This window comes from Bos indicus, chromosome 13, assembly GCF_029378745.1.
Source record: "Bos indicus isolate NIAB-ARS_2022 breed Sahiwal x Tharparkar chromosome 13, NIAB-ARS_B.indTharparkar_mat_pri_1.0, whole genome shotgun sequence".
In the NCBI taxonomy this organism is placed as follows: Eukaryota; Metazoa; Chordata; class Mammalia; order Artiodactyla; family Bovidae; genus Bos; species Bos indicus.
In genome coordinates this window covers 7,194,418-7,338,596 of record NC_091772.1, presented here as the reverse complement: position 1 = coordinate 7,338,596, position 144,179 = coordinate 7,194,418, and the positions used below count along the sequence as shown (strand labels likewise).

The 144,179-nt window shown below is 40.4% G+C and overlaps 3 protein-coding genes across 7 annotated transcripts in view; 2 read left to right on the top strand and 1 right to left on the bottom strand.

Annotated features, from left to right (window-relative positions):
* SEL1L2 (SEL1L2 adaptor subunit of SYVN1 ubiquitin ligase) overlaps positions 1-40,875 on the top strand; it is a 116,493-nt gene extending 75,618 nt beyond the window's left edge. For both annotated transcript variants that reach the window (XM_070800709.1, XM_070800710.1), the window contains 15 exons: positions 1,834-1,887; positions 2,315-2,374; positions 2,464-2,545; positions 3,769-3,923; positions 4,578-4,634; positions 13,700-13,768; positions 15,170-15,247; positions 19,860-19,922; positions 20,487-20,574; positions 22,923-23,071; positions 24,200-24,365; positions 24,484-24,558; positions 28,966-29,138; positions 40,415-40,543; positions 40,682-40,875. In XM_070800709.1, coding sequence (XP_070656810.1) covers positions 1,834-1,887; positions 2,315-2,374; positions 2,464-2,545; positions 3,769-3,923; positions 4,578-4,634; positions 13,700-13,768; positions 15,170-15,247; positions 19,860-19,922; positions 20,487-20,574; positions 22,923-23,071; positions 24,200-24,365; positions 24,484-24,558; positions 28,966-29,138; positions 40,415-40,543; positions 40,682-40,801 — 1,518 coding nt within the window. In that variant the 3' untranslated portion in view covers positions 40,802-40,875. The remainder of the gene's footprint in view (positions 1-1,833; positions 1,888-2,314; positions 2,375-2,463; positions 2,546-3,768; positions 3,924-4,577; positions 4,635-13,699; positions 13,769-15,169; positions 15,248-19,859; positions 19,923-20,486; positions 20,575-22,922; positions 23,072-24,199; positions 24,366-24,483; positions 24,559-28,965; positions 29,139-40,414; positions 40,544-40,681) is intronic.
* Positions 40,876-53,442: 12,567 nt separating this feature from the next.
* On the bottom strand, positions 53,443-78,035 carry NDUFAF5 (NADH:ubiquinone oxidoreductase complex assembly factor 5). Of its 2 annotated transcripts, XM_019972886.2 has the most exons (11): positions 77,791-78,035; positions 75,395-75,435; positions 72,589-72,652; positions 69,435-69,482; positions 68,003-68,106; positions 67,306-67,345; positions 64,382-64,579; positions 60,957-61,017; positions 54,137-54,220; positions 53,724-53,806; positions 53,443-53,554 (listed from the first exon to the last, which is right to left on the bottom strand). In XM_019972886.2, exons 1-11 carry the CDS (start codon positions 78,010-78,012, stop codon positions 53,462-53,464), a joined length of 1,038 nt encoding a protein of 345 aa, XP_019828445.2. In that variant the 5' UTR covers positions 78,013-78,035; the 3' UTR covers positions 53,443-53,461. The 2 variants fall into 2 exon arrangements, with proteins under 2 accessions (XP_019828445.2, XP_019828447.2); XM_019972888.2 differs by lacking the exon at positions 64,382-64,579.
* A 43-nt stretch (positions 78,036-78,078) lies between these two features.
* ESF1 (ESF1 nucleolar pre-rRNA processing protein homolog) lies at positions 78,079-143,803 on the top strand. Of its 3 annotated transcripts, none has more exons than XM_019972883.2 (14): positions 78,079-78,204; positions 79,224-79,905; positions 83,808-84,214; positions 84,813-84,926; positions 86,928-87,028; positions 88,011-88,163; positions 90,869-90,983; positions 92,619-92,763; positions 95,964-96,125; positions 119,290-119,411; positions 123,700-123,787; positions 133,191-133,273; positions 134,660-134,806; positions 143,011-143,803. In XM_019972883.2, exons 2-14 carry the CDS (start codon positions 79,266-79,268, stop codon positions 143,302-143,304), a joined length of 2,571 nt encoding a protein of 856 aa, XP_019828442.2. In that variant the 5' UTR covers positions 78,079-78,204; positions 79,224-79,265; the 3' UTR covers positions 143,305-143,803. The 3 variants fall into 3 exon arrangements, with proteins under 3 accessions (XP_019828442.2, XP_019828443.2, XP_019828441.2); XM_019972884.2 differs by having other exon boundaries at positions 78,182-78,246; XM_019972882.2 differs by lacking the exon at positions 78,079-78,204 and adding an exon at positions 78,261-78,432.
* Positions 143,804-144,179: the final 376 nt, after the last annotated feature.

Here is a 144,179-nt window from a genome sequence, read left to right as displayed (position 1 = left end):
TGCCAGGCTTCTCTGCCCATGGGACAAGACAAGGCAAGAATACTGGAGTGGGTTGTCATTGCCTCTTCCAGGGGATCTTCCTTACCCAGGGATTGAACCCATGTCTCCTGCATCTCCTGTATTGGCAGGCAGATTCTGTACCACTGCACGAATCTATTTTAAATTGATATTGACTTAACTTCAGTCACATATACTCTGCTCTCCTCCCATTTTATGTTATCAGTGACACAAATCATATCTTTTTATAGTTTGTATCATTAGCATAGTTTTTTAGTTATAGTTATCTTTTATGCTTTTACCTTTTAAATTCTCTAGCAGAATTAAAAGTGACTTATCCACCACCATTACAATATTATATGATTCTGTGTTTGTCTATGTATTTATGATTACCAGAGAGCTTTATATTTTTGTATGCTTTTGTGTTATGGCTAACATTCTTTCAACTTGGACACCCTTTAGCAGTTCTTGTAAGGCAGCTCTAGTGTTGATGAATTCCCTCAGTTTTTGTTTATCAGGGAATTTTGTTTATCAGGAAAAAAAAATTATTTTTTAAAGTTGGTTTGGCCAGATACAGTGTTCTTGGTTGACAGCTTTTTTCTTTCAGCATTTTGAATGTTCCATCCCACTCCCTTCTTCCCTGTAACATTTCTGCTGATATATCTGCTCATAATCATATGGAAGTTCCTTTGTATGTGGCAAGTCTCTTTTCTCTCGCTGCACCCAGTGTTCCGTGCCTTTGACTTTTGATAGTTTGATTAATGGTATGTCTTGGCATTGGGCTCTCTGAGTTCATCCTACTTGGAGTTCTTTGAATTTGAATTTGGATGTCTATTTCCTGTCTCAGGTTTGGGAAGCTTTCAGCCAAATTTTCTTAAAATAATCTGTCTGCCCCCTTTCTCTCACTCCTCTATGACTCCCACAATATGTATTACAATGCTATTTATGTCACATAATGTTCGGTTTGCTGATGTCCCTTAAGTACTGCATTCTATGGTAGTGCGGGTTCTCTAGAGTTGCAACAAGTCTCTAAGCTCTCTTTATTGCTTAGAGGTCTCTAGCATCTAAAGCATTCCAGATCTGCCAGTGCTGTAAATCAGATGAGACGAAAGTCAGATCTTTGATCAGCTACTCCTTGAAAGTCAGAATACCTATCCCATTTTTCTCTTTTTTTTCCTGATCACACCAAGCTGTGCTGGCTTGGGGAGGAGTGATTGCAGATTAAATAAAATGACTTTTCTGACCTATTTCAATGGGCTGTTCTTTGCTGTGAGCTTGACTGGGTAACAGTGATTTCTTAACTGGTCTCTTGAGTTCTCATAAAGGCTTTTTGCACATATATTTTGGCTCCATTGGAGAAACAAGACCTGGGGCTTCGTATTCCACCATCTTGATCTGTGTTCAGACTTTGACCTTTTATTCAATATAATTTTTCCTGTTCAAACTTTTTATAGCCATCACATTTTATTTTTAAAATATGAAGAAAAATATTCAAATTCAAATTTTAACATATTGGAGAAAAATGTCTTTACATTTCTAAAAAGGCAGACACATACAGAGCATTGGTTTATATTATTTTATCACTATAATTATTCTAAAGTTCAGTAAGTATTAGCTTATTTCCACATATATTATACAAAGCGTCCATTATTGTGACCTTTTCTAAATTCATGCCGCCTTAGCAAAAGTATAATAATGCAACTTGCTATACTATAAGAAATAAGTTAACAACACAAGTAATTATAGAGCAGATATTTAAAATAGCCCTTGCTAATGTTGGTAATAACTGTAAAATAAATGGATTTATTGAATTTTTCTTTTTCTTTTGGGCTTTAGGCCTTAGGATTTTTGTCTTCTTATGGAATAGGAATGGAATACAATCAAGCTAAGGTAAAGTCATTCTATTTTTTTTTGGAACAAAATATGATTTTTTTAAAGGGACACTGAATAGAGAGTCTACTCTTTGAGTGAAGAGCTCACTCTAGAGTGGTGGGTAAGAGCACAGCTCAATAGTTAGGGAAGGTTAGGGCCTGAGTACCATAGCTTCCTAAGGTTCCATATGAAAAAGTCTCAGATAATATCTACTCCATAGGGATTTCGTGATGTTTTAATGAAATATCATGTACAATCCCCTTTTCACAAACTTCAGAACTCAGTAAGCCCTCAGTGAATGGCAGCCTTCTTTAAAGAGGAAGAGAATGAAATTTAGGATTTATGTGGGAGTAGTTCAAGGTTCATTGCTGGGCTAGGAATAAAAAAGCAGTGATTGGGTTTAAGTTTCAAATTTAGATGTCAAATAATTTTTTTTTAACTTTAGGCACTGATATATTATACCTTTGGAAGTGCTGGAGGAAGCATGATGTCGCAGATGATTTTGGTTTGTAATTAAATATTCTTGAGCCCAAATAGGTGTGTTATAAATATAGTATTGTCAGAATATTAAGAATTTATATGCCTGTGTTTTAGGGGTACAGATATTTGTCAGGAATCAATGTTCTACAGAATTGTGAAGTTGCCCTAAGTCATTACAAGAAAGTGGCAGATTATAGTGAGTAATCCACATAGTTTATTTTAAGATAAAGAGACTTGCCAAGACATTTAAAAAATAAATCAATACTAGTTGAAATATTTATAAAGTATTTAAAGACTGTGCTTTAACATCAGTTATAATACAGCTCTTTCCATACAATGTGAAGTTTCTGATTTCTTAAGTTACTTTTCAAAAAGTTCTAAATGATTGTACTCATCTTTTATTTTTGTTAGCTCATGTCTCCAAATAATTCTGTTTTACTTGATCTTGTGATCTTCTTTCCTTAAACTGAGAACTTAAATATAACATCAATAAATATTACATAGTTTCTATAATTCAAACATTTCAAATATAGGATGCCTTGTTAAAAAATTCCTGAAGCTATGGATGTCCATGCATTGTAGAATGTATGTGCAGGATACACACACTGGCGATCTCTATCATTGCATTTGAGAACAAGTCAAGTAACCACTACTCGATTACCCTATCCTTTGTCTACAAAAAAAAAAAAAATTGAGCAGGAAGTGAATTATTTCTAGAATTTTCAAAGTTGCATGTAATATTTCCACATGCAGCATCACTAAACCAGACTCCATAATAGAGTATTAAATAAAAGTCTAAGAAGTGAGTATGCTAAAGTCCATTTAGTTAGTTTCTATAATCATAATAACATCTAAATTTACATCTTTGTCATGATTAGGATCTGAGAAAAAAACTGCTTTTGAATTTAAGATGCTTTATATATCAAGATGTTTTTATGTGCTTAATGAAACTGAAATTATTTGATATATATATATATATATATATATATATATTTCAAACTGCTGTTTTGTTAGGTTTACTCAAGCATATTTACAGTTTATTTTCAGACTATCCATAGGAAGTAAATAAGAAGCAGTTCTTACTCTTATACTGTAGTTTCAGGATGCCCAGAAAAAGTCAGTGATGGAAAGGTTGTTTGCCTTCTTCTGACATCTATCTTCTTTCCTGAGTCTGCCTGGCTAAGGTCTTCAGTAGGGTCTGACATATACTGATACAATGATTATATTGGTTACAAAGAATAGATAGTGTCTTATACTTTTCTCAGAACCAAATAAACAAAATTAGCAAATTTCTGTCTCCTAAGGATATTTCTTTTCTGTTAGGAGGCCCAATCTCGGCATAGTTTAAAGAGAATCAGCCTAATCGTGCTTGCTCTAAGATGACTGTTATATATTGCTCTGGCTTGTTTCTGTTCACAGTTGCTGATAAATTGGAAAAAAGTGAAGGTATTCCAGTGGAAAAAGTGAGACTAACTGAAAGACCTGAAAATCTGAGTTCTAACAGTGAGATTTTGGATTGGGACATATACCAATACTATAAATTTTTGGCAGAAAGAGGAGATGTTCAGATACAAGTAATGTATATGGATGAACTTAAATCTTTAGAACATTTTAATCACAAAGGGCTTGGTTCTCTCTGAGTCCTAGAAGGGTTAACAGCAGTGCCCCATCCTGAATAGGGAAGGGAAGAGAACCCCCTCCTCTTTGTTCTGCTCCTTTTTCGTTCCCTAACTTGTAGTTTCTTATAGCTTATGAAGGAGCCAGTTGCCATAGTAGTGGCATTTTTTTGGCACTTACTCCTAAAAAACTTATTAAAAAAAAAAAACTAGATTGTAATTATGGAAAAAAGTTACCATAAATGTTGGTTTTAATATGAATGAACTTTTATCAGGAGCCAGAAGCAGCCTGTCTTTGGAAATGAGAATAGAAATGGGACATCGTTTATGTGACCTTTGAGAACCAAACGTTAAGGTCACTAGTGTGCCTGGGCATTGCTGTACATCATCAGGCCACCTTCCTGCCCCTGCAGAAGCTGCATACCCAATGTTAGCCATTTACCCAATAAAACACAGAGTCAGGATGGTTTCCTGCCTCTTTTTTTAAGACACGCTAACTGCAGCAAACTGGATTGATGTACTATAGTAAAATCATCAGGTAATTTTTTTCCCCTTTTCTTGTTAAAATGAATACTACTGCTAAAATCATTTTCCAAAACTCCTCTTTTCTAGGTATCTCTTGGACAGTTGCATCTAATTGGGAGGAAAGGTCTGGATCAAGATTACTATGTAAGTCCATCTCAAGCTTGCGTCATGTGGGTGGGAGGACAGGTGTAAGGGAAGCTGAGGGTGGGTGGAAGAGCTGCCCGGGAAAGCCCACCACTGCTTCCTTTGTCAGATCTGCTTCCCAGCTTTTGAAGGAGAACAGAGTTTCCTAGAGAAAGCACTTTTCCTACCTGCCTCTAAGTATAGAGGGGTAGAGGCCTGTGAAAGAGTAGCTGGGGCAGGGAGTTTCCAGGGTCCCACTGAACCCACCCTCTTCCCACCCAGACTCACGGTTGCACTGGGGCTGGGTGAGGAGGACAGGCTCTCTCCCCTAAGGCCAGCTGTGGCAAGTCCACGTGGGAATTTCTTGCCAAGGAGCCTGAGGACCAGCCTCAACCCCATTTAGCTAAATCAGAGGACAGGCTGCTTCCAACATAATTGGGTATATTATTAAGCTTCTTTATAAATTTGTAAAGCTCCTTTCAATCACTTTGCTTAACCTTACTTTATCCCAATGAAGTTAGACGATTAACAATTCAAATATATGGTGGAGAAAAAAGCAAATAAACTTAACCTACAGAGGATCCTCCTTAGTAAGATGCCAAAGCCCCTGGACGAGATCTTCTCTCAATGCTGATTGTAGTTTTAAGGCCCTAGATCCCCACAGATCTGGGGAATTAGCTGAGATTCTTCTTAAAAGATGACTTTGAAACCCTTGTCATTTTATAGGAGCCATGTGCTCACCGTCTCAAAGGAGTATTTGCTCTACTTCAATCCTAGTGGCTAAACAATAGAAATAACTACTTCTACAGCAGTTACATAAAAATCTGAACTGTTATTACTTTCTATTTCACTTTACGTTGTTATTTCATGAATGTATCTTTGGCACTCTAGTTTGTGTTTTATATGAGGTACTATACGCATTAGGTGGAGAAGGCAGTGGCACCCCACTCCAGTACTCTTGCCTGGAAAGTCGCATGGATGGAGGAGCCTGGTGGGCTGCAGTCCATGGGGTCGCTAGAGTCGGACACGACTGAGCGACTTCACTTTCACTTTTCACTTTCATGCATTGGAGAAGGAAATGGCAACCCACGCCAGTGTTCTTGCCTGGAGAATCCCAGGGACGGGAAGCCTGGTGGGCTGCCGTCTATGGCTCGCACACAGTCGGACACGACTGAAGCGACTTAGCAGCAGCAGCAGCAGCATACGCATTAGGTAAATGTCAAAGTTAATTTTATAAAATGTGATAAAATAGGTAGCAACTGAAGTAAACATATGCATCCATCTCAGGACAGCTCAATTGAAGGTCTTCAACTAAGGTTTTAACTTCTTGATGAGAACTTCTGGATTCACAATATTATGCCAACATCAGATTTCAGCCTGTAATGAGTTTCTTCTGCTAACTACAAGATCCAAAACTGGGAAGAAGTTCCCATTTTCCATAAAGACAAAATTTGATTGTGAAAGCACCAAAACCACACTTATACAGAATGACCACTAACATCTATAGAGTTTATAAAACCCCACAAAGCTAAGCACTTCCAGTCAGCATGAACACCAGATGGGAGCTATAGCTGCCTCCAGGTGAGAATGAGGTGCAGTCCCAAGGCTGGCAGTAGAAGAGTCTGGTGCTGTAGCAGCAACAGCTAGGCAGTTGGGCTTCAGCTGAATGGCCCAGACAAGCTCTGCTATGGGCTCATTCACTTTCATTAGCTCTGTTTTACAGATGAGAAGCTGAGGCTGAATAGATAACGTAAATTGTTTCAAATCTCATAGCTAGGTAGTAAGAGTGTTAAGAAATAAAAGTGCAACTCAGTATTTCTGTATTCAAAGCCTGTGCGCCTTTCATTAAAACTTACTTAAACTCAAGTTAAAACTTACTTACTTACTCTTGACCTGAGCAAAAACAAAAAACAAGTTTATGAAAACCCCAGTCATTGATATCTAGTTTTCTTATTCATAAAGCAAGAAAAAGGAATGATGTAATCACTCAGGTTGCTTCTAATTTTCTGTTGGTAGGTTGGGCCCCATTCTTCCCATTCAGACATCTCAAAAAGACTGGTTTAATTCCAGAACCATCCCAGCAGTAGGGCAAGCACAAGCTAGTCCTTCCTGCTTTCCTTAGCCTAAAGAAACCTGAACTTGGATGAAGGATTCCCATCAAGGCATCAGACCTCAAGACTCATTGGCTTATCAGTTAGCTTAGGCTGCCATCATAAACCACCCCCAAACGTAGGTACCCTAACACAACCACCATTTATTTAATTCACAGTTTTGGCAGGTCAGTAGTTATGGCTGGGTTCAGCTGAGTAATTCTTCTGATCTTGGCTGGGCTTCTTCACACATCTATAGTTTGCCAGAGTTTTGACCAGGACTGGCTGATTTATGATGGCCTGGTCCATGGCAGCTGGGATGACTTGGTCTCTCCACACGCTCTCATCCTCCAGCCAGCAGGCCCATGCTTTTTGCATGGCAGTCAAATGTTTTACAAATGCAGTAGTGAAAGTCTCCTGAGGCCTAGGGTCAGAACGGACAGGATCAATTCTGCCATATTCTTTTGGCCAAAGTAAGTCACAAGGCCAGCCAGCATTGAAAGAATAGGAAAAAGAACTTCTCTTAATAGGCAGACCTGCAAAGTATTATGGCTATTTTTCCAACTTGCCACAGCTTGCAGTGAAGTGAAGTCGCTCAGTCATGTCTGACTCTTTGGCAACCCCGTGGACTGTAGCCTACCAGGCTCTTCCATCCATGGGATTCACCAGGCAAGAAAACTGGAGTGAGTTGCCATTTCCTTCTCCAGGGGATCTTCCCAACCCAGGGATCGAACCCAGGTCTCCCACATTGTGGGCAGATGCTTTAACCTCTGAGCCACCAGGGAAGCCTTGCACCAAAATCAATTTGGAATAGTGTGAAATATGCAGAGAGGAGTGGGAAGATCTCCCCATGGCTAGCTTCTTATCTTTAAAATCCTACTTCCTCGGAGAGGATTTTCTTGATCAATTCTACCTTTTTTTTTTTTTTTTAAATCACTTATCTTATCATGCTGTGTTTATTTTTCTCTAGTCCCTCTCATTCCTTGTACTTTTCTGATCTTGGATTGTTAACTGTCTTCCTGCAGGGCAATGTAAATTCTTATCCATCTTATTCACTAATGTGTGTCCTGTACTTAGATTAGTACCTGGTACACATTAGGTACTTACTGTCTACTGAATAAATGAATGACGGCATCCTAAGAATTAGATGTTATTTCTCAGCCTAAGAATCACCACTTGAGCAAGTACGCTAATGTTTTAGTCCACCACAGAAAATTATTGTGAGATTCTTTATAAATATAAGTGATGCCTGGTTGTTGTTGTTCAGTCACTCAGTCATGCCTGACTCTTTGCAACCCCAGGGACTGCAGCACACCAGGCTTCCCTGTCCTTCACCATCTCCTGGAGCTTGCTCAAACTCATGTCTATCAAGTTGGTGATGCCATCCAAACATGTCATCCTCTGTCATCCCCTTCTCCCCCTGCCTTCAATCTTTCCCAGCGTCAGATCTTTTCCAATGAGTCAGCTCTTCGCATGATGTGGCCAAAGTATTGGAGTTTCAGCTTCAACATCAGTCCCTCCAATGAACACCGAGGACTGATCTCCTTTAGGATTGACTGGTTGGATCTCCTTGCAGTCCAAGGGACTCTCAAGAACCTTCTCCAACACCACAGTTCAAAAGCATCAATTCTATGGCACTCACCCTTCTTTATGGTCCAACTCTCACATCCATACATGACCACTGGAAAAACCATAGCTTTGACTAAAAGGACCTTTGTTGGAAAAGTAATGTCTCTGCTTTTTAATATGCTGTCCTGGTGGGCTGCCATCTATGGGGTTGCACAGAGTTGGAAACGACTGAAGTGAATTAGCAGCTAGGTTGGTCATAGCTTTCCTTCCAAGGAGCAAACGTCTTTTAATTTCATGGCTGCAGTCACCATCTGCAGTGATTTTGGAGCCCCCAGAAATAAAGTCTGTCACTGTTTCCATTATTTCCCCATCTGTTTGCCATAAAGCGATAGGACCAGATGCCATGATCTTAATTTTTTGAACGTTGGGTTTTAAGCCAGCTTTTTCACTCTCCTCTTTCAACTTCATCAAGAGGCTCTTTAGTTCCTCTTTGCTTTCTGCCATAAGGATGGTATCATCTGCTTATCTGAGGTTATTGATATTTCTCTCAGCAATCTTGATTCCAGCTTATGCTTCATCCAGCCCATGCTTTATCCAGCCCAGCATTTCACATGATGTACTCTGCATATAAATTAAATAAGCAAGGTGAAAATATACAGCCTTGAGACTTACTCCTTTTTCCAGTTTGGAACCAGTTTGTTGTTCCATGTCTGGTTCTAACTGTTTCTTCTTGACCCGCATACAAGTTTCTCAGGAGGCAAGTGAGATGTTCTGGTATTCCCATCTCTTTAACAATATTCCACAGTTTGTTGTGATCTACACAGTCAAAGGCTTTAGCATAGTCAATGAAGCAGAAGTAGATGTTTTTCTGGAATTCTTTTACTTTTTCTATGACCCAACATATGTTGGCAATTGATCTCTGGTTCCTCTGCCTTTTCTAAATCCAGGTTGAACATCTGGAAGATCTCGGTTTATGTACTGTTGAAGCCTAGCTTGAAGACTTTTGAGCATTACTTTGCTAGCATGTGAGATGAATGCAATTGTGCAGTAGTTTGAACATTCTTTGGCACTGCTTTTCTCTGGCATTGGAATGAAAACTGACCTTTCCCGGTCCTGTCCCAGCACTGTCCAGCAAATTAAAAATCAAAATACCTAGAAATGATGAGCTTGACATTTTCACCCTCCTCATTGTTTGACTGAATTAATTTCTCTTATGAGTTGTCACTATAGGCAACATTTTCACCTTCTCCTCCCCACAAGATTCTTAATTATTGGAAAGTATTGTATATACAAGTCTTGATTACATTGTCTTGAATTTGTATACATACATTTTAATGTTATTTGCATTTCTAAATATATACAGGCCCAGGATGAATTGGATTAGGAAAAGCTGGGTGTTTTGGTGCATGTTATTAAGGTGGATAAGGCATAATTAAGTTACACCCAGCAGAGGAATAATATTAAATACATAAGGAAACTGTTTTGTCCACTCTGCCATCCATGAAAAATAAAAGAGCTAATGCTATCCCTTTTAAGAGTGATTTACAGAGCCTGAGATAAAAGAAGTATTCCCAAATGTTTTTAGAACAATACATTTTCTTGGCATTTCATTCTAGAGGAAACGTTGCAAACTGATTAAACCAGGGATTTTCTTAGAACCAACGAAAAATCATCATGTTCAGTTTAAAAAAAAGAGAGAGATGTGCATTCAAATAATAAAACCTCACTTAGCATAATGCCTAAGACACACTATATTTCATCCTAAGACACCATCAGTTATAGGATACATTATGTTTTACTGAGCAAGAGAAACATTGCCAATATAAATTATATGGTGCCATTGATAGTAAAAAGTGTCCTGATTAAAATGAGAGATGGGGGGTATACATCTTATGATCAGTAAAATATGATGGTAGGTGGTCAGTAAATATTTGAAGGAAGGACGGATGGATGGATCGTGTTTTTGTTTGAACCGTTATAACAAAAATACTGTGTACTTGGTGGCTTATACACAATGGAACTTTATTTTCTCACAGTTTTGGAGGCTGGAAGTCTGAGATCAGGGTGCCACCATGTTTGGGCGAAGGCCCTCTTACAATCTGTAGGCTTTTCCTTGTATCCCTACCTGGCAGAAGGGTCAAGCTAGCTCTCTGGGGCCTTTTTCAAGGGCACTAATCCCATTCATGAGGACTCTGCCAATCACCTCTCAGAAACCTCACTTCCTAATACCATCATGTTGGGTAGTATGTTTTCAACATATGGATTTGGGGGGAACAGAAATATGCAGAACACAGCAGATGGATAGATGAATGGAGAGATGAATACCTGACTCTGAGAGCAAGAATGCAGGTTGGCCCATGCATGGCCATTGAAGTAGCTTGCATGATACTTTCACAGAGTGTTTAACAAATGTTTATGCAGTTGAAAGAGTAGCTTTAAAGTCATGTGCACTCAGTCGTGTCTGACTCTTTGCAGCCCTATGGACTGTAGCTTGCCAGGCTCCTCTGTCCATGACATTTTCCAGGCAAGAATACTGGAGTGGGTTGCCATTTCCTTCTCCAGGAGATCTCCTCCACCCAGGGATCAAACATGCATCTCCTGCATTGGCAAGCAGATTCTTTACCACTGGGCTACCTGGGAAGCCCAACATTAAAGGCAGGTTAATGTAAAGAGAAATTAAAGAGAACTGAAATGCCAAGTAACCAAGGAAAGTGGAAGGAGAAATTAGACCCTCCATTTTTGGTCTTTATGGGCTCATTATATTGAAGGATGGGGAAAAACTCCAGGATTCTTATTTGCTTCTGGGGAATAGGCTATTCTCTTTTAACAACTCAAATCTAGTTTCCCAGAGCATAACTCTCTAATGCCAAATATTTGAGCCCAAACTCTAAAACTGCACTTTGAAAATGAGTTTATAAAATCATAATTTTAGAGCTAGAAGGGACCATAAAGATTAAAATTCAGTCCCTTTGTTTTAGAGATTAACAAATTTATTCTTTCATTCACTCAGTCATTCATTCATCCCAGAAACATTTTCTGGCTGCCTAATATACAGTAGATACTGTGCTAAATACAGAGGATTCAACATTGGGGGAAACAGAAAATTAAGCAGACAATTAAATCAATGGATGCATGCTATGATGGGGAAAGACAGAGTGCCCAAGAGCACAGGGGAGGAGACCATGAATGAGGGAGCAAGGCCGGAGATACTGTACTTGCACACATCATGGTTCTCGATGGATATACTTGGGTCTTGGTTCAGCAGGGATATTCATAAGAAATATTTTTTATATTGATGTTCTTTGATAAATGTGATTATTAAATCATAAATTTTATCATACATTTGATTTATTTACCAATATGTAATTGGTATAGTAAATCATACATTGCTATAATTTTCTCCTATCCTACTGACACCTACGTTATTCCAGACATTTTCAGCAGCATTTGTTTCAACACTCCCTCATGCTCATGAATCTCCACTGGTTTCTATTTCTAAACCAAATAAAATAACAGTCCTTAGCCTGTTAATTATATTGCTCCATCACATTTTAGCACATCTTAGCTTTTGAATGCTCTACTTCAGCCATACTGAAGGAACTACTATTTCTTGGACACACTTGGGACACTCCCGTCTCCATTCTTTGCTCATGTTGTTCCCTCAGCCTCTCATGCCCTGTGTGTGGTGAATCCTCTCCATCTTTTCTGTGACCTTTATCATTTGAGCCCTCGTTCTTTAAACCGTGAAGGCAGAGTGCCGAGTACGTGGGAATTGGATTTAGGCTGCTGGCAGGATGCCAGTATCGGCTTCTTGACTCCAACCGTCACTAAATAGCTCAGATATTAGTAATACCTTCCTTACAGTGCAGTTTTGAAGATTAAGGAAGAAAAAGCTTGTAAAATACTTAAAAGAACTAGGTACAATTTCTGTTATTCTAAACCCCTCTAATTCTTTTTAGTGTTCCTTTTATTCTATCTTTCACTTCCTGTCATTGCTATTTACATCTACTTTTTCACAGCAGTACTGCTAAGAAGCAAAGTAGGCACAGTGGTTTTTGTTCATCTATCAATCACCTGTGATACCTAACATATTACCATATGTATGGCAGGTATCAGTCAAGATCTTGAAAGGATAAGTGAAGAAGAGAAGGATGGGTGGATGAGTGGATCCATGACGTGATGAGGTCCAGGATGGTGGCTTTTGTATTTACTTTATGTCCACGGCCGGAGAAGGCAATGGCACCCCACTCCAGTACTGTTGCCCAGAAAGTCCCATGGACGGAGAAGCCTGGTGGGCTGCAGTCCAGGGGTTGCTAAGAGTTGGACGCGACTGAGCGACTTCACTTTCACTTCTCACTTTCATGCATTGGAGAAGGAAATGGCAACCCACTCCAGTGTTCCTGCCTGGAGAATCCCGTGGACGGAGAAGCCTGGTAGGCTGCAGTCCATGGGGTCGCGCAGAGTCGGACACGACTGAAGCGACTTAGTAGTAGTAGTAGTATGTCCACGGCAGACCGACTTGTCGACATAATGTGTATAGTTCTCAAATAAGTTGCCAATATTTCTAGAGAAAACTTACATATAAAAGAACTACCTACCTTTCTTCCTCAAGCGTTCTCTTCTCTTTGGGAAGGGGCAGATCCTTGCCCATCAATTGCAGATCCTTACAATCAGTCAAGGCTTTTTAAAGAGAGGAAAGTTGTGTCCTACTAAAAGACATTTTGGAGCATGTCTTCATTTCTCATTCCTGGGACTTATTTATTTAATTCTCCATGAAGTCTCTGAAGAGGACTTAGGGAAAGTCAGGAGGAGGCCTGAGGAATGAGGCAGCAAGAGACAGGTGACCTCCCACGCATTTAGACTGAGCATTTCGTTGAATGTTATGACCCAGAGAGAGTCAGAAGGGTTTGCCGCCCCCTTTGACTTTCTTTGGAAAGAATTGGTCTGAGGTTCACCTCTGCAGAGAGACCTGGACCAAGAAGGCAACCAGGGGTGTCTGGTCTCATTCCCTCTGCACCATAAACATTAGGGTGCTGTATATCCAATCCTGCCACTTACACAAACTGTCTTACACAGTAAGTACGTACTGTCAACATACAAGTGTGGTTTTAAAAAATAATGGAGTATTTAGTTCTACAGCTGGGATTTATCTCTCCTCCACAAAGCAACATGCCCATGATGCCTTTCCAAATGTGAAAAACAAGCCCGCACATTCTAAAACTGTACATGTGAAATATATATATATATTTATCTCCCACTCTTCAGGTTCATGATTGAAATAGCACTTGGAGTAGTGAGTGCCTTGAACAAAGTAGGCATTTCACAGATATTTTTTTAATGCATGTCAAATGAAATAAAACTTAATGCAAAAGCTGTTTTACAGGATATGTTTGTGACTGTCAATAATACTGTTCCTTTTCTCTCCAGAAAGCATTATACTACTTCTTAAAGGCTGCAAAAGCTGGGAGCGCAAACGCTATGGCATTTATAGGAAAGGTACAAGCTTCCTTTTGATCAATAGCTTTCATATCTTAAAACCTAGTAGTACCAGCTACCTGAACCAGTGTAGGGTCATGGGTCTGCCCACCTTCTTCATGAAAGCAGCTAAGCAGGGCCTTCAGCTACGACCTGACAGTGATATTCTTGGGGTGACAGTTTGGGAAGAAGTCCCGTACAATAGTGGTCTTTATCTGGGGTACCAAAAGCAGTCCTTTTTTTAACCTTTAATTTTATATTGGAGTATAGCTATTAACAGGAGAAGGCAATGGCACCTCACTCCAGTACTCTTGCCTGGAAAATCCCATGGCTGGAGGAGCCTGGTAGGCTGTAGTCCATGCGGTCGCTAAGAGTCGGACACGACTGAGCGACTTCACTTTCCCTTTTCACTAAGGAAATGGCAACCCACTCCAGTGTTCTTGCCTGGAGAATGCCAGGGACGGAGGATCCTGGTGGGCTGCCATCTATGGGGTCACACAGTCGGACACGACTGAAGCGACTTAGCAGCAGCAGCAGCAGCATAGCTATTAACAATATTGTGATAGTTTCAGGTGGACAGCAAAGAGACTCAGCCATATATACAGATGTATCCATTCTCCTCCAAACCTCCCTCCCATCCAGGCTGCCACATAACATTGAGCAGAGTTCCAAGTGCTAGACATTCTGTCCTTGTCAGTTATCCGTATAGCAGTGTGTACACGTCAGTCCCAAACTCCCTAGCTATCCCTTCCCCAAAATCGGTCTTTGAAAGTACCGGTGGCCCAGGGCTCCTGGCTGAGCGTAACTCGGAGCCCTCCCCACAAACCCCTGGCGTGTAACAGGAGAGCTGATCTAGTTGTACATCAAACCCTGGGACAGACCTCCACCCAGCGTGGTCCCTCCTCCCACCGTTCCTGGAATGAGAACTAGCTCCAGACTGACCAAAGAACCAGCTCCTCCCTGACTGACGGGAGGAGCCTTTGTGGAAGGTTCCTCTGGAGAGGCACCTTCTCTCCTTCCAAGACTACTCACTCCCCTGCTCACTGCCCTTGGCTCCCACAGCCAGTCTGTTTCAGTAACCATGGGGACAAGTGCCCGGCTTCCAGAAGTACTACATACAGTAAATTTAGATGCAAGGAAACATGAAAAAAAATACCAACAGGATTCTTTCCTCACCCTTAGGTGAGGGTACTCTAGAGTGTGTGTACTAGATTGTATTCTTAATTTTTCCTTTTATTAAAAATGAGGAGAAATTCAAATAACATAAAATTAACCATTTTAAAGTGTGTGCTTCAGCGGCATTTACTACATTCAACGTGTTGTGCCATCATCACCTTGATGTCGTTCTAAAACATTTTCATTGCCCTCGAAATCTTTAGTTTTTACTTTTTATTTGTATGTGTGTGTGTGTTTTTTTTGTAGATGTATTTAGAAGGGAATGCTGCAGCACCACAAAATAATGCTACTGCTTTCAAATACTTTTCTATGGCAGCTAGTAAGGTATGTACCCAGCCCATCCTGTAGACATGTGAAAACATTTGCCTGTATTAACATGCAGACTGGGGCTGAAGCATTAACTCTAAAGCCCCATGCCCGATTAGTGGGCCTGGGAGGAGTGTAGGGTCCTGGTAAAGAACAGTGTCACTGACAATAAAATAGGAGGTTGGGGTAGGCAGAGACCCACCTCGCCTTCTTGGTAAATGGAAGATGGCATACTAGCTGGAGGCCAGACAGAAGCTCAGCGTCCCCTCCACCACGTGGTACGTGAGGCCATCTAGCTCAGGAAACAAAAAGGATGAGGGCGGAGGAAGGGAAAACTCCGTCAGTAACTGCGGTAACCCAGAAGTGCCCAGTTTTCTCTCCTCTGACCTTATTCAAAGGCTCTGTCTCAGGCAGAAGGCTGTCCAAGAGCCAGGACGAGATGACTGAGAGCACGGCTCTGGAGACAGAATCCCTGGTCTGAAGGCCAGTCCTTCAGCTGACTAGCTGTGTGACTGTAGACAGGTTACTTAACCTCTCCACGTCCCGATCTCCCTGTCTATAAAATGAGAATATAAGAATACTTGCCTCATATTGCTGTTTTCAGGATTTAATGAGTCAATAGTTATGTGCCTCATATTAAAAATACTTGAAGCCATGCCTGGTGTATAGTACATGCTCTGTGTCAGCTATTATCTTTCTAAGTCTGGGGCCCGTTAGGTAGAGTGAATTTCAAAGCACATCCAAGGCAGAATGGATTGGATCTGTGAGGAAATAAAGGAATCACAGAGTATGGTTCCTGCCGTTGAAGTTCCTGCCTTGGTTCCTAAGCTCAGTGAGGCTGGATCTGCCAGGTGAAATTTAGCAGACTCCCCTAAACCCCTTAGGAGCATAAAAGACATCCTCATAGCAACACCCACCACCCTAACGTTGGAGAGCAGCCTTGATGAACTTTCTATCCCTGCGATGTAGGAACCCTTTTGTTGTCTTACACCATCTTACTGCAACACTGGCAGTAGAGATGTGCTCAAATGGGGAATATTTTCAACTGTTCATGCTTTTTAAAAGCCCACACGCTGCTTTAGGAGCCTATTTATAAATGACTAGCACCTCGGAACTGCTGCTATTATGGTGTAAATTACTGAGAAGGCTGGTAGTCGGCTGCTCTCCCTTGTAATTTATATGGAATTGTTGCTCAGCAAGACAGTCATCCAGAATACCATTAGATTAGGATGACAAGGAGAGCAGACCGAAAAAGAGGCGGGGTAATGTAACAGCAAGTAGTGCTGATCTGTCCGTGTAGAGGAACAACTCCAGGGAGCTGCGTGTGGAAACTAACCCAGCCCCTAAGCTGTTCAGGGCTAGGTAACCAGTTGTGATCTGAGCTACTCGTGTCCTAAGCCTGAGCTACCCCCCTTTATGGAGGAAATCTAACACTGTATTTAAGGTCATTCTTGTGAATGGCATCAGGTAAATATGACCGTGTAATCCTTTATCATCTCCAGGACAGTTTATTAGATTTCTCCCTTGGGCTCACTACCAAAGTATGGAGCTTCTGTCTCCCACTCCTGCACACTTGTACGCTTCTCTTTTTTAAAATTTAGTACTACCATCTTTTGGCTGGGCTGGGTCTTCGTTGCTGCATGGGCTTTTCTCTAGTTGCAGTGAGCAGGGGCTACTCTGTCATTGCGGTGCCGGAGCTTCTCATTGCAGGGGCTCCTCTTACGGTGGAGCACAGGCTCTCGGGCACACGGGCTTCAGTAGAGGCAGCACGCGGGGTCAGTAGTGCCAGCTCCTGCGCTCTCGGGCACACGGGCTTTGGTAGTGGTGGCACGCGGGCTTAGTTGCCCTGTGGCATATGGGATCTTCCCAGACCAGGGATAGAACCCATGTCTCTGGCACTGGCAGGCAGATTCTTCACCACTGAGCCACCAGGGAAGCCCCATAATCTTCTTTTACTGTTCTTTTTTTTTTTGAACTGCTACTTTTAAAGTTGTTTCCAAGTCATATGGTACCACGATGCAAAGCTGTGGACTTTCTGACTTCTTGTATCTTACTCAGAAACATGAACAGTTATCCAATGTGATGCTGGGCCCCAAGTTGGACCATATTCTTCTAGTTTTCTCTCTTACCACTGGGGACACCCCGGGCCCAGCTCCATCTTCACACTTTCGTCATCCCCTGTCCCTTCCCAGAGTCATTCTGAACACCCATCCCCAGCTCAGAGCTCAGTCCTCTCTCCCTCTACAAAGCCTCCCCTGCCTCCCTGGCACACTTCATCCTCTCCCTCTTCTGAACGTGCCCTGCATTCACTCTGTGTAGTGCTAGAACTTCGCTGCTGCTACCCTGCACCCTCTCTCCTGCCGTCTAAAGGCCATGTCTCTCCACCGAGAGCAGGGCAGTGGTCTTAGTTCCTCATAGGAGTTCCTCAAATATTTCCCTTATATGAGCATCTGCTCCCTAAGTTCATGTCAATTCATCTCTGCAAGAGCACTGAGCCCTAACATGGAAGTTATAGGGAGAGGGATTGCCTACGCATATATTTCTTCGGCTTGGAAGGAGTTTTAAAAATTAGGAAATTTCATATCAAAATCTGGATGTCCAGCTTTTCTTGGAAAATGAGAAGAGCTGAGCACACGAGGTGGCCATTCCACATGAGGACAGTGGACCGCCGCAGAGCAGAGGAGGTGCCACTGCCTTTAGACGTGCACCTGCTCTTGGTTCGCCTCAGTCTCCGCCTCTCCCCTGTAACCTGGCTTACGCACGTCTTACAGTACCTACATGGCTCTGGGGGCATCTGAGCTGGCTGCTCTTGATCTGAACTTTCTGAACAGGTTCTGTTGTTGATTAGTCGCCAAGTCGTGTCTGACTCTTTGTGATCCGTGACCCCATGGACTGCAGCACGCCAGGCTTCCCTGTCCTTCACCATCTCCCAGAGTTTGCTCAAACTCAGGTCCATTACTCTGGGCCTTAAACGGTTGGTGAGTCATCCAGTGAGCCCCTGGCTCCCCAGGGATTCTCTTAGAAAGATAGAAAGGACTTTGTCCCCAGTATTCTAACCTTTCTCTTTCTGCCTCCTTCCCTTTTCCTCCCTCTCATTTCCCTTCCCTCTCATTTTTCTCAACATCTAAATGAAAATAGGGACTTCCCTGGTGGTCCAGTGGTTAAGACTTCTTGCAACGCAGGGGGTGCAAGTTTAATCCTTGATCGGGAGCTAAGATCTCACAAGCCCCAAGCCCAAAATACAAAACATGAAACAAGAGAAGCAATATTGTAACAAATTTAGTAAAGACTCTGAAAATGGTCTACATAAAAAGACACAAAAAAATTTAAAAATAAATAAACAAGGGTAGCTAAAAGGAGATAGATTCAATACTTTACCGTATGCCTCACACTAGGCTTTACCCCCAGAGCAGACTATCCCCAAACTCCTGGGACTACAGGTCAACGTAGTCAGGGGAGAAGAGAGAAGAGGACAGTAGACACATACCAAGCTGTTCGAAATGCACATAGATTGTCCTCAAGGACTCTTACATTAGCTGGCCCTTTGAATATAGATAGGTTCAAAGTTTAGCACCTTGAAATAGTTGCTGAACTATGCCATCTCTAGTTATGTGCGACTTCTGTCTCACCGAGGAGTACTCTATCTGTATCTGCAATAACTACATTTCAATTATTAAATTATTAAAAATAATTACAAATGAATATGTTTAGGCAGTAAAAAGAAATTTGGAGAGTTTTCTATCAGAACTTAAGTTCCTGAGGAAATACTATAAACCTAATAAACAGTAAAATTTGAATTAAAAAAATAAGCCAACAGTGCTTTACCATCCACAATGGCTAGATTAAAATCCACAGAGTCTCCCAAATGTTATTTGGCCACTTACATCAACCTCCTTTGCCCAAAGCACGTAACAGGTGTTTAGATAGACTTCTCCCTTCTGAAAATTCCCACACATCCTTTAAGACCCAACTCAAATGTCACCACCTCTAACGACTCAGTCTGCTCGGTCCCCTAGGCAGTTGAGCGTTCCTCTTCTGGGCTGCCCACAACACGGTCCGTCTGTTTCCGCTGTAGGACTGACCACACGTGCCACGATTAAGAGGTCCCTCCTAGTGGGTCAGAGCCCACGGACCTGTCAGGCTGCCTTTAGACATGGCAGGTGCTGTCTGGTTTGCCTCAGTATCTTTTGACTTTCACCTCCTACCTCTCCCCGATGCCTGTTGTGGAGTCACACAAAGCAATCCCTAAAGAAATGCTGAACGAAAGATTGGGACTGAGGTTCAAGAGGGAGGGGTATTTGTATACTTATAACTGATCCACACTGTTGTATGGCAGAAACTGATTTCATGTCATAAGGCAATTATTCTCTAATTTAAAAAAAAAAAAAAAAGTAAGAAAAAGAAGATTGGAGGAATGTGACTGTCATTTCCCTCTTTTCCGGTCAGAAAGGGGGCTATGAAAGTGTGAAAGGAGAAAGTAGAGAGGGTCAGAATAATGCCAACTACTTCATTAACCTGCCTTAATTCACCTCCTATTGTGCGTGTTTCAAATTTTGTGAATGATTTTGCAATACTTTTCCTTATCATGAATTCTTCTAAGACTTTACCTCGATTTTTAAACCCGTTCTAGGGCAATGCAATTGGTCTTCATGGGCTCGGTCTTCTTTATTTTTATGGGAAAGGAGTTCCTGTGGTAAGTTAAATAGTTTTATCATCTTTCATGTTTCCAGAAATTGACTAAGGTGAAATTCATGATCGTTGATTAATTTAAAGGAATTAGTCTCTATTACCTGGTTTGCCGAGGTATCCTATCTGATAATACAAAATAAAATAATCCAGTGAAATATTTGCCAGAGACATAGAGTAAGCTTGTGACAAGAATAACAACCCTAATTAATATCTTAGAATCATAGATTCTAAGTAACCTTAGAAATCATCTAACTCAAGAGGATTTTTTTTTGGATAGATAAATTTGTCATCTTAGTTTAACTTCTGTCTTTTTGAGTGACCTTCCCCCAATATCTAACAAAGCCTATTGTTAGTGTAGGAAAAGACATAATTTACAATGATAATGAGATAATTATTTCTTAGTAGAATCTAATATAATAATGAAATAAAATGTGTTATACTTCTGATACAATTTTAATTAGCTTAAATCACATAGGGCACTAGCTACACTCTTTTAAAAAGTGGAAGGCAATTGTTACCATGGAGTTATGTATGTACCTTTGAGTAATAAAGTGTAATTATCTTGCAGAATTATGCAGAAGCGCTTAAGTACTTTCAGAAAGCTGCAGAGAAGGGATGGCCCAATGCACAGTTTCAGCTAGGCTTCATGTACTACTGTAAGTACTATGCATGTGGCTGCTTTACTTAGGACGACAAATGCATCATTAAGTCTGCTCCTTTTTAAACACGAGTCAAAGGGTTGGTGTGGATGGTTTAGACAGAACAATCAGGCAGCAATTTGAGGAGGAATTTCAAGAAGACAAGGAAAAGTACACTATCTGGGGGAGGGGGCAATGAAGTACAACCAGAAAGTTCACCTTAAAGAGCCAAGTTTGAGCAAGTATGAAACTCACAAGACAGGTCAAACTTGAGAGAAAGATTTGGGTGGCATTACCATATAGGTGTTAGTTAAGAGTAGCCCAGCTTCCAAAGGGAATGGAGAGAGAGTGCAAGAGAAAGGCGTGGTAGGCCACTATAAGAAATCTGGTGATCCTTGGCACCATATTGAAAATATGAGCAAAGAAAGAGTCATCACAAGAAGACTGAAAATGCACAATCAGAGGGATGGGATGGGGAGGAGGTTATCTTAAGGAGGACAAGGAGTAGAAATTTCAAGAAAGAGTAAATGAATGATACTCTGCTGAAATTCAGTGAAAAGCCTGTTTCTTACTTTTTGATGAAAAGGGCAAAGTATCTGTGGAACTTATCAGTAAAGAGGATGTTTGTGAGGTCATCGAACTGGTTGAGAGGGAAGCCAGATACAGCGGGCTGAGGAGTACATGCGAGGTGAAGAGGTAGATGGGCCCAAATATTATCGGAAGTAGTCTTCCTTTAAATGGAGGAGAGAGATGAGATAATAGCATGAGGGAGACCAAGAATCAAGAGAAAGTTGTTTTTAAGATGGTGAGAGACCTGAGTATAATTTTTTGCAGAAAAATGAAAGAGAGTCAACCAATGGAGGTGGTTAATGTGTCACTGGGGAGATGAGATAATTGATGAAGAGGTTCTGGAAAAATTTAGGTGGCATTTATGATCTTACCTGACCAGTGGCGAATCTGCAAGTATCTGATCAGGTCCAGGGAGCCTCACTTAGCTTTGATAAAGAGGAGGGATTTCTCATCCTCAAAAACTGGAGAGATGATGAAACAAATGGTGCGGTTGTAAATCTGGGGAGAGAGGCAAGTGAGGAAAGATAACGAGAGGGTTCCTTTAGTGAGCTCAGAGGAACAGTCATTGTCTGAGAACAAAGGTGGAGTGATTGAGGTAGGTGATCTCAGAAGCCTTGAAGATTTGTAATCATTTTTGTAAGGACTGAGAAAGAGATTGGCCAAGACACATGCCAAGAGATCCAAATATATCTGAGTATTCTGTCTCAGTCCATCCCATCAGAGGTGGAGCAAGGGCAGGAGCAGATGTATCATCAGGAGGCCAGATCTGGCCTAGAGGTCAGCTGACATTTTCCACAATAGTCCAGCTTCAGAGTCTGTTCTGTACATCTTGGAAGGTTGCCTGAGATAGCCTGTCCTTCTAGTTTATTCCAAGTCCCAGCCCCAGGATACATCACCTTCCTCAAGCTTCTAAAATTAGGGTAATAGTTACGGCTGATGTTTAAGTCTTGATATGCTTTTACTCACTTAGTCCTCTCAACACATCCTGTGGGGTATCCCACAGTTTATAGATGAGCAAACTGAGCCATATTGAGGTCACAAGTCTTACATGAGGTCACATGATCATACACTCAGTGGATCTGGGATTCTAACCCAAATGATCTACCGGCAGAGCAACATGGCACTGCTTCTGAAGGCTAAGAAATGTTAGAGCTGGGAGGCAATTTCAGAACCACCTGAAGAAAGCCCTTCCTCTTGCAAAGGATGTGCCCCAAGGTGCCCAAGTTGCCAAAGGAGTAATGGGAGAACCCTGACAAGAACCCCAGCTTCTGGGAGTGGCTGATTCTCCACACCAGCTCCAAACACCTCTCCTTGCTCCAAGCATAAGCTAAATCTGAGCTGGGCCCCTTGGAGCTGGGTGTTGCCTGCCCCAAACTCGACAGTTACGTCTGGGAGGAGCTATACTGGCCCCCTGGTATGGAAGGAGGACGGTGATGGTAGCACACGTCATGGAGGGGCTTCTGGTCCTCAGAGACCACCACTTGGTCTCCTTTCCATTAACTTCATTAACAATATGTGGCATATTGAGGAGATATTTTCATGAGACTAGACAGTCCTTCTCCTTTAGTTCGCTGAATGGGGAGAGAACATTCATTTCCACACTGTTACTTCTAATCTAACTCAACTCCCCGCCTCCCCCGCCTCCAAGTAGTGACTCGGGAGTAGCTTGACTTTTGCCTGACTCTTCTGAACCTATTTAAAATGGCAGAAGTCACTATGACCATTACATGCATAGATTATAATGTAAAAAAATAATGTAAATAAGGAGGTGGCTCAAAATGATTTTAATTTTTCAGCTGGCTCTGGAGTATGGAAGGATTATAAACTTGCCTTCAAATATTTTTACTTGGCATCTCAGAGTGGGCAGCCCCTAGCCATTTATTACCTGGCTGAGATGTACGCCACAGGAACAGGAGTGTTGCGATCATGCAGAACTGCTGTGGAGGTAAATCAAGAGCTGTTTCTGAAGTACTTTTCATTTGTCACACAGAGGAGGCGATACTGTCCTTAAATTGTGGTGCCTTTGGTTTTATACATATTATCTTGTTTCTTCCAGCTGACAGTGTGAATACTGACATTTGCCAGAGAGGAAGAGCAGTGATGTAACTCAGCCTGGGAAAGGGAGGCAGAGAAACGATCCTTCCTCTCTGTTGCATTTGGCTTTTCGTCAAGTCCAGAGCTCTCCTCAGAATTCAGTTAGGGAGCTCTGTTTCAGTCGTCAATCAAATCGCCAGGGCAACGTGGCACTTCTAGTGGGATTGGGAGTTGCAACTTGGGAAATGAAAGGCTTGATTTAGCCTAGAAAATGTAGCCCTCTTCTTCCCGGAAAGCAAGGTCCTGAGGTTTTTTTTTTGATGATTTGGATGATACCGGAGAAAGTGAATTCTTTTAACCTGGGATAGTGGTGCACTTTTCAAAAGAGTGCTTTTAGGATCTTAATGTCCTTCATTGATTTATTAAACACTTGCCCTGCACCAGGATAAATACCTCCATGTTGCAATCTGACCCCTCTGAAATTCGTTTCAAAAGCTGCCGGCTAATAATCTATCTTTAGATTTGCTCCTTTGCCAACTCCCTAATGAATTATGCATGGCTAGCCTCCTTTGGTTGCGTGAGCGCTGTTCAGCTCGGCTGACAGTCGTCCTGTGCTGCTCTGTACACCTCCCTCATTCTGCCACCCGCACCCTCAGGCGCTGTCCTCCCCTCGCGCTCTCTTCCACATCAGCTGCCCTCACAGGGCAGCAGTGCCTAGGAAGGCCCTTAAAAAAACAAAAACAGAAGTTGATACATTCTTGTCCTGCCAAATAGCCTCCAAGTCAGAAAAGTTTATTATGCAAATTTAAAATAAGCCCCAGGAACTTTAAGCTCAAGACAAATAAAATACACACTTATAATCTTTGTGCCTATGAAAGATATTAACTCCTCACCCTAAATAATTTTCAAAAGCCATGCTTCAGACCAAAAATCCTGGCCTGACCAGCCAGGAGGATCTAAAGACTGATGTCAGTTACCATTTGCATGGAATGACATGTATTGGCTAACTAGTCTGCTTGATTTTTCTTTCCAAACACAGCTTTATAAAGGTGTCTGTGAACTAGGCCACTGGGCTGAGAAATTCCTGACAGCATACTTTGCTTATAAGAATGGTGATATAGATTCTTCTCTTGTTCAGTACGCACTGCTCGCAGAAATGGGGTATGAAGTAGCTCAAAGCAATTCAGCATTCATTTTGGAATCTAGTAAGATAAGTTAAAATTCTCTGCAATTCCCTAATCATACATATGCATATTTGACTTTACTACAGAGGCACCTTAAGCCTTCCTAATGGAATCTCTCTTTTTTTTTTTTTTTTTTAAGAAAAAGCTAAAATTCTCGAAAAAGAGAAGATGTATCCAATGGCACTTCTCCTATGGAATCGAGCTGCCATTCAAGGTATCCGAACTTAGATAAAAATGAGCACTGCCTGGCCCCTGTCCACTATTATTCCTCTGATTTGCTACAGCTGAGCTCTTGGGCACATGGGCAGAAAGGTGTAGAATATCTAGTACATGGTATTTCAAGCAGATGATAGGGTCAGTCTTTGGTTGGAGGTCATTTCCAGAAATTTCTTTTGTTATTCCCAAGGTCCCCAGTTTAGCATATGGCAGGAATTTTTCTATGGCACTGTCTCCATGGCACCTAAACAGTTGTCTGAAACGTGACAGTGTTACTCAAGAAATCATTTTTCTTGGTCTGGCTTCAGTCACTCATGTGCTGAGTTTTTTTTTTTTTTTTTTAACTTACCAGAGACATTATCTATCTTTCAAGGAGTTTATAGACAAAATTACTTATGGCTGTAAGACTTGCTTGATTCTTCTTTTAAAATATCACTTTGAAGATTACCACAAACTTCAGATCCTTATTATAATGATTAGTATGGTAGCATCAGAAAAAAAAAAAATTAATCAGCAAGATCCAACCCCCCTCCCTTCCTGGAGTTCCTAGGCCCCACTACAGGGATCACATGTGATGAGGAAGGTAAGACAGCGTAGTGGGGAAGCAGTGGCAGGTGGCACTTGCCTCACTGTGTCTCGTTCCATTCTTCCCCGAAAATCATATTACTAAGAGCACAAAGCTTCTGCAAAGCTGTCACTATTGGCATTTGGATATGTGAGGAACTGTCTTATAGTAAGAGAGAAATTTTACTTCTAATTAATTTCTTAAAGTCACCTCATGCTAAGGTCGAATCATCCCTTTTCTCCAAGAAGTGAATGGGATAAAAAAAAAAAACAATTCTCAGTTGATGAGGCAGAAGGAAAAAGCCACCATAGGTGCGTTCTCAGATCCAGCTGAGCTGCTACTGCAGCGGCAAGCCATCCATGTGATTTTAGTGAGAAATTCCCGAAAAAAGAAAAGCCCTTGTTTTCTAAAATTCAATGAAGACCTTGTTTGGAGTGGGGAAACAACACCAGCAATCTCTCATCTATGGCAAATCAGCTCAATTGTAGCAAATACAGGTTTATCCCAAGCCATAAAATGCTGCAGAAGCTGCACCAAGGGAAAGAGACCTTGAAAACGAGACAACATTAATATTAAACAGAATTCACCAATATAAAAATGTCAGACCACTAAAAATAATTATGTGTCAAAAGAGAGGTCAGACACGAGTGTCCCTGAAGATGTAGCCGCTGGTGGCTGCCTCGATGTGAGGAAATCTCCCCGTGGAAGTTAGGCTTCCAGTCAGTCACTGGTGGCGCTTACCTTCAGGAGCTGCTGTGTGTGATGAGGCTGCTGAACCATCAAGATGATGAACTGGAGGGGAAATCCCTCCCCCTGTCTAGTGACCCTCTGGGAGCCTGTCAGGATTGCCACCTGCCCCCAGTCAGTCCCCTGAGTAGGGTGGAGCTGAATCCTCTGGAGAATCTGTTTGTTCACAACCTTTCATTCTTAGAGACCTCTGGGGTCCTGCTTACTGCTTGTAAAGCTCAAAAATGCAGAGTCCTGCTCTTTTGTGGTTATGGTGCAGAAGGAATCTTGGGGTCAAAGGTTAAGGCAGCTTTGGGCAAAATTAGAGATGGAGCAGGTTTCTCTTTAGAACTCAAGGGGTCTCTTGCCTCTCCAGGCCCCTCTGGGCCCCTCTTCTGGGCATCAATTCTCTAAGGTCTTGCCCCCAGCTACCTGTACATTTTGAAGTACCTGGGAAGCAAACCCTGACAACTAATATCTTTGGCAGCTTAAGAATTTTATGACATTACTTTTAATTATAGAAAGCTAAAGGTGGTTTACATTTTAGTACAGGATTCCAGAAGGTTAAAAGAACTTCAGAACCCAAAGGAATTAATTTCAAAATTTTTTAGGCTTTGTATTAGGCCAAATGGGGAGAAAAACTTAGGAGTCCTATAGCCCTTAATGATATGGACCATATCACACAAGGTTACTTACTGGTTTTCCAAGTAAGCCTAGACTGTGCATCAGGGTTGGCCACAGTTGAAGTGGAAGTCCTGCATGAGCATTCCCTCATCTTTCCAATCAACATAGTCCTAGTGACTGAAAGCATGGGCCCCAGAGACATGCTTAGAGGCCATCCCCAATTAGCCTTCAAAAAACTGAAGTCTCACATCTTAAAAAGTCATGTGAATTTTTTCTACTCCGACATGAATATTTTCATGTTTGTTGGTAATTAAGATTGTAAAATACTTAACATCTGGGAAAAGCAATTTCTAAAAACGTTCCCTACCATGTCTATCCACTCATTCCATAAATATTCATCAGGTTCCGTTCCAGTTCTGGGACTGTATTAGTGATCAAGAGCTTCAAAGTTTTCTCTCATCAAAGAGGGAGAGAAAATAAACTAGTAAACAAAATAGTAGTGATACGTGCTGCGAAGAAATAAAGCATGTAGATGGGACAGATAATTACTGGAGTGTAGTCTGACAAGGTGGTCAGAGAAGGTGCTAGGCAGGAAGCAACATTTGCAGTGAGGTCAGAAGGATGAGGAACTCCAAACACGCCAGGCAGAGGGACTTGAATCTTACTGCAGGGATCCTGAGGCAAGGATGAGCTCGGTGTGTTGAAGGAATATGAAGAAGGCCAGAACATACCAAGAAAGTGACAAGAGATCAGGATAGTCAGGGAGGCAAAAGACAGATAAGGCATCACTTGCAGGTCAGGTCAGGAATCTGGATGTTATTCCAAGTGCAAAGTGAAGGCACTTGAGAGTTTTCACACAGGGAATGACATGATTCGATTTTACATTTGAAAAAAATCATCTTGGCTGTTGTAATATTCCAGGATGAGACTAGATGGTAGAGGAGAGGGCAAAAATGGGTGTGTTTTAGAGAAAGAGGACTTGCTGATGGATTTGATAATAAAAGTGAGGGGAAAGAACTGGGGATAATTCTCCTAGATTTATGGCCTGAGAAGTGGGGTGCTGGCCCTGAGAGAGGAAAGAAACTGATGATTTTGTTTGGAGGAAGAGGGAATGGGGTGTTAAGATTCTCTACTGGATGTCTTACGTTTGAGATCCAGGTAGGGAAGTCAAGAAGGCACCTGTAAGAATCTGGAGCTTATGAGAGACAGGACTGTAAATACAAATTCAGAAATAGTGAACACAGAGAGCTGTGGAACTAGATGAGATGACATGGAGACAGAGTTGAGACAGAGCAGAGTGGTGGAGAGGAGGGGAAGGCAGGAGAGGAGAGGAAAGAAGGGAGAGAAGCTGGAGGAAAAAAATCGGTGATAAAGCCTTAGCAGTCCGACATTTAGAAGTTAGTGGAGGAAGTCAGGCAAGAGTTTGTAAAGGAGAGGCCTGTGGGGCATGAGGGAAGTTGAGAGAGGAAAGGACTCGGGCAGTTAGGCCCAGGGCTTCCAGCGTGGCTTAGCGGCCCAGTGCGGTGAAGACAGGGATGTGGCCAGGGGCTTGGCTGCACAGAAGTTATCCACCACCTCGAAAGTTGCAGTTTCATGGAGGCGGGAGCAGAAGCCAGGCTGGGGTGGGTTGATGAGTATGTGGGAGGGGACGCTTTTGAGACAGCGAGTATAGAACACACTTTTGAAAAGGCTGAGTGTGAAGTAAACCGAGAAATGGGGCGTTGTGACAAGGAGATGCCGTGGGATGGAGAAATGGGATGAAGGGTTTGATGTCATTCACAGAAGATGCCAAAGGGTGTTTGCGTGACTGATGGGACTAGAAAGGGGGAGAAGCTGGTGATGCAGGAGAGCAGAGCTTCTGCAGGAGTGAAATCTGAGAAAAGAGGGATGGGATCCAGTTGATCTACCTACAGAAAATTAATCTAAAAGGTAAAATTAATAATGTTATATTCTGGGACTTCCCTGGTGGCGCAGTGGATAAGAATCCACCTGCCAATGCAGGGGACACTAGTTCACTCTCTGCTCCGGAAGGATTTTGCATGCTACAGGGCAGCTAAGTCCGTGCACCACAACTATTGAGCCAGTGCTCTAGAGTCTGCGAGCTGCAGCTGCTGAGCCTGTGTGCCACGACCACCGAAGCCCCTGAGAAACCGTGGCAGTGAGAAGCCCCCACTCTCAGGACGCCCACGAGCAGCAGTGAAGACGTGGCACCGCCAAAAATAAACAAAAGTATAGCAGAGTGTACATGTAAAAAAATGTTTATAATGTTTTACTCTTTAAGAACATTTGTACCATACTGTGGGAATTATCCTACAATGAAGACAGCTAGTATTGTGTGTTATATCCATAAATCATATCTAATCCTGATTATGGGATTCTAAGTGTTTTTTTTTTTTTCTTTTCTATATAGATTATCATTAGGTTGAGTTGCTAGGAACTACATCTGAATCAACTGAGTTATTCTTCTTCTCTTTCTGATATTTCTATCAGGCAATGCATTTGCTAGAGTGAAAATTGGAGATTACCATTACTATGGCTACGGGACCAAGAAAGACTATCAAACAGCAGCCACACATTATAGCATCGCGGCCGACAAGTATCACAGCGCTCAAGCCATGTTCAACCTGGGCTATATGTATGAACATGGTTTAGGTATCACAAAGGTAATTGTGCTGGTAACCATCCAAACCTAGTAACAATGGTTGTACAGGAAGGAAAATCTGTAAATGTTTTCCATTTCTCTGATGTCATCAATGGAGGGAAGAAGCCTTAACATTTGCTGAGTCCTCCCACAGACCGACACGTACTATGGACCCTAACATAGACTCCATAAGATTGGATTTATTTTCTCCAGGACACCTTCAGATCAGATCAGATCAGATCAGTTGCTCAGTCATGTCCGACTCTTTGCGACCCCATGAATCGCAGCATGCCAGGCCTCCCTGTCCATCACCAACTCCCAGAGTTCACTCGGACTCACGTCCATCGAGTCAGTGATGCCATCCACCCATCTTATCCTCTGATGTCCCGTTCCTCCTCTTGCCCTCAATCCCTCCCAGCATCAGAGTCTTTTCCAATGAGTCAACTCTTCGCATGAGGTGGCCAAAGTACTGGAGTTTCAGCTTTAGCATCATTCCTTCCAAAGAAATCCCAGGGCTGATCTCCTTCAGAATGGCCTGGTTGGATCTCCTTGAAGTCCAAGGGACTCTCAGGAGTCTTCTCCAACACCACAGTTCAAAAGCTTCAATTCTTCGGTGCTCAGCCTTCTTCAAAGTCCAACTCTCACATCCATACATGACCACAGGAAAAACCAGAGCCTTGACTAGATGGACCTTTGTTGGCAAAGTAATGTCTCTGCTTTTGAATATGCTATCTAGGTTGGTCATAACTTTCCTTACAAGGAGTAAGCATCTTTTAATTTCATGGCTTCAGTCACCATCTGCAGTGATTTTGGAGCCCAGAAAAATTGTCTGACACTGTTTCCACTGTTTCTCCATCTATTTCCCATGAAGTGATGGGACCGGATGCCATGATCTTCATTTTTGAATGTTGAGCTTTAAGCCAACTTTTTCACTCTCCTCTTTCACCTTCATCAAGAGGCTTTTTAGTTCCTCTTCACTTTCTGCCATAACGGTGGTGTCATCTGCATATCTGAGGTTACTGATATTTCTCCCGGCAATCTTGATTCCAGCTTGTGTTTCTTCCAGTCCAGTGTTTCTCATGATGTACTCTGCATATAAGTTAAATAAACAGGGTGACACTATACAGCCTTGACGTACTCCTTTTCCTATTTGGAACCAGTCTGTTGTTCCATGTCCAGTTCTAACTGTTGCTTCCTGACCTGCATACAAATTTCTCAAGAGGTAGATCAGGTGGGCTGGTATTCCCATCTCTTTCAGAATTGTCCACAGTTTATTGTGATCCACACAGTCAAAGGCTTTGGCATAGTCAATAAAGCAGATTTAGGACATAACTAACAAGTGGAAGAAATCTGGACTGTATGTGCTGTGTGAGTGTGATAAGTCATGTCCGATTCTTTGTGATCCCATGGACTGTAGCCCATCAGTCTTCTCTGTTCATGGAATTTTCCAGGCAAGAATCTAGTGACCGATCTGATTCATAGTGAATTCATGCTTTTCCCAGCAACACTAGTGGGCTCTGCCCCCACTCCCTTCCACCTGCAGGCCTCTTTCCATTAGTCTCCATTGACTCTGTAATAACCTAAATGGGAAAAGAACTTGGAAAAGATTAGATACATGTGTGAATCTGTGATATGGATCACCTTTCTGTGCACCTGAAACCAAGACAACATTGTTAATCAACTGTACTCCAAAAAATACAAATTTAAAAAAATTTGTCCACTAATTCTCAAGCTCTCAGTAGTAAGGAAAAAGTGAGAATGAGGTCCCAGCGGGATACTGGGAGGTGCTTTGATCCAGAAATGTCTTTTGACACACCCACTGCATACATGACACAGTGCTGAGAGCTCTAGGAGGCCCAAGAAGATGGATCTCCATCCTGTAAAAGCTCTACTTGACTTGAGGAGATGAGGCATGTTCATTAGGAAGAGGGCTAAAACTACAAGGGAATATTGAGTAAATCCTATAGTAAGTATAAGTAAGGCAGAAGATGGCGCTGGAGTCTGACAGGGTGAGGAAGGTATATTATATACCAATAACCTCAGATATGCAGATGACACCACCCTTATGGCAGAAAGTGAAGAGGAACTAAAAAGCCTCTTGATGAAAGTGAAAGTGGAGAGTGAAAAAGTTGGCTTAAAGCTCAATGTTCAGAAAACGAAGATCATGGCATCTGGTCCTATCATTTCATGGGAAATAGATGGGGAAACAGTGGAAACAGTGTCAGACTTTATATTTTTGGGCTCCAAAATCACTGCAGATGGTGATTGCAGCCATGAAATTAAAAGATGCTTACTCCTTGTAAGGAAAGTTATGACCAACCTAGATAGCATATTCAAAAGCAGAGACATTACTTTGCCAACAAAGGTCCATCTAGTCAAGGCTCTGGTTTTTCCTGTGGTCATGTATGGATATGAGAGTTGGACTTTGAAGAAAGCTGAGCACTGAAGAATTGATGCTTTTGAACTGTGGTGTTGGAGAAGACTCTTGAGAGTCCCTTGGACTACAAGGAGATCCAACCAGTCCATTCTAAAGGAGATCAGCCCTGGGATTTCTTTGGAAGGAATGATGCTAAAGCTGAAACTCCAGTACTTTGGCCACCTCATGCGAAGAGTTGACTCATTGGCAAAGACTCTGATGCTGGGAGGGATTGGGGGCAGGAAGAGAAGGGGACAACAGAGGATGAGATGGCTGGATGGCATCACTGACTCAATGGATGTGAGTTTGGGTGAACTCCGGGAGATGGTGATGGACAGGGAGGCCTGGTGTGCTGTGATTCATGGGGTCGCAAAGAGTCAGACACGACTGAGCAACTGAACTGAACTGAACTGATTATAATAATAGCCAGGTGTTGGTGTATTGTGTGCACCACCTCATTCAAGTCACATAACCACTCAATGAGATGCATCCTATCACTGGCCTCCATTTTTGCGTCAGGAAACCACAGAGCAGGTTAAATCACAGGACCGAGTTTGCAGGGGTCATTGGTGATGGAACCAGAATTTGAACCCAGACCTATCTGACCCCACGTTTCTAGTGGGAAGAGTGGACCCTGCATTAATGCATTTTCTGTGCTTTCTTCTTCCTTCCAGTTGTGCTAGTAACTGGAAATTATTGCAGGGAATTTCCTAGCTGACAACTGCTCCTGTGCACACTGCCGCAAGGGCTTCTTGTTCAGGTGCCCACAGTCCGGGTGGGAGAGCTCCTGGCCTTTCTGTGCTCCCCTGCACCTGCCTTTTGCCTGATGACTCTTCATCTTCCCCGGTACCCTAAGTCGTGAAAAGACTGTGAAATCCAAATGCAGTCTGTTATTCCTGTTGTTAGCAGGTGCAACTTTCCTGTGTTTATAAAATGTGGGCAGAGGGGACGGGACCAAATAGCTAAATTGGTTGATTCTTTGGATGTTATCAAACCACACTCCCTCCCTTCCAGCTGTCATCCACATCTGTACAGCAAAACAGGGATACAAGCCCTGCCTCAGGCTGTAAGGATGAAACGAATAAGCCTTTGTGAAAGGGCTTTGTCGAGAAACAGTGTGTGGAATGGCTGTTATGTAGATCAGAAGAGAACTTGAAGGATTGCTAAATCAGGCTTCAATAGGATTAAAGCTTTTGTTCCTCATTCCCCATGTAAAACATAACCACATTGGTGAGAGGAGCATTGTCTGTATAGAGGATAAAGGTGACCCCACCCCGTGGGTTAGATTCAGATGAGCTCTCCTGCGCCTCCCACGCCGCCCCTGTGAGTCGAGGAGGACTTGATGGCCGCGGCCTCACCACGGTGAGGTCGTCTAGCCCTGATTCCCCACAGCCAGGAGGGCGGCTCTGTCGGGACACAGGGTTGGCCAACTGCACACCCACCCGCCACCTCAGGAGGGTCGGTTTTCCTCTGCGGAGCCACTGCTGGGCTCCCTCCTAGGCACTTTCTTCATGATGTCAAATAGCAGTTGTCGAGACAGACATTTCATACATCTGGAAAACACTTTGAAGTTTCCTTCTAGTCATATTTCTGTTCTTTTCAGTCAGGGTTCTCGTTAAATCATGGATAGTTCATTTTGATCAGTCTCTCAGTCACACATATATTTTTTCCTACAGAAAGTCTCTACATTTAACCAAAAAAAAAAAAAAAAAAGGAAAAGCTGCACTTAACCTCAGACCTGGACACAGAAATTTTAGATTCAGTTAATGAGGAGACATTGCTCTTTGTCTTTATTAATTTATTTTGTTTAGTGGTTAGTAAAATAATCATCAAGTACCCAGAAGCCAGGTTTAATTAATCTTGCTATCTTGCAGGCAAATTAATGATGAGATATCATTTCTTCTAATTCTTAAAACAAATATGCGGATAATTAAAAGCCCAAAGCTTGTACCAGGGATGTTTAATGAAAGGAAAGCAATTAGGAGAACAGGTAATTACGCATGTCTTTAGCAAGGCTCTTCACCATCCTTTGTGTTACTTAAACCTCATGCAAACCAGTGGAAAAAGTGAGTCTAACATTTTTAATAGGATTTATCGGAGAATCAGATAGGGTTTTGGTAAACCCTGTAGTTAAGCCTTCTGGAAAAAGAAAGGTACCAATCAACTCTTGGTACATCAATGCAAAAATATGGGTTATTTTTCTCATCCTTCTTGAGGAGCAGATTTGGGGACTAGAGTGATATAGGTGAATTATCCTAATGGCTTCATTGAGAAACATCTCAACATCTCATTCTCCAATACCTGACTTCACGTTAAGCTCGCTTGACTTAAACTGCAGACCAGGACTGACTGCACTGCTCTTGTTTCCTTGTTTGGCCATACCACATGGCACGCAAGATCTTAGTTTCCTGACCAGGGATTGAACCCGGCCCCCTGTAGTAGAAGCATGGAATCTTAACCACTGGACTGCCAGGGAAGTCCCCGCACCATTGTTTTGGAACACAAAATAGTACCTAGAGAGAAATTTAGAAATGACTGGAACTAATTTAGAAATATAAGCACTCAGCTCACAAGTTAATATGAAATTCTTTCTCAATCTATACTGGATTGAGGTACTTCAAAAATTTAACCATGAGAAAAAAACAGTTGCCCATTCTCTCCTGTCTGTTCTTGTGTCATTATCCTGGTTCAGGCCAAAGTTCCTATTTGTTGTAAAGGCTTCTCAGGGTTCCCTCATTCTAATGTTCTCCCTTGAACTGTATGGCAGAGAAAGCTCTGTCCGCCAAAGATGTGCAATCTCCGATAGAGGAAGTGCTTGCTGCTGGGATATGGCTCCTAGTCTGAGACTGCACTTCCCAGGTCCTGTCACATCCATGTGACTACTTTTCACTGAAGGAATGGATGTGAAAGGGAAGAGTGTCATTTCTGGGCCAAGGTTGCTAAGTAGATGGAGCTTCGCCCAGAGGCTGTAGCACAGAACCACCCCAGGAAAGTTGACCACCAACCAGTAACATCCACAATGGACTGTTGAATGTGTTAAACCACTGAAATGTGGGGGTTTGTTTGTTACAGATGTTAGCATTACTTCAGTTAACGTACATACATCTAGCGAAGCCCCACCAGGTTATTCTTTATACTTTAACAATATAACTCCGATACTGTTACTCTGCCACTTAACTTCCCCCAAAGCGTGCCTGCGTGCATACACACACACACAGATATAAACATGAGCAAACGCAAAAATGAAAAAGAATCTTACTTTCTATTGCCTAATGAAATCCAGACTTCTTACCCTGGCATTCAAAACCCTCATTGACCTAACCTGCCTTGGTACTAATGGCTGGATATGCCACTATTTCCCTATATGTCTTCTAGGCTGCTTTTCCTTTCCCCCACGCCCTTAAACTGCACCCTCCTGACTTTAGGTCATATCGCCCCATTTGCTGGAATGATCTCCTCTCACATTTTTGCCCATTGAAGACCAGTCCATTTTTCAAAGAATAGCTCCAATATCATCTCCTCTATGAATCCTTCGATGAATCCCTAGATTTAAAAGACATCTGATCCTAAAGTTCTGTGGTACCGTGCCTTGCTTTTTCTTCGTTCATTTACTTACTCAGATATTTATCAAGTCCTTGTTTTGTGTCCAGAAACACTGTGTGTGACTCTGAGGATGCAAGAACAAGGCATCCTTCAAAGAGTTCACAGTGTGCTATGAAGAGACACATCCGTAATGATGGTCAAAGTGCAAAATGGTGTGTGTGCACATGAGAGAGGGAGGGAGCGATAGTCACTCAGTCGTGTCCCACTCTCTGCGACCCCAGGGACTGTAGCCTGCCAGGCTCCTTTGTCCAGGCAAGAATACGGGAGTGGGTTGCCATTTCCTTCTCCAGGGGATCTTCCCAACCCAGGGATCAAACCTGGGTCTCCCACATTGCAGGCAGACTCTTTACAGTCTGAGCCACCAGAGAAGTGGTGGCTTCTAAGTATAAAGGTCAACTTAAAAAAGTATCAGCAGATACATGCTTGACTTTATCTTATAATCTATAGATAATACATTAGAATATGTAATGAATCCATAGACTTTTTCCAAAGGAATACCTGAGACAGAGGTAGCAATAAAGTTGTAAATGACAATCATCAATCAGATGAAATAATTTAGATGAAACTTATCTCTCTTGAAGAGATGGGGACTGGGCAAGTGGTCAGGAAGGAAATATAATGTGCTTTTAACTTTGTATGAAAAACAATGTTCATTTCCGTGTTGTGGAACATAGTTCTCTTTTTGCAAAATAAATCCTCTACTTGAAATTACTGTCCGAATGCTTTAAGAAAGGTTATGACTCCTTCTAAAAGATGTGTATTTTGTCCTGTCATATTTCTGAGAGGGCCATTTTAATATCTAACTTTAACTTGACTTTTCCAGAAAATAATTCTGTTCTGGTGTTTAAAGCTTCAGCTCTAACACTCAATAGGTGGTCAGACCAGACAAGTGAGAAATAAAAATGCTTCATGCAATAATTACTTTTATTTTTGACAGATCTATTTGTAGTTTATTCAGTAGATGTGGTTTTGTTTTACCTGCAGGAACCAAAAAAATGTGTTATCTTGTATGTCTAACTATAATATATTGAAACTCATTTCCAAAGGCTAATTTCCTCTCACTTTTTGTCTTAATTTGGATAGATTTTCTAGTCAATATCTTAAAACATATATGCTTTCTTCCATTTTAGAGTATCAAAACAAAAAAATAGTGAAAAATACTCCAAAAATAAAAATAGAGTATCATGTGTTTCTTACTCTCTATGTCAAAAAAACATTTGAGAACAGAATCTGATGATACAATTCCTCAGCCTGAATGAATAGTTTTTTTATTTTACAAACCTGTAAAATCTCAGCTCTGCACTTACAAGTCATATGAATTTGGATGAGTGACTTAAGCTCTCCGTGTCTCAGTTTTTTCATCTTTAAAATGGGGTTAATATCATCTGCCCTATAGCATTGTCATAGGGTTTAAATGACACCACAACAGTGGTGGCTGTTACACAGTAAATATTTAATAAATATTAGGAGAAGGCAATGGCAACCCACTCCAGTACTCTTGCCTGGAAAATCCCATGGACAGAGGAGCCCCTTAGGCTGCAGTCCCTGGGGTCGCTGTGAGTCGGACACAGCTGAGCGGCTTTGCTTTCATTTTTCACTTTGGTGCATTGGAGAAGGAAACAGCAACCCACTCCAGTGTTCTTGCCTGGAGAATCCCAGGGACGGTGGAGCCTGGTGAGCTGCCGTCTATTTGGTCAAACAGAGTCGGACATGACTAAACTGACTTAGCAGCAGCAGCAGCAGCAGCAGCGATTATTATGCAATACTGTGCAACCATTAAAAATACAAATATTATAGACTAATGAAATATCTTAGAATGTGGTATATTGCTTGAAATACATTGTTAGCTTAAGAAAACAGAAGACAAAGTATCATACAGAGTGAAAAATTCCTAAATTAAAAATATGTATATATGAATATAAAAACACTGAAATGCTGGTAGGATGTGTGTGGAATATCAGTACTTACCTCTGTACAGTGAGATTGTGGGAGTTTTCCCCTCATCTGTTCACCTCTATATTTTCAAAGTTTCCACTAATGTAACGTATTTATAATAAGAAAATAAGAATGGATTATTAAAGAAACTATCTCTGTCGCAGTATAAGAAATTTTTGATGACACCCAAAGATTCTGGGCGGAGAAAGCAATGGCAACCCACTCCAGTACTCTCACCTGGAAACTCCCATGGACAGAGGAGCCTGGTGGGCTGCAGTCCATGGGGTCGTTAAGAGTCAGACATGACTGAGTGACTTCACTTTCACTTTTCCTTTCATGCATTGGAGAAGGAAACGGCAACCCACTCCAGTATTCTTGCCTGGAGAATCCCAGGGACAGGGGAGCCTGGTGGGCTGCCATCTATGGGGTCGCACAGAGTCAGACACGACTGAACTGACTTAGTAGTAGTAGTAGTAAAAATTCTGGGCTGGAAAGCCCCTGCATCATGTGATTGAACAATTTTCATAAACCAGATATTTTATTGCTGGAGAATTCTGTATCTTTGAGTTGTGAGCAACTTTTGAACATGTGAGCATTGAACAGGACTTCAGCACACCTGACATTATAGTCAGAAACATTTGAGAAGTCTATAGATCGGTTTATATAATCTCCTAATCAGTGAATTTAAAGCAAAATAAACTCAAGTGTACCACAGAAAAGTTAAACGTAAGTGGACTAGATGTGCAATGGACGTATTTAATGAACCTTGGGAATCACCAAAGCACTGTTTATCAAGGGGAATTTTTGTGTGGAAATGATTTTGATTTTTTTTTTTTTTTACTAAATAAGATCAAGTAACAAGGAGTCTTTCCAGAGTCTAGTAATAAAATTTTCTTTCTATGAGTTGCCCTAACTAGCCAGAAACGTTCAGGATTTTCTTTCTCTGGTAATTTTAAAGAAAGACTTTCCTATCCCATCCCACCCCCTCTGCCTTGGCCAGGAGCCAGCTCATCCCACTTGAATGGTGGTACTTCTCTGCTATTTTTTATTATAAGCGAAGTGACTCAGTTGTGATATTTGTGCCCCAAGAAATGAATTAATAGCTCTTGCTGGCTTCAAATAAGAAGGAATGCCTGCGATATTGACACAGGCTGCCTTTTTCCGAACGTCCCATTCAAGTTAATATGCCTGTCACGTGTCGGGGGTGACCACTGTTATCATCTGCAGGATGTTTTCAAATGAACAGCCACTGAATTTGTTGAAATTAGAGACACAAATTAGAGTTTTTACAACATCCATTTTCTCTGTTGCCAGAAAGATTTGTTCTGAACAGTCTCCTGAATTTTAAGTATGTTGCTGCTTCTGCTGCTGCTAAGTCGCTTCAGTTGTGTTCGAACCTGTGCGACCCCATAGATGGCAGCCCACTCGGCTCTGCCATCCCTGGGATTCTCCAGGCAAGAACACTGGAATGGGTTGCCATTTCCTTCTCCAGTGCATGAAAGTGAAGTCGCTCAGTCATGTCTGACTTTTAGCGACCCCATGGACTGCAGCCTACCAGGCTCCTCCGTCCATGGGATTTTCCAGGCAAGAGTACTGGAGTGGGTTGCCATTGCCTTCTCCGTTTAAGTATGTTAAGCAGGCCTTATTCCTCTTTCTCAAACATAAATTTACCAGTCCACAAAACTTTGGAAAAATTTAAGAAATGACAAGCAGAACACAGCTGAGAGGACACCACCCAAGAAATGTGTTTAGCCGAGGCTTCAGGATTCACAACTATTAAGGCCTGTGTAATGGGAGTCTAGGAGATGGAGGAGAGACAGAGACATACAGGATGACTACAATTTGTGAAAAACTCTTCTCCTTCCCCTTCTCTTGAAAATAATCCACAGGCACCCAGGCAGAGTAGACCTTTAAAAGAGTAGACCTTTAAATTCTACTTAGTCTTTCATTATTCTGTTTGGGGAAACAAAACAACTACAAAGCAAGCAAAAAACAAGCCGTAAGTAGGTGAAAATGAAAGAGAAACCCATTTTGATCTGTCATGGCATAATTTAATGGGAAGAAATGGTCCTAAAAATATAGTATGTCATTTATGGAATCAAATTCCAGCCTGAGAGCCAAAGTAGTTTGTTCATTCATTTCTCATTTATTCGCTCATTTGATGTATTATCAAAGACTTACCATGTACTCGACACTTCATTAGGCACTGGGAATTCAGGGGCAAACAGGCAGTTCAAACCCTTGTCTTCAAGGACTTGGAGACAATGAATTAACAAATCCCAAACCTTCAAGTATGATAAGTACATGAAGAGAAGGAGGAAGTTTAAATGCTCATCACTGTCTGTATTGCCATTTGCTTTGGGAGCTGTATTGTTAGCGTTTGTCCTCCTGCTCCTTTAATTGGAATCATAGCTCTGGCTCAGTGATACCAAGAAAGCTCTTTGGAGACTCTGTTGATTTTCTATGGCTGCCGTAACAAATTACCACAAACTCAATGCCTTAAAACCACACACATTTGTCTCACTGTTTCTGTAGGTGACAAGTCTAGGTGAGCTCTACTGGGCCCTCTGCAGAGGGTCTGCAAACTTGAAATCAAAGCTGTGGTCCTTACAGAGGGCTTCGGGGAAGAATCTGCTTCCAAACTTGTTCAGATCATTGTCCAAATTCAGTTTCTTGCGTTTATAGGGCTGGGGGCCCCACTTCCTTGCTGGCTGTCCACATTCCTTCTCTTGTCCAGGGGGCCCTTCCAGTAACAGGAAGTTGAGTCTTTCCCATGCCTAGAACCTCTGACTTCTCCTCTGCCACATCTCTCTGCCTTTCTCTTCTGCTCTGTGAGAAAACTCAGTGTTTAAGGGCTCATGTGATTACATTGAGTCCACCAGGTCCTTCAGGACAATCTCCCTATCTTAACATTTGAAACCTTATTTATATTTGCAAAATTTGCTCTGCCCTTGTAACATAACATTTTTTAACATTCATTTAAAAAAATTTTTAATAGGCTTTAGCAATCTTGTTTTTACGTTTTATCTTTTTAAAATTAATTATTTGCATCTTGGTTGCGACACGCAAACTCTTGGTTGCAGTATGTGAGATCTCGTAGCCCAGCCAGGGGTTGAACCGAGGCCCCCTGTGTTGGGACCTCCAAGTTGAGTCTTAGCTACCAGACCACCAGGGAAGCCCCATAACCTATTAATAGGTTCCAAGGATTAAGGCATGAGCATCCTGGGGTAGGGGGTATTTGGGGAAGCATTCAGACCTACCAAAGATAAATTTCAAACAGTGGCTTTCACTTAATTACTCCTAAAGAATCTGTGCCTAATAAGTATGGGCTGTTCTATTTCCAGGACATTCACTTGGCCAGGAGATTATATGACATGGCTGCTCAAACAAGTCCGGATGCTCACATACCAGTGTTCTTGGCCCTCATGAAATTGGAAACTGTGCATTTGCTCCAAGATATCCTGTTGTTTAATGTAAGTTTGTCTCAAATAGGTCCCAAATCTCTGGAAACTCCAACGAGCAACTCTTGGGCAGAGAGATGGGGGGAGATGATGTTCTGAATAGAGTGGGAGGCTTGGGTTTATTTTTGACAGAATGTCTGTCGCCTGCAGTTTACAATGAGATGGAAATGGATGACGCTGGACAACACCATTGGACCATGCTGGGATTTATTTGTGATTGGCCTAATTGTTGCTGTGCTGATCTTCTTGCTTAGAAATCGCTACGGGTAGGATCTGGACCAGAGGAAAACCTGCCCACGGGAACCAGTCCACTTCAGGTTATCTTCACTAAATAAAAAATCTCCCCCCCAGACTCAGGGGCCTGCTGCTGACTTCTTATACGGGCCTTGAGGGAAAATGGACAAAGACTGGGGCCTGTCCTCTAAGAAACCGTTTCAGACCTCCTGCTTAGCTGAGGTGACTCCCTGTGGGGAGAGGTTTGTTGGAGACTCATCAGCTAAGATTCCCCTACAAACTTCTCGTCTTGGGGTGCTCTAGTCCCGTGTGTTAGTCGCTCAGGTGTGCCTGCCTCTTTGTGACCCCATGGACTGCAGCCCATCAGGCTCCTTGGTCCACGGGATTTTCCAGGCAAGGATACTGGAGTGGCTTGCCATTTCCTTCTCCAGGCTCTAGTCCTGAGTTAGAGATAAAGATCACCCATTTTCCTGTGGTTGTGACAACCTGTCCCCTTTCGAGAGGACAAACGGGTTTGTTTCTTGGCCTCTGCAGACATACTGAACTTGGGAGAAGGGAGAGTTTGGGGAGAGCAAGAACACAGATCCCTCAGAATTTGAGAAAGGCAAATATTACAAACAGACTGTTATCTTGAGGGAATGACCTGGTGAACCAGTCTATCTCTGATGAACCAAATTTCCTCATGGCGTTGCTGTGTCCGGAGCCGGGGTCTTTGTCTGAGCTCCCTTAGCAGCCGTGTAGTGAACAGCACCATCTGGGGTCTGCCCAGCATTGCACCCCTCTCTTCCTTTCCTCACTGGAACCCTGGGGACTCCCCTGTGGAGTACTCACAGTGGGTAATGGTACAAGCCTCCAAGGACAGAAGGTAAAGGGCCTGGCACTTTGTCTCCCCTGATGGATGAGGCAGGGTTGGGGCCCAGGGCTGGGGCAGGGGGGAGGAGACAAGTGAGGAGACCCACAACTGAAGTCAAGGGCCAGGCTTAAATCTCACTCTCACTGAGCCTGTTTCCTGATCTGCAAAATGAAAAGATTGATCTTTTCATCCTTTTCCCTTGGGATAAAGCTACCCACTCCAGTATTCTGGCCTAGAGAATTCCATAGACTGTCCATGGGATCACAAAGAGTCGGACACGACTGAATGACTTTTTTACTTTTTCAAGATCTTAGGGAGCTGGTATGAAGATTAATGGGATAATGTATGTAAAGGAATTATCACAGGGTCTGGCATCTAGAATGAATTTCTAGTTGCCATAAATGGCAACTTTTAATATTCTCTAAAAGCTCATGGCAGATTGGTTGGAACATGGGGACAGTTGAGGTGATAACAATCAGTGTGGTTTCAGTGCCCAGAGGTAGTTCTCCAGCCAAAATGCTGGGTGTTTAGGCAGGAAAAGATTGTACTTGCCTACTTGATAACCCAGACTAGGGACAGGAAGAGAGTTCATTGATAATGTTGATCATAATCAGAAAGGAGTGTGAAACGGATTTGGAACCAAACACCCTGTGTTTGAGGTCCTGCTTTGCCCCTTAGTAGCTCTGTGACGTTGGGCATAGTTTCTCCAAACCTCAATCTTTCCTCCATCAAATGGGATTAACTCCTACCTGACTGGAGATTTGTGAGATTTCAATAAGCCTAACTTCACAGATGCTTTGTGAACATTGTACATCCACATGCCAGCCATAGTCTTTCCTTGGTCATTAACTATGCAGGCCTGTCTGAGGTCCAAGTATTTAGAATTTCCTGCACACATTCCTTGACTTACTAGAGAGTTCCATTTCCAAAGGAACAATAAAAGCCTACTTTACAAATGTGAAAGGAAGGAGCAGGCAACATCTAAAGCTCAGGCCAGGGCCTAATGCATAGGCTGGCCATGCAGTTCTCTCTCACAGGTGTCTGGAATGCGAGCACATCAGAGATGGGATAAATGCAAAGGGGAGTGTAGAGTCGGTGAGCCCTGGCTCCAAGACCATCTGAAGAATGAGCTCCTTCGAGGTAAAGCTTGTGAGAATAGCTGCAGACGGGGCACAAAGGGAGACGACCCGGCGGCGTGCTGTGTCACGCGGACACTGCCTGAAACCTAGGAGCGGGACCAGGGTGAGCTCATCTTCCCTGTTTCAGCTCATTGTTCCAAGTGAACACGAGCCAAAGGCTCTGAGAGCAAGCGTGGTTGAGGGTGTTTGAATCATTCAAACGTCTGTTTCTGGGCTTCTCCTCCAGAGCCGGGGCTGTAGCAGCTCCCTCGCCCACACCTGCGCGGCCACTTGGTGACTGACCACCGAGCCCTACACACAGGGCCTTCCCGCACGTGTCTCAGTCAGAGGACTTTTGGTAGCAAGAAAAGACGCTGTGTCAGCTTCCCTGTGGCCTGTGGCCAGTCCAGCTGCACGCGAGCCCTGTGAGGGCGCGGGGTCCACCTTCTCATCCCTGAGTATCCAGGGCTCCTCAGTCAGCACTGGGTGACCAACTTGTCCACACCCCCCTCCTCACACCCAGCCTGGGCCAGCTCACCCCCTTCTCTCAGCACAAGCCTGTCACGAAGTGCACGGTGACTCATGTTTTTATATCCAGCACAGCAGCTGGTCCTTCAGAGTTCCCAACTACAACACAAGGGAGGTTACGATGGAGTTTATCTGTGATTCACAGTTTTCTCGCCTTAGGAAAGCTGATGCTCTGTAACTTTTAAAACTCCCAAGGCTGAATTAAATGGAAATCTCTGGGGGTGGGAGCCAGGCCACAGAGCCTAGGTCGAGGTCTACTGTGGCCTGCGACACGGAAGTGTGCTCTAAACAGATTCAGTGTAAGGCACCGACTCTGGGTTTCGCTAAAGACTCGGTGCTTGGATGGAGAGCTGTGCTAGGGACGTTCACAAATGCACTTCCAGCCGGGTGGGTGCGATGGCTGGGCCTTGGCTCTGCTGGGGTTGTGTGAATGAGCAGGCCTGCCTCAGGTTGCTGGACAAGACTCGGGAACATCTTCATTCCAGGCCTGTCTCTCCAGGGCTGGCTAGTGACCTCAGGCAAATGAGTCTCTCTGCAGGACTCAGTTTCCTCAACTGCAAACCAAGAAAGATTTCTCTAATGTCTTACTGCGCCAAAGTTTTATAATTCCAATCCAGACTCTCAGTATAACATTAAGATCTATACCAGAAAATGTCTTAAAATCTATCCATGGGTGGCAAGAATAATTTTTTAGGCCGTGAGATTATTTTAATTCTTAGCTTTCTTTTTTTTCCTTCCACCTAATTATTCATTCAGCATTTGTGCCTGTGATTGATATGGAAACATTATTTTGTGGCGTGTGCTTGTGTGAAATGATTTATCCTAATTTGTGTTTTGTTAATCAGAAAATAATTTCTAGGTGAAGATAAAGTGCTTCTGAAAAAAAGGAATATTCAATCTTCACCTAATAGAATATTAGAGCAAATCTCTTAGATTTCAGGTTTGGATTTTGCCATAGATGCAAAACAGCTGTCTGAGGTCCTGTGACATTCTTTTTTTAAAAAGGAATAATGACTTTAAGCAGTATCTGTTTATTAATCAGTCTTTTTGTATGAGTAAGAGGAAATTTTATGTAAGACAAATGGTAAGCTATTCAACATCGTAATAGCAGTCAATAATTTGTTCTTGAAAGCTTCTCTAAAATTCATTCTGTCTGGGATAATAATAGCCAACATATCATGCTTATAATGTGCCAGGCACTGTTCTAACCAAATGTATTATTAACTCATTAGATCTTTACAACTACCTTTTCTGAAGGGTAATGTATCATCTTCCCTCTTTTCCAGAAGAGGAAACTGGGGTCAAGTAACTTGTCCAAGGCCACACAGCCAGAACAACCAGGACCAGAGTCTGTGCTTTTAATCCCTGCACTGGACTGCCTTGAGAAAGGTCATAAACAAGTCTTGCAAGTGATTGCATTCTCATAGCTGAACATTAAGTTTTCCTGCAACTATTCAAATTATTCAAAAAGCCTTCACAATGCCAGGAGTTGTGCTAGGCTGTATTTCCCAAAATATGTTCACAGTCTTGCAGGGTGCCCCTTGATAAAGGGGTTTTGGGTCATTAAATCTGGACGATGCCATAACGTATAGGCTGCTGTGGGGCTTCCCAGCTGCACTAGTGGTAGAGAACCCGCCTGCCAGTGCAGGAGACACAGGAGACCCGGGTTCAATCCCTGGGTCGGAAGATCCCCTGGAGGAGGAAATGGCAACCCACTCCAGTACTCTTGCCTGGAGAATCCCATGGACAGAGGAGCCTGGGGGGCTACTGTCCATAGGGTTGCAAAAGTTGGACACGACTGAAGTGACTTAGCACACGTGCACACAAAGCCTCTTGTGGGAGATTCACGACAATGTGGGCATAGTGAAGACTCTGAAGCATCTTATAGGAAAAATACCCTCTGAATCTTGTGTGACTCAGCTTCTCCAACCATATTTACCTCTGGAAACTCTTCCTCTCCCCCCTGCTCCAACGCTTATCTTCTTTTGTAGGACCTAGTAACACTGTAATTTGGGGGCTATTGTACTGCACATGTAAGTCATCTTATGAGCTTGGCTTTCCAAGCTTGGCACTTACTCTCTGCTGGGCATCATACAATCTAAGAATGGTTCATGTCCGCATGAACCATAACACAAGATAAGCTGGTTAGTGATGGATTCAACAGGCAGGTCTGATTTCAGAATTCATGCTGACCACTCTCCTGGGCCACCCTGGTATCTAATGACAGCCGGACATCTTGCCTGAACCAGAGACTATCATCCTACAATCTAAGGCCCAGCCATCCTGATGCAGGCCTTGCTGTGACCTCACAGCATGGGTCTTATTTTCCAGCACCAAGCCCTTCCCTGTTCCCAGCTCACCTGCCTCCTGCAAACTGTATCCCCCTGCTCTGCGAGACACTCAGACTCCACTGGAAACCCAGCCAAGGAGCTGATCCCTGAAATTTGAAGCTGAACTTGCCTGGTGCCCCCCACTGCCTGTATTTCCAGGGTCCCATTGCCTCTTGTGCTCACAGGGATCCCCCATGTTGTCTGCCTGGCAGTGAGTCCATGTGGGCCATCTCCACGGCTGATGAACCCTGATTATAGCAGTGCTACTATTTAAAGGGTTGAACACTTAGCTGAAAGGCAGAAGCTGTGGACAAAGAACATCAAAGAAAGGGCTAACGGAGATGGAACTCAGAGAAGTTCAAGATGGCCCAGGAGAAAAAGGCAGGATGAAGTTGAACTGGATGAAGGTGAGTTTAGAGTGAAAGGGACCCGGAAGAGTTTGGAGGGCAGGGGGTTCCAAGGGGCAGATTCCAGTGCAGGGCTGAGCATGTCAGAGACCGAGGAGGTTCCAATATACTGGCTGGCACATACTATACTTAAAAGGGGGAGAAGAGATGTAGAGAAAAAAGACTGGGGCATCACACAGAAGGCTCTGACCTCCAAAAGAAGGCAGTGTGATAAAATTAAATGCTTCATCCCACACAAAACCAAAGTCACATTGGCTCTGCCATGTATGTGACCTTGGGGAAGGTCACAGCCATCACAGCCTCTCTGAACCTGCTTCCTCATCTGAAATATGAGGCAAGAGTACTAGCATCTACCTGCTGGAGAGCTGAGGAGATGAAAGGAGAATTGAGCATGCTTATCAGAGCCTCAGCACATTGCCTGGCAGAGGTGTAATACATTCCAGTTTAAAAGGAGGGCTCTGCCAACCCATGGCACCTTGGTACGGGTTAAATGAAGCTGTTTTTGTTGAGAAGTTAAGCTGGCTTCAGTTGAAATCCAAGTAATGTTGAAAAGACAAGTTCCCAACTGTCAACATGAAGACTGAGCAACTGCAAGGGCGAGAGGGCGATCCTGACTCCTCCTGTCTTGGGACCCAGGTCCTCAACCAAGCTGAACATTTCTGAACTCACCCTGCTCGAGGGCTGACAGCCATCTTCCTGCCATAATGTGGTGGAGGATGTCTCCTGCTCCCCTCAGGGACTCGAGTCCTTATGGCCTTGACTTTCAACCAATAGGAGGAAGGTGGAAAAAAATATTGTTTGAAGAATCCCCTCAGGGACTTGGGAGGCAGGCCTGTGGCCTCCCTTGAGATTAAGAGCCAGACCTTTATTCCACAGGTGAAAATCCTGAGGTCCGAGATGGTGCTGGCCCACGTGTCAGAAACCAGTATGCCAGGACCAAAGCCAGACCCCCCCGGCTCCCGCTCCCTGCCCTTCCCTCCACTTCCAGTTTCTTGGCAAGGCTGTCCAGTCCTCCTCTGGAATTCTCCTCCTCCCCTCCTCCCACTCCCAGTGTCAGCACAGACTCCTGACCCTGGGCCTGGAGCCATTCCTGATTCTTCTTCTGCAGGCCTGGCTCTGACAGTCAGCACGGGGGTCCTGAGAACACGCACGAGACTCTGGACAAGAAGTCCAGAGACGGGCCAGGCTGCATTTGGAATACACGCAGTTTATCTTTGTCTGATTTTGGCAAAGGCCAGCCAAGACCAAGACAGGATCGACTGGCTTTTAGATTACCTGTAACCATTTAGTTCTTTAGAAGAACTAAAGAGCCTCTTGATGAAAGTGAAAGAGGAGAGTGAAAAAGTTGGCTTAAAGCTCAACATTCAGAAAACTAAGATCATGGCATCCGGTCCCATCACTTCATGGCAAATAGATGAAGAAGCAGTGGAAACAGTGGCTGACTTTATTTTGGGGGAGCTCCAAAACTGCTGCAGATGGTGGCTACAGCCATGAAATTAAAAGACGCTTACTCCTAGGATGAAAATTTATGACCAACCTAGACAGCATATTAAAAAACAGAGACATTACTTTGCCAACAAAGGTCTGTCTAGTCAAGGCTGTGGTTTTTCCACTAGTCATGTATGGATGTGAGAGTTGGGCTATTAAGAAAGCTGAGCACCGAAGAATTGATGTTTTGAACTGTGGTGTTGGAGAAGACTCTTGAGAGTCTCTTGGATTGCAAGGAGATTCAACCAATCCATTCTAAAGGAGATCAGTCCTGAATATTCATTGGGAGAACTGATGCTGAAGGTGAAACTCCAATAGTTTGGCCACCTCATGCGAAGAGCTGACTCATTGGAAAAGACCCTGATGCTGGGAAAGATTGAAGGTGGGAGGAGAGGGGGACGACAGAGGATGAGATGGCTGGATGGCATCACTGACTCAATGGACATGAGTCTGGGTAAACACCGGGAGGCCTGGCATGTTGCAGTCTGAGGGGTTGCAAAGAGTTGGACACGACTGAGTGACTGAACTGAGCTGAACCATTTCCACAGCCTTGTGCCCTCCTGAGAGCCTATAACAAGCCCACAGCATCAACAGTCCATCCTGATAACAAGCCATCAGCAGCTAAGGCAGGAGGGACTGTGAAAACTGGGCCGCCGTTGCCTCACTGAACTCCCAAGGCCAGAGCCGCCTCACACTCTCTTGTTCTTTATGGACTCACCCCATCAGGTTGCTAGAAAACTGATCCTAGGACAGTTTTCCTAGGAAATAAAATTTGAAGCCTACTAAATTTCCAACTTAAATTTGAAGCCCACTAACCTTCGTGGAGAAGGCGATGGCACCCCACTCCAGTACTCTTGCCTAGAAAATCCCATGGACGGAGGAGCCTGGTAGGCTGCAGTCCATGGGGTCGCGAAGAGTCGGACACGACTGAGTGACTTCACTTTCTCTTTTCACTTTCATGCACTGGAGAAGGAAATGGCAACCCACTCCAGTGTTCTTGCCTGGAGAATCCCAGGGATGGGGGAGCCTGGTGGGCTGCCGTCTATGGGGTCACGGAGTTGGACACGACTGAAGCGACTTAGCAGCAGCAGCAGCAACCTTGGGATGTTAGTTCTACTTCCAGATACCATGGACTCAAACCTCAAGGTAAGCGGATCTCAGACCCAAGTTTCCCTGAGGACAAAGGTAAGGTAGTTTATGCTGACTTTACACAATGTCAAGTAAGCAGGCTATGTTCGATGCTTTAAGGAACACCGTGGCACACCCTGGGCACCTCTGAAGATGGCATATTAGTTACCTACGGCTGCCTTAACATATAACTCCAAACACAGACAGTTATCTGTGAGGATCAGGCATTCGGGAGTGGCTTAGCTGGCTGGTTCTGGGTCTGTCATGAGGCTGCCATCAAGGCGTCACCTGAGAGTCTGACTGGGGTTGGAGGATGTCTTCTGAGCTGGCTTACTTGCTGGCATATCTGAGAGTCCTCTCCAGGCACTGCCCGATGTCCCCACGAACGGTACTGGTCTCCCAGGGAAGGGATCCCAGACACGGTGAAGAGGAGGTGGGGCCTCTGACTACCTCCTCAGAGGGACACACAGCACTGCCATATTCTACTTGTTGGAAGAGAATCCCTGAATTCAACCCAAACTCACAGGGAGAATGAAGCTCCACCTCTCAGAGGCAAGAGTATCAGAGAATCTGCAGACAGATTTTAAAACCACACAGACACAAAGCATTACTTCCCTATTTGTTAAGAGCAGTACCTTCTGTTATCTTCAAATTATTTTTTTTTAAAGCAGCAAGATAAACACCTGTCAAGTATCCAGGCAGAGAATTAAAAGTACACCAATTTGAAGAAGCTCAGTGGTAAAGAATCCACCTGCCAGTGCAGAAGTGGGTTGGATCCCTGAATCGGGAAGATCCCCTGGAGAAGGAAACGGCAACTCACTCCAGTATCCTTGCCTGGAAAATCCCATGGACAGAAGAGCCTGGAGGGCTACAGTTCATGGGGTCTCAAAGAGTCGGATATGACTTAGCAACACAACAACATTTGTGAAAAATAATGTGCTTATTAGTTTTCTACACTAATAAACTTCACATTATTAACAACCACAATAATAACCACCCCACCTTGAGACCCCCTCTATTAAAAAAACGCTCAAAACATTTCTTAGGCAAGAGGCTAAAATAATAATTAATGAAGAAATAAAATATAACCACTATGCCAACTATACTTTTCCCCAAATATCTTTTTATATATTCATTTCTTTCTTATGCAGAAGCCAACTGATGGTTAAATACTTAATTTCATCCTTATTTAAGGGATATATACTGAGTTATAAAACCTATGTCTTCAGTATAACGTGAGTCACTCAGTCATGTCCGGCTCTTTGCAAGCCCATGGACTGTAGCCTGCCAGGCTCCTCTGTCCATAGAATTCTCCAGACAAGGATACTGGAGTGGGTAGCCATTTCCTTCTCCAGGGGGCCTTCCCACCCAGGGATTGAACCCAGGTCTCCCGCATTGCAGGCAGATTCTTTACCATCCAAGCCACCAGATGCTTGTCTTCCATAAAGGCCGTACTGTGATTGTTTCCATCTAGTGGATAAACATGGTACTAAAAGGGTATGAAAAATAAAACTGGCTTCATAGCTACTTCATGAGATACATCTTTCTGTAGTTATAACTTTTTACATTTATATAACAGACTTGAGGGTCTATGGGTAGCTTCCATCTCAACAAATCCTGCAGAAATCCTTTGTTTCCAAAATATTTTTTTTTCATGTCTGCTAGCCACTTCTGGAATTCTCTAGGTTAACAACCTGGTATATTGCTAAGAACCAGGAAGTAATCCAAAAAGTCTCCTAGGAGCCAACAGGTGTCCCAGGTCCACACCCTGAGAACCCCGTTAGACTGACAACTAAGAGCAAAGAGGAGTCAGGAGCCTGGCTCGTGGGCCTCAGTGGGGTTTGTTACGGGAACCAATTAAGCCCAAGCATTTTATTCCAAAGGGGAGTCCTTCTTGTAGAACCTCCTTCCTCTTTCCTACCTTAAACACTGCCCTCAAAACTTCCAATCTAAATTCTAATCTTACACATCTGAAAAGGCAAAAAAAACTGATCCAGCAAGTTCATTTCTGTCAGGCTACTGAGACTGACAGCAAGCAAGAAAAATGCAGGCAAAGAGACAAACCACATTTTTCTTAGGGTTAGTGCAGGAACAAGCAATGCAGCACAAGTTGTGATAGTTAACTGTCAAGTTATAAAGACAAAAAGTTACCAAGTTATTAAGAAAAAAGTTGTAAAGAAATGGTTATGTTCCTATACACTGTTTAAGAATGAAACGTATTTTGGAAATATTTCTGATAAGACATTTTGTAAAGTTTTGTGACCTAAAAGGATGTCCTTAATCATTGGGAAAACATAGCTATTCAGAAAAATTTATTTTCTAAGGGTTCCAAACAATTAAAGCTTAATAGATACTTCAAGCAGACATTAACTAAAAACATAATTTTACAACTGTCACTCACATTAAACAGTAAGTGTCCTCAATTTGTTGTGTTACTTCCTCTTTATTTTTGTAGCTTATTTCTAAGAGCTCAAGGTAGATTCCTCCCCAGCCGCATCCCACCATCCACATATTCTCTGTTGGCATGAAGTAAATGAAAGTTAATACCCTTGGCAAGAAATCTCAAAATTTACAGAAAGATTAAAAAGTGGAAGTAGCAGCCTCCCTCCTTGCTTCTGCCCACTTCATGCACCTCTGACAGGGGTTCAAACACTGGGACAGGTGCAGACACATCCGGTTCCGCAGCCCCTGTCCTCCGCACGCACAATCCTGCATGCATTCTTCCACAGCAACCAGTAAGCATATAAACGTGCGTCATTTAGGACCAGACACTGCGGAATGGATCCTTTCCTCAGGCATCTGCAGGGGGGTTTAATATGCAGGGGGGTTTCACTGTTCTCTTCTCCCTTCAAATCTGAAAACTGAACTTAAAAAAAAAAACTCAACAAACAAACAAACAAAAACTTCCCCAAGTTCTGCTTCCTAGGTATTCTTTTCCTCTTATTAAAAAAAAAAAAAAAGGTTATCAAGAGTATCCCAATTTCTAATATCAATGAATGTCCCAACTAAAGAGGGCAAGAACCGTAATTTCTTTTTCTCCTACAAAATTCTGCTTTTATTTGTAACTCAGTCTATGAAAGGGCACATTATCCACACAGTTGTGTTTTTTTAATTAATTTAATTGGAGGCTAATTACTTTACAATATTGTATTGGTTTTACCATATATTGATATGAATCCGCCAGGGGTGTACACGTGTTCCCCATCCTGAACCCACCCCCCACCTCCCTCCCCATCCCATTCCTCTGGGTCATCCCAGTGCACCAGCTCCAAGCACCCGTCTCATGCATCAAACCTGGACTGGCGATCTGTTTCACATATGATAATATACATGTTTCAATGCCATTCTCCCAAATCACCCCACCCTCGCCCTCTCCCACAGAGTCCAGCAGACTGTTCCTTGGGGAGGGAGGTGGGAGGGGGGTTCTGGATGAGGAACACATGTGCACCCGTGGCTGATTCATGTCAATGTATGGCAAAAACCACTACAATACTGTAAAGTAATTAGCCTCCAATTAAAATACATTAATTAGAAAAAAAAAGTCTGTTCTTAATCTGTGTCTCTTTTGCTGTCTTGTATATAGGGTCATAGTTAGCATCTTTCTAAATTCCATATATATGCGTTAGTATACTGTTTTGGTTTTTTCTTTCTGACTTCACTTAGTTTAATTTGACTCAAAATGGAGTTGAATACCCACCGTGTGAGACCCAGCCCTGACTGAGGGAGAGCCTGGTGCTTACTGGTAGAGTGAGGGCAGGCAGGAGGGGATAGAGACACAGAGAAGCAAAGCCTGTAATAACCCCCCAAGGCTGAGGAAGCGGTGCGCCCTGCCCCGGAATGAAAAGCGCGGCAAACGACTTGGCAGCAACTGGTGACAACACATGTGACGTCACTCCCGGGCACCTCCCAGCATCGCCCCCCCCCCGCCCCGCCCCGCAGGCAAGTGCCTTCCTGCACCTGTTCTACGCTGCTTCCGATCATTTGGATCATGACCACAGGATGGTGGGCTTAGTTCAGAATGCGGTGCCAGAGGCCCGAAACGGCAAAGTCAGACAGCACTGGTCCTCACTGTGCAGGTACCTGACACGTGATTCAAAAATCCTCTAAAAAAGGACTTAGTTAAGTTCTCCTCTTAACTACCTCGGTAGAGTGTGAAATGATGGGACTCTCACCCAAATGGTGGAGGTGAAAAACAAACAAGATCAGAATTCTGATGGCTATAAAAAGGCAAGGAAGGATTCAAGAAGACACTATTCCAAACTACAAAACTACTCAAAAGCTCTAAAGAGGTTCATCATCCTCTGTTTCTCTTTAAAGAGCAAGGAAGACAGTATCACAAATAATTCTAGCTTAAGTATCTTAGAGTAGTTGTTATAAAAGTCTACAATTTTATGCCAAAGAACCAGAATACTAAAGAATCTACCAACTTGTCCTTCCTCTCATCCCCTCATCTCCACTGCTAATGTCCTCTCAAAGAAATAACAAAAATTCAGACAGAGGGAAAGGTACAAAATGTTAGTGTGAGTGGTGTTTTTCTATCAGGTCAAGCATTTATATACATGAACATCTTTGGATTTTTCAGAGATACCTTCTTGCTTTTAGGCTGATTCTGCAAACAAGTCTCTCAAATTACTAGATAATAATATCCATATTAAAATAGAAAACATGTGAAATTGAAATCACTACTAAATATAGATGGAGTATCAGGCGATTCTAATTATTAGAAAAATCTGATGGTAAATAGCTTATATATTGCTTCTTGCTTCAGAATGCAGTAATTTTAGATATGAAAGTTACCAATCACTGATGAGAAGTCTGGACTACATTAACATTGAATAAAATATTTATTGTGACTTCTTCCCTTGTGACATAAGATCGTTTATTTTTCCGAGCTCTCCAAACGATACTGTTGCCGAACCTCTTTCAGCTGGTCTCGCCTGAAAATAATAAACAGGAAGGATGTTACGAATACGTACCTATAGCTCTAATTAAACCCTTTAATGCTGTCTTATATTAAAAAAAAAAAAAAAATCCCCCACCCTAAGTAAATAAATAAAAAGAAAATGGAAACATCAACCCAGGAAGAAAAGTGATCAATATTAATACCTGTGAATCATGATATTTCCATCCTATCATGTAATAGACCTGATATGTGGCAGGCACAGAACCATCCTCATTTCTGTACATTTCTATAAAAACAAATCACGGTTACAGTCTGAAAAAAATGCAAGTAGGAAAAAAAAAATCTATTCAAAAAAAGTATGTTCTCCAAAGAGAAATGAATATTAGAATACTCATGGGATTCTGAGAAAGGCTCTTGTGAAAAAATCCTCAACACTGAGAAGCTGACAGTAAAGAAGCACGGCTTTGGGGGAAAAGGATACACAGTCACAGGATCTGTGTTTTGAGAGAAGGACAAGAAATCTGAAGGTGCCTTAAAAAGGACAATGCGATTTTAGGGGATAAGGATGACAGGGACGGTCAGTGAGCCTGGCTGGGAGAACGGGCAGCCTCCTTACCTTGGTACACTGCTGCAGCTGCCAGCATCGTGTCTCGGTGCAGGAGGGCTTTTCTATTCCAAGCACAGTTACTCTCACCCATCCCTAAAAACACACTAGAGGTTTGAGATGATTCAGCAACACCCGAGCAGCTCAATGGCCCAGATTTAATCTTCTCTCGTTCAACGGAATACCTGTCCCCCCATCTCTGACAGTCACGTAAGATAAATAATCTCCTTTTGCTCTCAGATCATAGTCAATGACCTGCAGGCAAAGCTACTTGGAGCTTCTGGGTAGTGAGACAAGTCAAATTCCAGGAGGCAAGCCCCATAAGCACGCTTTTTTTGGCAGCAGGGGACTATGGGAAGTCAGCTGGGCCAAAGCAAGGCCACAGGCCCTGCACGCGAGTCATCAGGAGCTGGCAAGGGTCTTTCTAATGATGCCACGTTTCACGCCCTTTTCAGTGGCTCTTTGAAGGACAGGACATTGGCGAAACACCTCACTCCTTCTAAGCCATAAATCTAAGAATGAACGTGAAATCTGCAAGGGGGTTTGAAGACTCATTGCACTGGGGTCTTCTGCGTTGCAGGTGGATTCTTTTCCAGCTGAGCTACCAAGGAAGCCTGAAGACTCATTAGGTTGTACCAAAACTACAACGTGTTTTCAGATTTTACAACGTTTTACTGATCCCAGATTAGGAAACAATTATGTGCATTCTCTTCAGGGGCACTTTTCTTAATGTTTTAAAAAAAGAAATTTTTAGATTTCTTTCCTTCAAACTGATAGCTAAAAGCTAGGATTATGTTATCTTCTTGTTCACTAAAATTTAATGTTATATATTTAATATTTTTAATGCATACAGTCAAATGAAATTACTTTGAAAGCCCACATTTTAAACTAGCTTGCAAAATTAAAAGAATCAAAATTAAAAACCCTTTACATTTAGTCTCTATATATTATATGATCAAAAATCAGTTTCTTAGTTTGGTTTTTCTACTTTTAGAAGAGATACAAATAAAATTCCCAATGTCAATGTTCTTTAGTTTTTTAAAAGTAATAATCTCCCAGGTTTCCAATGGCCTTATGAAAAACAATCAACAAATTAGATGGAATGAGTAAATCTGTTTGCTTTCTCCAATCCCAAAAGGTCCTTATTATTCCCTAAAATAATGAAACTCTGATACTAAAAGCAATGTGCCATATCCTGTGAGTAAAACAGTCCCAATTCATTAACAACAAGAGACATATTATACAAACTAGTATCAAGAGATGAATCAACGTGAAGAGGGTGGATCTTATTCTTGCAGTCATGAAGTAGCTAGATGACCTTAGGTCCATCGCTCTGGGGCCTCAAGGTGGCCAGGCTAGATGATCTCTGAAGGCTTCCAACACTAAAATTTTAACCCATTACACAATCCAATATAAAAAAAAACCTCCCATGTAATGACTATCAACTGCAACAAGAGACCAGAGGCAAACCGGGACTCGTACTGGAAGGATTTATTGCTGATGACAATAAATGGTGCAGTGGTGCTTTCATTTAACTTCCCATTTGCTATGACTTACACAGGAGAGGCAACACCAGTGAAAAAAGGGTTTAATTTTTTTATTGGAAATACTTAACGCACCAGAAATTCTAAATGCCTTCTACATAACTGGTATCGTGCTGTGCTAAGTCACTTCAGTCATGTCCAACCTCTTTGTGACCCTATGGACTGCAGCCTGCCAGGCTCCTCCGTCCATGGGGATTCTCTAGGCAAAAATACTAGAATGGGTTGCTCTGCCTTCCTCCAGGGAATCTTCCAAACCCAGGGATAGAACCCAGGTCTCTCGCATTGCAGGCGGATTCTTTACTGTCTGAGCTACCAGGGAAGCCCAAGAATACTGGAGTGGGTTGCCACGCCCTCCTCCAGGGATCTTCCTGACCCAGCGATCGAACCCACGTCTCTTACGTCTCCGGCATTGGCAGGTGGGTTCTTGACCACTAGTGCCACCTGGGAAGCGCGAAGAACCGATATACGGATATACTAATTAAGATTATTAGGCACATTGATTTCCGATACAGAAACCCAAAGACACTAATGCGCTACTAACTGTTGCTAGGGACACCTACCCTTCCCTCACATGAGAACCTTCTCCTTTGAGAAGCAGTGTCATGTGGCACACAAAGTCTAGTCTTTGGGATCATAATTCCAGCTCTGGCCCTTAAATAACCTGGGGCAAAGTCATTTTCGCTCTATTAAACTCAAGTTTTAACACCTTTATAACACAGCCTGGTAGACCTTTCCTGGAGACCACCTGGGAAACACATCTGGGGACTTCTGACCAGCTCTGGGCTTTGGGATAACAGAAGGATTTGGGTAACTGTTTAGACTCTCACAGTGTTTTTAAGGTTAAGTTCAATTGCTTATTTAAAAAAAAAAAGGTCTAATTTATTATGGTTTACTAGGAACAATACCGAGTATTGTCTAAAAAAATAACAACTGAACTTACCTTAAAACTACTGTGAAAGCCTCCAAAACTTCTCATGTGTTCCTCAGCTGATACGCAACTTGTTTTGCAAAATTAGGTCAATGTTCTGGACTTTCTTCTGTGAATGAATAATAGCAGCTTAAATGAGAAACACCACCACCATCAAGAAAAAAGTGTAACATGATGTAAAATGCCGAAAACCCTAGGGACAGTAGCACCGTCTTCCAGTCTGCAGAGCAGCACCTCCGGGAGTCTGCCAAGCGTCCCCTCGGGCACTCGCCCCTCGACCACCCTCCTTCCCCCGCCAGCTGCCTCAGGGCTCTCTGGGGGACAGTGGCCGACATCTCAGAATGTGAGTGAGGCTGCGACCCTGGGCTTAACCCCTGGCTCTAGCACTTACCCAAGCACTGCACCTTGGGCTAGTCACTCCTCCTGTGCCCAGTCTCCTCACGCAAAACAGGAGAGGTGAACCGTGCTAGCCGGTCTCCCCTTCCTCACGAACAGGCCTCATAAACGATGCTGGAGGGTGAGCCTGCTCTCACATCAATCTGACTGTCCCTCCTCCGCACGAAATTCTCCCAACAGACTGCAGGGCTCCCCTGATAAAGTCTAGAAAAGCCTCTGATGGACCCGCCTACATCACTTCCCATCATCCTCCTGTTCTACCTATTTGAGCAATGCTGAATTACAATGCAGTTTCCCAGTTAGGAAAGTGGAGGCTGAGTGTCCCCTCTGGAGTCTCCGTGAGTTTACACAGGCCTTTCCCTTGGCCTGGAATGCAAGGCCTGGCCCTCAGAGGGGCACCCACCCCTTCCTTCTTCCAGCATGAACTCACTTCAGCTTAGGTGCTGCCTTTTCTGCAGAAGCATCCCTGATTCCCTAAGCAGACTTAGGGATTTTTCTCTGTGTTTCTGCCTGCACTTTTTAAAAAGAATTATCTCACTTTACAGTTAAAAGCATATGTCTATCTGTGCGTGTCTCTTTCTCCACTAGAGCATATGTTCCTTATGATCAGAAACTGTTATTTCCACACTGGCTCAGTTGGCTGTACATGGTAGATGCTCAATAAACAGTAAGTGAATGAATATAAAATCAACCAGTTAATGTTTCTATCAATGTTGATAAACATTAGTTTTACAAGTTATCTTTAGATAATTCCTCTTAATCCTCTTAAGAATAAGAAACTTTATTAAAGACTAAAAGACATGATTTGTGTAAAAGGCTTTACAGTAAAGACAAACACTGGCAAAGCCGCTTACAGGTGAATATTAGGCAACAGTTCCTCAAAATATGACTGACTGAAACCAGCAGGGGGAGGGAAGGCGGGGTTATCAACTGGAAAGGGGCATGACGCAATCTTCGAGGGGCTGAAAAGGTACTAGTCTGTGGTTTATATAATATCTGAAAATACAAGCAGCTGTACAGTTACAATTAGTGCATTTTACTGAACACCTAGGGTAATGCCTATGCTCCATGAAGACCCAGATCATCTGGCTGACACCCTCTCCCACTCCCGCTGTCAGACACCAGGCTCCCAGGCCCTCCTCTGATTGAGCGAAGGGTTTGGCACCTGGCACAGCTTCCCTCTGTACCCCAGGTGGTGCCACCATCCTGGAGGACTTCAAGGTTAATAATTGGCAAGCACCAGGGCCTCTAAGACTTCTGAGGCTCCTTACGACCCGTGGGATTCTCCGTCACGCCACCTGCCATCACACCTGTAACGTGTCCTGGATGAGTCAGCACTTGTAACTGCTTCACTTCTAAAATCACCAATCCAAACGTCCCATTTTCTGACCATATCCTCCTTCCTTCAAGCGTGTTCATGTATTTCAACTACGATCATCCTCTGACCTCCTCTACTTTCTCCCAGTCCATCAGCTCCTCCTCCCCCTTCTTTTATTACTTACTTTTTCTTTCAGCTTAGATTTTTGCCCTGTTATCTCAGTTACACTCTTGGAATTCTCTTCTGCCTATGTCTTCTTGTTACTCTCAATTAGTAAAGCCCCAAGCCAGACTGATGCAACTGTGTTTTGTGCCAGGTCCCCAGCTGCCAGCTATTGTCAGAGAAAGTCACACATGCATCTGACCAACTTCAAATGTGTCCTTCAAATTTGATAACTCTCCCTGATCCATTCACCTTCCTATTCTCTACAGTGACTATATCAAATCTCTATGCTATGCTAAGTCACTTCAGTCGTGTCTGACTCTGTGCGACCCCACAGACGGCAGCCCAACAGGCTCCCCCGTCCCTGGGATTCTCCAGGCAAGAACACTGGAGTGGGTTGCCATTTCCTTCTCCAATGCATGAAAGTGAAAAGTGAAAGTGAAGTCGCTCAGTCATGTCCCACTCCTAGCGACCCCATCGACTGCAGCCTACCAGGCTCCTCCGTCCATGGGATTTTCCAGGCAAGAGTACTGGAGTGGGATGCCATTGCCTTTTCCTCATTTGCAAACCTCTTACCTTTTGAGTCTCACTCTGCTTGAAGGAGAGCATTGATCCATCAGACGGGAACCTCCTGCTATCAAACCAAACACCCATGACCACTGCACCGTCCCTCTTCCCTTCCATGTGGGCCTGTCTGCTCTTGTCCAAGGGCAACCGTCCTCCTCTTATCTCATCCCCTTCCACCTTCTCGGGTACCTGACCTGATTAATTGTCCTCTCTCTTCTAGAATCACTTCTTCTATGGAAGCACTTAGGTTCTAATCAACTGTTTAATAAATTCAAGTCTTGAGATGAAACATAATAAAAAACTTCAGCCCATCTCCCATTCCTCTCCCCGACTCACACCTGTAGCCTTGCCGTCTCTCCCCTCTTCTTCATAATCAAGTTTCTTGAGAAGACGGATGCCTGCCGCCCTAGCCACCCCCTCCATAGGCGTCAACCTACTCCCCTTCCCTCCGCCTCTCCCACCAAGCCCATGCCAACAGCAGAGCGCTCCCTGTGGTCACCAAAGCCTCCTCATCCTCCGTCAGTGGGCTTTCCTCCAGTCCACATCGTGCTTCTGAGCAGCATTTGACGCTCCCTCTGCTTTGAACTCTTTAGGGTCTCTTAGTCTAGGTAATACGATCCCGTTCTGCTGTTTCTCCTTAGCACCCTGCTAGCTACACATCCTCAGTCTCTGCAGGCTCCTCCTCTTCTTACGCACTCACCGCGGGTTAGGTTCCTAAAGGCTCCGGACCAGGCCACTTTCTCTTCTCACTTCAGGCCGCTGCTTCTCATACCACCTATTGCCAGTGACTCACAATGTTTACCTGGGCCACTTGCCTCCTCCGAGCTGCACAGCCACACACTCAACCCCTACCTCATGTCTCACTTTGGGGATTTCAGAAGCACTTCCCACCCAACATGCGCAGGTATGAATTCAAGAGCTGTCCCTGCTCACACTTGGCTGTCTTCCACTGTTTCTCTATCAGTGAAGGGCACCATCTATCTGGCTGTGAGAGCTAGAAACTCAGTGCCAGGCTGGAAACGCCTCTCTCCTTATCAGCCCACATGTAATCCATCAGCAGGAACTGTCACGTTTCTCTCCTAAATGTCTCCTGAATCCAAACCATTCACTTCTCACCATCTCTACTGTCACCACCTTAGTCCAAACCACCATCACTTCTCAGTAAGCTTTACAGCAACGTCTCCCTACTAATTTATCTGCCAATCCACCTAAAGATACAAAATCTGACATCATGACCCCTCCCCCATTAAAATATCTCAAGGGGCATTTTAAGAAAAAAGACAAACAATCTTAACAAAGGCTACAAGGCCCCCATCTACCCGCCCATTTAATCAGTCCTCTCTTCTTTCCACTCCCGATATTCCAGCCACAATGCCCCTCTTTCGGTTCTCGCCATATTCTTTCCCGCAACAGGGCCTTTGCACACGTTGCTCTTCATGCTTCACCCAGTGGCCTCACCTCATTTTTCAGGGCACAGCCATCGCTTCCTCAGACAGGACTTCACTGACTCTCCCAGACCAGGACCTAGCCCACCTAACCCTCTGGCAAACCCCAGTCCTACAGTAAGCCAGCTACTTGCTGTCTTGTGCCTGGATCCGAGCTGCCCAGCACTGCTTGAGAAAGTCACTGAGGTGTCCTGCCATCCTCACAAGCTCCTTCAAGATAGTCCTGCTGGCCTTTCGTGGGCAGTCACCAAGTTCCCCTACTGCACAGCGCCTACCACAAGCCTAGTTTAACATTTATCGTTGTGGCTGCTGCCTCATGTCGGCTGCACCCAGCTTGTATTAAAAACTCCATCAAGACAGTCTACTTTCTCCTTACCCAGTGTATCTCCAGGGCTTGGCCCCAGTGCCTGCACAGTCAGCTCGCAAAATATGACTCTTAAAAGGGGCCTACAAATTCCTTAAAGTGTCTTACCTTGTAAATCTTCCATCAATTCAAACATCCCAGGATAGTTAACTTGAATTTCATCAGTGTCCTATTTAAAAAGAAAGCAGAATCTTCATTTGGCGTTCATTACCAAGGATCCAGATCAGAGAAGAAGTCGCAGAAATGCCCCAGACTGATCTCTCACAGTAAGCAGGAACCTTCTTTGCAATCCTCTTTGCAGGTATTATCTCCCTTACACTTGATTTACAAAGATTTCAAATTGCAGGGTACATGCTTGCCATTTTAACAGTAACCTTCCTATAATGCCATCAACTGTTTCTAATTCTCTCCTTGGGATTCACACAAATAAAGTCTGTTCTGTACTCTGTAAACTATCCTTTTCTTCCAGTCTTTGAAAAGTCTTCTAGGACACTGTAACTTTCTAGGGGGAGGGTTAGGCTTCTAGACAAAATCCTTACACATGCCAACTTCATTTTTCTCTACATAGTCAATATTAATTTCTCTCTCTTTAAATGTGACACCCAGAGTCAAATAGGGTCATCTCCCAAGATGCTTCCATCCTACTCCCAGTGCTGCAGCAACCTCCATGGACTAGTTTAGGAACGGACACACGGCTGGACAGACACAGTTTATTTCTTGAGTGACCTGGTGAGCAATGTGTCCCACTCTTTCTCAAGTTCGATACAGGAGTTCACTGTTGGGACAGTGGCAGAGAGCACTGATGCTCCCCAAATATCCAGGTACTCCTGGACATTTCACAGCCCCACACATGTCTTCTGGCAAAAGAAAAATGAGGTGGAGGCAGGTAATAAATAGCTAGGGAGCCTTTTCCAGGGCATGTCTGGGGCAGTGACCTTAGGGGACACAAGGCCCAGATGGCACAACTACAGGATGGAGATGAGCTGCCCAGCCAGAATGGCTGGGATTGATAAAAATTGTGTGTTAGCCACTCAGATGTAGGAGTTTTTCTACAATGGAAACTAACCCTGAATATAAAACACTTCCTTTTTTCCCCATGATATCAAAATCCTGCACATAAGTCAAACTTCATCACATTGGCACTACTTTTGAAGCATCCAGATCTTTTTGTGTTCTGTAGCTTTATCTAATATCTGTCCAATTTTGGACTTAATCTTGCACAGAATCAAGTACAAAACCCTAAAGAACAGTTATCGAAAATATCCATTTTAATTCCTAAAGAAACGTAAAACAAAATGACCAATTACCTTTTTTTTTAAACATTAGAGACACAGAATTACTTAGAAGCAGGAAATTAACATGTACTGTTGATGAGGCATGTCAATTAATGCTACCTTATAGATAGTAATTATACATGTCAAACTCTGAAATGCATAGATTCTTTGACTCAGCAATTTGACAGACGTGCAGAGATTATGTGTAAAAGAAAATTCATGGCAACACTGTTTGAAAGAATATAATAAACAAACTGAAAACAATCTAAATGTCCATTAACAAAGAAAAGGTTAAATAAAGTGTACCTGTTCAATGAAATACTATATGAAAAGTGAAAGTGACAGTCACTCAGTCATGTCCGACTCTTTGCAACCCCATGGACTACACAGTCCGTGGGATTCTCCAGGCCAGAATACTGGAGTGGGGAGCCTTTCCCTTCTCCAGGGGATCTTCCCAACCCAGGAATCGAACCCAGGTCTCCTGCATTGCAGGTGGATTCTTTACCAGCCGAGCCACAAGGGAAGCCCACAATACTATATAGCTGTCAAAAAAAAAAGAACGTGGTGGGTGTATGTTTGTAGCGAAAGATCTCTAAGACAAGCTACTGACTGGGGGAAAAAAGACTATGCATATAGAAAAAAGAAAAAGAGTATATATATTGTTGTATATGTATGTTTAAGCAATATAACTGCACTCCAATCTGTGAGGAAGAAAGTCTGAAAGGACATACACGACAGCTGACAGAAGCCATCCTTGTGGAGAGGGACGGGGGCGGGGATGGGAGGTGTCAGAAGGCAGGAGACAGCGGCTCATCTTAGACCTGCAAGTTACTCTCTCTCTCTGTCTGGTTTTCTTTTCTTTTTTTTTAAACACATGCGTGGATTAAGACCATCTCTGGATAGTCCATTTCTTCTATATATTTTTCTACATTGGGAAACTATTTTTAAAAAGAGATTTTAAGATGAAAAAAAAAAAAGAATTCCTTCTAGGCTGATGCCTACCATTAAACAATACCCTGTGAAAACATTTCAATGAAACCAACTAAAAGCACCATCTCCTTCTCAATCAAAAGAGCACCAAAATAGCCTTGTCAAAGGTCTTATTCAAATCAAGATGAAGGACAATATTCACAGTTTTCTCCTAATATACTAGTCTGGAAATGATTCTGAAAGGAAATGAGTTTCACTTAGAACGGCAACTAATTAAAAAAATAATTCATTAAGAGGGTCATATGTGTAAATATATGATATTAATTTAACTTGATTTCACTTTAAAAATAAAAATCCATTGCAATATAAAAGTAATATACTAACGTTATATGCAACATAAACCTGCATAATTGATTATATAAAAGCTTTTTTGCATAGGAGTTTTTGAAAATTATTCAGGATGCAATGTTAAAATAGCACTTTGGAGACAATGTATATGTCTCCAGGAACAAATCTGCATAAATTTATTATTAAATTACCCTCTAATTTTATAAACTATAGAGAAGATCATACACCAATGGGAATCTTTCTGGAACACATAACCCACTTTACAACTTAGAAAACTGCATGTTGTTAACATAATTTAGCTTTCTTTTGATGACTCAGGATAGAAGTTTCATCTTTTTCCTCACGGGCGACAACCTTGGAGTCCCTAACATTCCTGCTGAGCTGTCTGACCAGGCACGAGCTCCTCACACGCCCTGAGGGCTGTGTCACCTCCTGTCTAGTGCCTCTCCCCTTCCCTCCCAGCCCCTTCCCAACATCAGAGGCCCTGCTAGTCTGCGCCCCTTGCTTTCTGTCAGAGCGTGGACGGACATGACCAGCCATTTTGGTGGGCTGATTTTATGACATATACTCACACTACACCTCCTTAAAAAGTTATTTTAATTTTAAGCCTGTCTAACCTGATCTAACCCTGGGCCTCACGAAGGCACATTCTCTCACCTCCACCTCACATGACATCACTTTCCTTGAGAGCTGGTGGGAGAGGCTGTGCTGTGAACACTCCTGACACCTCCTTCCTTCCCGTCAGGGATGCTCTGTCTCTCGTGGTACACCCAACTCTGGATTTGAAGGGTGTGATGGTCAAGCAGGTCTTAGAAAATAGCCTCACTGCTAAATGAGGTACTTTTCTTTTTGAGTTACTTATTTAGGTAACAAATAACTAAAAATTTTACATTCCTACCTTGTGTTAATCAAGATAAAAAGAGAGAGAGATTATTTCTGAAAGGTGTGATTAATGGGTTACTCGATTCTCTTGATAGTTACCACAGTCAGAGTATTAAAGCCAGCTCTCCCAAGCAGATGTCCTAAGTCACTGACAGCAGTGAAAGGGGAGACGTGCGGAGAAAAGCCCCCTTCCCTCTCTGTTTCCGCTAACTGTAAGGAACACCGGAGTTCAAAGAGCGTGTCACCTCCAAACATTGCACCAATGAACACGCCATCTGGTTTTAAAACATAATGAATCTGTAATAAATACAAACAACAACACGATTCAAAATTTCAGACACAAAACTGTTAAAAGAATAAATACATGGAATCAGTATTTCATGATTACCATTCTTATTCTGTCAAGTTAAAAACCAGATGATTTAATAAATAATACGTAGACAACCAACTATCAGAAAGGCTCTGCAGGATATTATTGTAAAGACAGATAAACATTTACTGATAGTGTTAATATCTATAAGATACGTTACATGCTTTCAAACTTTTTAATAATAGACAAAACTTACTTTTTCAATCAGTGAAACACTGAAAGAACAAGATTTTTGATGTGGTAGGTTGGAGAAATCGCTGTCCTCCCTGCATCTGTGCCCTTAGACATGTCACTTTGTAACAGCCCCCACTGGGAGAATCTGGAGCAGCCCCACGACTTGCTCTGACCAAAGAGTGCAGAGCGAGTGACAGTACGGCAGTGCCGAGGGCTTGATGGCCCTGCTGCTTCCGCCTGCTCTCTAGGGGCCCTGTGTACGGGCCACGCTGTGAACAAGCCTGAGCTGGTCTGCTGAAGGATGACAGGAGGAGACGTGGGGATCAGCCAGGAGTCCAGCTGCAGCCATCTGACAGCTCTGGGGCAAGCCACCCCCAGGTCAGACATGTGGGTGAACCAAGCCAGACCCAGAAGCATCTCCTAAGTCCGGCCCAAATCCCTAACTTACAAAATCGTGAGTTACTTTTTTAAAACACAAAGTTGAGGTGGCTTATTAAGCAGAAAAATCTAATTTATAGGGAAGCCATGATGACTCACAACTAAAATGTCTAGTAATATCTTAGTTAAATATTAACATATCAATTAGTTTAGTTACACACAGAATTAAGGAGAAGTAACCAACTTATTTTTCAGCTGTAAAACAAAAACCATTCTTAATTGGTAACTTAAAAGAGCAGTGACGATCAATTCCAGAATCATAAATGTTTTATTCAATGACTCTTGGAACTACGTCTGTAACTAGTTTGACTCTACTTTCATATAGGGCAAGGTGAACTCCGAAGTAAATCCGAACCCACATCACGGTAGGCTACTCTAATTCAAGTGTACATCTTGAATGCGTATTTAAAATATTATGAAGCAATTTTATATAAAACAGTATATAAGCAAACTGACTGTACAAATCTTTTTCCTTCAGTCCCTTCAGTGTTACTTCCTTCTCTTGCCACCAAACTCTCATAGAACTAAAGTACCTAAAATTATCAGTTTGTTTCTACCTTAGAGGGCTTATCAGTTCCTGTGGATTTCACAAGAATGACTTCCCAGTCTCTACCTTGAGCCTGGACAGCTTCCCAGGATCCTATATTTATCTTTTGGCTGCTGGTGCCATAGACATTTGTCTCTTGGCAAACGTAACCCCCATCCTTCCCCACGGCATCCAACATACACAGACACATGTTCTCAAACCAGCTCCCCTTTCCAACTGCTATATTTCTGTTAATCACCATCTTCTAGTCCCTTTATCTGATCATTACCATTCTTTCCCCTACTCTGACTAATTATCTCCAGTCACCTAGACTCAAAACTTGAAGGCAAGCTTTCACTCCTGACTGTCTTCAATCTTCAGCACTAACCAGCCACCAGACTGTTGATTCTTACTTTGCAGAGTCCTGAAGACCTCTCTCTTCCTTTTATCTCCACAGTCCATGGGGTCGCAGAGAGTCAGGCACGACTGAGCGACTGAACAACAACTGCCACCTAGGTTCAGTTTATTTCATGCCTGGACCACGGACACAGTCTCTCTTCAACTTAACTGACTTTCCGCATCAGTTTTCTATTTAGCAAGATGCAGCTGTCTTGCAGAGTTATTTCACACATGCTTAAAACAGAGCAGAGTGGCTGGCAAACAGTACGTGCGTAAGATACGGTAGTTACTCTCCTGCCCAGCAGCTTCTTAATCATGTCACTTTCCTCTTCAAAATGCGCTAGTGGCTCTGGACCGCATAAAGAATAAACTCCCAATTGCTCACCCTGTCACTGAGTCCTCTAATGTTGGTCCCGATATCCCTCATCTACACCTGGCACTATCCCCTCCTCCCCCAGGCTTCCTCTCTGTCCTTGTGGGCTTCCCAGTCGCTCATACTTCCCATCTATCCCAGGATCCGGCCTTTCTGGAATGCATGCCCACTCCAAATACGACCTGTCCTTTGAGGCCCTGTTCAAGAAATTTCTTCCTCTTGAAGCTTTCCTAGGCCACTCCAAGCCACAGTGATCTCCTTCTCTCCTCTGAACATAACTCACCCCTTCCTTACCTGTTTGCTGATAAATATCAATCAACAAACATTTATCAGCCCTGTCTTAGTACAAAGCATGGGTGAAGTACAGATGGGTTCCTACCCAGAAAAAATTTATAGACAATTAAGGAAGAAAAGAAAGCCACACATAAAATTTCTCACGATAGCAATACTATTTTGAATAAGTTTTAAATATTTATGAAAACTTTAGTAACATCTCCATAATTATGTTTATAGAATTCTCTGGGAGTGGGGAGTCACTCATATACTTCCTAATATGGCAAAGGGGTACCAAGTGTGTCCAGCCCACAGAAGATAATATATTTTTTATTTGCTTCCATTTCCCATTGTCAAAAATGTAAAACAGAAACCATCTATCAGTTTCTGTGTAAAAACAGGCACATCTATAATTTGCTAACGATAAACAAAATAACACAGGCTATTAGAAACGGCACTAAGTTTCTTACCTGTTCAAGTGCTCTAGGAAGGTCATTCACCCAGTGCAAACTAAAATACGAAAACACATATCTGTTTTAGCTTAATCTGTATAATTAATTAGTACAAGAATCACTAACATAGCAAGCCACAGAGAAGGTGTAACTGTGGGTGTTTGAAAGTGCACATCAAAATTCACTGCTTGTTGGGATTTCCCTGGTAGTCCAGTGGTTAGGGCTCTATGCTTCCAATGCAGGGGGCCTGGGTTCAATCTCTGGTCAGGGAACTAAGATTCTGAATGCAGTGGCCAAAAAATAAATTCCTTAAGGAAAATAATTCACTGTTTTCATATAAGTTTTAAAATAAAAATATTAGGGGATAACCTTCCTTTTGTCACAGGAGAAGCCTTTAATATTACCTTATAACTTTAGAGCATAACATACCTATTTTGGGGGCTTCCCAGGTGGCACTAGTGGGAAAGAGCCCACCTGCCAATGCAGAAGACTTAAGAGATGCGGGTTCGATCCCTGAGTCAGAAGAACTCCTGAAGGAGGGCATGGCAGCCCACTCCAGTATTCTTGCCTGGAGAATCCCATGGACAGAGGAGCCTGGTGGGCTACTGTCCGTGGGGTCCCACAGAGGCAGACATGACTGAGGCGACTTGGCACACACACATGCATACTATTTTTAACACACATATATTTTTTTAAGTACAAATGGATTACCAACCTTAAACTGCTAACCACCAGGTCAAACGTATTTTCTCTGAAGGGAAGAAATTCTTCGTCAGCTAAAACACTGACAGTAGGAATTTCTGTTTCTAAGGCATTTTTCTAAAGGTTAAAAATAAAAGTTCAAAAACACATTTATATAACACCTTAATTATTAACACAATCATTGTTTGCTAAACATAAGTCATGTTATATTTACTTGACAGTGTCTAGTTCTTAAAAATTAAAAAAGCAGCCAAAGAGAAAGCACTAAAAAAGTATATCTTAAGTGACACCTAAGACTGGCCAGAAAAAATGGCTAGCTGGTTGGAAAAACAAATGGGATGACCACATCACACCAAACCAAACCTCAGAAAGCTGAGAGTCTCAGTGGAATAATCAAAGCCAAAAAAAGTACTAGGAAAATATGGGTGCACGCTTTAGACTCTGAGATGAAAACGCCAAAGTAAGTATGACTCAAAAACCAGAAACTACAAAAGGAAAGATCGATACACTTAATATAAACTGATCAAAACTTCTAAAAAACAATAAACAATGTAAACAACATGTCTGGGAGAAAATTTATAAAATACGTGAAGAAAAATTAATATCCCTAGAAGACACGTTCTTACAAACCACCTAGAATAAGAACAGCCAATAGAGGACCAAGAGACAGGCACGTCACAAAATTACTGACAAAAGTCACAGATGAAAAAGCACTCACAGCCAAAAGGTATCAACAGCTACCTGGTTGCTCTAGCAATCGGAGAAATGAAAATAAACAGGACGAAACTCTACTTTCCACCTATTAGACTGACAAAGACAAAATAACTGGCCTACTGTTGCCAACAAGCAGGAGGAAAGAGGGCTTTCATTTAATACTGTTGTTCAGTGTTCAAAGGGCAGTCTAGAGACGGATGTTAAAAACTGAAAGGTGAACATCAATGAATCCATATACTCCACTCTTGGGAGTGGAGTAAATGTAACTGTCAAGTAAATATTCCCAGGGAGAAAAATAAATCAAACTCAGAAAGTTGCTTTATACAAAGAGGCTCACTGCAGTGTTGGTTATTGAGAAGCTAGAAATTTAGTAAATAAAGCTTGGAATATTCCCACACTGGAATACTACATGTGTGTGTGCACCTATCACTCACTGATACCAAAGAATGGCATGTCAGCATAATACTGTTTGTACAAAGCTGTGATGGGGAGACAGCTATATGTCTACAAAGACACAGATGAAAATGTCACCAGCAGTTGCCTGAGTGGTGGGATTAATGGTGATTTTTCCTTTCCCTTTAGATTTCCCCTACTGTTTAATTCTTCTTTATTTGTAGTATAATCAGAAAAAAAAAGAGCTCATTTCATTCTGAAGGAAATAATAATAAAAAGTACAGAACTAAAAACCAAACCAGGAGGTCAGAAATTAATAGCACTGAAAAGCTACCTACCAAAGCATTTTCTGCAATGTCTGTTTGGAAAAACTTTCCAACAGTTTCCTGCAATGCAATAAAGTTGATCAGAACCCAGTAACAAAACAACTGCTGAAACTGCTGAAGGAAAAAGTGATAATTTGATTAATTTTCAGCTCTGTAAGGGTATTTTTCTGCATATAATTAGTATGGTACACAAACACCTTTAATAACACATATTATGTTACATAGAATTAAATGTATGTAGCCAACCATATATGTAATATATTTAACAGTATTTAATAAAATAGAGAACATAGGTGTGAATAATCAGCATCTTCAGTTTACTCCACTGGGCTAAGGTCTTACGTGTTAACTTTTCCATAATACGCTAAGAGCTAGTCCTCATTCTTGTGACACAGAAGATCTGGAATGGTTTTCCTGCCTTTACTTGTTATTCAAAGAGATTGCAAAGAGTAAAGAAAGACCTAACAAACACAGATGCGTGGGAGGGCCTCAGTGGTTTCTCCCGTTTCACGCATCCTTTCTTCCTTCCCAAAGCAAAGGGCATCCCGATACTTCCTGCCCAGAGGGCACTTTCCACCGTGCCCTCTCTTCTCCAGGAGCCTGCTCTTCCGTCCACTACCTCTCCAGTCTTCAGTCTCTATCTTCTGCTGCTTCTTCCCTCACCTTACAACTCCTCTCCTCTACCCACCTTACGGCTGTCTTGTTTGTAATCCACAGCACTCCTTCTTGCAGAGTTCCCCTCGATTCTTGGTGCTCTATTTCCACCCTCACTGCTCTACTCACATGCTTTATAAAAATCACTCATAACCGACTCATCAGCTGCAGCCGTCTGTTCCCCCTGCTCTCGGTCCTACGTCACTTGACCTCTTAGAAGCTCGGCGCTGATGACGGGCTCCTAGAAACCTCCTCAGTACTGTTCTGCCCTGCTTTCCCTTCTCTGTGAGAAACCCCAGTCCTCTCTCCTTCACCCTGACTACTTCGTGAAGAAGGTGCCTGCCCACAACATGGAAAGGCTACCTTCCCTCAACACCCTACCACTCTCTGGAGGCTGCTGCTGACCACAGGGCAACTGGTATGTGGTACGTGTTTAACTACGGCCCTCAAAAAAGAAAAAAGTGCCCTGAGCTGCAGGTCTGATGATTTCCACAGTGTAACCACCCCAACAGTGGTGGGTTTCATGCAAGCAACACAGTGCTGTCCAGCAGAGCACTGGGAAGAGAGGCGCACAATGGTGTCTCTAGAAAGCCAGCTCCAGCACATCAGTGCGAGGGGTGAAAGCTAGGTGGGTCAGATCATCTCTCCTTGTCTCTCACTTGAAAATGTCAACTAAGAGACTGGGAGATGGGGCGGCCGCTCCCAGGCTTGGAGGAGTGTGTAGACTTCAGGGGAAGGCTGGCAAATGTATAACAACTGGCTTTTGGCGGGCCCTGCTTTGTAGCGTTTGCCAACTTCCATAAAGTACAACTCCCGCCATGGCTGAGTTTAAGCTGTTGAAACAACGTCACTAACACGGAGTTGGGAAAAGATCAGCCAGTGCTCATGAGTCAGGAGGAGGCAGCTGCAGCACACTCGGAGTCCGGTTCTCACATGCGCATCTCATGCTCTGACTGAAGAACACCAGGGTCAGCCCTGGGGTCGGGGGATGGGCAGAGGGAGAAGCCAGCCATGTAGTATGTGAGCAGGACCTCCATTCTGATGTGTCAGAGTCCCCACCCTCGGGAGGCCTGGCTGTGCTTCCAGATCCTTGAGTAGTTAAGAGCCTCTAAGCAATGAATGTCCTAATGTTTGAACTGGCTCAGGGGATTTCGTCTTACAATCCACTGTCTTATTTAGGCACTTGCCATCTTACTTACTGGGCGTCCCAGCTGGCGCTAGTGGTAAAGAACTCGACTGCCAATGCAGGAGATATAAGAGATGTGGGTTCGATCCCTGGGTCGGGAAGATCCCCTGGAGGTGGACATGGCAACCCACCCCAGTATTCCTGCCTGGAGAGTCTCATGGACAGAGAAGTCTGGCGGGCTACAGTCGTAAGGTCGTAAAGAGTCAGACGCCCTGAGGCAACATAGCGTGCACGCCTATCTTACTTTCTTCCAATACAAGTGTGGAAGATTCCTTTCTATACACTGGCCCCGAGAGCTTACCTATCAGCAAGGTCTGTAGATTCTACCAGGTCTCCTGTACACCCTGGCTTTATATCCTGCTGTCTCCACACTGGCAGCTGGCCTTTCTCTCTCACGCCTATACTTGCCTTTGACACAGCCCTCTAACTGGTCTGTTTCTCTACACTCTTGTCTTCTTCAATCCCTCCTACACACCATCCCCAAACTAACCTCCCTTAAGCATCACTGATCCTACAGCTTGCCACTTCTGCCTTCCCCTCAGCCATGCCTTACATTCCAATCGCCACAAGCACCAGTCCAGAGTCTATCAAATCTCGGGTCAGACGCTGTGCCTTTAAGTCTCTGGTCATATGAACTCCACTGATTTTCCTTTCCCTTAACTACTGTTGCAGTTTAATGACTGTATCAATTCCATGGCATTTATTATTGTCAATGACAGTGTTTTCAGAGACTTATCACATACCTCTCCCCTGTCTTGGCACAAGTGTACACTTTTTCGTTAAGTAGATTTGATATAGAAATCCCACTTTGATCTGTGTCCAGCATAGTGTCTATTTAGAGAGGCTAAAACAATTAATGAGTATTTTTTGGTCTGAATTACAAAAAGAAAAATAAAATAGTATACACATTAATAAAGACTATTTATACTTAATCACACACAAAAGTTTCTAACCAAATGATAAAGTGAATACTTTCCATAGATTAAAAAAGAAAGCTTAATCACACGTCCCAGATGAATGTCAATGTGATTTTAACTGTGATTTATAAAAAATATTTGAACAAAGTGGAAATAACACACAATGTATCGTATATAGACTTAGAGAAACTACCAGTGGGAACGCTATATAAAATGGATTCAAAGAAAAAATCATTTAAGAAAAAACACAGGAGTAGACATAAAACCTTTGGTTCTATCACTTAAAAAATAACAAATGAGCAATTCTGATGTCATCAAAATCTAAATATGATACAGACTGAATTAAGAAACTTTTTCTTTAAAACTGGCCAATTTTATCTCTCTAAGTTAAGTCATTCAATAAACATACCTTATTCAAGTGTTCTGCTACGTAACCTCGTCCACAACCAACATCCAACGCAAGACGGAAGTCTCTGAAAAACAGACACAGAAGTTATGCTTTGTCTATAATAATACAGCCCCCATAAAGTGATTATTAAAAACAAATTTTTCTTAAGAAAAAAGATTCTCGTGAATACAACTTTCAAACAAGTCCTATCATCTGCCTGCTCCCTTACATCACCAGGTGTCTCCATCAGAGAACACACCGGGCATGGCAAGGCTGTTCGGCCAAGCCACTCCCAGGGCCTCCCAACCAATGGCTTTCCACAGGGCTGCTCCACGACATGGATCTGAAGCACTGATTTAGTGCAGGTACTTAAACAGATGGGGAAACAATGGAAACAGAGACAGACTTTATTTTCTTGGGCTCCAAAATCACTGAAGGTGGTGACTGCAGCCATGAAATTAAAAGATGCTTCCTCCTTGGAAGAAAAGCTATGACCAATCTAGACAGCATATTACAAAGCAGAGACATTACTTTGGCAACAAAGGTCCGTCTAGTCAAAGCTATGGTTTTTCCAGTGGTCATATATGGATGTGAGAGTTGGACCATAAAGAAGGCTGAATGCTGAAGAACTGATGCTTTTGAGCTGTGGTGTTGGAGAAAGACTCTTGAGAGTCCCTTGGACTGCAAAGAGATAAAACCAGTCAATCCTAAAGGAAATCAATCCTGAATATTCATTAGAAGGACTGATGCTGAAGCTGAAGCTCCAATACTTTGGCCACCTGATGTAAAGAGCTGACTCACTGAAAAAGACCCAGATGCTGGGAAAGCCTGAAGGTGGGAGGAGAAGGGAACAACAGAGGATGAGATGGTTGGATGGCATCACTGACTCAATGGACATGAGTTTGAGTAAGCTCCGGGAGATGATGAAGAGAGGGAAGCCTGGCGTGCTGCAGTCCATGGGGTTGCAAAGAGTCGGACATGACTGAGTGACTGAACAATTTTAATCTGATAATATACTCAGACAAAGAATGAAGAGAAGTTAATGTAATTAACCTGAAAATATGTGGCATACCTATCAGGAACTTACTACTTATCCCTATTTCTCAAATTTGTTGTGGCAGCAGATAACTTAGAAATTACTATATGAAATACTATGAAATATAACATGATAAACTAAAACCCAAATAAACCATCAACTAAATAACAGCTTTTACTGAAATCTTACCAGGTTCAAATCAGTGGGCTAAGTGTACAGTTAAGTATGTCAATCCAAGGTCATTCAGCTAATAAGCAGCAGTCAGACTTGAATTCAGTCAGAAAGAATCCTGACCAGAACTCCTATCCACTATGCTATGCTGTCTCCTCCAAACGTATCGTCTCATACTAAATCACTTTACACATCCAACTGTGGATCACAGGTTTATGAAAAATTTGTGACAATTTTTAAAGAAACTTCATGCACTAGTAAATTTTTTCCTATTGGAACTGAGAGTCCCTTTGTAATTTCTGTTAAAAACCTATGTCACAAATATAGAACACCAGTACACAGCTGGAGAACCACTGGGGAGAGAACGTCTAGTATACCCAATGCCCTGTGTCTTGACTGTGCACACAGGCAGTGTGGCCTGGGAAAGCACACAGCCTTTGCAATCACAAAGACATGAGTCAGAATTCTAGGCTTGCAATTTACTAGCTCTGTGAACACAGACAAGAGATTTAATCTTGCTGGATCTCAGTTTTCCCATCTATAAAATGGGTTGGTATGAGAATTTTATCCAGCACGTAAAGTATTTAGCACAGTACAAATGTTCAACAATAGTTAGGAGTTATTAATATTATTACCATGGATTCTAACAGTATTAAGTGAGCCTCAGATAGCACAAATAAGACATCTAATAATCTGTTTTGTTTGTTTTAAAATATAAACATAAGATCAGCATTGACAATTCTTGCTAATAATAGAAGATCAGTGTAAGACATTTTAGATTGGTATTTTTAATAATTTAATTCCAAAGAGTTAACTGTTATTTTAAGACATGATTTTGTAGCTGCAATCACAGTTTTCTCCACAGACTTGTGTTTTGCTGAGTATAATGACATAGAAAGATTACAAAATTCAATCTGATTTGGAAAATTTAATGTTTCATTTATTAAATCGCAAATGATCTAAAATCCAGGCAAATGAATGACTATATCACAAAGAATTAGCTACTTTTCAGATTTTTAAAATAATGAAACTAATGAAGTAGATGAAATGAAGGTGGCTTTCGCAACAATGAAGAATTTTCTTTAATTTTATGAAACTGATTCACCTCATGACTCTTTCAAGTAGCCAGGATATATCTAAAATACGATTTTAAGAGTTTGTGATTTTACAAAATTTTCCTTTTTTAACACAGACAAATGTAATAAATTCATCCCATATTGGTCTAATGTAATGGATGTCTTTTACACAGAAGAGCACAAAAAGTGATCTGCTAATATCACAGAGCAGTTCTATAGCAAAGCCATTATTTAACTGGGGTTCTGATACCTGTGCAAGTGAAAGCACTTAACTTTTTAAGTCTCCAAAAGTTGTGTTGAAAGTGAAAGTGTTAGTCACTTAGTCATGTCAGACTCTTTGTGACCCCATGGACTGCAACCCACCAGGCTCTCCTGCCCATGGGATTCTCTTGGCAAGAATACTGGAGTGGGTTGCCATGCCCTTCTCCGGGGGATCTTCCCAACCCAGGGATCCAACCCCGGTCTCCCACATTGTAGGCAGATTCTTTACCATTTGAGCCACCAGGGAAATTGATTGTATTTTATTATGACAGTCATCACTTACCTGGCTATGTCATACACTCGATCTGCAATCCGACTTCCAACCTGACAGATTACAAGAGGCAATGATGTACAAAAGTAAAGATGAGTATGTTTAACAGAGAAATAACACTTTTCCGAGTAATCAACAATCCATAGGTTACTTATATTTCAACATGTTGAGTTCCCTTTATCCCTTTTTCAATTTGACCTCAGCAACTTTAAAAATTCTGAATAGGAACATCATAAATAAAAATAATCAAGGAAACACATTGAGTTAATTACCTCAGAAGTCAATTTAAGGAAAGAAGACTAAATTCTGTATATCTATGACTTTATATTTCATGTGCTGCAAGAGTGCAAAGACAAAAAGCAACAGGATACCCTAATTCAAAAAAAAAAGGCAACAGAAACATAACAAGTATATCATCCACAGATATTAGTGTGAGGTACATGAAAGTGAAAAATTAGTTAGCTGGGGATTATTACAGATCAATGTATAAGTGATCATTTAATAAAAACTAATTATTTGTTAACTATTAACAAATTTTGTGGAACTCCTAAATGAATAAATAACTTTTCTGAGCAACATCTGAAAATTAGAAGTCAGCCACATTTAAAGAAACCTCCTCAATCCCAATCCAATTTAAAAGAGGTCATAAGGCAGGTGCCTCCTTTTGCTCGGCTAGACTTCATACAGCAGGAATAAAGATGTGGGATACTAATATTCCCCACATTCCACTCATTCCCTGGTAAACATCACATAGTTTCTACTGGGACTTGAAAGCTCAGAACAGAATATATGTGTATTTTCTTTGGGAGGTGAGGTGGGGAGGAAGAGTAAGGGAGAAGGGACAGCAGAAGTCTTTTCCCAGAGGAGTCCACTCTGTGCATCGTTACTGATATGAATACCTTTTGTTTATTATTTTAAAAGACTGTCGTATACTTTATCTTATTTATTCTAGTCTTAAAGAATGGTGAGGCCTCAGTCAAGTTGTAATCCAGGTGCCTTTCCTGGAAGAGAGTGTCTGGAAACTCACATCTTCTAAATATTTATATGTGTCACCCTGAGAACAGAGTCAGTCATCTGATCTAGCCAGGACCTCCACAAAGTTCTGCCCAGAGTAGGAGCTCAGTAAGTGTTGGCTGCAATGGCTTCAAAGAGCTCATCACACTTGATTTCAATTTTGGTCTATCCCTGAACAAGCACTTACACAGGCCTGAGCTCTGTGCTGCCTATTCAGAGAGTAGAACCGGCTCAAGTCCCTAGTCCACCTGGGTAAAGAGAAGAGGTCTTTCAAACCAGCACAGATAAATCAGAGATCTTAATTCATCTTAATGAATCTTCCTAAAAGATGAATCAGATCCCATCACTTCACTGCTGAAAACCATTCAACAGCCTCCCATTCCTCTAGACTCTAGAGCCATGTTGGCCAATAAAAAACAATCAGAGCCACATGAGCAGTTTAAGATTTTCTGGTGCAAGTGTTGAAAGCGTTAGTCACTCAGTCGTGTCCGACTCTTTGTGACCCCATGGACTGCAGCTCACCAGGCTCCTCTGTCCATGGATTTCTCCAGGCAAGTAGATTGCTATGCCCTTCTCCAAAGATTTTCTAGTAGCCATTTTAAAAAGAGTAAAGAAGTTGATTTTCACCCAAAATATCAAAATAGAGTTTCAACGTGTAATTAATATAAAAATATATTAAGGAAATATTTTACATCCTTTTTCCATATTAATTCACTGAAACCCACTGTATTTTACACTTACTGCACATCTCAAAGGGACATTTCAAGTGCTCAAAAGCTGCATGTGGCCAGAAATTACCACATAGAATGTACAGCTGAGATAGAGAAGAAAATCCAAAGTTCTTACCCATTAAGGCCCTCCTGACTTAGGCACTCCCTTACCTCCCACTGGAGCTTTCCTGGAGGCCTTGACAAAGCCCTTTTGACTTCAGGGCCTCTGGGTTCGTCTTCCCCTTTACCTGCAAAGCCTCGCCCCGACATCCCCCAGATCCCAGCTTGATTAATTTCTTGCCTCGTCGTCTGCCCCCGACCAGCGCAGTGACTTTACTACTTCACTTCACTACCTGGCCTTACTTCATTAGCTGAAATTACCTTTTCGGTTCACTGTCTCGTCTCTCAAAAGAATGAAATCTCTTGAGGGCAGCGGTCTTGCTTTGCCCCAGGTACGCCTGTAACTCAAGTATTAATGCTATCCGCCGAGGACATGAATGAATGAATGAATCGCACCTTGCAACCACCGGCGCCTGGCCCCCGCGCGATTACAGCAGAGGCCCAGACAGGCAGGGCGGCCTCTCAAGGTCACACGGCGAGGTGGGGGCGTTCGGGTCCTGGCCGGAGATCCGACACCCGAAGTCAAGGCGCTGAGCCACCCTCCGCGCCGTCTCGCAGACTCACCTCCTCCTTCAAGTAGTCGAACTTCATCGGCTCCGGCTGCCGGGCCGCCCAGTTCTTTTGCTTTCTCTTCAAATCCCGATCGAAGATGTTGAAGGCTTTGGGCGAGGCACCACTTGGGGAAGAAGCGCCAGAGGCCACCGTCCTGAGGCCGAGGTTCTTCACGGGGACCCCTGCCGCCGGCAGCCGCCGCCACGGGAACCGAAGCGGGGTAAGCAGAGGCATCTCCAGCGCATACACCCGCGGCCGGCTTGGCTATCGAGCGCATGCGCCGAGGCTACGGCAAGGACGCCGGAGCACTTCGCGGAGGGAAAGCGGAGGAAGTTTGGCCCAGTTCGCGTGCCTTCACGGCGGTGTGTCTCGCAGAGGATTGTGGGTGTGGGGCCCCATGTGACGCCGTGAGAGGATTCGGAGTCGGTGAGTGGAGTCGGGCTCCAGGAGAAGAGGGACAGAGCTAGCGTACGACAGATTGTCTTTCGGGTTTACGAGCGCCGCGCTCTTCCTCCTTGCTTTTCCGACCCCTCTCTTCAAGCTTCTTTGCTCCTCCTCCAGGTCGTGTTGAGGGACTTGAGCCCCAAAGTGGCTCTCTGAGGTTTGGGAGCTGGGAAGGAGGTCCTAGTTCCCTGGTGTTCCCGGCGTTACCCGGTGGGTAGGAGGGGCAGGTGGGCACCGGAGATGAGGGCGGGCGACCGAGGTGAGGTTAGGTCGCCTTCCTGTCTCCGAATATCTGGCGTAGATCAAGTGCTTTCGTTCTAAACATCTATACGCTTTACCTCTGATAGTTGAATGAAATATTGTTTACCCCACAAAGCTGTTCTGAGGATCAGATGTTTAATGGTGCGTCGTAGTCAAGCCTTGCTTTTGAAACAAAGCAGTGCTTTGTATTTGTTAACTCGAGAGAGGCTTTACCTGGTTCTCAAAGGGTGGTCAGATACAAAGAGGGGGAACTTTGTAAGCTAAACCTGAATTCATTTTGTTCTGTTACAGCCTGGTCGAAGTAAAGGCTGTTCGAATAAAACGAAGTCAGGGTTAACGGAGATAATAGGACCAGAATGTGAAAAAACAAATAAGACCGACAGAGACTTAAGGATATTTTAATCATACTAGCTTTTACTTGTAACACATACAAATATAAAGTAGAAATATGGGATATCTAAGTGAGGGCAGTTGGCTAGTAATCATTTGCCTCCCTTCATAAAGACCTGGAATTCTGCTTGGTTTTGCCTTAAGTTTATTTCTTCAAATGCTGTACTCAAAAGAAAATATTCTGATAGTTTTTCTTTTCTGCATGTGACTCAAGATTCGTTCGGGAAATGAAATTAGACCTCTTTTATTTTACTTAATGTAGCTTAGAATATAGTATTGTGAATTAATATTTTCCCAAAGCATCTTACTTAATTCTGTTACTAACCTTTCATTATGATTTTATTTTTTAGTATTTGATTTCGTCAGGCATTTGTCCAGTTACACATTTAAAAATGGCATCTAAACAAGAAATCATGAGTGACCAGCGGTTTAGGCGGGTTGCAAAGGACCCAAGATTCTGGGAAATGCCAGAAAAGGATCGAAAAGTCAAAATTGACAAGAGATTTCGAGCAATGTTTCATGACAAAAAGTTCAAATTGAATTATGCTGTGGATAAAAGAGGACGTCCCATCAAACACAGCACTACAGAGGACTTGAAACGTTTTTACGACCTTTCAGATTCTGATTCCGATCTCTCTGATGAGAATAATAAAACATTAAGTCAAAAGAAAATGAAGAAGAAAAAACCCCAGACTATAAATGAAGTAGAATCAAAAAATCTTGTTGAAGATAAAAAGAAAAAAACCAAGAAAATTCATCAAAAGGATTCTGGAAATAATGATTTAGATAACTCAGAGAGAATTCAGAAAATGAAAACCTCATGCAAATCTAAGAAGATCGACTTAGTAAGTCTTGAGAAAGATAGCAAAGAATTTACACAAAAAAGTACAAAAGGGGAAAAAAACACTGTTCAACAGAGCACAGACTCGTTTCCCAAAGAACAACTAAGAATGGTAGCCTCAGGCACCTCTGAGATTGTTCAGTCTACCAAGGTCAAGTATTCTGAGACAAGAAGAAGAAAAATGCAATCAGGTTGGTTTGAAAGAACTAAGGAATCTTTGGTATTACTTATTCTTATACTGGTCTTTTAAAAAGGAAATATGTATAATAAGTGTTTTCATAGTATCATAGGAGTGGTCAAATACTTATTTAGAAGTATAAAGCTATGAAGGATAGTACACCATAAGATAATTTTTGATTTGAAGCCATAATAGCTGGAAGAAAGACAAATAAAAGTATGAGTCTTGAGGCTAAACCAGTGATTTTGATTTATGGTGAGCACTAGAGACAGCTGTGTTCTCTAACTAGATAAAGTGTCACGTGATCTCATGACGGGGTAAGAAGAGATGTATCTGAAGAAAGAAAGTAGAGTTGGGTACTCAGGCATTGCTTCATTTATTCAACTACTTTTAGTAACAAATATGTGGCAGATAGAACATCAAGACATGATTCCTCCCATCTTAGGGCTACTGCTAGTTTAAATGATGCCTGTACAAAAATTAGAAAAACATACGCCCTTCTGGACCCACAGGGCTTCCAGAGCTCACAGCGTGGTGAGGACAGTACCTTTGAGGGAGGCACAGACTGTTTTCCCCGAAAAGACACGCTGTTTCTGCAAGGTGTGTGGCTTGGTGATTGAAGTTTGGTTTTGATTGTAGCCCTTCTTGACCCTTTGAAAATCAGCTTTTGCAAATAATGGCTTGCAACACTATGCAATAGCCCTGATCTGAAGCACTACTGTCCAATAGAAGTCTGTAACTTTGAATTTTCTATTGGACACATTAAAAAGTAAGAAACCAGTGATTAATAGATACATGAATATATTCTGCTGCTGCAAAGTCGCTTCAGTCATGTCCGACTCTGTGCGACCCCATGGACTGCAGCCTACCAAGCTCCCCAGTCCATGGGATCCTCCAGGCAAGAACGATGGAGTGGATTGCCATTGCTTTCTCCTATGAATATATATTCTATTTAACCTAATATATCAAAAACTATTTCAATATGTAATCAATATGAAAATAATAGGATATTTTACATTCTGTTTTCTTACTATATCTAGTTGGACGAGCTGTTTTTCAGGTGCTGTTACCGTATGTGGTTGCTGGCTACGGATAGTGCAGATACAAAGTGGAAGAAATCAGAACCATAATACATAATAGAGTAATTTTAAGTACCGTAGAAGAAAAGGCCTCTGAGACTTTGGAGGAAGAGGTCACTCAAGATACAGTAATCGGTAAAATTCATAGGTGAAGTGCTATTTTGGTTGGAGTTTAGAAGAATTAAACTTGGAATCCAAAGTATCCTAAATGGAGAGAACTTTTTGAGCAGACGTTTAGTTGGGCTTGTTCAGAAGAGATCAGTATTCATATTTGATTAGATAATAAGATGTCTGAAGGAATGAGTGAAGAATAAAGCTAGAAATGATTATTTGATACGAAGTAAGAAATGTCTGATTCTAGTTCACGTTTACAAGTTTTCTAAGCTAATGAGAATTGTCCTGTCCGGCAGCAGGAAATTTTGAGTATTGGTGTTGCTGATCATTGGTGTTGTAATTGAAAACTGGTGATGTTCAGATAACCCAGACAAAGGGTGGTTATGGTTACAGTACCCTAGCAGGGTAGGCATCCATAAAAGACAGAGAAACGTCTTGACAGGCCATGGTCACATTGGGAAGGTAGGAAGTATCAGGCAGTGGACAGAATTCTAAATAATAGGGACTAAGGGGTTAGGAGTGAGATCTCATTCCATTTGTAGAGGAACCAGGCAGCAAACTGAGGTATAGGGAGAACGGATGCAAGTCTCGTTACTGAAAATGGAAAATAAAATCAGATTGAAACAGTAGCAAGGTTGGCCTGATGCTACATTTGTGAGCTACGTTAGTCTAGCTTCCTTTAAATTTCAGTAGATTTAGGGTACTGGGTTAATATTAGTATGTCCAGTAATCCTTTGGATTTATTTTACATTATCTTAAGTTTCTCAATAACCATGAGAAATTAGGTTACATTACTTAGGAAACAAGGTTAAAGTGATTTCTGTGAGGATACACAGACCTCTAACTCAAGTCTTTGAGTCTTTCTACCCCACCTTGTTGCTTGCTGTAATTTTCATTGGTTCCTCAATCCAGAAAAAGCATTATCTCTTAGAGATTAAGTGACTCCACATATCACCATCTTTTGCTCACTAGTATTCATCACTCACCATTCCAGCAACTACTGTGTACAAGGGGCTTTTTAAGTGCTATGAGGTAAAGGTGATGTGAGGAGCTGCAGTTTGATACTACATGTCATTTTAAAATGTTGCCCAGCACTGTGTGCTTAAGAATTTAAGTAAATAATTAGACACATGTGCAAAGAACGTGGACTGTAACCCTGTTTTGAAATTTTAAAATGGTAACATAAGTCATTAGTGAAAGACCATGAAAGTGAGAGTCTCTCAGTCATGTCTGACTCTCTGTGACCCTATGGACTGTATAATTCTCCAGGCCAGAGTACCAGAGTGGGTAGCCTTTCCCTTCGTGGGATCTTCCCAACCCAGGGATAGAACCCGGGTCTCCCACACTGTAGGCAGATTCTTTACCAGCTGAGCCACAAGGGAAGCACAAGAATACTGGAGTATTCTTGTGCCTATCCCTTCTCCAGTGGATCTTCCCAAACCAGGAAGTGGGGTCTCCTGCGTTGCAGGCGGATTCTTTACCAACTGAGCTGTCAAGGAATCCCTTAAATGAGTTCCAATATCTCCAAATATGTCTGTGACATATGAAGTTTTAAAAATAGATTATAAAATTGAGTACATAGTATAATTTAAGTAGACCAGCTACTTAAATTAGTGGGCATGTCATAGAAAACAAATTTACAGAGTTACATACCAAAATAACCACCCAGTTACTTCTAAATGAAAAGTTATTGGTCATCTTTATTTTCTTCATTAAACCATATTTTTTTGTTTTTCTTTTGCAATGAGCAGTCATTACTTTTGTAATCAGAGGAAAAATAATATAAGCATTTTTTAAAAATAGGTAAGTAAGTAGTAGTATTTGCAGTCACCACCAGAGCATTGCCATCTAGAAACAGAGGCAGTTAACTTATTTTTGTATTCCCTCATTGTTTATTAGCTTATTTTTGTTTGTTTCTTTGTATTTTCTCATTATTTAAAATAAGGTTTTGTACACAGTGGGCCTTGAACAAATATTTAATGAATGAATAAATGTTATGAGTATAGTTGATATTGTCAAAAATATTAAAATTTGTTCAGTTTGTTATACAACTCCAAATGTGATATGTGTACCACTGTTAACTGTGAGACGATGTCTTATCAGGTGATATTTAAACTTTTTTTATGTTAATAGTTATGTGGTTCAACATTTTAGAGGGAAAAAGTAACCACCACATCACAGACATATGAAATCTGTGACTTCAGGGATAGTGTTTAGAACAAGCTGCTAATTTTAATTAAAAAAACAGCTTCATGAAAAATGTCAGTGATAGGCAAAAATCATGAACATTGTGTGATAATAACTGATGCTTAAGAATTATTGCAATACTAGATAGAAATGTATCCCCAAGGTGTTATTTTAAGCAAGTTGTTTAAAAATGAATTCTGATGCTTATCTTGTACTAATTTACTTTCATAATTGTGGTAGTTTTCTGATCCCATTTATAGAACTTAGGTTAATGCCCTTTTTTGGCTTTTTCACATCTGCTGGTTAGTTATCTTTTATTACACCCCACTCTTGTGATACTGAAATAAAGCTTAGTTCCTAACTCTTTCTCCTAACAAAACTTCACTTGGTTAGGCATGAATTGTGTTGAATTTATATTTTCCTTTAGTCTGCTTCATGGAAATTAGATTTTTACTGGATTTGAGGTCAAAATAACTTGGATTTAATTTAATACATCGTTTACATTTTCTTAATTTCTCCTTTGACCTTTCTGCAGTGGTTCCATTCATAATGGCAAGAGACAGCGATGGTCATGAAGACTCAACAGGTGGTAAAAGGTTTGACAAAGATGCTCTGGAGGAAGATTCAGAAAGTGCTAGTGAAACAGGAAGTGATGAAGAATCTGAAGATGAAATTACAGGCATTTGTAGGGCTGCTGCTGCTGATCTTCATGATGAAGAAGATGATGATGATGATGATGATGATGGAGGAATTGGAAATGATGAGGAAGATGATAGTGAGGATGATGATGAAAGCAACAGTGGCCCTGATCTTGCGAGGGGCAAAGGAAATATAGAAACCAGTTCTGAAGATGAAGACGATATGGCAGATTTACTTCCAGAGGAATCTGGTTTTGAGCATGCTTGGAGAGAATTAGATAAAGATGCTCCTCGGGCTGATGAGGTAACCTTTTGATCAAATAAGATTATTTTGTCAAGAGTATAAGTAGCTGTTATGGATGGTAGGATTAATGTAATTAAATTAATAAGGAAAAGCTTTATTGGTAAATAATAAGTCTTGATGGTGATTCTGATTAAAACTTCTTGATACAGAATATACCTATATAAAGTTAATATCTGTTCCAGCAGTTAGGGGTGAATTTCTATATAAATGATTAGAAGTCGTGAAATTTTTTAAAAATTGTTGTTTTAACTAGAAGTGTGTATCAGTTCCTACTGTACCTATTAGAAATGCTATAGATTAATATATTAAACTTTCCTACTCACTCATGGGTGGCAAAATAGCTTAATAAACTTGGTAGTTAAAGAATCAGCTCATCCTCATGTTCTGATTCAAGAACTAAGAACCAAATAAGAGAGTGCTTTTCTGTTTACAGTTTTACTGTTGTGTTGCTTATCTGAAGTTTCCTTTTACATACTGAAATCACTTAGATAAATACTATATTAATGCTTTCATGATAGGCATTATATTTACTATCTTAATTTTGCAAGCATTGGGAATGATATAGATTATATAATAAGTAATTTTTGTCATTTTTTAGATTACGTGTCGATTAGCAGTTTGCAACATGGACTGGGATAGATTGAAGGCAAAAGATTTGCTGGCTTTGTTCAATTCATTTAAACCTAAAGGAGGTGTTATATTTTCTGTAAAGGTGAGAATTTACTTCAATTTCATTTTGAAGTATTTCTAAGCATTCTAAGTTAAATCCCTTTTTTTTATAGTCATAGTTTTCCTTTTAAGGAAAATAATTAATCTGAAAGTTGTTCCAATACAGTTAGACACAAAACTGATGAAACAAGTGTGAAGGTAAGAAAGGAACAGGTAAAATTATTGATTGGTTATATGATTGTGTTTAATTATGAAAACCAAAGTAATCAGTTGAAAAGCTATTATAATAAAGCTCAGTAAAGGGACAGGGTATAAGATAAATATTTAAAAAAAAAAGTTTCATTACTAACATTAACAAGTAACATTCTATTTTTACTAACAGCAGAAATACATAAAAATCTTACAAATTACCTTATAAACACAACCTATATGAAGTAAGCTATAACACTCGATAAATAATACATGAAAAATTGTGAGATACCGTATTTCTAGAAAGCCCACATAGTGATTAAGACTCTAGACTTTGCAGTGTGACAGACCTGTATTCAAATCTTGATTCTGACACATGCTATATGATCTTGTGCATTTTATTGATTATTTCTCAAATGTGTTTTCTCCTCTAAGTAGATATAACAGTAGTATTTCTTAAGGTAGTGGTAAGGATTCAACGAAAAGCAGATCATACGAAGTATCTACTACAGTGCCTGAAGCAACTCTAAATTACTGTTGTTCAGTTTAAATATTTAAGATATCAGTTCTATAGTTTTAGTATAGTTTCAGTCAAAATCTCAGTGCAAATGAAAGTTAAGAAAAAGGTTGCCATTAGTTATCTAAAAGAATAAACAAGTGAGAATGACTCATAAGTCTTTGAGAAATCATAGCAGTATAAAAGGATTTACCCTACCAGTTACAACATCACAACATTTTATAATGTTGCAGAAGTTTTCAGTTTTGGGTAGAGCGTAGGGACAACTAAGGCTTCCCTCATAGCCCAGTTCGTAAAGAATCCACCTGCAATATAGGAGACCCCGGTTCAATTCCTGGGTCGGGAAGATCCCCTGAAGAAGGGATAGGCTACCCACTCCAGTATTCTTGTGCTTTCCTTGTGGCTCAGCTGGTAAAGAATCCACCTGCAGTGTGGGAGACTTGGGTTCGATCCTTGGGTTGGGAAGATCCCGTGGAGAAGGGAAAGACTACCCGCTCCCTTTCTGGCCTGGAGAATTCCATGGATGGTATAGTCCATGGGGTTACAAAGAGTCGGACACGACTGAGCGACTTTCACTTTCACGTCTCCCAAATGATAGCCAGATGAAAATTTAAAAATTTAAAAATTTAAAAATTCCAGAAAAAAATTAAAAGTCAAACTGTAGGCAGAATTGAAATAGAATGGTGTTTTTGTTAAATCTTATATTTTAGGAGATGGACAGTAGGAATCACTGGACTTATAAAGAGGAAAAACCACAAAGAATCAACATGTGACTGCATATATGCTAAAAACCTCTACATTGAAACCTGTTATGGTTTACATCTGTTGCCCTGCATCATCCTGTCTCACATGCATTGTGGATTAATTATTTTTAAATATAGTATTATTATTTATAGTTATAGTATTATTATTTATAGACATATTAGAATAAACCTGGCTTGGCTTCATAGAAAAAAACAAAACCAAACCTGTTTTATGCAACTTAGATTAGTGAGAAAAACTTGGATTCCCTAGTCGATAAATTACATATTTCAGACAACTGAAAAAAGCATACATTAGTTAATAAATGAATATTAAGCCTGGTAGTAACAAAACACTGCAGGTTAATATGATTATATTTCCTGACTCTCAATAGTAGCCGGGATAAAAAAAAATACCAAAGATTTAATTCAGATTATTTTATCCAGTCATTTTTCACACATGGGAGCGTGTATGTATGTGCCATTCTTGCTGTTTGCATTCTGTCCAGTTGTTTAGAGTTCCTGACCTTCAAAGGTCTGTATATTTTGAGAAAAGGGAAGTATAAATTACTTTGATCTTATTTTTTTGTTTGTTTAGATATATCCTTCAGAGTTTGGAAAGGAGAGGATGAAGGAAGAGCACGTTCAAGGACCAGTGGAGTTATTAAGCATTCCTGAAGATGCTCCTGAAAAGGACTGGTATTAAAACACTCCAGAAAATAAAACTAAACCTCATATGAGTTTGTGTCACTAATTCAGAATTCTGGTCACTTTCATAATTGAAACTAAAGTTTATATTTGTGCCATTCATGGTTAAAATAGATTGCAAAGAAAGTTAAAGTCTGCCAGAAGTGACACAGTATTCCAAACACATTTTCTGTATATATTTATATTTCTGTATTCATGAAAGTAATTATTGCAGTTTTGAAAAACATTTCATGGTTAAACCTGAATCAATAAATTTTGCTTTTTTTCTTAGATGTTGATTTCTATGTAAAGAGCATTGAAACTATTTACCTCCAAATTATATAATTTATCTTAGTTAAATAGAAAAATATAAGAATGCAAGAATAATAAAGTTCTTAATCATCATAATGTAGAGAAATAAATTTTAAGTACTTTTGAATCCACTAGGTGGAGCTATATGTGCACTTAATAAAAATTGGTGGCAAATTTTTATTTGCCAGATGAAGACCCTCAAAGAATAAGCTAGAGTTAAGTAAGTTGAACTTAAATACCATTTAGTCTTGACAACACATAAATAAAGTTTTATAAGATCAGGTATTTGTTTATAATAAAAGCTAGTGCTTTCCTAGCATATGTTATACTGCAGTGGTCCTCCTCAGTGGATTTACTTGAGAAAGCTGTATATGGTAATCAAACAAACAAAAAATAATCTCTTCTAAAAATTAAAATTATAGGTAGCCACGTGTAATTCTTGCTTTCTTTTTTCTAAATACAAAATTCCAGTCAAAATCCCTAGTCTGTACCTTGTCAAAATAATAAATTGTGCGTAAGTATTTAATGTTAGGCAAGAAGGCTATTCATAAAGGAAGATGGATTATAATAAAAGCCAGTTTGTAATATGTTTTTCTTGGAACAGTTACATTTCTTTTTTACAAGGAGAGAGGTATTTGTGTTCCTGTTTAAGTAAACCTAATGATTTTTTCCCCCTTTTTAGGGCCTCTAGAGAAAAACTGAGAGATTATCAATTCAAACGACTGAAATACTATTATGCAGTAGTAGACTGTGATTCTCCTGAAACAGCTGCTAAAATTTATGAGGATTGTGATGGCCTGGAATTCGAAAGTAGTTGTTCGTTTGTAGATCTAAGGTAATTCGTGTGTGTGGTACCAGTTTATTCTTGTAGCACAATGTAACTGTAAGAACTGAGATATTAGAATTGGTAGTGCTCTCTGTTGCTTCATTTTCTAAGAGGATTTCTCCCTTTTAGTAGAATGCTCTTGTAGCACATCACTCTTAAGAAAGAAAACTGAAATGAGAAAATGCTAAAGTGTTAGACAGAAGTCACCTCACATTTATGTGCTTTCAGATATGTCAGATGTGTTTTTAGGATGGCGGGTTTTATGCAATGATATTTCTTGGCAGCTGTCTTTTAGAACTAGGGAACCAGAGTGAAGTAACTTTACCAAAAGCATTGAGGTGGAGGCAAAGGCATTTGCTAATAGACTAGTGTCTCTTGATCCGTGCTGTCTGGTACAGTAGCCAGCAATCATGTCTGGCTTATTTACATTTAATTAAAAACTTAAAAAATTTAAAATTCATCTGCCTAGTCACACTGGACACATTTCAAGTACTTAATGGCCACATGTTGGGCAGAAAAGAAACAGAACTTTGATGACATCATCATAGAAAGTTCTGTTGGACAGTGCTGATGAGTAGATGGTCTTGCTGGCCTTGTCTTCAGACTTGGGCATTATTTCCACCATGTGCTCAGGATCACTGACCCAAGCTGAAAAACCTTACGTGGTTGGGAATGTCTGTTCTAAGGAAACCAGGAAGCTAAACTGTCGTACCATTTGATCATTAACCTAGTTCCTTGAACCCAGTAAACCATTCTACTGTGACACTGTCAATAGAAATCACTTTTTTTTTTTTTAAGATTTTTAATTTTAAATTATCAGTATATTAAGGCTTCTCTGGTGGCTCAGACAGTAAGGAGTCTGCTTGCAGTCCAGGAGACCTGGGTTCAATCCCTGCATTGGGAATATCCCCTGGAGTAGGAAATGGCAACCCACTCCAGTATTCTTGCCTGGAGAATTGCATGGACAGAAGATCCTGGCAGCTTACAGCCCATGGGGTCACAAAGAGTTGCACACAACTAAGCGACTAATACCGGAGAAGGCAATGGCACCCCACTCCAGTGTTCTTGCCTGGAGAATCCCAGGGACGGGGGAGCCTGGTAGGCTGCTGTCTATGGGGTCGCACAGAGTCAGACAGGGCTGAAGTGACTTAGCAGCAGCAGGTGACTAATACATAGACACATCAGTGTATTAAGATCATGCTTCACAATCATTGATTCTTTTTTTTTTCTTTTTTTATCTTCTACCTCTTGAACCTCCCTCCTGCTATCCAAGTTTGTTAGAGACTTTCTTGTCAAGATGAAATATTTTAGGGGAAAAAAAAAATGCATCAGTTGATAGTCACTGGCTTTCATACTTCAAAAGCATTCTGACTCATGGATGGGGAACACGTATACCTGTGGCGGATTCATTTTGATATTTGGCAAAACTAATACAATTATGTAAAGTTTAAAAATAAAAGAAAAAAAAAAGAAAAATACAAATAAAATTTTTTGCATTGATAGTTTGGGGTAAGATTTTAGCATGCTTAAGTATATAGCAAGAAAAACCTAACTCATCAAACAAGCTGTTTCCTTCTCTTTTTAATAATTTCAAAAGGAGGTGCTTGTTTTAAATGTATTAATTGTAGTTACTAAACATTAGAATGTCAGACCGCCTGTCATGAGTTCACGTTTACATATTCTTCTCAGGATCATTTTGTTCTTTCTTTTCCTTTTTGGGACACTTCCATGCAGTGTTAGAATAACCTCTGGCAGTACCTAGAAAACAAGATCAATGACCATGGGAAAAACTTACATCCCCTGTTTTGTCATATATTTTCTTCATAAAAGAAAATTGAGTTTTCTGCTGCTATCCTACTATCTAGGGAACTCTTTATTCATCTACCTCAAAATCATGCCTATTGACAATGTTTAAAATATTGATCTCAGATGGTTATGTTTCTTCTACTAAATCTGTGCAAAAGTGTATGCGGTAGAGGATATTCTGTAGACCTAATGAACCTTAATTTTTCATTCCTTCCCTCAAATATCATTTTTGGTGCAATATATAGCTCATGCTTTTTTGTGTGTGTGAAAATAAAATTTATGAAAATGATAGAACCTAAATATAATAACCATGGATCATTTCTCTTTGCTTTTTTCCTCCCGTTCATTAGCCTGATGGCTAAGAATTGTCAAACAGTTACAGTCGCTAATTTACATTTAACTGCTATTATTTGTGACAGAAATTATAAGATAATATTAAAATTTTTAGTGTTGAAGAATCAGCCTTAAGCTTTTCATTATTTCAGTGATATCTTGTTCGTATGATACTTTATTTTCAGAGTACTTCCCCTTTGATAATTCTGTCTGATCTTCAGAATATCATGAAGCAAGTCAGTGACTGTGTTATCAGGAATCTAGGTCTTTTTGAAGCATGAGGGACTCATGTGTGTTTACACCAGACTCACATTAACTGAACTCCTAATGCAGGGTTTCTACCTACAGAGTTCACTTAGATTTAGTGGAATTACAGATTTATAGCTTATGAATTTCAAAAGTTTTGTGCCAAGATTATTTCTAACATTGTTTACTTCATCTGCATGTGTGTTCTGTAGAACCTCTATGTGGTCTATATGTATAAACTCTACTTAATTAGAAGACAATCTAAACTCCGGTTGTTTATCACTGCAGCATGTGTTTAAATGAATTCTTTTTTTTCCTTTGTTTCTTAGGTTTATACCAGATGATATTACTTTTGATGATGAGCCCAAGGATGTAGCCTCAGAAGTGGATTTAACAGCATATAAACCAAAATATTTCACATCTGCTGCAATGGGAACATCAACGGTATTTCTTCACTTTAGAAAGTATATAGCTGGACTCTGTTGTTGCTTTAAGAAAAGACTTTGTTATTTACTTATAGCATCTTTAGAAATGGAAAGTATTCAAAGTTTTAATGCATAAGTACAAATAGAAATGAAACACAAGTGTATTTGCATTTTTATCTACCCCATCTATTTGAACCTGTTTCCAGATTTTTGTTACGCCTTTAAGGCTGAGTCAATCATCTGCAAATGTTTCTTTTTTCTCTTCTATCTTTCCCATACAGTCTTACTTAACTAGATTCTTTAATGTAATATGTCAGTTATTAGTATCCTAGGGAGTAGGGGCAAGGAGCTAACACTACTTCAAATCACAGTTAGAAACAGTGCAAATTTAAAATAGGGACACATTTTTTTCTGCAGATATGACCCCAGATTGTAAAAACAATAGAAGTAGAATAATTCTACTTCAGTGTCACAGTAATGCTTAATAATAAACAGCCAAAAGATTTTTATTGAATTAGTTTGTTACTCAGCTGCCTAGCTTGTCTGCTCTCCTGCCCCATGTACCTTTTACCCACAGCTGAACTCTGCAGCAGCCACACAGGCTTCTCATTGCCTTTCTTGTGACAAACCAGCGTGCTCTTCTGAGGCCAGCCCGGTGGCAGAGAGCTGCTGTATCTGCCACCTGCAGCCTGCGGACACTGTGTGGCCATGATTAGTTACCGAGTATAGGGAAACCCCACCAGTGTGCAGTAAGTGAAGTCTGAAAGATTCAGTCACACAAAACCTAGGATCATGTTATTTTCAAGCCTAAAAACTAGGCAGGCCTATCTGGTCAGCCAGTCTTGAGTTCCTATGGCCTAGCTGTATCATCCATGTCTGTCTCAGTTCAGAAGTGATTTTGTGGTCCTCAGCTCAGTCTTAATGATCAGAATAGGAATAATTCTGAATTGTGGAACTAGCAGTAATTTCTCCAACAATGGCAGTTATTTTAAGAATTGGATCTCTTATGTTCTGATCTGGGGAGATTAGCTTGAGGGGGAAAAAAAGTAAGGATGTGGAACCTGCCCTGTGATGGAGATTAAATCTCTAACAAGACTCAGAATGGGGGCTTCGTAGAGGACAGGAACATGTCACCAGACCGATCATGTTATAGATAAATTCCTGTGTCATGAGGGTTTCCTGTGCTTTCAACCAGTAAATGCCTTTCTAATCAGTGGCTTTTAATCTCTTTTGGAAAAAGGACCACACTGAGATTGTTCTAAAAGCTTTATCAGGAAATTTCAGTTTGTAGACCTCTTGAAATGCCTAGAACTCCAGGTGAAAAACATGTTTTGACTCATTCATAATAATGGTAACTTTTTCACTAGTGCAGTTTCCTGTTTTCACCACAGTCAGTCCATACTGATGAATTTTTACTCCCAGCAATGAAGTGCCTTGTATATAGTAGAGAGTTAGGATACAGACACAGGTTAACTGAAATGCTTCCCTTTCCACAGGTAGAAACTTTTGCCCTAAGCATGTTATATATTATTGATTTTAGTATGTCTTTTTACTGTTTACTGTTAAACATCCACATTAACAATAAGTATTCTTTACAAGTTTGGGTTGCTGACATTTCCATTTTTATATGTTATTTTTTCTTATTTGGTGGAAGGTGGAGATCACTTGGGATGAGACTGATCATGAAAGAATTACAACACTCAACAGGAGATTTAAAAAGGAAGAACTTTTGGACATGGATTTTCAAGCCTATTTAGCTTCTTCTAGTGAAGATGAAGAGGAAATGGAGGAAGCACAAGGTATTTGTCTGCTTTTGTAAGCATTTGAATACTTAGCCTAGACTTACGAATGACAATATGTCTTTGGCAGTAGCTTGAAAGAGAATATCTAATCCTTAAATTGCCTGTGAAGTATGCTCACATGTACAGTATTATATATACTTATAGATAGTAATTGAAGTTTTTTATTTAGAGATATTTTCTTAGCCTGAATTTCTTCAACCAAAGACACTTTTTTTAAAACCCTATCCTCAACAAAAAAAGGGTCTGGTCTTTTAGACGACACATGATTCTTACAGTTATGCAATCACCTAAACAAGTAAAATGCTTTATTACCATACCTTTTTTAAACTAAGAGCTTTTGGGTTATCTTTTACATACTGTTTTTCTGCTCAGTTAGTTTACAAAGTAGACTCTTCCTGTTCATTTAGTGATTATCCTAGAAATTGTGACTTGCATCCTTATTAAAGTTGAATACTAATTAATATTTTTACCCTCCTAGAGAATACAAGGAATCTTAAAAGAGCTTTCATGCTATTCTGTGTGCTTTACTTCTTAAGTACCGTAGGACATTAATATTATTGTTTTGTTTACATTTACTCACATTTTCCCTACTTCTTTTGCTCCTTGTTCTTTTCTAAATCTAATACTTCTGTTTGGGATCATTTTCTTTCTACCTTAAGTATATTTGTTGTAATTTCCAAAATTGAATTTTAGTTTGGTCTAAATATGTCCTTATTTTGCCTTTATTTGTGAATATATTTTCTTGATTAAAAAAAAATTCTAGGTGGACAGTCCTCTTGTTCCCACATTGATGGTAATATTCCCCTGGCTTCTGATTTGTTGTTTTTGAGACGTCAGCTGTCAGTCTACTTTCTTCAGTCTTTTGAAGGTTGTCTGGATTTTATTCTTTGCATTTAAAAGTTTTCTCTTTCTGTCTTTCTGCAATTTTAATATGAACTAAGAATAGATTTTTTAAATTTATTATGCTTGGGGTTTGTTGGGTTTCTTGAATTTGTGGCATGGTATCTTTCAGCCATTATCTATTCAGGTATTTCTTCCCCCTTCCCTGGACTTCAATTAAATATATATTGAATCTTTTCACTGTAACTTCCATGTTGTTTCTCTCCTGTATTTTTTTAATCCACTGTCCTTCTATGCTAGTCTACTTCTGGTTGATCCTTGCCCTGGAGTATATCTTTCGGGGTCCCTACTTATTTAAATATGGGGTACTAGTTGGTTTTTTAACTTTTGTCTTACTGGCCTGTGAGACTGCCAAAACTGTCGGTTAGTCTCAGGGCTATTTGTTTGGTAGACTAGTACGTGCATTCAGGGCAATGGGGTCCTCTCGATAATGATCATCTTCTCCTTAATTTTGATTTGGTAATTCTTCACTAATTTGTCCGTTCTTTGAAGTTTTCTTCTTTCTTTTTAAAATAACTTTGAGGCTTGGGTTAGATTTTCTTTGCCCCAGTGCCTTTCTTTTCGTAGCTATGAAATGGGGATCATAATAGTACCTGCTCGTGGTTGAAAAGATTGGGATAACATATGTAAAGTCTTAGCATACTACCTCATATCGTATATTTTTACTTCTAAAACTTTAAGGATTAATGGCTTTTTGTTTGAAATGTACTAATTAAGTTTTTAAAAACATGCATTTTTCTTCAGTATTTTAATTGATTGCAAGCTTACTATAATCTATAATTTAGTATCTCTGATAGATACATTAGTATATTTGAATGCTTTGAAGTTACTGGATGTTCCTATTGTAGTTTATAAGAGATCATACCAGGGCTTCTTACTGTTACAGTTTTTTTTCACTCCTTATATAGAATTAAGTCTTTCACAAAGTATTGTCCTTGAATTGGGAGAAAACAGACTTACATGAGTTAACCCACATTTTAGAGCTTCAGAAAGTAAAATTTTAGTACTGGAAAAAATCAATTTAAAGTAGGCCATCAGAGACTTACCACTAAAATCTCAACCTGGAAGCAGCTTGCTTCTAATTATGTTTTCAGAAGTAAGCTTTTAATAGAAAGAAATACATTGCCATTTTGTTAATGCGTTCCTGATGTTTTATCCATTGAATTACGGGATACATGACAGAATTCCATCCAACATTATTATTGTGGCATAAAGCACAAACAGGAAAAAAATGAATTTCAGCTGTTCAAGTGAAAATGTAAAAGTGTGACAGGATGGAAAGAATGTTGTGGACTATTTTTTATTCATTCAGAGGAAAAAAACCTATAAAAACATTTATTTAACCAATTTTTTTCACGTCACCTTTTGAAGATGTAAGGACAATCTATTAACATTGATGTTTCAAGCTAAATGCTTAATATTGGATGTATTTAGTGACCAGTTAGTTATAGCTCATAGAAGAGAGGGTCTTCTGTAAAATTTCCCTTTACTGAGGACATTTACTCAATTCAGTTAGTCTGTATGTTTTGCATTAAAACCTAGGTTCTTAATTTCTGTTTTGACGTGGAGAATTACAGTGGAAATACATAGCAAACAAACTTTTCACGTATTAGTTTCTTTGGTATTTGTTGCCCGTGAATTTTACACTGTTCCTTTGTATTATGATTATTTTTATAAAATTGGGAAATGGAAATGTGAAGCTTTTTCCACATGGGAAAATTAAATCACAAGCTTCTAATTTGTTCATTTTTATTCTTTGTGTGCTAATGAGACCCTGAGAGTAAGTATGCTTGCTCATTATCACGTGGAAAGGACTCGTTACTCTTTGTTTTAGATAACAGGCAGCTTCCTTTATCTGTGTCATTGAACAGCTAAGTCCATGTATCAGATGCATCCCAGCACTACTGAGACTCCTTTTATTGACCATATATGTGTTAGATGGTAGGAGACATAAAGGGGGAAAAAATGCCATCCCTGCTATCTTGCTTATAGGGTGGAGAAGTTCAAGGATGTTACATGACTACACGATTATTTTGAGATACGAATTTTAGTAAAAACAGAGATTCCCAAGTATACTGTTATCACTGTACTAACTTATATTGCAGCTGATCTTTTATTGTAAATAAGAGTTAAGTCACTTAATTCATTTTGTGTTAAGTTTAAGTCTGATTTTGATATTCTGCTGTTATAGTGTACCTGACAGCTTTGAGAAGAGTGCTGCAGTGGCTGAGATTGAACAGTGAAGTTAGAAGTGAAATTATTTCTGTATATTCAGTTAAATTGATTTTTTTTGTTAGGTGATGATGGAGTCAGTGTAGAAGAAGATGGGAAAACAAAAAAAAGTCAGAAGGATGATGAAGAACAAATTGCTAAATATAGGCAACTCTTACAAGTTATTCAAGACAAAGAAAAGAAAAGCAAAGAAAATGATATGGAAATGGAAATTAAGTGGGTTCCAGGTAAGAATTAGATACTAACCAAATGTTCACTGTTTTCCTTCATTTGGGGACATCAAATAGAAAAGAAGATCAATTCTTTGGAAAAATTAACTTAAAAAAATCACATTTTCAGGAAACGTTTTTGTGAGGAAGTTAATATAATATTTGCATACATCATTTAATTCACTTTGGGGCTACTGTTTTAGACTCTTACTGGCTTATTCTTGGTTTCTTTAATTTACTCACTATAAATTACCCATTTATGAAAGTAGGCCTTTCCTAGGCTTGATTCCAGTGTTCTCAGAATGTAGAAACTTGATTCCAGGCACCATGTATTCTAAAGTCATTAAACTTCTTTTCAAAATATGTAATTCATAAGTGAATTTTTCTCTAGTAACCACTAGTAGACTTTACTTAGTGAAGATTCACTAACACAAAATATGTAATACGTAGTTTTCCATCTCAATTAACACAATTTTTAAATATTCTTGGATAGTCCAAGAAGTATATATAGCATTATGAATTTTATAACTGCCTTGAAGGATTCAGGAACTTTTTAGAGTAGTAAAATACTACTACAATAATAATTAAAACCTTTGTCAATGCTAAACCAAGGTAAGAGGATAAATGAGGGTAATTTTCTAACATAGATATTTTTTCTTAACAGTCCTGGGCAAATCAGCATGTATCTTTGTGAATAATACTGTGTTTGCGAATTATTGATTTTTATGTATATCTTAAAGATAAATATGATTTTTGGCAATATTTCAATTATTTTAGCCTCAGTTTGTCTCTAGATGAAAGAATACTGTTAATAACACCATTGCTTAAAAGTTAAGTGTTCTGTATTCATTTAGTTCTGTTTCTTACAACTCATTTGTTTTTGCACTGAGAGTAAAATATGTGTTTTCATAGATTGTTTTTATGGAGGGGGGAGACTAGCATAATTCGATATTTGAGGATAGGTTCTTACAGTAAATTTATCAGGATGTCCATATGTCTCCTACATGTTCTCTAAGAATTCGGTGCTGTGTTTTAACCCATTTGTTTTAAATGTTTGGCTTTTGCGAGAAGTGGTGAAAAGAAAAAATGAAGTTTAGTAGTATTAGCATATGAACAGTGGCTAAGGGACCACAATTAATGTAGCCTGGAGAGGAAGAATCTAAAGTGACTTAATATTTTCAAGTACTTGCATGATAAGTATATAAATGAAGACTTAATCTCAGTTACTACCTCAGAAGTCAGTGTTTCACAAGTGGATAAAAGTTGAATGAAAGGTTTCAAGGTAGTATAAAGGAATTCTCTGTGTTGTTAGAATTGTTCAGTAAAGGCTGCATTAAGGGATTGAGTATCCTTTGTCAGTAAATTTCACAGTAAGGCAGTTTGAACCTACCACTCAGAGATGTGTGAAGAAATTTTTTTACTTGAGGTCCTTGGGTTAATGATTCTAAGAAATGTTGGAGTCTATCTTTTAAATCAAATATGTTGAAATTGTAGCTTAATTCTAATCTTAGGATGAGCTTACTGAATGAAGATATTTTAAATGAATATGTTTTAAATTGAGATACCCAGGTGATATTATAAGAAAGAAGATTTAAAATAAATTTGATTGAAAGTTTTCTATTAAATATTTTAGAGAGATAAAATATTTAATATAGTTTATATAGTGAGAAATACCAAAAAGTGATGCATAGGAAGATTTAAGCAATACAGTTTTCCTAGGATAAACCTCACTTAGTCATGGTGCATTATCCTTCTTTTTATTCCTAGACTCAGTTTAATAATGTTTTGTTAAAGATTTTTGCACCTGTATTAATGAGGAATACTTGCCTATAGTTTCCATTTCTTGCAGTGTCCTTAGCTTAGTGTTATCAGGGCAATGCTCGTAATAAATTAGCAACTGTTCCCTCTGATATGTAGCAGTACATTTTTATCTTGACTTTGCTATTTGTGGATGTGATATTAATGTCATGTAAAATATTTTGAAATATAAAATGAAAATTATCATCTGTAATTCCATTTCCCTTATTCAGCCACTGAGTGATTAGATATTGTGGTTTAATTTATCATTTCTCTACTGGTGAATATTAAATAATATTTCTAATATTAATCATATTTTAATATTTCTAATCTTTCACTTCAGTAGGCCCATGACGTTGAAAAGAAATGTGATCTAAGGCTGTTACAAATCCCAAAGCCAAAAATATCAGTACTTTCTTAGATCTCTTTACTTTCATCACCAGCCAAGTAATAGGCTTACTCTTTTAGGGTCTTTTACTTATAAAAACAATTTTTTAACAAAGATGCTCCTCCTCCCTCCCCAGCCCCCTATTTTAGAAATGTCAGTGCATGTGAGAACCTGCAAAGACCACAAGGAGAAGCTAATGGCAGTCAGACTCACTCACCAGTCAGTAACATGACTTCCTCACTCACATAGCAACTTGACATATGCTGTGGATCAACCTGTGGTTCTCTCACAAACTGTTGAAACTACCAGTGTCCAAGCCTCAAAATTTAAATCTCAGATGCCAAGCATCTAGAATGTTATAAATAATCTATAGCTTTTTCCATATTTTGAATTATTTTCATAGGATAGCTTCCCAGAAATGGAATTACTAGGAAAGGACACAGACACTTTTTGTGTCTTGAGATTATTACCAAATGCTTTCCAAAGGGGTTGTACCAGTTTTTAGTGCCTTCAACAATGATGAAAGTGCCAGGTTCATGGAATTATCATCAACATTCACAATATAATTTTTGCTCTTAGTTGAACGAATGAAAATTGATATTCTGCTGTATAATGCATTTTTTTAAAGTCTGTAACCGCAGTATTTTTTGAAGGCCCCATATGGGGTATTATTAACCTGTAGATCCTTGGTGTGGTTGTGCACATGAGTAAGTGTGTGCATTTTCTGTGTGTGTGTGAATGTAAGGGGTCTGTTACACACTGACATGTTAGATGAGACAAATGAACTTCTCTTTCAGGATCTCGATTTACTTATTTGGAAAGGGGGACTAATAATACCTTTCTAGCTTTACGAGGCAGAGAAGGCAATGGCACCCCACTCCAGTACTCTTGCCTGGAAAAATCCCGTGGACGGAGAAGCCTGGTAGGCTGCAGTCCATGGAGTCGCTAAGAGTCGGACACGACTGAGCGACTTCACTTTCACTTTTCACTTTCATGCATTGGAGAAGGAAATGGCAACCCACTCCAGTGTTCTTGCCTGGAGAATCCCAGGGATGGGGGAGCCTGGTGGGCTGCCGTCTGTGGGGTCACACAGAGTCGGACACGACTGAAGTGACTTAGCAGCAGCAGTAGCTTTACGAGGTATTATAAGTGTACTTTCATAGTACAGAGTACTATTCATGTCATAGGTGTATTTTGTTGAATTTGTGTCTTAAGGAATGTATGTTCCCGGTAACAATTATCGTGAACCACAGAACTTTTTTGATGTTATACTTCGGTAAACCACAGAGGGTCAGTATAAGATTGTACTTTATCACACATCAGTTTTCTGTGACTTGAATTTCCCAAATGTTAAACTCTTTAGAAAAATAATAAGTACTCTTAATAATTACTAACACTTGTTGGACTATGGCTTAGCTTGATTTAAAAAAAAAATTTAGACTTTAAACTTCCTGTTTTTTTACCTTGGATTGCACCATATAGTGTGCTTCCCAGGTGGTGCTAGTGGTAAAGAACCCACATGCCAGTGCAGGAGACGCAAGACACGCAGGTTCAGTCCCTAGTTCAGGAAGATCCCCTGGAGGAGGGCGTGGCAACCCACTCCATCATTCTTGCCTGGAGAATCCCATGGGCAGAAGAGCATGGTGGGCTACTGTGCATAGGGTTGCAAAGAATTGGACACAACTGAATTGACTTAGCACGCATGCAGTATAATAACATTAGGAGTTTTAATTCCTTAAGAGTAAGTATTAAGAGAGGCAGATAACAGGTACATGGTGTAATAACTAGAATGAACTATATTTTCTGTTGATATTTTAGTTCCTCATGGAAATGTGAGAATACAATGTTATTAATGTTATAAATAATTTAAAATGTTAAATTATAAGATTTTTAAGGAAAGCTGTAATTCATTGTTTTGATGTGGGGTATTGTTTCCCATCTCAGTGTGTCACTATTAATAGAAAAGTATCCTATCTGACTCATTTTGATGAGTAGATAAGATGGCACATGTAATTAGCATATTAAGCCTTCGTTAATGAACTTGCCTCATTGGGAAATTTGTGATATACATAAAAGTGAAGCATAATGAGTTTTATCTCATATAAATATATAATAACCTCTCCGGTATTAATAGTTCAGTTAATCCGTGTGATAATTTTTTGTTGTAGATAATGAAAGCTGTATATTTTGACCTATGACATTTCATCCAGAATATGAACAGACGTGTCATAATGACATGTTTCTTTGTCTGTCATCTTAAAGGAGATTGTTACTGTTGAATCGCTGAGTCATGTCAAACTTTTTTTGCAACCCCAGGTGCCTGTAGCCTGCCAGGCACCTCTGTCCATGGGATTTCCCAGGCAAGAATACTGGCAAGTTCCAGGTGCCATTTCCTTCTCCAAGGTATCTTCGCGACCTGGGAATCGAACTCATGTATGTTGCATTGGCAGGCAGCTTCTTTACCACCGAGCCACCTGGGAAGCCAGTATATTAATGCTCACCTGTTGCTAAGCATTCACTTTTATTTGGCCTAGATTGACAGGGAAATAGATGTTTGCAAGACTAGGCATGTGTGTGTGCTCAGTCACTGAGTCATGTCCGACTCTTTGCAGCCCCATGGACTGTAGCCCGCCAGGCTCCTCCATCTATGGAATTTTCCAGGCGAGAAATACTGAAGTGGGTTGACATTTCCTCCTTCAGTCTTCCCAAACAAGGGATTGAACCTGTGTTTCTGTGTCTCTTGAATTGACAGGTGGAGTCTTTACCACTGAGCCACCTGGGAATCCCTAAAGGAGATTAGATATGATTAAATATCCTCTGTTTCTTAGTTACCTGCTGATTAATAGACACTGGTGAAAGGACATCTAGTCTTTTTTCTATTCAGCTTTTTCAGTGCCTAAGCTTTCCTTCAAATACTTACTAAGCATATGCCAAGAACCATTCTAGATACCATTTGTATGAGCAAAACATACAAATCCTTGACTTCTTAAAGCTTATATTCTGGTTAAGGGGAGACAGATAAGTCTTTGGTAGGAAAATATTTAGAAAGTAGAAGGCTTCCCAGGTGGCTCCATGGTAAAGAATCTGCTGGCCAATGCAGGAGACACAGGTTTGATGTTTTGGTTGGGAAGATCCTTTGGAGAAGGAAATGGCAACCCACTCCAATATTTCTTGCCTGGAAAATTCCATAGACAGAGGAGCCTGGTGGGCTACATACCATGGGGTCACAAAGAGTCAAAAATGACTGAGCAACTAAACAGCAGCAAAAGGAAGTAGAGGTCAGGGGTGAACCATGAGAGAAGAGTGTGCAAGCAGAGGGGTGACAAGTGACTGGCTTTGACGCTGTTTGAGGAGCACATGGAGAGCAGTGTGACCACAGGGAGGGCGTGAAGGAGAGAACAGTGGACGCGGTCAGAGGTAACAGGGCCAAGTGAGAAGGTCTTGCAGGCCAGTTTTAGGCCTTGGATGTCTTCACTGAGTGAGATGAGAAGCAATTGGAGTGTTTGAACTAAGGAGCAGTAAAATCTGACTTGGGTTTTTTTTCCAACTTTATTGAGATACAATAGACATATGTTACTTTGTGAGTTTAAGGTATACAGCATAAATCTTTGTTTCTGGTATCTGTTCTTTATCCTTCGTACTTCCTTTTCCCCATCTTTATCCTGTCTCCCTTTCTGTATTCAGTGACCCAGTGGGAAGTGTAAACAGACTGTGGCTATGGTATTATTCATTATTTAGAAATAAAATGTTTTTGAATTAGTTGGGCATTCATTTTACTAGGCAGCCCGGCTTCAAACAGTTTAATTTTCAGACTTCTCAAAACCTGTTCACTATTTACTTTTGGCTATGTGTCTATTTCCATTTATTGCCAGTATATCCATTATTTGAGATATAGTCACAAAAAAATGTTTTTTTGGTCAGAACTTTTAAAATAACCAGATGTTTAAAATTTTGAGTTCATTGTAGAGGAGAGCATTAAACGGAAAACTGAACTTCAAATAAGCTGAAAAGAGTTTGCATTTTGCTTCATACTTTGGTCAGGGGGAGGAAACCAGTTTGCAGTGCACTATTGTTACTTGGCCACAGCTAGTAGATGGCTCAAATTTTAAAACTTAGGTGTATACTCCTTCTGTAAATCATCTAGTTAACAGATTGACTGTAAGGGCCTTGTAAGGTAATAAGCTGAAACTTCTTGCTGTGCAAAAAGAAAAAAGAAACCAATAAACATTTGAATCATTTGTGGAATGTGTTGTAAAAATGAGAAGCAGCTAAAGTTTATCTGAAAAAACAGTGCTAGCACATTTTCTCCGTAGAGTTGCCAGTAAATTTCTTAGAATTTCCTGGATTATTTTAAAGATAATTTTCTCTGTTGAGATTTAAGTTTTTAAAAAGTTTTCCAGGAAGCTTTAAAAAAAAATGTAAAGCAAAACTGAAGATATTTTTATAATAACACTGTTTTCAGAAAGTGCTCAAGATTCTCATACGTTTAGAAGTTTTAGGTTAAGTGGTCTGCTATTTTAGGATCCCAGTTAAGTATGTAAATCAATAAGGGCCTCTGGTTGCCAGCAGCTAGGCCATTGCTCTTCATGTGGTCCTTCCCTCTGCATGTGTATCACGCCAGCTGCACTGTTTGCATCTGCAGCCACGAGTTCCAGACAGTAGTACTTTTTTGGACTTTGCCTTAGATTTATAATCTGCCTGAAGTTGGTTCAAGAGCAGAAAGTGTGTTTCATGTATTGTTTTCCCACAGCTATGCTGATTTGTTTGAAGTTGTGAATTCTTTGGTCTTTAAAGCAGAGCTTTTGCTTTTTCTGTTTGAGGTTGTCCCACGTCATCATTCTATATCCTAACTGCCTGGCTAGCAAACTGTCGTTTTTCTCACACATGTTCCATATGTTATTTTGACAGAATTCACTCAGACTGCTTTCAGCAGTTTCATTATTGCTCTTCTTCTTTTTTTTTTTTGTCCCCCTAAAATTGAAAAGCCATATATCCTTATGCTACTTTAACACATTCGGGTTTTTCCCCAATTTTTTTGTGATAAAATACACATAGCATAAGCTTTACCATCTTAGGTGTGTTTAAGTGTATAGTTCAGTGGTATTAAGAACATTCATACTATTGTGCAGCCATCATGACCATCCATTTCCAGAAGCATTTATGAAACTACATCTCTGTATCCATTAAACAACTCTTCATTGGCCCTCCCCCAACCCCTGGAAACCACCATTCTACTTTCTGTCTCTCTGATGATTTTGGCTTCTGTAAATATCTCATATAAATGGAATCCTAAAGTATTTATCTTTCTGTCACTGGCTTATTTCAGTTAGCAGAATGTCCTCAAGGTTCATCTGTGCTGTGGTGTAAGTCTGAATTTCCTTCCTTCCTTCTTAAGGCTGAATAACATCCCATGGCATGTACGTATGTGCATACACTTTGCTTCTCCAGTTCATCCATTGATGGACTGGAGGCCATCCAACAGAGGCCTCTGTCACCCCTTTTCCCTCCTGCCGTCAGTCTTTCCCAGCATCAGGGTCTTTTCCAGTGAATCGGCTCTTCACGTCAGGTGGCCAGAATATTGAAACTTCAGCATCAATCCTTCCAATGAATATTTAGGGTTGATTTCCTTTAGGATTGACTGATTTGATCTCCTTGCAGTCCAAGGGACTCTCAACGGTCTTCTCCACCACAATTCACCAAGATCTAAGCATCATCAGCTTAGATTGTCATAAAGTATATTTCACTATAGGTTACTGTTACTCCTTCTTTCTGTGGAGGCATAGAGAGATTTAAAAATATTTTTAAAGTAATTTATTTGGATGCATAATTTTGAGCCAGAAGCACAGACTTCTCAGCGTGAGGGAACATTTTGGTCCATGGCCAGGATCACATGTGTGACAATGTCTAAGAAGCCTGTCTTCTGAGAAGCCTTCTTCTGTTTAGTAAGGTTTCTGCTCTGAAGGTTTCAAAAAAAAAAAAGGGCAAGGAAAAGCTTTTGTGTATTTGCTGTTGAACACTGCAGGTTTCTAGGCATACGTGTTGTTAATTAGTGTTACAAAATTCTGATATCTTTTTGGACACAAAGAATGCTTGACCTGTCATAAATTAGTAGATTTCTGTCAATAGAGAATCCCTAAGAATTGCAACAACAGTGGCTTATAAAAGCAGCCATGGATATAAATTGAAGTCCTAAATTTTCTAAATTTCAATGTTACTTTCATTCTCTATTAACTCTTATTCTATAATTTTTTCAATGTTGCAGTAGAAGACATTGCCAGTGAAATAAGATCTGGGGTAATTGCAAATATTAGAAACGTTGAAAGAGTAAACCTTCAGTGATACTCTGCTTCAGAGATTCCCACCCAGCATACCGCCTGTGAGTTACTGATTTGCTCAAGGATTGATCCCGTTCTCCTTGAGGCCACCCAGAGACCCCAGCTTCGTTTCCTCCTCTGGTTGTCACTCCCGTTTACTCCATTGTGCCCTACAGCATTATTCTTTCTATCTGTCATCATCGGAAAAAGGTTAGGAATACACTGCTTTCCTAATAGTTATTTGGGAAGTCTTTTTAACAGTAGTCTAGTCAGAATTACAGTTTACTTACATAAACTCATCCCAGTAAAGGTAGAAGAAAATGCTTAAGAGTGCAGCAGCAAGAAAAATCTAGCTTATTAAAAGCTAGTGAGGCCAAAGTGCTTTTCATTTCTTTTCATTTTTCTTAAAGATGGGGTTTTTTGGTTTAATTGATTTAGAAATGCTATTTTGGTTGTACTGCAGCCTCAAAATGCCCTTATGTTAGTAGCTTCTGTAGTCTCTCCCAGGGAGGAAAACAGACACCTGAGTTTCAGGCCATTAGTTTATAGGTGAATTGTTAAAACAGTGTATAGATTGGGACCTTCTTATAATGAAGTTTGGGATAACATTAGTAGTTTACTGTGATCATGGAAAGATCACAGAGGGCTTACATCAGAAAATCTGAGTGTAAGTACCTATTATTTTGATGGGAATTAAATGAGAGAGGTTAGTGAAAGCCAGTTTATCAGCACGTAGTTGTCAAAGAGTGAACATTCACACACACACACCCTTTTTTTTTTTACACTTTAATGTGGGGAAGAAGAACGTAGACACAAAAGGTAAACAGTGTATGTATACAGTTAAAGGAAAAAAGTTAAATGAATACCTGTGTATCCAGCTTAAGAAAGAACATCACCAATGTCTGCAGTCCCTGTTACACCCTCCTCCTTCTCCCAGAAGAAAATATGAAACTGCATTCCACGTTAACCATTCCCCTTTTCTATATAGTAGTTTTACCACTCATGCATGTATCCTAAAGTCTTTACTCAGTTTTATTAATTTTGAAGTTTATAAAAGCATCCTCTGTGTATTTTTCTGTCATTTCTTTTTGCTGTTAATATTTTATTTTTGAGAGTTATCCATAATCCATATGTGAGGACTGCTGTTGCGTCACTTCAGTCGTGTCCGACTCTGTGCGACCCCATAGACGGCAGCCCACCAGGCTCCCCCGTCCCTGGGATTCTCCAGGCAAGAGCACTGGAGTGGGTTGCCATTTCCTTCTCCAGTGCATGAAAGTGAAAAGTGAAAGTGAAGTCTCTCAGTCCTGTCCGACCCTCAGCAACCCCATGGACTGCAGCCTTCCAGGCTCCTCCGTCCATGGGATTTTCCAGGCATGAGTACTGGAGTGGGGTGCCATTGCCTTCTCCGTATGTGAGGACATGGTCCATTAATTTTCACTGCTATATAGAATTTCTTTATAGATATATCGTATCTGTTCTGTTGCTGGCTATTGCGGTATTTTGCTCTTAAAAGCAGTGTCTTTGTGAATATTCTTGGACTTGTCACCAAGGTATATATAGAACTTGTTGGATATGTGTCAGATTTCTTGGTTGTGTAGCATACTCACAATTACCTTAACAAGGTCATGGGCTGGATTGTTTTCCTGGGTGCTTATAGCATTTTACTCTAACTGGTAGTGTGAGATTGCACAGCTCTTTATTCTCACTGTTAATTGATAATTGTCAGGTGATTTTTTTCCAATTGAGTATATAAGTAATGGTGTTTCATTATGGTTTTAATTTGTGTATTAGGCTCAAAAATTAGTTGAGCTCCTGCCGTGTGTGCCAGACTCTTCTCTAATAGCACGAAACAAAACAGACGAAGATCTAGGCCGTTGTGGAGTCCTCCATTTTAGTGTGTGCGTTGAGGGAGAGCAGGGAGGAATGGAATTAGTAAACTAGTAAATGGGTAAAATAATCAGATGATGGTTAAGGGCTGTGGAAGTAAAAGGATAAGACCTGGATAGGGCATAGGAAGTTCAGGGGTGGGAGAGGGTAACAATGTGAACAGGACAGTCAGGGAAGGCTTCACTGAGAAAGTGACATTTGTACAAAGAGCTAATGGAAAGTATGTTGTACCTTATGTGTTATCCTGGGAAAGGACATTTCAGGCAGAGGAAGCAATAAATGCAAAAACCCTGAGGGGAAAGCATTTCTGATTTGTTCAGGAATAATGAGGCAGAATGAGCCAGGGAGTGGATAGTAGTAGAAGGTGAGGGCAGAGAGGTGGCCAGATCACAAAGGGCCTCTGATGGTCTTTTTGGGTTTTTTTTGCTTTTTATTTATTTATTTTATTTTATTTTTAAACTTTACATAATTGTATTAGTTTTGCCAAATATCAAAATGAATCTACCACAGGTATACATGTGTTCCCCATCCTGAACCCTCCTCCCTCCTCCCTCCCCATACCATCCCTCTGGGTCGTCCCAGTGCACTAGCCCCAAGCATCCAGTATCGTGCATTGAACCTGGACTGGCATCTCGTTTCATACATGATATTTTACATGTTTCAATGCCATTCTCCCAAATCTTCCCACCCTCTCCCTCTCCCACAGAGTCCATAAGACTGTTCCATTCATCAGTGTCTCTTTTGCTGTCTCGTACACAGGGTTATTGTTATCATCTTTCTAAATTCCATATATATGCGTTAGTATACTGTATTGGTGTTTTTCCTTCTGGCTTCCTTCTGGCTTACTTCACTCTGTATAATAGGCTCCAGTTTCATCCACCTCATTAGAACTGATTCAAATGAATTCTTTTTAATGGCTGAGTAATACTCCATTGTGTATATGTACCACAGCTTTCTTATCCATTCATCTGCTGATGGACATCTAGGTTGCTTCCATGTCCTGGCTATTATAAACAGTGCTGCGATGAACATTGGGGTACACGTGTCTCTTTCCCTTCTGGTTTCCTCAGTGTGTATGCCAAGTAGTGGGATTGCTGGATCATAAGGCAGTTCTATTTCCAGTTTTTTAAGGAATCTCCACACTGTTCTCCATAGTGGCTGATGGTCTTTCTCTTGTACTGGAAAGGCAATGGGAAATGGAGATGATATGGCCTGACATGTTTTTAAAGGATTGCTCAGACATTTGCCTAATTACTGATGAAGAAACCATTTTTTTCCTGCTTTCTTACCTGTGAAATATCTATTCATATCTTTTGATACCATTTTTAGTGTAGTGTTCTTTGTGCTTTCGTGATTCTTAGGAGTTCTTCCTGTATTTGGCGTTCTTCTATATTTTGGGCTCATCTTTTATCAGTGGTATATTTTGTGCATACTGTTTTCTAGTTGGTTTATTCCTTTTTATTTCCCCTATAATGTTCTTTGAAGAACAAAAGTGGTATAAGCAAATATACTAAATGTGTCCTTTTATTCTTATGAACCTGTAGTTCATGTGAGTTCATTAATTACAGTCTTTGGATTCAGTTCAGTTCAGTCGCTCAGTCGTGTCTGACTCTTTGCGACCCCATGAATCGCAGCACGCCAGGCCTCCCTGTCCATCACCAACTCCCGGAGTTCATTCAAACTCATGTCCATCGAGTTGGTGATGCCATCTAGCCATCTTATCCTCTGTCGTCCCCTTCTCCTCCTGCCCCCAATCCCTCCCAGCATCTGAGTCTTTTCCAATGAGTCAACTCTTCGCATGAGGTGGCCAAAGTACTGGAGTTTCAGCTTTAGCATCATTCCTTCCAAAGAAATCCCAGGGCTGATCTCCTTTAGAATGGACTGGTTGGATCTCCTTGCAGTCCAAGGGACTCTCAAGAGTCTTCTCCAACACCACAGTTCAAGAGCATCAATTCTTCTGCACTCAGCTTTCTTCACAGTCCAACTCTCACATCCATACATGACCACTGGAAAAACCATAGCCTTGACTAGCCGGACCTTTATTGGCAAACTAATGTCTCTGCTTTTCAGTGTGCTGTCTAGGTTGGTCATAACTTTTCTTCCAAGGAGTAAGCGTCTTTTAATTTCATGGCTGCAGTCACCATCTGCAGTGATTTTGGAGCCCAAAAAAGTAAAGTCTGACACTATTTCCACTGTTTCCCCATCTATTTCCCATGAAGTGATGGGACCGGATGCCGTGATCTTCATTTTCTGAATGTTGAGCTTTAAGCCAACTTTTTCACTCTCTTCTTTCACCTTCATCAAGAGGCTTTTTAGTTCCTCTTCACTTTCTGCCATAAGGGTGGTGTCATCTGCATATCTGAGGTTATTGATATTTCTCCCGGCAATCTTGATTCCAGCTTGTGCTTCTTCCAGCCCAGCATTTCTCATGATGTACTCTGCATATAAGTTAAATAAGCAGGGTGACAATATACAGCCTTGATGTACTCCTTTTCCTATTTGGAAGCAGTCTGTTGTTCCATGTCCAGTTCTGACTGTTGCTTCCTGACCTGCATATAGGTTTCTCAAGAGGCAGGTCAGGTGGTCTGGTATTCCCATGTCTTGAAGAATTTTCCACAGTTTATTGTGATCCACACAGTCAAAGGCTTTGGCATAGTCAATAAAGCAGAAATAGATGTTTTTCTGGAACTCTCTTGCTTTTTCCATGATCCAGCGGATGTTGGCAATTTGATCTCTGGTTCCTCTGCCTTTTCTGAAACCAGCTTGAACATCTGGAAGTTTATGGTTCACTTATTGCTGAAGCCTGGCTTGGAGAATTTTAAGCATTACTTTACTAGTGTGTGAAATGAGTGCAATTGTGCAGTAGTTTGAGCATTCTTTGGCATTGCCTTTCTTTGGGGTTGGAATGAAAACTGACCTTTTCCAGTTCTGTGGCCACTGCTGAGTTTTCCAAATTTGCTGGCATATTGAGTGCAGCACTTTCACAGCATCATCTTTCACAATTTGAAATAGCTCAACTGGAATTCCATCACCTCTAGCTTTGTTCATAGTGATGCTTTCTAAGGCCCACTTGACTTCACATTCCAGGATGTCTGGCTCTAGGTGAGTGATCACACCATCGTGCTTATCTGGGTCGTGAAGATCTTTTTTGTACAGTTCTTCTGTGTATTCCTGCCACCTCTTCTTAATATCTTCTGCTTCTGTTAGGTCCATTTCTGTCTTTTATGGAGCCCATCTTTGGATTAGGACACTCTTATCATTGATCCAGCATGACTCTCTTTTATTTATTTTTTAGTAAATAATAAGTGAAAACACTACAAAAACTAGAATTGTGCAACAACTTAAATCCATCCATTTGATCTCTCCTGCTTCTTATTACCTAAGAATAACCATCATCCAGATTTCAGCATTCACTCCTTTGCTCTCCGTTGTATATGTTTTCATCTCATTAAGAAGCACAAGCTGCAATCAAGATTGCTGGGAGAAATACCAATAAACTCAGATATGCAGATGATAACACCCTTATGGCAGAAAGTGAAGAGGAACTAAATAGCCTCTTGAGGAGACTGAAAAAGTTGGCTTAAAGCTCAACTTTCAGAAAACTAAGATCATGGCATCCAGTCCCATCACTTCATGGCAAATAGATGGGGAAACAGTGGAAATAGTGTCAGACTTTACTTTTTTGGGCTCCAAAATCACTGCAGATGGTGATTGCAGCCATGAAATTAAAAGACGCTTACTCCTTGGAAGGAAAGTTATGACCAACCTAGATAGCATATTCAAAAGCAGAGACATTACTTTGCCAACAGAGGTTTGTCTAGTCAAGGCTATGGTTTTTCCTGTGGTCATGTATGGATGTGAGAGTTGGACTGTGAAGAAGGCTGAGCACCAAAGAATGGATGCTTTTGAACTGTGGTGTTGGAGAAGACTCTAGAGAGTCCCTTGGACTGCAAGGAGATCCAACCAGTCCATCCTAAAGGAGATTGGTCCTGGGTGTTCTTTGCTAAAGCTGAAACTCCAGTACTTTGGCCACCTCATGCGAAGAGTTGACTCATTGGAAAAGATTCTGATGCTGGGAGGGATTGGGGGCAGGAGGAGAAGGGGACGACAGAGGATGAGATGGCTGGATGGCATCACCGACTCGATGGACATGAGTTTGAATGAACTCCGGGAGTTGGTGATGGACAGGGAGGCCTGGCGTGCTGCGATTCATGGGGTCGCAAAGAGTCGGACACGACTGAGAGACTGAACTAACTAACTAAAAAGTATGGGTGCATATAAAGAATGAAGTACTGATGCATGCTATAAAGTGAATGAACCTTGAAAGTACTATGCTGAGTGAAAGAAGCCAGTCACAAAGTGGCATAGATTTTGTATTAAATATCCAACACAAACCATAGAGATTAGTGGTTGAGGGGTGGGCGGTGTTGAAGTGTCTTGTATGCTTCAACCTGAAGAGAGGGACTTGAACTCTCAACCTGATGGAACCTGAAGAAAGAAAGGTTCCTTTTTGAGAAGAATTAGATGTTCTAAAATTGACCGTGGTGATGGTTCTGCATATCTGTCAATGCACTAAAAACCACTGAATTATATTCTTTAAATGGCTGAATTCTGTGGTAAAGCTCTTAAGTTTATTAATATTGGTGTGGAGGGTGGATTTGTATCATTTGGGACTGATTTTTGACTTAAGTGCTTGATTCATCAAGAGTTGGTTTTTTGTTTTGTTTTTTTTATGATATAAGGTAGGAATTCAATTTCAACTTCTTCTGCATGGCAGATCTTTTAAATTCTTTTTATAGAATAAATCTCTCCTTACCCCCAGAACTCAGACATACCACCTCTTTCAGGTACCAGAGTTTCAAACCTGTAAGGATCTATTGATTGGGTCCCTGATTTATATTGGTCAGTAAGTTACTCTGCCTAAGCCTGGGCCACTAACACTTCCTAAAACTGGATAGAGAGCTTTACTGATTCACACACCCGCCTTTGCCCTAGGCCAGTTGGTGACTGCTCTGTGAGGAAACCAAATGCCCCCACCACCATGAGCAGCGAGTGCTGGAAAGTGCTGCCCTGTGCAGACCCTTCAGGGGAGAGCCAGGCTGCAGTTAGAGCAAGAAGATGCAGAAAACCTGCAGAGATGCAGTGTTTGGGTTTTTGCTGATGATGTACCACAAATTCCGGAGAACTCAGTGATAGAGAATTGAAGGGAGAGGGAGATGTGACAGATGAGTGGGTGTGTGGGTAACTTCTGAGAATTAGACTGTGGTGAGGCTGTGAGTGTTGAGAATTAGGGAGGGAAGAGTATCTGCTGTTGCCATGGATGCACCAACCTTGTTGTTCTGTCGCTCAGTCATGTCTGACTCTTTGAGACCCCTTGGACTGCAGCAGGCCAGGCTTCCCTGTCCTTCACCATCTCCTGAGTTTGCTTAAACTCATGTCCATCAAATCAGTGATGCCATCCAAACATCTCATCCTCTGTTGTCCCCTTCTCCTGCCTTCAGTCTTTCCCAGCATCAGGGCTTTTTCCAGTGAGTCGGCTCTTTGCATCAGTTGGCCAAAGAGTTGGAGCTTCAGCTTCAGCCTCAGACCTTCCAATGAATATTCAGGGTTGGTTTGCTTTAGGATTGACTGGTTTGGTGTCCTTGCAGTCCAAGGGACTCTCAAGAGTCTTCTCCAACACCACAGTTCGAAGGCATCAATTCTTCAGTGCTTAGCCTTTTTTATTGTCCAGCTCTCACATCCATACATGATTACTGGAAAACCATAGCTTTGACGATATGCCAACCTGCGGCCGCTGCTGCTAAGTTGCTTCAGTCATGTCTGACTTTGTGTGACCCCATAGACGGCAGGCAGCCCACCAGGCTCCGCCGTCCCTGGGATTCTCCAGGCAAGAACACTGGAGTGGGTTGCCATTTCCTTCTCCAGTGCATGAAAGTGAAAAGTGAAAGTGAAGTCGCTCAGTCATATCCGACTCTTGGCGAGCCCATGGACTGCAGTCTACTAGGCTCCTCTGTCCGTGGGATTTTCCAGGCAAGAGTACTGGAGTGGGGTGCCATTGCCTTCTCCATATGCCAACCTAGTCACCTCCTTATCCTTTTCTAGGGAGGGGCATATTTACTTTACATTCAAGGCTTCCCCTTGACTCCTCTTGATGTGAGGATGCCTTTACAAGTGAGGCCAGTGTAACTAAAGAATATACTGTTTTAATCCCAGGGCCCAGGGGCCCGCTTCTGAACCCTTGTCACGGAAAGAGTTGACTGTATTCCACAGTGCTATCTTTGTTTCTGGCTTTTAAAATACTTTAGTATTCTAGAGTTTCACTATGGTATGTATCTAAGTCATTTTTTGCTTGGTAGCTTTAATCTTGCTTAGAATTAATTGGATAACCAGAATTATTCCAAAAACTTCTCAGCCCTTTTCTCTTAAAATATCCGTCATCTTTATTTTCTCCTTCTGAGAATCCCATTTGATTTGTGTGGTACGTTCTCATTCTGAATCTAACTCATGGCTTCCATACCTTTGAGTCTGTTGTGCAGCGTGCTAGGTAATTTCTTCAGTTCTTTCTTTCAGTTCATTAATTTTTTCTTTACCTCTGTCTGCTGTTTATCTTGGTTGACTTTATAATTTCAGTTGTTTTTCATTTCTGGAAATTTTTTCCTTCTCTAATCTGTTTTATACCTTTAATAATCTTATCTTTTAATTTCTTTTGTTTCTCTAAACTGTGCTGACTTTATATTCTGTATAATTCCAAAATCTTTAGCCTTTGTAGGTCTGACTTGTTTCCGTTTACTCTGGTTCATATTGAATTCTTATTATGATCTCATTGTTCCTGAATCTTTTTTTACCTATGGGAATTCTCAGAGGCCTGAGTCAAAAAAACATGCTTCTTTTAGAGAGTATTTGCCAGGTACCTAAGGGCACTCCCAATCCTGGACCAATTGAAACCAAATTTCTGGATTAGGGTTTTGGAGCCACACAAATAGTGTGAATCCTAGCCACAAACCCATGGATGTGGGGGCCTGTGGTTATAAATTCTCTGAGGGAGAAAATATGTTTTTACTTCTTTTGTTCTGCCCGTGGCCAAAGCCAAGAAAGGCATGTATTCCTTCTAAACCATTGGAGGAGGAGCATCATCTCCTAAAGGACCCTGGCCTCATGGTGGTGGTCTCTGCTGAGGCCTGCAATTAGATCGAGCTCCAAACTCAGTCCCCTGCCTCCTTGGCTAGCAGCCCATTAAAACCCAAGATCCATGCTGAACCAGAGCAGATTAGTGTATGTCCCCAAGGAAAATCCCTACTTCTAAGCTAGTTAAACATTTCCCTTTGAGCTTTCTTATTTTGACTAGATTCCAAAAAATTCCCTTAGCTTCCTTATGTCTTAGCCATTCATTTAAGTTTTCATTTATTTTCTACTTTGTCTGTAAACATTATGGATAAAAAGTGACAATAGAAAAGTAGTTCTTCAGTCTTCTTTGCCACAAATTAAAGAGCAGAATGGCTTCATCAGACTTGGCCAGAGTTTTACTCTGTGAGTATTAAGGACAGCTTACTATTATGTACATTATGATCACAAGCTACTTGAAAGGCAAAGACAACATACAAATAAAGTACAGACAAATACAGGAAACAATAGCTTCCTAATGAAGCCCAAATGTCTTGTATTTGAAGTCAGCTTTGTAAGAACATTTGATTCTAAGAAGCAGGGACAGCTTAGTTCACAGTGAAATGAATATACTTGCAAACGGAAGACATCCTTCTATAGGAGGGTAAAAGGGGTTTCAGAAGAGGGTAGAGGATGATAAGCCCAAATTCAAGGCAAATGTAAACCAGTTGCTACCCACTGAAATGGCTTCTGGACAGTGAACAACAATAAAAAGCCTTAACATTTATTCATTTAGTGCATATTTTGGGATGTCTTCTTTGAATACCTCATTGACTTTTTTAGGAGAAACAGAATTAAGTGTTACATGAGAAGCCTTCCCAGTCGAAGTAGCTTACCTGTACTACTCTCTTCTCTTTATTATAACTGTCTGTGTTGTTCCCATGTAGTAGATAAAACAGTATTCTGACAGTGTTAAGTGCATACAGAGAGCTTTTGTTGGCTCTGTCTGGATGATTGGTAAATTCTGTTATTTACTGTTGTTCCCAGAGCTAGTTGTTATTTTACTTTTTAATTTCATGAATTTATTGCCCCCTGTCTATAAGGTTGGGAACAAAGTTGACTTATGTATCCCTTCAACTGCACTTGGATTCATTCAACAGAGCGTGTGCTATGTAGTAGGCCCTCCACTAGCATAGGGTTACCTTTGTTGGGGTTTAAAAAAAAGCAAGCTGTAGCCTCTACCATCATGGAGCTTGCAACCTAGTAAGGGAGATAGCCATTAATAATAGTTTAAAAAAAGATCACACAAATAAGTGTAAAGTTGCAACTGTATTAAATAGAGCAGAATAAAAGAATATATACCGTAAGAGTTTAGGAAAAAAAGAGTTACAGAAGTTCAGATTATGAACCAAATTGTGAACAATGTTCTAAACAACTTTTTATGAACAAATCTTGAACCAAGTTGAAAACATTTCAAATCTTCATCTTTCTCATTACGAAGATTTGTAGTTTTGCATATCTGATATGCTTGAAGGAAGGATAAGTTAATCTCTCTCTCCCCCCACCATTGGAGAAAACTGACCAGTTTGAAGGGGTATTTTTGATGTCAGTGTTCCTCAGGGCATGGTTGGTTATTTTCCTCTAAAAACCCTTAGAGCCAGAGTGAATTCCTTGTTGGGAGTTCAGTTGGTGATGGTAGTTAGTTACATTTTACAAGCTACTTTTGGAATTGAGTATTACCATGGCCTCATTTAAACATAAAACATACATAAATAAAGATTGAACCATAAGTGTTCATAAATATTTTCAGTGGATCCTGAGTTCTTGCATACATTTTTAAAAAGTGCCAGTTTCAGCCTATATCAGAAATCTTAAAATATTTATTTTATTTTTATAAACAAAACCAACTATAGTACCTAGTTGAGTTATTATAAGTTATTATTCATGTCCTGCCCTTTGAAGACTTTTCAAAATTTGAAATGAGCTAGGTCAGAAGAAATGTATATTCTTATTTTAGTGGCTTTTGAAAGAATATTTGAAAGTATTTTTGTGTGTATGCAAACTGCCAAAATAATTCTGAATAAATTGCACTTAAATTATTATTGTTAAAATTGAGTCATCTAAGTTCATGGTTAGTTTTAAAGAGTTTCTCACCCCTTATTTGTAGGATTATTAATGTTATTTTTAACTAATTCAACAGCCCTTGAATATATGCTTAAAATTTTTAAAAAACAAACACACAAAACTAGACATTTATAATGAAGTTGTTTTTCAGTCACATAGTGGCTACTCTCAAATAAGGCTAAACTGTTTGAAGAATGTTCTTGTGCTTATGCCAAGAAGCTTCTGGGATGGGCATATTTTTAAGAATTTAGAATATAAACAGCTGTGATCTGTGGCAGAGATTTAAATGACCTCATGATGACAGCAAGAACAAAGCATTTTTAAGCTATCGTGGTGGTGTATTAATTCATTGCAATGTGTTTGTCATTCTACTATTTTGGTGTATTAAGTGAGAGCCAAGCAAAAAATTTCAGACTGGATTTAACTGAAGATGCTATTTCTTTAGTTATAAACAAATTAAATACTAGGAAAGTATTTCCCAAGAATGATATTTTATGAATTATTCTAGAGCTGTAGTTCCTTAAAAAAAAAAAAAAAAATTGCATGAACCACTTCGGGATGAAGGCCATTTATTTAGATCCTAAAGTTTTGATTCATTTTCTGTTGGAAAGACTATGTTCCAAACATGAAAGATCAAACACTTGGCTTAAAATAAGAATTCTTTCTTCAAGACAGATCAATTAAGTGCTTATTAAGTACTTACTATGTGTCTGGCGCTATGCTAAATATTATGGGATACAAAAGAAGGTGACTTTAGCTGCCTTTGTTCTGGTTGAAAGAAAAGGCATACTCAGTTGAAATTGCTAAAGTAGGAAAGACATTATTATAATCAAGTACCAAATAAAATAATACATAGTTTATGTGACACAAATATTGAAATACAGCCCTTCTTTTCAGAAGTGACTTCTAATCATTGTCAAGAACAGTGGTTCTCTGAGTTGAGATTTTTCTCCCCAAGAGGACACTGGCAACTCTGGAGAAATTTTTGATTTTTGTGACTGGGGCTACTGGCAGCTAGTATGATAGACCAGATAACATTGCTTAACATCCTACAGTGCACAGGATAGTCCTTCACAACAGAGAATTATCTGGTCCAAAATGACAGGCATACTGCAATAAGAAACCTTCATGTAGCGCCTGCAAATGTCAGGACCAGTAAGTCTTGAAATTGGGAGACAGACTCCCACCTTCCTCGAGACCTCTGTTGCCCCATAATGCTGTTTGCCTGAGGCCCTTTGGGTCCTTCCACAGAAATGAGTGTTGAAGATCTATAAACTTTTGAACATTGTAGACAAGTTTTTCTAGTACAGTGTTTCAGAGAGAGATTCCATAGTTCTTATCAAGTTATAAGGATATCCATGTCCTTCCACAGAAATGAGTGTTGAAGATCTATAAACTTTTGAACATTGTAGACAAGTTTTTCTAGTACAGTGTTTCAGAGAGAGATTCCATAGTTCTTATCAAGTTATAAGGATATCCATGCATGTCCCCCCAAAAATGTCAGGACCCAGTCATCACATTGGAGTAGTTCTTAGAGATTGAAACCCATTAAACCAGTGGTCTAGTCGTGTAAAAGAAACACCTTTCTTAACATCATGCCAAGATAGGAGTAGAGTTTATGTTTCAAGGATTAAAATTAACCATAGAAGACATTTTGGTGGGGTGGGGGTGGGGGACTCTAAATATATTGCTTAATTTAGTATTTTGGAGTAGTAAAATCTTTCATGTTTGAGGAAACTGTAGTAGAATACCTTAAAGATTATTATTTAAACATATTTAATAACAATACTGTGCATTTAGAATTTGAGACTGGACTGTGTGCTGACCTACAGGCATAATATATAAATTATTTTATTTTCCTACTTGAAATCAACTTGTTTTGTCAGGATTTGCTGCTTTCTCCCAAGTGAGTACCAGTGTTTACATTTCCTAAGGTGCTATGTATCTGTTGCTTCAGTCAGAGATCTGGACATGTTTTCTACAGTTCACATATCTCCTGAAAACTGCTTAGTAAAGTGAACTGTGTTTTTTTTACAAGAAACATTTTTGAATTGAGAGTTGAGTTTCTGATTTGGCATCCCATAAATCAGAGTATTCTCATAAACCAGACATAGCAGTAGTGTGTCATAAAAACTAATCTAAGTAACCTTGAGTATGCATATACCTTAATGCTTTTCTAAGTTATAGAAATTTAGAGATTAAGTCTTGGTTTATAAGCCAAAGAGGGGATCTTTCAAATCATCTGTTCCAGCTATTTCATGCTATTCTTTGGGGCTAAGGACCCAAAGTATGACTTTCAGTTCTTTTGTGCATTTGGACTTTTACCAGATATTTTCTTTTAAGAGGGAAAACAGTGTATGTGGGAGGAGGAAGTTGTATGCTTCTGATCCAGCCCAGCCTCACTTTGCAGATAAGGAACCTGAGACCCAAAGCTTTAGATTTTACTTGTGGACTGTGCATTTCTTTATTCTCGACCAAACCAGCATTTTAGATGGATCTGGTAATGGTATAGAGGATAATTAGGAGTTAAAAGTCTAACTGTATATAGCTTCCTTATTCTGTGTTCTTAGGCAAGTTCCTGAATATCCTCAGTCTCAGTATACTCATCAGGGAAGAAGGGAATTATATCCTTAGAATGGTTTTCACTTTCTTAGAATTTAGAATGTATCTGGAAAGATGATCTGGATTGACCTTGTCTCTCGAATCATTCCATTAATTTCATAATGGATTTTGTGTTCTCCAAATATTAAAGACCCCTCTTCCCAAACTGAACATGATCTCCCAAAAATACTCCAGAATAAACATTTTTTTTATCAAAGGTGATAACACAGTCATTGCATTTCCTTTACTGTGGCAGTAGTAAGGTCTTCATGAACTGATAGATCAGCCTTGGGGCTTTTTCTTTCTTCTCACCCCTCTCTAGTTATTGCATTAGCCACCGATAAACATTTCCGGAACCACAGAATATAAGGAGCAAGAAACCTATAAGAGCGAATAACATCACTGAAAGAACTTAAACCATACAAAGTGGAATCTGAACATGATGGCCCTTTTGATCTTAAAGATGTATACTCACAGAATGAGTCCTTGATAAGAAATTACAAGAATTCTTTCCTCCTGGGTTATTTCCACAGAGATTGTCTTACTAATTTTTGTTAATTTTTGTTAGTCACCTATAGTTTCCAGGGAATATAAGCTTTTACTTGGGCAACAGAAGCAAGTAGAAATAACTGTGTTAAAGGCCAGTTACCTTTAGAGTCTCAAGTGGTTAAATTACATACCAAGAAATAAAGTTTGAGCCTAAGTAAAGGAGTTTTCTTTAGTAGCTTGACCATATATTTAGCTGCTGGGTTGGTTTGTTTATCTATTTTGGTTTGGTTAGGTTTATAGTTGTTTGTTTTTAGTAAATAGCTTTGATGTAAGTTGATACTATGTTACTCTGTGACATTGGAGTATTCATTTTTTCTTGTTTATCTAGTAAATATATTAAAATAATCTTTTTTGGTTAATTACATTTTAAAGTGAGTGAAGATATAACATTTTAAACTAAACTATTTGTGTTTTCCCTTAGGCCTTAAAGAAAGTGCAGAAGAGATGGTCAAAAACAAATTGGAAGGAAAGGATAAACTGACCCCTTGGGAACAATTTTTAGAGAAGAAGAAAGAGAAAAAAAGGCTGAAAAAGAAACAGAAGGTATCAATAATTATGATTGAGTAATTATCGAACAGCCACTAAGTATCAGAAGGTACCAGTGCTTGGCACCCATTGTCTTGTAACGTAACCACTCACTGGGGTAGGTTAAGTGTTTTCTGCAAGGCTACACAATGATGCATAAAACCTGTAAAAGCCCAGAGCCACTGTAAATGCTGTGCTCTAATATTTTACATTTATGTGCTACCTCAATAAAATGCATAGTTTAGTACATTTCTAGATGTAAGACAGTTTGATTCTGTTCTGTGTTTGTGAGAAAGAGAGGTACAGACAGACATTTTTACTTGAGCATATATAGAGAGAAACATTTTCAAAATGAATGAAATTTTTTCTGTATATTTCTCAAGATGCTTTTTTCACTATTTGTGAAATTTTTCAGTATTTGTGTATAGATCTTTTAACATATTGTCATTAGACCCCTTTTTTGAAGATATTTTGTCTGTGCTAATATGTTGTCTGTGAAAAATCAATTTGACTCCCATGATTCAGAAATAACATCTTTCCAGAGTTAGAGTCCTTAATAATAACAGAGACACTTAGGGTTCCTGCCAATAAAAATATTCTGTCTTGTCAATGAAATGCAGCATCCTAGCAGTTCATTCATTATCTTAAGATTATATCACTAGTCAGAGAATTTTACAACCTGAGGAATCTTAAATGATTACTTTTAGTCCAACCCTGATGTTTTATATTGATAGTTGTAGAAAATGAAGTGCTTCCTCTAGGAATACGCACCGCGTTAATTGCCAGGCTTGTGCCAGAATCCAGTCTCTTGCTCCAGTGCTTTCTGCTGTACTGGAGTGTTTCTCTGTGCTATGCAAGAACTGCAGTATTGAAAGAGGGCTTCGGAGTTGAATGATGCAGTGGACTGACTTTTGTACTCCTGTTATACTCCATGTTTCTGGAAATGGATAGAAAAATGAGGAAATGAGGTCAGAGCCCTGCCTGCATTGATATTCTGCCTCTCCCAGGCAGTAAAATATCTTTAAAATGGAATAATTCCACAAGTTATTAAGCCATCATTTAATGGAAGACTTACAAGTAGGTCTGCATGGGGTCAGTAAAGTAGTCACTCTTCTGTGAGACATTTAGCAGCTGTTTGATTTTCATTTGATTGGTACTTTGATATTATCTTGTGCTTTTACCTTTTCCCTTTAATGAGCTTAGACTGGACTAGTTTTATCAACGATATTAAAAATAGGTTTGTTGAGTGCTCAGTTTGTTCTAGACTGAGTGTTAGACTTGGTGATTCAGCAAACCTCTTCCACCTCATGAGATTCTCCACATAAAGGAGAATCTGAAGAATTCAGGTTAAAAATATTTTTCCCCCAACTCTTTGTCACTTCAATTTGATACTAAGAGATTATTACTGAAGAAATGAATATATGTTTATTTGCCATAGTTGATACAGCTGTACTTTAGATATAAAAGAACAGTTTTAAAAATATGTAAATATATATGTAGTTAGATATATAAGTATTTTAGAATCTTTGCTATAGACATCATATTACTGCTAAACCGATTATAATTTGGTGAAAAATTCTTAGTAGTCCTTGTTCTCAAAAGGATAGTAATACCAAAATGAACATTCCTTAGGGTTTGGCAGGTCTTCTTCAGCATGTAGGATAATGTTTAGCAATGTGCATTCTAAACGTTTTTCTTTTTTTTTTAATATAAATTTACTTATTTTAATTAGAGGCTAATTACTTTACAATATTGTATTGGTTTTGCCATACATTGACATGAATCATCCACGAGTGTACACGTGTTCCCCATCCTGAACCCCCCTCCCACCTTGCTCCCCATCCCATCCCTCAGGGTCATCCCAGTGCACCAGTCCTGAGCACCCTGTCTCATGCATCGAACCTGGACTGGTGATCCATTTCACATATGATAATGTACATGTTTCAATGCCATTCTCCCAAATCATCCCACCCTCGCCCTCTCCCACAGAGTCCAAAAGACTGTTCTATACATCTGTGTCTCTTTTGCTGTCTTGCATACAGGGTTATCGTTACCATCTTTCTAAATTCCATATATACGCGTTAGTATACTGTATTGGTGTTTTTCTTTCTGACTCACTTCACTCTGTATAATAGGCTCCAGTTTCATCCACCTCATTAGAACTGACTCAAATGTATTCTTTTTAATGGTTGAGTAATATTCCATTGTGTATATGTACCACAGCTTTCTTATCCATTCATCTGCTGATGGACATCTAGGTTGCTTCCATGTCCTGGCTATTATAGACAGTGCTGTGATGAACATTGGGGTACACGTGTCTCTTTCAATTCTGGTTGCCTCGTTGTGTATGCCCAGCAGTGGGATTTCTGGGTCCTATGGCAGTTCTGTTTCTAGTTTTTTAAGAAATCTCCACACTGTTCTCCATAGTGGCTGTACTAGTTTGCATTCCCACCAACAGTGTAAAAGGGTTCCCTTTTCTCCACACTCTCCAGCATTTATTGCTTGTGGACATTTGGATAGCAGGCATTCTGACTGGCGTGAAATGGTACCTCATTGTGGTTTTGATTTGCATTTCTCTGATAATGAGTGATGTTGAGCCTCTTTTCATATGTTTGTTAGCCATCCGTATGTCTTCTTTGGAGAAATGTCTATTTAGTTCTTTGGCCCATTTTTTAATTGGGTCGTTTATTTTTCTGGAATTGAGCTGCAGGAGTTGCTTGTATATTTTTGAGATTAATTCTTTGTCAGTTGCTTCATTTGCTATTATTTTCTCCCATTCTGAAGGTTGTCTTTTCACCTTGCTTATAGTTTCCTTTGTTGTGCAAAAGCTTTTAATTTTAATTAGGTCCCATTTGTTTACTTTTGCTTTTATTTCCAATATTCTAGGAGGTGGGTCATAGAGGATCCTGCTGTGATTTATGTCGGAGAGTGTTTTGCCTATGTTCTCCTCTAGGAGTTTTATAGTTTCTGGTCTTATGTTTAGATCTTTAATCCATTTCAAGTTTATTTTTATAGTGTATGGTGTTAGAAAGTGTTATAGTTTCATTCTTTTACAAGTGGTTGACCAGTTTTCCCAGCACCACTTGTTAAAGAGATTGTCTTTTCTCCATTGCATATTCTTGCCTCCTTTGTCGAAGATAAGGTATCCATAGGTGCATGGATTTATCTAAATATTTTTCTTAAAATGACACATATTGTAGATTCCTGGGGATAAACTCCATCTGGTTAGTCTGATCTTAGTTTGCATATATTCTATTTACTTTATAGACTTGATTTTTTTTTTAACTTAAATACACTAATTTAGTAAACTGTTCAAATTTGATTAGGGAAAATGTAAACAATTGATGTGCCTAAAATTAGTGCAGAAGTTTTCTTGAATGGATTATAGATTAAGTAATTGTTGAAATTGGGTGATGAGAACAGGAGGTTCATTATACCTTGCTTACGCTTTTGTATTTTTGAAATTTCATAACATTTTCTTTAATTAACCAGCAGATAAATTGCATTAAATAATGATTTGAAAGATAACCCACAATGCACTTGTTCAGTCGCTAAGTCATCTCTGATTCTTTGTGACCCCGTGGACTGCAGCCTGCCAGGCTTCCACAGTGAACTACTTCATGTTATTGTTAATCACTGCCATTTCTCAATTTTGTGAGAGATTAAGGCTACCTGACTTCACTGATCACCCATCTAAAAGTATTCTTTTCCTTGAACGTGTTTTATTTTTGTCTCTTCTGGAACTTCCTATCTTTAATTATTATTGCTATATACCTTTGTTGTTTAGGGCTTCCCTCGTAGTTCAGTCAGTAAAGAATCTGCCTGCAATGCAGGAGACCAGGTTCAGTCCCTGGGTCGGGAAGATCCCCTGGAGAAGGGAATGGCAACCCACTCCAGTGTTATTGCCTGGAGAATCCCATGGACAGAGGAGCCTGGCAGACTACCATCCGTGGGATTGCATAGAGTTGGACACAACTTAGCAACTAAACCACCACCATACTTTTGTTTATGTGGCTCATTTCTTTTAATAGATCATAAAATTTTTGAAGACAGAAACCATATATCTGATAACTCTTGTCTCTCTCAAAAGCCCTGTATAGTTCCTGCATTTATAAAGTATTCCATAAGTATTTGTTGAACAAACAAAAGAGTTAATTAGAAGTTATTTTGTAAACTTAGCCATTTTTGAAAACCAGTTTAATTTTAGATTGAACTGCTTGATTTAAAAGAAATTAGGTTTTTCTTCACATTTATTTGTTTTGGTCCTTACAATAAACTGTATTTATTTTTTATATTCATCTTTAAGGCTCTTGCTGAAGAGGCCAGTGAAGATGATGTTCCCTCTGATGTTGATATGAATGACCCATACTTTGCCGAAGAAGCTAAAAAAATAGGTAAGCCAACCCATATTTGTAATCTTCAGTTGGAATCTAAAGCAAAAAAGGTGACATGGGTAGAAACAATGTAAACTATGCATTCTTTCAGAATCCCTAAAATTTGTGTAGCTCCCTAGTGGCTTATAAGCAAGTTTGTCCTGTTAGATGTAACCACTGATCAGATAGGAGGGTCAGCATGTCCCCTGTACGTACAAGAAGTAATTTCATTATAGGAGGCTTTGGGTGAACATGATTAATTTCATAGTTTACTAGGGATTCCTTTCTAGGTAGATTGATTATAAAAGGATGAGGAAAAAAGGAAGTCATATCTTTGTGTGCTTTCACTGCTTTTTTATAACACATCCACTCCAGGTGTCTCTTTGCAAAGTCTGTGAAGAATTGAAAGTATGAAATAAATCCATTTGTGTTTATGTGGATATGTTAAAATTTTTACATGGCTTGCATGTGTGAAACGTGTACATAGTGTGAAAACTTTTGGCTCCAGTTGACCCAGCATCTATGTTTCATTTTATCCCATTTCATTTATTCTGCTTCATAATTAGCTTTCATGTAGCTGAAAAGCCAGCTTCCTCCCCTTTTTCCTTGAATCCCTAAATAAACTCTCAGGTATCTGATTTCCAATTTCCAAGGAGCCTTGTTTCCATTGCACATGCACCAGTCAATTCTCTCCTGAATGCATTCATTCTTACCTTTTTCGTACATGTAAGTGTGTGTGTGTATAAATATGTGTGGTAAGGTTCAGACCATACTTGGACAAGTCAGTATGGGACCACTGTAAGGTTTTTCCATTTGTTCTCATGCATTTTGCCCTTCCCTGCTCTGCATACCACACACATGAACCCCAAAGGCTTGCTCCTGGAGCAACTCCAAGCTGGCATTGTAAAGAGAAGGATTTTATGAAGTTTCCCTGCTTCTCGTCCCTTGTGACTAGTGGGCCAAAATAGTTCTCTACAGGAAAGTCAGAATTGCTCAAAATTATTTCCTGGTTGTTATAGCCTTTTAGTACTGATGTTTTATTGATGAAAAGGGGATCAAGATGAATGAAGTCTATATTATAGGATGTGAGATTCTTAGGAATTGGAAAGGGAAATGGAAACTTTGCATATTCTTCTTCTTATCATACCTGAGCAGTCATTTCTAAAAGATGATGGATTTTAGCCTTATCCTCGCATTTCAGGAAACCAAGTTTATAATGGAGAAATGTGAAGCATTATCGTTTCCTTGTTCTCATTCCAAAGTGCTTCATTTGGCTTGTGAAATCTGGTCAAACTGCAGAACTCAGAGTAGGATTCAAAGAGTAAGTTATGTAGCTTGGTGGCTTAGGGTAGCTTGTTTCTTGGAATCAGCACATTTAAATTGTGAATAGTTTCCTTGAAAGTTAGTATCAGAAGTTCCAAAGGAAAATACAGATAAAGTTTGCTTGTTTTCAATATACTTTTGATTTCAGAATACTTCCTAGGAATAATAATTTATGTCTTGTTTTCGTTTAAGGAAAAAGTGATTTTTTTTTATTTACATAAAAATTAGACCAAGAAATGGTCTTACCATATGTTTCTTTATTCATTCTGTCAATAAATATTTTTGAGTACCTGCCAGGTGCTAAGCACTCTGGTATGCTAGAGATACAGTACTAATAATACAAGCAAAGTTACATCCCTCAGAGTTTATGGTTTTAGGGAAGGGAAGACATGAAGTGGTAGTTTAGTCACGAAGTCATGTCCAACTCTTGTGATCCCATGGACTGTAACCCACCAGGCTCCTCTATCCATAGGATTTTCCAGGTAGGGCTACTGGGTTGCCATTTCCTTCTCTAGGGGATCTTCCCAACCCAGGGATTGAACCTGGGTCTCTTGCACTGCAGGCAGATTCTTTACAGGTAAACAAATAAGAATGGTATGAGAATATGATCAGCGTTCTAAAGGAACTAATAAATAGGATAATACAGAGCATGTACCTGGGAAGAAGAAGGAGAGTGGCTTTCTTATATAGGGTGGGTGAAGCAAGCTTCTTTCCGATGGTAACATTTGAGCTGAGACCTGCAGAATGAGGAGGAGTCAGGCAGGGAGAGCTGGGGGAAGGAGCATTGCAAATGAGGGGAAAGTGGGTAGAACAGCTGTGAGGTGAGAAAGAATGTGTGGTGGAATTGAAGGACACCATTGTGCCTGGAATGTGGGCAGAAGGGCAGTTTAGTATGAGGCAGGGCCTTGGGTCACAGCAACAAATTTGGATTTTACTCACTGACAATGGGAGGCCAGTAAAGGGTCTTAGAAGATGTTTGCTCCTTGGAAGGAAAGTTATGACCAACCTAGACAGCATATTAAAAAGCAGAGACATTACTTTGTCAACAAAGGTCCATCTAGTCAAGGCTATGGTTTTTCTAGTAGTCATGTATGGATGTGAGAGTTGGACTATAAAGAAAGCTGAGCGCAGAAGAATTGATGCTTTTGAACTGTGGTGTTGGAGAAGACTCTTGAGAGTCCCTGGGACTGCAAGGAGATCCAACCAGTCCATTCTGAAGGAGATCAGTCCTGGGTGTGCATTGGAAGGACTGATATTGAAGCTGAAACTTCAATACTTTGGCCACCGGATGCAAAGAGTTGACTCATTTGAAAAGACCCTGATGTTTGGAAAGATTGAGGGCAGGAGGAGAAGGGGACGACAAAGGATGAGATGGTTGGATGGCATCACCAACACAATGGACATGGGTTTGGGTGGACTCCAGGAGTTGGTGATGGACAGGGAGGCCTGGCGTGCTGCGGTTCATGGGGTCGCAAAGAGTCGGACACGACTGAGCGACTAAACTGAACTGAAAGGGTCTTAAAGCAAAAATGTGACATGGTATGGTGTGTATGTAAGCCTAGAGAACAGACTGAAGAAAGCATGGTGAGAGCTGAGAGACCAGGCCTTTGCAGAGGTCTAGACAAGAGGTGATGGTTAGTCTAGACAGCTTACTAGTAATAATATTGGAAGAAGGAAACTGAATGGGATTCTAGATATATTTTGGAGGTAGACTTACCAATTTTTTATTTGGATAAGGAAGAAATTTAGCATAACTCCTAGATTCTTGTTTTGAATCTCTGCAGTTGTTGTTCAGTCGCTCAGTCATGTCCGAATGTTTGTGACCCCCATAGACTGCAGTGTGCCAGGCTTCCCTGTCCTTTACCATCTTCCAGAGCTTGGTCATGGTCATGTTTATTGAGTTGGTGATGCCATCCAACTATCTCGTCCTCTGTTGTCCCCTTCTCCTCCCGCCTTCAGTCTTTCCCAGCATCAGGGTCTTTTCCAGTGAATCAGCTCTTCACATCAGGTGGCCAAAGAGTTGGAGCTTCAGCTTCAACATCAGTCCTTCCAGTGAATTTTCAGGGTTGATTTCCTTTAGGATTGACTGGTTTGATCTTGCAGTCCAAGAGACTCATGAGTCTTCTCCAATACCACAGTTCAAAAGCATCAATTCTTTGGTACTCAGCCTTCTTTATAGTCCAACTCTCACATCCATACATGACTACTGGGAAAACCATAGCTTTGACTAAACCCACCTTTGTCAGTAAAGTGATATCTCTGTTTTTTAATATGCTGTCTAGGTTTGTCATAGCTTTTCTTCCAAGGAGCAAACATCTTTTAATTTCACCATCCTCAGTGATTTTGGAGCCCAAGAAAATAAAGTGTCACTGTTTCCATTGTTTCCCAGTCTGTTTGCCATGAAGTGATGGGACCAATGCCATGATCTTAGTTTTTTGAATGTTGAGTTTTAATACAGCTTTTTCACTCTCCTCTTTTAACCTTCATCAAGAGGCTCTTTAGTCCCTCTTCACTTTCTGCCATAAGGGTGGTGTCATGCATATCTGAGGTTATTAATATTTTTCCCAGCAGTCTTTGATTTTAACTTGTACTTCATCCAGCCCAGTATTTCTCATGATGCACTTTGCATACAAGGTAAATAAGCAGGGTGACAATATACAGCCTTGATGCATTCCTTTCCCAATTTGGAACCAGTTTGTTGTCCCATGTCTGGTTCTAACTGTTGGTTCTTGACCTGTATACAGGTTTCTCAGGAGGCAGGTAAGGTGGTCTGGTATTCCCATCTCTTTAAGAGTTTTCCAGAGTTTGTTGTGATCCACACAGTCAAAGGCTTTAGCATAGTCAATGAAGCAGAAGTAGGTGTTTTTCTGGAATTCTCTTGCTTTTTCCTGTGATCCAACAGATGTTGGCAATTTGATCTCTGGTTCCTCTGCCTTTTTTAAATTCACCTTGAACATCTGGAAGTTCTTGATTCACGTACTGTTGAAGCCTAGCTTGGAGGATTTTGAGCATGATCTTTCTAGCATGTGAAATGAGTGCAATTGTGCAGTAGTTTGAACATTCTTTGGTATTGCCATTCTTTGGGATTGGAATGAAAACTGACCTTTTCCAGTCCTGTGGCTGTGATAATGTTCTTCTATTTACTGAGTTAAGGAGAATCTTAAGAAAGGATCAGTAGGATACAATTGGTCTAAGATGTCAATCAGATGGCTACATGGAGGTATTAGGTTAGCATTCATATATGAGCTTTGGAGATCAGCTGAAAAGTCAGATTGCAAGTATATACTTAGGAATTGTTAGCTTATAAATAGTATTTCAAACCACAGAATGAAAGGTAGGAAGCGCTGGTGAGAGAGGAAGATGTAGGTTTGGGCTCTGAAGTCAAGAGCCTACATCAAGTACCCTGTCCTGGAGAAGGTGTGCCTGGAAGGTAGGAAAGTTTAAGAAGCTGAGAAGGAACAGCTGTGAGATAGGAAAAGCATTTGTGTCTGGAAGGGTATATAGTTCAGTTCCCACAGTTGAGCAGGACAGAGACATTCTAAGCCAGATGGACTTGGGTGTGTTTATAACACCTTTATCGTAGGCAGTCCCAGGGCTAACTTACACACTGTTCAAAAAATACGGAGAAATCGAGTTCACTGACTGATGCCAGACCTGGTATTTGGCTTGAGTTAGGAGCCAATATGGAGAAGGCAATGGCAAGCCACTCCAGTACTCTTGCCTGGAAAATCCCATGGATGGAGGAGCCTGGTAGGCTGCAGTCCATGGGGTTGCTAAGAGTCGGACGCAACTGAGCAACTTCACTTTCACTTTTCACTTTCACGCAATGGAGAAGGAAATGGCAACCCACTCCAGTGTTCTTGCCTGGAGAATCCCAGGGACAGGGGGGCCTGGTGGGCTGCCGTCTATGGGGTCTCACAGAGTTGGACACAACTGACGCGACTTAGCAGCAGCAGCAGCAGGAGCCAATATGAGTACCAGAAATCTTTTTTAGTTCTTCCTTCTGTTTGTTCCCCATACACTGTAAATTTGCTGTATTCTTTCTATTTTATTCTAAGCCGCAAACTCAATATTAGATGAAAGTTTTGAAAATGTACTTCTAGAATGAGTTAAAACATTTTTTTTTTAGAAGTGAGATGGTGAGATAATGTGCTTATTGCTATCTAACTGCATAAACTCTAATAAGATTTTGTTTTTTAAGAAGTAGGAGTGAATTAAAGTATATCACATGTAAATATAGCCTATTAGAGTGTATCCTTTGTCTTGAAAACTTTAGATATCTGATAAAATACCAAGAAAATCTAATAAGGTGAGACTTCCTGGCAGTCCGTTGGTTAAGACTTCATACTTGGAGTGCAGGGGGCACAGGTTCAATCCCTGGATGGGAACTAAGGGGGAACTAAGATCTCACAGACCACACAACGCGATGGGAAAAAAAAATCAGTAAAGTAAACGTATTTGGTTCATCCAGCCACTATGGTGAGTGGCTTACAGTATACTACTCATATATTGTTTTATAGTTTACAAATGCTTTTATAAGCATTTTGTAACTCTTCAAGTGCATTGTAAAGACCAGACCCAGGATCCATATGTGTCAGAGCTGGACACAAGGACTTGCTGGCTTTCCAGGCAAGGCCGAATGCCTTGGTTCAGAGGAACATACACAGGCTGCATATTGAATCTGATTATGAATCAGCACTCTTGGGTGCCATAGCTTGCTGCGAAGTGTGAATCATTACGGGACTTAACACTCCCAGCTGGTCAGTACGGAGACCAGTCTGCCCTCCAGTGAGTTCTCTTAACTGCTGTCCCACAGGAAGTGCTCAACTGAACACTCTGAAAGAACTTTTTTATAGAAACAGTTCTCTAACATTACAAGTAATGGAAAATGAAATTATAAAGATAACATTTCAGAACAGGGACTTTCATTTCCCCAGTAGTCTTCATCTAAATTAGATCTGAAAACTTTCCAAAGGGAAAATGCTTTTTTTTAAAAAAAAATAAATAAATAAATAAAGATGTGCCCACTTACAACAATCTTGTTAACAGTGCAGAAAGGGTATCTACATGTTATTTATCTTCAGACTAAAGAGTTTGGTTTTAGCACACAGTAAATTCTTCTTGAGCAAAGAAATTTTCATCATGTAAAATTAGATATCATTTTTAGTCCCAACCATCTTGGAGATTTTTTTCCTCCCTTACTGAAGTCTTCCTTTCAAGTTTATTTTTATGGCTTTTCACCAGGTTGTTATAAAAATCTGAAACAGTTCATTGTGGGCTCTTTGAAATGATTTCCCACAGCTGTATGTGAAGATCTTTATCTCCTTCATGTATTAATCATGGACAGCCTGATTTTTTCCCGTGCCACAGAGAGAGCTTCTGCATGTGTCACTTGTCTGTTTACTTCAAAAGGAGCCCTGGCCTTAAGAGGGGATAGGAGCAGAGGCCAACTGAGGGTGTGGGAGTCAGACTCTAAGAAAGTGGAACCTTGAGGATACTTTTCTATATGTATGTATGTGTGTATATATACACACGTACGTGCATGTACTTTACAGCAGAGAAAAGGCTATAATCTCAAAACAGATCATTCCCTGAAAAACATTTGAAATAAGGAACACAGTCTGACTTAGGGATAGAGAAAGGACTACGTACAATAATGTTTCTCCTTGAAAGTGCAGACAGGTAGATGCCTTAGCGGCCGTGAGGAGTGAACCTGGCCACACCTGGCCACACTTTATACACCATCATCTTCTCTCAGCTGGGCAGGGCTGCCCCCATGCAGAGGGCTAGTGCCCACAAGGCAGCTTCTAAAGTGGTTCCAGAGGGAGGGGACATATGTATTGCTATGGCTGATTTATGTTGATGTATGGCAGAAACCAAAAATGTAACAGTGTTTATAACAATATTATAAAGTGATTGTCCTCCAATTAAAAATAAATAAATTTTTAAAAAACGAAGCTTCTCTTGACTTCCTGTTATCCCCCACTGGATGTGGTTATTCAGCCATCATATGGTCTCTGAAATTTATTATTTCACAACAAAGTGCTTTTTAAATGGAAAGAACTACTCAAGGGAGAGTGACATTTGGTAGTGAAGTGTAGAGTGTGGGGGTTACCAGAGCCTGAACTGGAGTGCTAGGGTTTGACTCATGGTTCCTTTGCTTACTCAGCTTGAGACAAATCACTCAGTCTCTCTCTGTTTCAGTTTTGTCAACAACAGAGTGAAAATTGTAATAAATAATAGAATCTACCTCATAGGGTTATTGTGAGGATTAAAGTAGTTCGTATATAAAAGGAAGTAAATAGCACTATTTCCTGGTGCATGGTAAGTGCTGTAGCAGTATTAAATTGTTACTATTTTCTAAAGTAGTAACCATTGGTTTCTCTGCATTGGAAGGACAAAACTGAGCTCATCCAAATACAAATAAGACAGTGTCCAGTAGCTCAGAGAAGGTTGACATGGTGTAATAACATTCTGAAAGGTGGCTTTGTGGATTCTGAACCTTCTTACTCTTCAGACTGGTTCTTCATACTTTGACACCAAATTCTCTTTGAACTCTTCCCAACAGACACACAAAAAGAAGAAAAAAAACAGAGCATCTGTGTGATCACAAGGAACCCAGAACATCATATATATGTAGTCAGAATGTTATCACAATAATAGCAGGTAGTTCATAGCACCATGTGCCTGACATTAACTGAGCTCTTCACATTTATTAGTTTATTTAGTCCTCACAGTAACCCTAGATGCTAGGTGCAATTAGTTGTTATAATCCCCACTTTACAAAGAAGGACACAAAACACGAATGCTATAGCTTGAGTGAACTTGAGCCAGAGTTTAAACCCAAGTCAGTCACTGCAGACTCAAGTGCTCTTAGCTGCCATTGGTTACTCCCTCTCCTTCAGGAACATCTCATCTAACATCTTGTGGTCTCCAGAAGTCCCTGCATCCTTGGAAGTTTTTCTAATCAGGAGCCACTTTTACCATAAGTAATTTTGTCTAATAATACTAGACACAGGAAGTTAAACAAAGATCAACTTTGTCTTTGGAGAAGGAGAAAGGATTTTGTTAAACGTTTACTTCCAGGTAGTTATTGTCAAATTGTCACTAAACAGATTAGTTTTTCATTTTGCTGATGAGTTTTAAGAGTTTACATATTTAAATTAGTTTTTTTTCCCTTTGATCTCTTCTATTGTTCTTATGCTAAGAGAACGTTTCTTCTACTTAAGATCAGGTAGCTGTTCCCCTGTATTTTCTCGTAGGTTTTTTAGTGTTTAATTCTTTAATACAACTGCATTTTGTTTTTCTGTACATTATGCAGTATGACTCCTAGGTTGGGAAGATCCCTTGGAATAGGAAATGGCAGCCCACTTCCAATATTCTTGCCTGGGAAATCCCATGGACAGAGGAGCTTGGTGGGCTATAGTGAATGGGGTCACAAAGACTCAGATATGAATGAGTGACTGAGCACATGCACACAGCTATAGCTCAAGGATTATTTTGCAGAATAGAACAAATTGCCCAGCACCAGTTATTGAATAATGCCTTCTTTTTCCAGTGATGTATGATGTTACATTTTATTATATACTAAGCCATACTGTTCTGTTTTTCTCATTGTATAGTTACAGCATTTTTGGTTTTTTTCACTTTGTAGTACACTTTAGCATACTGTATCACTAGTAAATCAGATCTATCTCATTCTTTGCAAAGATTTCCTTGAATAAAATTTTATTTAGAATTTTATTAAATGTATATATATTATGAGAGGATACTGAATTTTATCTAGTGTTTATTCTGTTTCTGCTAAAATGATCTTATAAGTTTTCTTTTTAATTGATGTAGAATTATACATTACTTTCAGAAGAAATTCCTTTATAATATTCACTCATCATGTACAGACTTTTATTATTCTATTCATACCCATAGTCATCTCAGTAATACTTTTTTTTTTAGTTTCTTTAGTTTCTATATATTTATTGGTAAGATTATTTCTAGATACCTTGCATTTTTGTTACAAACAAAATTTTTTAAATAAATAGTATAAGCAAATTGTTGTGATAGTCATAATTTTTAACCCTTCTATGTTGGTTTGTTGTGCCAGGTATAAAAGAAAAGAAAAAATCAACAAAATCTGCAAAAGATGACATATCTCCAGAGGAAGAAGCTGAAATAGAAAGACAAAAGGTAATGGTCATGTTTACATTTTTAATGGACAAGTGATATGTACACTTTAAGTGAAGGTGTCCATGTGAGTTTCCAGTATGTCTAATAAAAAAATAACTGATTTTAACAATGAAATTTATAAATATTTTAGCAGCATAATTTTAAAATATCTCCTTTTCACCAAATATTTCTCCAAGTACAGAGTTAAAGTTTAGTTCACACCCAAGGCATGTCCCTTTGTGATTAAGAGGCAAATATCTTTTAAAACCCTTATTATAACTGACAGTAAAGGGCAAAACTGACAGTAAGAGACAAAAATACTAAATTAAAACCTCAAAATAATATTGACATGGTTTTAATTCAGTCTGAATCTGTCCTGTAATACAGAGTTTGCTTTATGGCTTGTTAAATGCTCCTGTCTCTCTTTTTATTGTTGAAAATTAATGTGCAGAATTAAAGCCTTTCTTGGAAGTGTAGTGAATATTATCCTTAAGCACCTCCACATAATCCACGGCACAAAATAGTGTGTTTTTGCTGAGACAGGAATTGGAGTCAGCAGCGTTCCTGAGTCTGATGTTCCTAGCACTGTCTAGGAGGGAGCCAGACTGGTCACCTAAACTCTGCATCTTAATGCATCTTTTATTGCATATGCAGTAGTGTTTATAGAGTTAAGGAACACAAAGAAAATCTTTGTTTGTAGGAAATCATTCTAAAAAGAAAGCCAACTGTAGGTACCAGTCATAGAAAGGAGAGGAAATTAAAGCAGTCTAAGTGGGTGGAGGAAGATTGTATTTTCTGTAGCATGCATGGTTGTTTACTTGATTCTTGAAGATTTACATTTAATCCCATGGTCAGTAGAAAATACCTGTTGAGTGGAAACAGGCATTAGATTTCAGAAGCAAATATTAAGATCTTGCCTTCATATATCAATATTGGAAAAGTAGAGGCAAAAACAGCACAAGAAAAAAGGAATTCATTGTTCATAAAGCACATGTTTGGAAAGTCTAGTCTGTATCACAAACTACTACATGTTTATGAGATTTAGTGTCTGCTTAAAAAGACCAAAGTGAAAATGAGGAATTTTTATTTGGGGAACTTGAGGACTTTTGTTTCTACCACCTACTGATCAGTTACATAATGTGAAATATGGTCTGGTTTTTAGATAAAGTGTTCACCCCTCTCCTGTTGTCAGTGATATTGCTCCAAAAAATTATACCTGTTGCTCTACAGCAGTCTGTGAATTTCTTTATGAGTTCACTGATCCACAGTCTGTGATGGAAGACAGGTGTCATCCCAGAGCACTGACGACTGGCTTCTCCTTTTCTGAGGGGATTTCTGTGCTCCATACTCCTGTTTGAGGAAAGAAAAACACTGTCGTATATTTGAACTCTTTTTTTCTCTCCACAGGCTGAAATGGCTTTGCTTGTGATGGATGAGGAGGAAGAGAGCAAGAAACACTTCAATTATAACAAGATTGTGGAGCACCAGAATCTGAGCAAAAAGAAGAAAAAACAGCTCATGAAGAAGAAGGAATTATTGGAGGATGACTTTGAGGTAACCAGCGACAAAAATCATTATTCTATTAAAAGCTGGCGTTGAATCTAAAGTCAGCTCTTTAGATAAAAATTGAGCTTGGCCCCTTGATCTCAGGAAGGACCCATTGTGGAGCCAAAGCTACCATCTTTTAGTCCAGTATAACCAGTTCATCCTCAGGGTGGTTCTTGGAGCATCAGGTGAAGTAGTAGGCTTCTATTTTGGTAGCTATGCTGCACCAAAATATGTAGCTTTTAGCATTAGAATCACATGCAGTGTGATGCTCACACTGGGAACGTTCTGCATCGTTAAGCCTGACTGCAGAGTAGCAGATTCACGTCACACTCTGTGCAAGGGCCAGGCAGTAGGCGTGTTTTTTTTTTTTTTTTGGTTGTGCTGGGTCTGCGTTTCGCTGCGTGGGCTTTGTTGCTCTGCACAGGCTTTCTTTAGCTCTGGTGAGCAGGGGCTGCCCTGTAGCTGTGGTACCCAGGCTTCTCGTTGTGATGGGTTCTCTTGAAGAATATGAACCTAGGGTGCATGGGCTCGACAGTTGATGCAGGTAGGCTCAGTTGTCCAGTTTGTGCCATCTCTCTGGACCAGGGATCAAACCCACGTCCCCTGCATTGGCAGTGAGTTTCTTTTTTTTTTTTTTTCATACATGACATTTCACATGTTTCAATGCCATTCTCCCAAATCTTCCCACCCTCTCCCTCTCCCACAGAGTCCATAAGCCTGTTCTATACATCAGTGTCTCTTTTGCTGTCTCGTATACAGGGTTATCGTTACCATCTTTCTAAATTCCATATATATGCGTTAGTATACTGTATTGGTGTTTTTCCTTCTGGCTTACTTCACTCTGTATAATAGGCTCCAGTTTCATCCACCTCATTAGAACTGATTCATATGTATTCTTTTTAATGGCTGAGTAATACTCCATTGTGTATATGTACCACAGCTTTCTTATCCATTCATCTGCTGATGGACATCTAGGTTGCTTCCATGTCTTGGCTATTACAAACAGTGCTGCGATGAACATTGGGGTACACGTGTCTCTTTCCCTTCTGGTTTCCTCAGTGTGTATGCCCAGCAGTGGGATTGCTGGATCATAAGGCAGTTCTATTTCCAGTTTTTTAAGGAATCTCCACACTGTTCTCCATAGTGGCTGTACTAGTTTGCATTCCCACCAACAGTGTAAGAGGGTTCCCTTTTCTCCACACCCTCTCCAGCATTTATTATTTGTAGACTTTTGGATCACAGCCATTCTGACTGGTGTGAAATGGTATCTCATAGTGGTTTTGATTTGCATTTCTCTGATAATGAGTGATGTTGAGCATCTTTTCATGTGTTTGTTAGCCATCTGTATGTCTTCTTTGGAGAAATGTCTATTTAGATCTTTGGCCCATTTTTTGATTGGGTCATTTATTTTTCTGGAGTTGAGCTGTAGGAGTTGCTTGTATATTTTTGAGATTAGTTGTTTGTCGGTTGCTTCATTTGCTATTATTTTCTCCCATTCTGAAGGCTGTCTTTTCACCTTGCTAATAGTTTCCTTTGATGTGCAGAAGCTTTTAAGTTTAATTAGGTCCCATTTGTTTATTTTTGCTTTTATTTCCAATATTCTGGGAGGTGGGTCATAGAGGATCCTGCTGTGATGTATGTCAGAGAGTGTTTTGCCTATGTTCTCCTCTAGGAGTTTTATAGTTTCTGGTCTTACATTGAGATCTTTAATCCATTTTGAGTTTATTTTTGTATATGGTGTTAGAAAGTGTTCTAGTTTCATTCTTTTACAAGTGGTTGACCAGATTTCCCAGCACCACTTGTTAAAGAGATTGTCTTTAATCCATTGTATATTCTTGCCTCCTTTGTCAAAGATAAGGTGTCCATATGTGCGTGGATTTATCTCTGGGCTTTCTATTTTGTTCCATTGATCTATATTTCTGTCTTTGTGCCAGTATCATACTGTCTTGATAACTGTGGCTTTGTAGTAGAGCCTGAAGTCAGGTAGGTTGATTCCTCCAGTTCCATTTTTCTTTCTCAAGATCACTTTGGCTATTCGAGGTTTTTTGTATTTCCATACAAATTGTGAAATTATTTGTTCTAGCTCTGTGAAGAATACTGTTGGTAGCTTGATAGGGATTGCATTGAATCTATAAATTGCTTTGGGTAGTATACTCATTTTCACTATATTGATTCTTCCAATCCATGAACATGGTATATTTCTCCATCTATTAGTGTCCTCTTTGATTTCTTTCACCAGTGTTTTATAGTTTTCTATATATAGGTCTTTAGTTTCTTTAGGTAGATATATTCCTAAGTATTTTATTTTTTTCATTGCAATGGTGAATGGAATTGTTTCCTTAATTTCTCTTTCTGTTTTCTCATTATTAGTGTATAGGAATGCAAGGGATTTCTGTGTGTTGATTTTATATCCTGCAACTTTACTGTAATCATTGATTAGTTCTAGTAATTTTCTGGTGGAGTCTTTAGGGTTTTCTATGTAGAGGATCATGTCATCTGCAAATAGTGAGAGTTTTACTTCTTCTTTTCCAATTTGGATTCCTTTTATTTCTTTTTCTGCTCTGATTGCTGTGGCCAAAACTTCCAAAACTATGTTGAATAGTAATGGTGAAAGTGGGCACCCTTGTCTTGTTCCTGACTTTAGAGGAAATGCTTTCAATTTTTCACCATTGAGGATAATGTTTGCTGTGGGTTTGTCATATATAGCTTTTATTATGTTGAGGTGTGTTCCTTCTATTCCTGCTTTCTGGAGAGTTTTTATCATAAATGGGTGTTGAATTTTGTCAAAGGCTTTCTCTGCATCTATTGAGATAATCACATGGTTTTTGTTTTTCAATTTGTTAATGTGGTGTATTACATTGATTTGCGGATATTGAAGAATCCTTGCATCCCTGGGATAAAGCCCACTTGGTCATGGTGTATGATCTTTTTAATGTGTTGTTGGATTCTGATTGCTAGAATTTTGTTTAGGATTTTTGCATCTATATTCATCAGTGATATTGGCCTGTAGTTTTCTTTTTTTGTGGAATCTTTGTCAGGTTTTGGTATTAGGGTGATGGTGGCCTCATAGAATGAGTTTGGAAGTTTACCTTCCTCTGCAATTTTCTGGAAGAGTTTGAGCAGGATAGGTGTTAGCTCTTCTCTAAATTTTTGGTAGAATTCAGCTGTGAAGCCGTCTGGACCTGGGCTTTTGTTTGCTGGAAGATTTTTGATTACAGTTTCAATTTCCGTGCTTGTGATGGGTCTGTTAAGGTTTTCTATTTCTTCCTGGTCGAGTTTTGGAAAGTTGTACTTTTCTAAGAATTTGTCCATTTCTTCCTCGTTGTCCATTTTATTGGCATATAATTGTTGATAATAGTCTCTTATGATCCTTTGTATTTGTGTGTTGTCTGTTGTGATCTCTCCATTTTCGTTTCTAATTTTATTGATTTGATTTTTCTCCCTTTGTTTCTTGATGAGTCTGGCTAATGGTTTATCAATTTTATTTATCCTTTCAAAGAACCAGCTTTTGGCTTTGTTGATTTTTGCTATGGTCTCCTTTGTTTCTTTTGCATTTATTTCTGCTCTAATTTTTAAGATTTCTTTCCTTCTACTAACCCTGGGGTTCTTCATTTCTTCCTTTTCTAGTTGCTTTAGGTGTAGAGTTAGGTTATTTATTTGACTTTTTTCTTGTTTCTTGAGGTGTGCCTGTATTGCTATGAACTTTCCCCTTAGGACTGCTTTTACTGTGTCCCACAGGTTTTGGGTTGTTGTGTTTTCATTTTCATTCGTTTCTATGCAAATTTTGATTTCTTTTTTGATTTCTTCTGTGATTTGTTGGTTATTCAGCAGGGTGTTGTTCATCCTCCATATGTTGGAATTTTTAATAGTTTTTCTCCTGTAATTGAGATCTAATCTTACTGCATTGTGGTCAGAAAAGATGCTTGGAATGATTTCTATTTTTTTGAATTTACCAAGGCTAGCTTTATGGCCCAGGATGTGATCTATCCTGGAGAAGGTTCCATGTGCGCTTGAGAAAAAGGTGAAATTCATTGTTTTGGGATGAAATGTCCTATAGATATCAATTAGGTCTAACTGGTCTATTGTATCGTTTAAAGTTTGTGTTTCCTTGTTAATTTTCTGTTTAGTTGATCTATCCATAGGTGTGAGTGGGGTATTAAAGTCTCCCACTATTATTGTGTTATTGTTAATTTCTCCTTTCATACTTGTTAGCATTTGTCTTACATACTGCGGTGCTCCCGTGTTGGGTGCATATATATTTATAAGTGTTATATCTTCTTCTTGGATTGATCCTTTGATCATTATGTAGTGACCTTCTTTGTCTCTTTTCACAGCCTTTGTTTTAAAGTCTATTTTATCTGATATGAGTATTGCTACTCCTGCTTTCTTTTGGTCCCTATTTGCATGGAAAATCTTTTTCCAGCCCTTCACTTTCAGTCTGTATGTGTCCCCTGTTTTGAGGTGGGTCTCCTGTAGACAACATATGTAGGGGTCTTGTTTTTGTATCCATTCAGCCAGTCTTTGTCTTTTGGTTGGGGCATTCAACCCATTTACATTTAAGGTAATTACTGATAAGTATGATCCCATTGCCATTTACTTTATTGTTTGGGGTTCGAATTTATACACCATTTTTGTGTTTCCTGTCTAGAGAATATCCTTTAGTATTTGTTGGAGAGCTGGTTTGGTGGTGCAGAATTCTCTCAGCTTTTGCTTGTCTGAGAAGCTTTTGATTCCTCCTTCATACTTGAATGAAATCCTTGCTGGGTACAATAATCTGGGCTGTAGGTTATTTTCTTTCATCATTTTAAGTATGTCTTGCCATTCCCTCCTGGCTTGAAGAGTTTCTATTGAAAGATCAGCTGTTATCCTTATGGGAATTCCCTTGTGTGTTATTTGTTGTTTTTCCCTTGCTGCTTTTAATATTTGTTCTTTGTGTTTGATCTTTGTTAATTTGATTAATATGTGTCTTGGGGTGTTTCTCCTTGGGTTTATCCTGTTTGGGATTCTCTGGGTTTCTTGGACTTGGGTGATTATTTCCTTCCCCAGTTTAGGGAAGTTTTCAACTATTATCTCCTCAAGTATTTTCTCATGGTCTTTCTTTTTGTCTTCTTCTTCTGGAACCCCTATGATTCGAATGTTGTAGCGTTTAATATTGTCCTGGAGGTCTCTGAGATTGTCCTCATTTCTTTTAATTCGTTTTTCTTTTATTCTCTCTGATTCATTTATTTCTACCATTCTATCTTCTAATTCACTAATCCTGTCTTCTGCCTCTGTTATTCTACTATTTGTTGCCTCCAGAGTGTTTTTAATTTCATTTATTGCATTATTCATTATATATTGACTCTTTTTTATTTCTTCTAGGTCCTTGTTAAACCTTTCTTGCATCTTCTCAATCCTTGTCTCCAAGCTATTTATCTGTGATTCCATTTTAATTTCAAGATTTTGGATCAATTTCACTATCATTATTCGGAATTCTTTATCAGGTAGATTCCCTATCTCTTCCTCTTTTGTTTGGTTTGGTGGGCATTTATCCTGTTCCTTTATCTGCTGGCTATTCCTCTGTCTCTTCATCTTGTTTAAATTGCTGAGTTTGGGGTGTCCTTTCTGTATTCTGGCAGTTTGTGGAGTTCTCTTTATTACGGCTTTTCCTCGCTGTGTGTGGGTTTGTACAGGTGGCTTGTGAAGGTTTCCTGGTTAGGGAAGCTTGTGTCGGTGTTCTGATGGGTGGAGCTGTATTTCTTCTCTTTGTTCAGTCGCGCTGTGGGGAGGGAGGAAGGGATGCTGCAAACAAATAACACTGGCGTGCGCTGGCAGTGCCTCAGCCATACTGGGTCTGCCCCCGCTCACGACGCGTGTAGCCTCCCTCCCCACACTGCTCGGGCTCTAGGTTGTTCCGCGGGGAACAATCCGAGGCTGGCCCTGGGTTGCATGTACCTCCCAGGTCCAAGCCGCTCAGGTTCAGGCACTCGGGTAGTCCTCAGAGGCGCAGACTCAGTTGGGCCCGAGTTTTGTGCTCTTCCCAGGTCCGAGCAGCTCAAGTGATGAGGTGTTTGGCGAGAGCCAATGCTGCGACTTATCGCCTCCCCGTCACTCGGTTATCTGGGTGTAAAACCAGCGCACCTTCTCAGGCAGATGTTAACCGTCCAGACCCCCAAAAAGTTTTAGTTAGCAAAGAAGCCTGCTTACAGTTTTATAGATAATGTCTCTCTGGGGCTGCGATTACCCCCTTCCGGCTCTGGCTGCCTGTCACCGGAGGGGGAAGGTCTGCAGCCGGCTATCTCTGTTCAATTCTTTGTTCCGTGCGCGGGCCTGGCGGTCTTAGGTTAGGGCTGGCTTTTCGCGTGGTAGATATCCCACAGTCTGGTTTGCTAGCCCAAATTATTTCGCTCAGATAGTGCTCAGGGTATTCAGGCCAGATTCTTACTCTAAGCGATGCAGCCCGCGCTGCGCCTCCCTGCCCAGCCCCCGCTTGCTAGTGGCACGTGCAGGCGTCTGCGCTGCTTCTCCGCTGGGGGAGTTACCGTAGGACTCGCAATCTTCGAGTTTTAATTGTTTATTTATTTTTTCTTCCTGTTATGTTGCCCTCTGTGCTTCCAAAGCTCAGCACAGATTTGGCAGTGAGAAGGTTTCCTGGTGTTTGGAAACTTCTCTCTTTAAAGACTCCCTTCCCGGGACGGAACTCCGTCCCTCCGTCTTTTGTCTCTTTTTTTGTCTTTTATATTTTTTCCTACCTCCTTTCGAAGAGTTGGAATGCTTTTCTGGGTGCCTGATGTCCTCTGCCGGCATTCAGAAGTTGTTTTGTGGAATGTACTCGACGTTTAAATGCTCTTTTGATGAATTTGTGGGGGAGAAAGTGTTCTCCCTGTCCTACTCCTCCGCCATCTTGGCTCCTCCCGCTCGGCAGTCAGTTTCTTAACCACTGGACCACCGGGAAAGTCCCAGGCCACAATTTTTTAATTGCTCTGTTTCTTGTTTCCACTGTTCCCTCTTTCCCCTCTTTTTTTGCTAAAATACATATTTCTAGTGGCCACACAGTCCCCATGCATGAGTTTGAGCCCTGTACAGAAAACCTACAGACAGCTATCAGGAACTATTTGATGATTTCCATCCATTAGCATGGAAGAATAGACTCAGAAGAAGATGGGAGAGATTTTGAAATTGTTTGGAGAATTGAGAGAAGCATACAAATAACTTCTAAGCGGCATTGAGAGGGACTTTGAGACCACTGTGTAACTCTGGTTTCTGTAAGTCAGCTCCAAGTATGGTGCTGTTCCACTGAATCAATTTTTGGTAAATTAGTTTTCTTAGAAAAAGTTAAAAGCAGAGAATGATTTATAGTCAAATCTTCTATTATGATAACTAATCATCATGCAGAAAATGATGTCTTATGCATGATGACCATCACCTATAAAAACATTTTTTGTGAGTGTGGTAGTAGTATCATGCCTGTGGTCCTTATTGCAAATAACTCTACAGTCCATCTCTGGGTGGGCTCTTTTTCACAGGGCAATGATGAGTGGCAGTCAGGGAGTCATGCTCACTTTCTGTCTGGTCACTCCTGTGCCCGGCAATACTTGAAGGCCTGGCTGGAGTTAAGAGTATTCTCTTAAAATGTGGGAATGCAGTGTTTTTGTAGAACGATAAAGGATACATTTGGAGCTTGTATCTGATCAGATCTTAGTCTTGGGGGTACCATCTTTCCCATCATGGTCTTTAAATCTGCTGTATGATTCACTCTCAGTAGCTGTTCGTTTTAGCACCAAGGTTGAAAAAAAAATTTATTGTACTAAGAAGGCAGTGACTTCGCCTAAAATTCCAACAGGAGATGCCATCACTGGCTTAATTATCTCAGCCAGAAAGAGATTTCACACTGTAAGCATAGGTGAGCCTGCATCTCCTGTGGTCACTCCTGCAGACAGTCTAAGAGGCTGAGGTAGTAACAGGCCACAGTGTAACATATAGACTACGATAATTCCCTTCCAAGGATATTGTCATTGTGTGATAAGAACAGTGTGCCCTGCACATGTGGTTCAAGAATAAACCTAAAGACTTCATTGAAGATCTGTGGAGGAATGGCTTTCTAATGAGTCAATGCAAAATACATTTGTATTTTTTATCATCAACTCACTGACTTTTTGAACTCTGGTCTCATTTCTAGGCCTTTTGGTTTACTAATTTTATGTATTTGTACTTTCCTTTTGGGTTTGCAGGTCAATGTTAAGGATGCAAGGTTTCAGGCAATGTATACTTCCCACTTGTTCAATTTGGATCCTTCAGATCCTAATTTCAAGAAAACAAAAGCTATGGAAAGAATCCTTGAGGAGAAAGCTCGTCAGAGAGAACAAAAAGAACAGGGGCTGACTCAGGCAACGAGTGAAAAGGAGGGTGAGGTTCAAAAGGAATCACACAAGAGGTCCATTGATCCTGCCTTGTCAATGTTGATTAAATCTGTAAAAAACAAAACAGAGCAGTTTCAAGCAAGAAAAAAACAAAAAGTAAAATAATTGTATGTTGTTTCTTTTTGAATTGAGAATGTAGAAAGTATACAGAAGTGGTGGAAGGATTACTTATTGGGAACAGTCAACCTTTCAAGAATATAAGTAAAATCTGACAGTCATAAAATTTATTTTCCATGTATAAACTGAATGGTTGAAAGATTTGTATATTTCCACAAATTAATCATAATCAATCCATACTATAAGGTTTATAAAATTTTAATATTCTTTACTCTGTTAGCTTTTGTAAAGTCTGTTTACAATTCCTATATAAAAAATAGAGTACTACCCAAGTCTTGAGTTGGAATAAGAGTTGGGAACAATTTGAAAATATGTACATGCAATACATTTATTTCTCTGGAAGCAGGAGGCAGATTTAGATACTTGTTTAAATAATTTATTTTTCTAGCCATAATGAATAGAAGCCAGTAACTTTCTTTGTTGTTTGGTCATGTTTATTATAGTTTGTTTATTAATTTATAAATAAAAGTTTTTATTATTTTGTGAACACTGATTTATTTCATCTTATTCACCTCAAATTACCCTCTGGAAAACTATCTAAAAACCTAACTAACTCTTTAAGAGTACATCTCCATAAAAGGCAGTTCCAGGTTTGCATTACTCATAATTGTATTTGAAATATTTGTGAACTCTGTGATGATTTTTCTAACTATCAGATCAGATCAGATCAGTCGCTATAGTAGCAGGAAATCTTTCTGTCTGCCCTTCAGATTTTTGGAATGCCTGGAATGGTAGATATGCTGCTGTAGAATTTAAGGAATCTTAATTTTTTAATTAAATTAAAACACACCTTTGAGGCCTTAATACTCCTGGATCTCATCTGATCTAGATTTTATAAACTGTTAACTGACCACTTAGAAGAA

Coding starts and splice junctions, on each gene's coding strand:
- ESF1 (XM_019972883.2), top strand. CDS start 79,266: ATGGCATCTAAACAAGAAATCATGAGTGACCAGCGGTTTAGGCGGGTT. Junction 79,906..83,807: donor AAGAAGAAAAATGCAATCAG/GTTGGTTTGAAA, acceptor ACCTTTCTGCAG/TGGTTCCATTCATAATGGCA. Junction 92,764..95,963: donor GGAAATGGAGGAAGCACAAG/GTATTTGTCTGC, acceptor TTTTTTTGTTAG/GTGATGATGGAGTCAGTGTA.
- NDUFAF5 (XM_019972886.2), bottom strand. CDS start 78,012: ATGCCTCTGCTTACCCCGCTTCGGTTCCCGTGGCGGCGGCTGCCGGCG. Junction 69,483..72,588: donor TAGCAGAACACTTGAATAAG/GTATGTTTATTG, acceptor ATTGCATTGCAG/GAAACTGTTGGAAAGTTTTT. Junction 53,555..53,723: donor GGAAATATCATGATTCACAG/GTATTAATATTG, acceptor TATTATTTTCAG/GCGAGACCAGCTGAAAGAGG.